Source organism: Panthera tigris, chromosome E2 (genome assembly GCF_018350195.1).
Source record: "Panthera tigris isolate Pti1 chromosome E2, P.tigris_Pti1_mat1.1, whole genome shotgun sequence".
In the NCBI taxonomy this organism is placed as follows: domain Eukaryota; kingdom Metazoa; phylum Chordata; class Mammalia; order Carnivora; family Felidae; genus Panthera; species Panthera tigris.
The window spans coordinates 60,726,631-60,865,821 of record NC_056674.1 but is presented as its reverse complement, the minus strand read 5'-3'; the positions used below and the strand labels follow the sequence as shown (position 1 = coordinate 60,865,821).

General features: G+C 55.5%; 1 protein-coding gene across 13 annotated transcripts; it reads left to right on the top strand.

Moving 5' to 3' along the window:
* Positions 1-20,508: 20,508 nt before the first annotated feature.
* Positions 20,509-131,837, top strand: ANKRD11 (ankyrin repeat domain 11). 13 transcript variants are annotated; one of them, XM_042968041.1, is made up of 15 exons: positions 20,509-20,717; positions 21,552-21,633; positions 86,387-86,552; positions 99,150-99,294; positions 105,202-105,340; positions 114,963-115,133; positions 115,234-115,437; positions 116,608-116,750; positions 118,931-119,078; positions 119,361-125,887; positions 127,257-127,355; positions 127,441-127,584; positions 129,293-129,385; positions 129,569-129,734; positions 130,940-131,837. In XM_042968041.1, the coding sequence occupies exons 4-15, from the start codon at positions 99,208-99,210 to the stop codon at positions 131,554-131,556; spliced, it is 8,538 nt and encodes a 2,845-aa protein (XP_042823975.1). In that variant the 5' UTR covers positions 20,509-20,717; positions 21,552-21,633; positions 86,387-86,552; positions 99,150-99,207; the 3' UTR covers positions 131,557-131,837. The 13 variants fall into 13 exon arrangements, with proteins under 13 accessions (XP_042823975.1, XP_042823974.1, XP_042823977.1 ...); XM_042968040.1 differs by lacking the exon at positions 86,387-86,552; XM_042968043.1 differs by lacking the exons at positions 20,509-20,717; positions 21,552-21,633; positions 86,387-86,552 and adding an exon at positions 77,225-77,308.
* Positions 131,838-139,191: the final 7,354 nt, after the last annotated feature.

The window sequence follows — 139,191 nt, the reverse complement described above, 5'->3', positions numbered from 1 at the left end:
TACCCAACTAGGAGCCGATCATGGATTTCTTACATCTTGTATGAAATGCAGTAGGAAAGAGGTTGTTTTAAAATTACTATAAAATTGTAAAAGAGGGGCACCCGGGTGACTCAGTCAGCTAAGCGTCTGACTTTGATTGAGGTCATAATCTCGTGGTTGGTGAGGTTCAGCCCCACATTGGGCTCTGAGCTGACAGCATGGGGCCTGCTTGGGATTCTCTGTCCTTCCCCTGCTCGTGCACACACACGCACACTCTTTTTCTCTCTCAAATAAACATTTAAAATAAAATAAAATAAAATAAAATTGTAAGACGTTGTTCCCTCAGGCGGTGGTTTTAAGTGGATCCTGTTAAGAATCAAACAAAACTTCATATTCTCTTTGCTGTTTGCTTGTTAAAGAACATACATGCTAGGCTAGGTTTTTTCAAATCTCTTTTATTTTAATCTTTTAAAAAATAATTAAAAAAATAAACCTCTTCCCTGATGTCACTAAAGGGCCTGTTGGGATATCAGAGGAAGGCAGGGAGTCGCCAGTGGGGCTGTGAGGGCTCTGTTGTCCCCAGCAGCTACAACAGCCTGGAGGTGTGGAGGGGCTAGGGGAGGGCTCGGGTCCAGGCAGGGTTTGGGGTTTAGGGTCCGAGGCTCCTCCTGGTACCCATGAAGGCGGCACCTGGGGCTGCATGGAGATGGTCCCCCAGCTTCCCTGGAGCCCAGAGGGGCTGCCCACGTTTGCCGGTCAGTGGCAGCTACAATCTTGCCGTCTTCTGGAGCCTCCTCTCCTCTGCCGGCAGCTTCCCCTGGGGACACCACGTGGTGTCCGTGGCAGCATCTGTGCGGTGCCTTTTCCCACTTCCCGTCCTGTTGGGTCCTTGCATGGCCCTGTGTTCTACCAAAGAGGCTCTTGTCGCCCTGGGTCAGAGGAGGTACGTCCTGGGAGATGGTCGCCTCAGTTTGTACTTTTCTGAGTCTCACGCGTCTGCAGGTTTGACTGTCCTTCTGTTGTTGTGACAAGGAACCGTGAGCCTGGCACTCGCACGGCCCGGGTCTCCTTGAGGGAGGTGCGTGTCGAATGGTGGAATCTGTCCCGTGGAGGTGCTGCGACGACCCCCTGAGGCCGGAGTGTTCAGGCTCTCCACAAGTGCCCAGCATGGGGTGGGGCTGTCCACTTTGCTCCCTCCCTCTGCAGGGCTCGATTCATGCCATGTCCACACAGCTCGTTTTCCTTTTACAAACAAGCCACACAGGTAGGGTCTGGGAAGGCATCGGCCGTGAACAGTTGCCCCCACCAAGCTGGGCCTGCTCTGGGGAGATACGGGGTGCAGTAAGCCTGTGCCCCTGAACCCGTGCCTGGCCCTGGCCTTGGAGGCCAGCAGGACTAGGTGCTTTTTGCACGGTAGGTGCCGCGTGAGCTGAGTGGCTCAGGGTCCAGCAGGGTCGTGGTACTGTGTGTGCCCCTGCCAGCCCTGGGGCGTCGTCCCCTGTGGGTTCCTTCCCTTCTGCAGACCCCTCCTCTAGGCTCCCTGAGGCCAGTCGGTGATGCACTTCATGGAGACACTAGCGAAAGAGTAGGGTCTTTCAGTTGGTTCTTCATAATTGATTGTTTATAAGAATTTTAAAAGTAACCTTGCATACTAAGAAATCCCGAAGTGGTCCGTAATAATTTCAGATCCACTGGCATCATTTTATTTTTCCTGCTTTTGGGAGTAGAGGCAGTGGCTAAAAGCGCGATGATCACCAGTTGGCTCTTCTAGTGTTCTTGGTTGAATCGGATTTTCCGTGCATGCAGGGACGGGCGGGTCTTGGGGACCGGATTTTCCGTGCATGCAGGGACGGACGGGTTTTGGGGAAGTGGTCGGTGAAGCTACTGATTGTGACAGCAGGTACCTCCCTGCACCCCTCCCCAAAGTAGGTCCTCAGAAGACAGAACCTTTCAGAAAGGTTTAGAAGCTGCTTTGCTCAGCAAAGGTCTTTGATGCACAAGCCCATGAAACTCGGGTGAGCAGTGTTCCATCTATTCTGGGTTACAATTCAGGGGAAACCGTAACTGGAGCATTCTCTGGGCGTGAAAACTTACCTTCTTATTGATAAATTCTTCTGCTCGTGTCTTTTTGATGTGGAGGCTTTCAGTATAGTGTGTTGTTTATTCCGCTTGTAATTTTAAAAATTGCACACCAACAGCTATCTGTTTTGAGTCTTGTTATTTTAGGCGGGAGTATAAAAATCATTCAACTACTTTTCCTTGGTAAGACGTCTCTGTGTTATTGTTATTATCTTACTGTTGATGTATTTATTTTTGAGGGGGTGGAGAGAGAGAAGCCCAGGCAGGCTCCACGCTGACAGCAGCATGGGGCTCAGTGTGGGGCTTGAACTCACAAATCGTGAGATCATGACCTGAGCCGAAGCCAAGAGTCGGACGCTTAACTCACTGAGCCACGCAGGCCCCCCCCCCCCCCCCCATGTTATTACTGATGAAAGATTTGAAGTTTCCATCAGCTTCTGTCTCACCCTCAGTAGGTTTGAATGTTCTCCTAAAACCGTGTACCTGACCCTCAGGTTTACCGCTCGCGCTTTGTCCCGTCCAGCTGGACAGGGCACTTTGTCCTCACACACTGGTGACACATGTGCACGATTCTGCTCCCGCTCTCCTTCAGGGACAGACCTCTGTTCTCCAAGTGGGTTCACTCTGCACCCGTTTGGGTTCTCGGTCCATCCCTCAACACGTGTGCAAACGTGTTTCTTAACCTGTCTTGGTAACAGACCACTGCTTTTTGCCCTCACCTAATCCATCTCATTTGTGTGTCTTTATGTGTGGAAAGGGCTGTTCCTCGTAAGTACCGTCCCTAATAAATTGATGTCTCTTGCTTGCAAAACCTGGTTGAAAGGGCTCAACAGGCTTGGTGGCCTCTGGGTGGGGAGGGTGTTGCTTAAAGAATTTTCCGTGTGTGGCCGGGGTCCTTCTGCACGCGTGTGTTGACACTCCTAGTACAGGGCGGTGCTGGGGGCGGGATGTTTGTGTTAGGAATTGGAGCGCTCTGTGTGTTTCCCACCTCCTCCCTGCCTGCAAGGGCCCCTGATGCCCTGGAGTACAGGTATGTGTTCTCTTTGCTGACTAAGATCAAGTCTAATTTGGAATACTAAATGTTTGACATATTTCCTGGCTGGAGGAAAAATTCGTATTTGTCTTTGTTATGAAAGAGGCAGAGAGACTGGATGTTGCGGTGAAGTGCTTCGTAACAGTGGTAGTGACCGTGGCGGCCCCTTGGAAGGGGTGCCAGAGGCCTGCTGGAGGCCGGCCAGGAGCGCAGCGGCTGTGCAGGGGGCTGGAGGTGGGAGCGGGGCACAGGGCCTGGGGAAGCTGCTGGAAGCAGGGGTGTGCAGGGAGCCAACCCTGACGACGTGCCCTTTGTGCACATGTCCTCCGTGAGCCCCTTGCGCACTTCTCTCGAAAGTGAGTCTTAGAGGCGTCTGGCCGGCTCAGACAGAAGCACGTGCGACGCCTGGTCTCATAGTCATGAGTTCGAGCCCCACATTGGTCATAAGGCTGACTTAAAAGTTTAAAAAAAAAAAAGAAGTGAATCTTAGATTTGTAAAACCACTCTTGCATGACACAGGCCAGCGAAGTAAAAAATTGATTTGGCCTAAAACCTGGAGGAATTGGGAGACAGACAAAACCAGTGTGTCTGGATAAGCTGTTTCTAGGGAGAAGGTTAGAGAGTTTTCTTTACTTGGGATCACTTTTGAGCAAAACTCTTTACAAAGGAAGAATTTTAATCTCTTGTTAATAAGCAGCTTTCTGAAATAGAGCTGCTTCTTTGTGCTTTAGGTAGGTACTCCTCCATCACATCCCAAAACATAGGTTTTGATTTTGATTTATTTTTTTAAAACATGTTTATTTATTTATTTTGAGAGAGAGAGAGAGAGAGCGAGCGAGCGAGCAGGGGAGGGGCAGAGAGAGGGAGAGAGAGAATCCTAAGCAGTCTCTGCACTGTCAGTGCAGAGTCTGACACGGGGCTTGAACTCACGAACTGTAAGATCATGACCTGAGCCGAAACCAAGAGTCGGACGCTTAACCGGCTGAGCCACCCAGCTGTCCCTTTAATTATGCTGTAACCGTTTAGAAGACCGTGCAGAATACTGTTATTCCCTAGGGCGGAGAGTGTAGATGTGCCTGGTGTGTGTTCCAAGGCACCACCGCCTGTGGGTGGCTCACCCCGCCTGTGGGTGGCTCACCCCGCCTCTGCAGGGCTTTCTTGCTCTCCACGCCTGTTGCTGCTGGTTCGGTCCTATGCTCAGTGATTCCTGAACCCTTGTCCTGGGCACTCACTGTCACGCCACGGACACACCTGTCTGACTCTTCCCACGTTGGTGAGTTAACGCTTCTTACTTTTAAAAAGCATGTTTTTGGGGGGGGCACCTGGGTGGCTCAGTCGGTTAAGGGTCCCACTTCAGCTCAGGTCATGATCCCACGGTCCATGAGTTCGGGTCCTGCATCGGGCTCTGGGAGCCGGGAGCCTGCTTCCTATTCAGTGTCTCCCTCTCTCTCTGCCCCTCCTCCGCTCACTCTCTGTCTCTCAAAAATAAATAAATGTTAAAAAAAAATTTTTTTTTTCTAGAATTTTGGTCATAGCTGATCTTGATTTTGCTTCTAGTGCGAGGATTTTTAACTTTTAGACTTTGATTAAAATGTTCTTATTTATGTTAAATTAAAAAAAATTTTTTTAACATTTATTTATTTTTGAGAGGGATAGAGACAGAATGCGAGTGGGTTGGGGCAGAGAGAGAGGGGGGCACAGAATCTGAAGCAGGCTCCAGGCTCCGAGCTGTCAGCACAGAGCCTGACTCAGGGCCCTAACCCACAAACCATGAGATCGTGACCTGAGCCCAAGTGGACGCTTAACTGACGGAGACACCCAGGCGCCCCTGTTTATTTATTTTTGAGAGAGAGAGAGAGAGAGAGAGAGAGCGTGCGTGTCGCGTGCAAGAGGGGGAGGGGCAGAATCCAGAGCAGGCTCCAGACTCTGAGCTGCCAGCACGGAGCCTGACATGGGGCTTGAACTGATAAACTGTGAGATCATGACCTGAGCTAAAGTCGGATGCTTAACCCACTGAACCACCCAGGTGCCCCTTTTAGAGTTTCAATTTGTAGTTGTTTAACTACAATAGATTGTTTTGAAATCTGCCGGCGGATACATCATCGGGCTCAGATCTTGGATGATTTGAGGAAAGCTTTTTACAAGGAGAACCTGGGAAAGCAACTTTCCATGAGGTGCTGTAAATGGCTGGTGCCATGGAGTCACTGTGGCAACACTAGGTTGCAAAGGTTGCTGCGGGAGGCCTATGCTTAAATTGCAGGGCAGGGTTAATTTTTTCGATTCAGGTTTGCACATTTTCGAAACAGGTTTTTTTGTTTTTTAAATTGATTTCTTTATGACTGCATTTATAATTAGATGTTGGGATGTATTCTGACCTTGGATTTGTAGGTTTGTTTTTTTTTTTAAAGAAAAGTCTGTGTAATATAGCCTGTTTTGAGAATGTCTTTAGTTTGTTTAGAATGAAACTTCATTTAGGACATCTTCCCCGAGAATTTTAGCACATGTACAGTATGGGAAGCTCATTCGAAAAAAAAAATTTTAATGTTCATTTATTTTTAAAAACTTTTAGATGTTTATTTTTATTTGAGAGAGCGAGAGAGAGAGAGAGAGTGTGTGTGTGTGTGTAAGTGCATGGACGGGGGAAGGACAGAGAGAGAGGGAGACACGGAATCCGAAGCAGGCTCCAGGCTCTGAGCTGTCGGCACAGAGCCCGACATGGGGCTCGAACTCAAGAGCTTGTGAGATCATGACCTGAGCCGAAGTCGGACGCTCAACTGACTGAGTCATCCAGGTGCCCCAATGTTTGTTTATTTTTGAGAGAGAGAGAGAGAGAGAGAGAGAGAGAGAGAGAGAGAGAGAGAACAAGCACGGGAGGAGCAGAGAGGGAAACGGAGGGTGTGACGCAGGCTCTGCACTGTTAATCAGCACAGAGCCCGATGTGGGGCTTGAAATCGTGAACTGTGAGATCATGATCAGAGCCAAAGTCGGACGCTTAACCACTTGAGCCACCCAGGAGCCCCTTAATTTTTTTTAAAACTATGATCTAGAATAAACGCTTTTCCTTTTGCTTCAACACACACAGGCACACCGAGATCCCACACTGCACATACTGTGACACAGTCACAGATGTGCCTGTTACTGGGTTACACGGAGTCCTTTTCCGCTCTGGCAAGACTGGCCCAGGTGCTGGGTGCAACTCTTAGCTCCCGGAGGCGGGTGTCCCCTCGTCCTGGCCCTGCTGGTTGAGACTGGGACGGTTTCTGCAGCCTCTCAGGGGCTTTGCCCATGTGGCTGGGTCAGACTGTTTTGGCCCTTAGTTTGTGCTCAGCATTGTCTGGTGGTTCTCTCTTCCTGGGTAAGATGTTCCTTGTTCAGTAACTGCACCCTGAATTCTTTGGAGGAAGCCTGTTGGTGTGAATCATTCTATCGTCCCCTTGAAGAACGAAGAGGAAAAAGAGGTGGGGACAGTGGTGTGGGACACGGCGCTAGAAGGGAGGGGGGCTGTGTTTTTGGACCTCGGTCACCACACGTCCTGTTCCCTGTGCGCCTCCCGCTGGTAGGCGGGCCCCTCGGGAGAGTAAAGGCGTGGACCGTGAGGCAAAACGGCACATGGCGGTTCGGCTCCCAGGCCCAGGAGAAGCGAAGCGCCATCGGATGTGGTAGTGGGTCCAGAAAGCTGTGCGTGGAGTGGGCGGCGGTGCCTTTCCTTGTGGAGACTGGCCGTCCCGTCTAGACCCTAACTGAGGTCCGTTTGTGAGCATTTAGCTTCCGGCCAGGTGCGGTCCATGTGTGATCACTTAGAGTGCAAGCGGTCTACAGGGGTCTGCGGTTTACAGAGATGCGTGTGAGCTGTGCACGTTCGGAAGAGAACCAGCTCTGCGTTGTTGTTTGTGTGCTCATAGTCACAGCCCTGGGTGCTGGGGCTCTTGCCTGTAGTTTCCAGTGTATCTTCAGTATCACATTGCACTTTAGGTGGACTTTCTTTTTTAAAGAAAAACTTTTTTGATGTTTTTATTTATTTTTGAGGCAGAGAGAGACAGAGCACGAGCAGGGGACGGGCAGAGAGACAGGGAGACACAGTATCTGAAACCGGCTCCGGGCTCCGAGCCGGCAGCACAGAGCCCGACAGGGGGCTCGAACTCATGAACCGTGAGATCACGACCGGAGCCGAAGTCGGAGGCTCCACCGACTGAGCCACCCAGGGGCCCTTTAGATGGAATTCCTTACCCTCATGCCTAAATCCCTGTTTCGGTGCAGGACTTTGTTACCTGTTTTTCCCCTTGTTGCAGTGTTTAGGGCACATTTGGTTTTCTGTCTCTAGAAGTGAAAGCGTTCGCTTGGTGTTGCTGGCTTTCAAAGTCTCGTCTACAGGATACTTTGCTCTATTGCACGTTGCAGACGCGGTGTCTTTTTGCCGATTGGGGATGTTGGCAGCCGTGCGGGGAGCAGGTCTACCAGTGCTGTCGTTCTAGCAGCATTTGCTCTCTTTGTCTCTGGGTCCCATTTCGGTAATTCCTGCGGTACTTCTAGCGTTTTCGTGATTTGCTGGTGCTGTTGCGGTGATGTTTGGTGCGATCGGTGTCTCTGATGTTACCGTTGTGGTTGTTCCGGGGTGCCAGAGACCGTGCCTGTGGAGCACAGCGAGCTTAGCTAGCTGATACCTGCTGTGTGTTCTGACTGCTCCACCGCCCGGCCAGTCCCCTGTCTCTCCGCCTGTCCTCAGGCCTCCCCCTGTTTCCCGAGACACCACGCCACTGAAATTAGCCCAGCCTCTACCTGTGATGGTCTGTCCGTGTGAGTGAAAGGAAGAGCCTCACTTTGAGTAAAAAGCTGGAAATGACCAAGCTTAGTGAGTAAGGAAGGCATTCAGAAGCTGAGATAGGCCGGACCGAGGCCTCTCGCACCGAACATTAGCTGAGCTGTGAACACAAAGGAAAAGCTCCTGAAGGAATGAGAAGTGCTCCTCCCGCGAGCACACGAATGATAAGAAAGCACAATAGCCTTGTTGTTGGTATGGGGACAGTTTTAGTGGTCCGGAGAGAAGCTGGCACCAGCCAGCTCCCAATATTCCCGGGAGCCAGGCCCTGACTCTTTAGTTCTGTGAAGGCCGAGACAGGTGAGGAAGCTGAGAAGGAAAGTTTCCAGCCAGTGGCGGAGAGTGGTTCACGAGGCCTAAGGAGAGAGGCCGTCTCCACAGTGTAAAAGTGCACAGCGATGGAGAGGCGATGTGCCGGGATGGGAGTTGGAGCAAATGATCTGGAAGATCTGGCCGAGACCGCCAATGAACGCGTCTGGCTGCAGAAAACGCCAGGTTTTCCGTGTAGACGAAGTAGCCTTCTGCCGTCTGAGACCGTGGTAGCTGGAGAGGGGTGGTCAGTGCCTGGCTTCCCAGCCTCACCGCCGGCTGACGCTCTTGTCAGGGGCCGGGTGTGGAAGCCAGCCTCACCGACCACTCCCTAAGTCCTGGGGCCCGTACTGATTGTGCCCTGTAAGTGCAACAGCAAAGCCTGGGTGACAGCACGTCTGTTCACAAGATGCTTTCCTGAGTAGTTTAAGCCCCTGTTGAGACCTGCTGCTCAGGAAAAAAAAAGATTATTTTCAAAATATTAAAGCTCACTGACAGTGTACCTGGTCACCCCAAGAGCTCTGATGGGAATGGGCAGTGAGATTAATGTTTTCATGGAGGATTCTGAGGGGTTCAAGACTTTGGTGGAGGAAGTCACTGCAGATGACAGGAAACACGAGGGCTGGGATTAGAAGGGGGGTCGAGGATGGGGCTAAATTGTGCAGTCTCATGAGAAAACTTGAACAGAGGAGGAGTTGCTTCTAACGGAGGAGCAGAGAAAGTGGCTTCCTGGGATCGAATGCGGTCGTGGCGAAGCTGCCGGGACGGTGGTGCGAATGACGACAGGGTTTGGCGCGTTAGATGAACTTTGCTGATAGAGCGGCGGGGTTTGAGAGGTTCGACCCAGGTTTGAAAGAGGTCTCCGGTGGGCACGCCAGGCAGCGTGGCCCGCTGCAGAGGGAGGGTCAGTCGACGCGTGACGAAGCCAGTGTTCTGTTACCTCTGAGGTGACTGGAACACGAGTCCCCTTGCAGGGACTGTGCCAGCTTCTGCAGGACACTTCTTCCAGATGGTGCTTCGTGACCCGTTGTATCTTGGTGAAGCAGTTCATCCCTCTCCCAGGGACGTAAAGATAGCTTCCTGTGCCTTTTGGAGATTGTGTACTTTTTGTCTTTAATCTTTTTCCCAGATTAGTGTCCACGTACGGTGTGGGGCGCGGAGACGCCCCTCCATCGTTCTCATGTGGATGGGAGTCGACCAGGCCTCCTCCCTGCGTGACCGTTCTCCGCCGGCTCACCTGCAGTGCTGCCTGTCGTGAATGGGGGCTTCCGGTGTGCCTGCGCTCTTGGGGCTCTGGCGCGTGGCGCTCACCTGTCTCCGTCCCGTGTTGCAGCTGGGGCTTGCTGGTGCCTAGAAATGCGGTTGACTCCCTTGTGTTCATTTCGTACTTTGTATCCAGGAACTTCTCTTTCTGCAGGTGAGAAAACAGGCTGTTAGAACGTATGCAGGTCACTGCCAGGGCCACTGCCAGCAAACAGTGGCACGGTCATAATTCTGACCTGCGCTGTGGTCTCTAGTCTTAGCTGGCAGTACGTTGATCTTCGGGAAAATACCCTGGCCACAGCATGACTGTGCCCCGTGGTGGCTGGTTGCAGGAGGGCACAGAGGACACAGGAGGGAAGTGAGCACACGGGACGTGTGGAAGTGTGGCCCGGACAGGGGGCGGGCGAGGCCCGGGACTGAGCGCACGAGTTTCGCATGCCAGCTAGATGCGCCCCTGTGAAGGTGTGTCACAGGAGTGAGGTCTCATGAGAGGTGCCAGGCTTGAGATCTAAGATTTGGAGGGCTGTTGGTTCAGAGGTGACAGTGGCTGTGGGAGGTTAGTGGGCACCAGGCGCGGGAGGAGGAGGTGTAGGCGGATTGGACAGTGCAGAGCAGGGGCGCTGCAGGAGGCGGTGACAGCCGCTGTGGCCCTGCTGGTTTTCGCAAATGTCAGAGGGAAGGAATCAGGTGTTAAGGCACATGTGTTCCATTTTTTGGTGTGTAATTGAAAGATTTTTTTACAGCCTTTCATTTTTATTCTGTGTTGTAGGGTACATAAGCACCATCTTTAACTCATGGGGTGAGAGCTGTGTCCTGTCCCCCCTGCACTTTATAAGTGGACAGTTCTTAGTTTAGAAACAAGATTTGCCCTAAGGTGTGTGTGTGTGTGTGTGTGTGTCCTATGTCTTTAATTATGGGCTTCTCCTCAAGGAATTAAACATAGTTTATGTCACTGTTTTAAAAATGGTTAGATTTGAGGAGATAAGAGTTTTGTTTACACTGTTCCTTTTTTGCATGTCACCTTTTAGGAGATTGGGGACGAGTGCTCATATATTGACTGTTAACATCTTTGGTTTAAAAAAAAATGTTTTTAAATATTTATTTATTTTTGAGAGAGCACAAGCAGGGGAGGAGCAGAGAGAGGGAGACACCGAATCCGAAGCAGGCTCCAGGCTCTGAGCTGTCAGCACAGAGCCCGATGCGGGGCTTGAACCCACGGACTGTGAGATCGTGACCTGAGCCGAAGTCGGACGCTTACCCAACTGAGCCCCCCAGGTGCCCTGCCGTCTTTGGTTTAAATGAAACCACTTTGAGCTTCCCCCACTTTCCAGTTCCCTCCCCCATCACTTTTAAGATACGGTTGGTAAATGTACATTGAATTCAGAATTTTGTTCAGTTAGAGTTAGGAAGTTAGTCCACCTAAGAGCTAAACGTAACTTCTTTTTGAGGAGCACCATTTTGGGGCACCTGGTGGCTCAGTTGATCGATCGTCAGACTTTGGCTCAGGTCATGATCTCACGGTTCGTGAGGTCGAGCCCTGCGTCGGGCTCTGTGCTGTCCGTGTGGAGCCCAGTTTGGATCCTCTGTCCCCTTCTCACTTTGCCCCTTCCCTGCTTGCGTGCTCTCTCTCTCTCAAAGATGGATAAACCTTTAAAAAAAAGTACCGTTTTTTGACCCTTATTTCGGGATGTCTCAACTGACAATTTGCTAATTACTTAAGATAATTATAGTAATTTAGTTGAAACAGATATGTGGTCAAAGCTTTCTGGTTGCATCTTGCACTTAATTGGCAGTGTTGAAAATAATTACTTATTTTAATTGTGAAGGAAGTCCTCTTAAAGGAATATTCTGATGGTAAATCCGGAAAGGAGGCTTTGGTTGCCCTGATGCTCACGCATTTGGATCCAAATTCTAGTTCCTCCTTTTCAGCTGCTTTCGTTTTACTCTTGCTGAATGGCCATCCTGCTTTGTTCTCTCTTAACGGCCAGGGCAGCCATTATTTGAGGTTCCTGTTGATTTTCTACCAGGAATTAACTTGAATTTTCAGGTTTTAATAGAGGGAAGTTTTACTCCACTTGTCAAGGGGGAGAATCACCTCCTTTGCTTGGGGTGTCTCCTGTCAGTTTGGTGGGCGGATACGCGTGGATGCGTCGGTGTCTTCTCTGCTTGGCAGCAAAATGCGTCATTGCACCGGTTCAGCTACGTTACTAGAATACATTTGTCCTTCTGGACATTGGAGGAGCTCTGTCCATGAAGGGCATTGCTAGCCTATGGAATTAAATGCAGAAATGGAAGTGAGACAGACATATTACTCCTTGAACTGAGGAAATTGAAAGCATGCTGGTTTGTGAAGGCGTGGCGGTGGCGGACTGGTAGGCGGATGTTGCGCTCCGAGCAGATGTCCTGTCTTGAAGGGGAGTCAGCACGCTGATGGACATACCCGACGTGCACCTGCACTGGCCCTGCAGTCCCTTCGTTCTTGCACATTTGTGCGATCTTCAGGTGGGGGCACCCCCCCTCCCCCCAAACCCCAGGCCCTAGCAGTAGGTGGCTCCTCACCCATTAGATCGCTAGAATCCAGAAGATTACGGAGTCTCCTTCTCTGATGTCACGTGTGGTGTGGCTGCGTGAGTGGTTTTGCCCATCCGCGTTCCAGCCTTTAATAAGTAGCGGTTTGATCCTGTCCGTCAGAGCAGATTTGGACCCAGGAGACCTCTGTCGTGGGGTGTGGAGGGCGGCACAGTCCATAGACCAGCAGCCTGGGCCCTTCATGTCGTAACACGAGCCCGCGGCCGGCCCGCTGCTCCTGGCACTTGGGTGGGATCTTCTCATTTCTCTGGCCTGTTCCTCAAATGAGGCCTCTTAAACTTCTTCTGGAGGGAAGGGTAACGAGAATTCTCAAGTTTGAGGAACGCTGCTTTCTGGCGATTGTTTCCACAGTTGCATAATTGGGGGTTTGGATGGGACAGTGGGACTAGATCGGGGATTATTATTAGATTTGCTGGGGAAGCATTTCACAAAACTAACAGTTTACCACCCTTACCCCCAGCGACAGACTCGCAGAGGCATCTTTTGGGGTAGAAATACGTAGGAGATCAATCACAGGCGATTTAAGTCTTTGAGACTCAGCAGGCATCCCCTTTGCCTTCAATGCCTGTTTGCATTTCGGGCCCTGTTTCCATCTAGTGCGTGGGACAGGACAGTGGGGGGTCTTAAATTCCTGGAAGCTTCTGCATTTGGAGGCCAGCGTCCTGTGTGGGTGTCTCCCCTCAGGCGCTGTGGTTACAGACAACAGCCAGTGAGCGTGACTGCCCTGTGCTGATCCCAAACATCTCTCTGGCTCTTTTCCAAGTGTGACTGGTTTCTATGCAGTCCTTGTGGGCTGAGCGCCCTCCTTCTCCCTTCATCCCTGTCTCTCTCCCTCGCTGCTCCTTGAGGGAGATCTTTGAACTTGAGAGTTCAAAGAGTTTAATCTTCGGACTAGTGAGCGATATATATATATATATATATTTAATGTTTATTTATTTTCGAGAGAGAACACGAACGAGCAGGGGAGGGGCAGAGAGAGAGGGAGACACAGAATCCAAAGCGGGCTCCAGGCTCCGAGCTGTCAGCACCGAGCCCGACGCGGGGCTCGAAGTCACTAACCGTGAGATCTTGACCTGAGCTGAAACCAGGAGTTGGACGCTTAACACACTAAGCCACCAAGGCGCCCATGATGCTTCTTTTCCATTTGGTAATAATACATTTTGAAAGCTTCGTAGGTGGTAGTAAGGTGGAGGAGAAAAGTGGTCTGTAACTTGGCACGTAGAGGGGTTTTTGCACTGTCAGGAAGCAGTAACCTGAAGGAGAAATTGGACACTTTACGTAAAGAAATGTACTAATTTGTAGGTGATGCAGAATCAGAAAACTCTGAGGAGCCAGCTGTGTCCAGATGAATCGCCGGAGGGTTAGGAGGTGACCAGGCCTGGCCACTCAGCTGGGGCTTCTAGTGAAATGTTCTGCGGGGCAAGCCTTCTTTCTGTATTCTTAATTTCTAATCGGTTTTGTCCCAAACTACATGTATTTGAGGTGAGTTTTCATCCGGATCGAAGAATGAGTATGAGCTGCCTGCAAAGCGCACAGCTTCTCCGAGGCAGAGGCTGGAGGCTTGTTGGGACCGCGCTTCTGCGTGAGGAGGCTTGTTTCCAGGCTGGCCAGTACGCCGGCGGGTTTGGGCTCTGAGGCTCCCGGTGGAGGGCTTCCTGCGCGCTGGGTCTCAGTGTTGGTGTCCCCGTGCGACCCTGGGTATGGTGTTGGGCTGTGCAGGGCCTTGCGAGGTTAGCTCAGTGGTTGCCCTGCAGTGTGGGGGGCGGGGGGCGGCCCTGGGGGAAGGTCTCCCAAGGACGGCAGCACGAGAGGAAAGTAGAGAACGGTGCCTGTCCACTCTAGGAAAGCTGACGGCCTGTGAAGTCAGCTGGGTGGGAGGCACCCGCTTTCAAAACGAAGCGACACGGCAGCCGGCCTAGGCTCGAGTGGGAGACTCCCGGGCGCTGTGCGGGACAGCTCCCTGCAGTTGTGTCTTTGTGTGTACGTGTGTCTTCTTCTTCTTCTTTTTTTAATGTTTATTTATTTTGAGACAGAGAAAGATAAAGAGTGGGGGGTGGTGGTGGGAGGGGTGGGGAAGAGGGAGACCGAGAATCCCAAGCAGCCTCCATAGCTGTGAGCACAGAGCTGGATGTGGTGCTCAGACCCATGAACTGTGAGATCATGACCTGAGCCGAAATCGAGTCGGACGCCTAACTGACGCAGCCCCGCGCGTGCGTGTGTGCGTGTGTCGTGATGTAAAATGTTTCTCACTCTGGGTTTGAAATTTGAACACTGACGTACTATACTTGCTGGTGCGGTGACTCCCATAGGCGTGAGGGGCGATTCAGACCTGCCAAGTTCAGTTCTCAGTGTGGGGTGAGTTGGTCAGAGTAGAGACACAGATGCTGTCTTGATAGCGTAAGTGAAGAAATCCGGACGTCTGCTGAGCTGGGAGCTAGGCCAGCGGGGAGGACTGTGCTGAGAAGCTGGAACTGACAGAACTTGTCAGGTGACGTTTGGACACCAGAGACAAGGGGACAACAGGTTTCTAATCTGGATGAGTGTCTACACACGGGTACCCGGACCTGGGGCAGGAAACGCAGCAGTCACAGCCACCTCGGGGGCCCACGTGTGCACTGCAGTGTGCCGGTGGCTGCGGCTGTGACGTGGCTGGACTCGGACAGTTCACCGGGGAACTCTGAGTTGGAGACGCGGAAGGGACTTGACGGCGTGGTTATCAAAGCCACAGAGGCAGATAAGATCGTCCAGAGAGAGGCGGGGAGCCGCATTGAAGGAGCAAGTGGAGGAGGAAGTCTGGCTTGTGAAACAAAGTGTTAGTAGAGTTGGGGAGAGAAACCCAAGTGGTTCGAGAAGGGGTGGGGGCGGTTGGGCGCAGAGGGCGGCAGCTCCACTCCTGGCGTAGAGGGAGGGAGAAGCGGGCCTGCCCTGGATGCTTGCGGCCTGAGCTCCCGCCTTGTCCGCACCAGTATTGTGTCACGTTGGAGGCGCCGGAGGGCTTTGTCTCGGTTGTGGACTTGAAATGCTCTCCAGGAGCCTTGTGTGCATGGGGGGGGTGGTGGTGTGGTGTGTGTGATTGCCTGAGTTTGCTCCTGATTTTGAGGCAAATGAGTCAGCCTTTTAGAACCTGGTTTCTCATCAGAGAAATGGAACCGTCCTGTTCCGGTAGGGTTGTCACGAGGTGAGTGAAGTGTTGGGAGGACGAGGCACAGGTTAGTGGTAGGGACACGCTGGGGCCACCATCCTGCGTGTCAGACCTCATACAGAAGGGACGTGAGTGCACCTGGGTGTCAGGTCGCAGGCACTCGGGCCAGCTTGCTTTTACTTGTCTTTTGCACTTCACCTTGGCTACTCCAGAATCCTCTAAATGATTCCTAACCAAGAAGCAGACCCAAGTGGGAGTTCCTGGGTTTAGACATTGTGTTAATGGGAGGACAGAGTTGCATGTGGACTCTGCTGGCCGGGGAGGCTTTGCCAAAAGCCTCGGATGGGGCTTGGACGACTGGCTGGCTCGCCACTTCTCATTCTCCCGCCAGGTGTGCGGCTGCCTTCGTGATGGGACAGAAAGTAGAAGGGGAGGGGTCCAGCCAGCACAAACTAACATTAAGATTTGTGGATGGGGCTCCTGGGGGGCTCAGTCGGTTACGCGTCCGACTCGATCTCTGCTCAGCTCATGATCTCACAGTTTGTGAGTCTGCATCAGGCTCTGCGCTGAAGGCATGGAGCCTACTTGGAGTGTCCCCCCCCCCCCGCCCCTGCCCAATAAATAAATAAACTGAAAAAAATTAAAAAGTAAAAAAAAAGTCCAGATAGACATGGAAAAGAGAGGCGCCTGGGTGGCTCAGTCAGTTGAGCATCCGACTCTTGGTTTCCGCCCAGGTCCTGATCTCAAGATTCATGAGTTCAAGCCCCCACTTGGGATTCTCTCTCTCTCTTTTCTTCCTGCCCCTCCCCCACTCGTGCTGTCTTGTCTCTCTCTTTCATAATAAACTTAAAAGTAAATTGGAAAAGATACCATGTAAAGAATAAACTCCTCTTTGTTTTTCTTAAGAAAGCAGTTTAATTGGTTCTGGCAATGTTCCTCTCATTCCGTGGGCTGGGCCTCAGGACAGCGGACTCACCCCGCAGGGCTGGGGTCGGGGCTGCAGTGCAGAGCGCCCGATCACAGTTGCTCCTTCCACAGATGCTTCCTGAGCTTTGTCCTCATTACACAACACAGTACAGTCGGCGAAACGTGGAGCATCGGAGCTGAGCACGCCTGCTTCCGCTTGTCTCCGCTCCGTGGGGTGCCAGCTGGGTCCTCACAGCCCTGCGCCTCCCCCAGCTCCCTCCCCACCCCTTAGGTTGTGTTGTGCCGCGCGTCCTAGGAGTCCAGCCATACAAAGTCTTGCAGTGGGTTCATGTTCTCCATGAAAAGAATACACTGAAGGAAAAGAGCGTATTTTTCTTTCTAAAGATTTTATTTTTAAGTAATCTCTACACCCACCCAACTTGGGGCTCAAACTCATAGCCCCGAGATCAAGAGTCTTCTACTCCACTGACCCCCTTTGGGGGTGTTTTGTTTTGTTTTTTAAAGTTTGTTTATTTTTGAGAGAGAGAGAGAGGCAGACAGAGACAGACATAGTGAGAGCAGGGGAGGAGCAGAGAGAGGGAGACACAGAATCTGAAGCAGGCTCCAGACTCTGAGCTGTCAGCACAGAGCCCAGTGTGGGGCTTGAACCTACGGACTGTGAGATCATGACCTGAGCTGAAGTTGGACCTTGGACTGAGCCACCCAGGTGCCCCTGGGAGTGTGTTTGTAAAGGAAACAATGTTATGTTGTATATTGAAGGATCTTAAACTTTTAGGACTAAAGAGGTTTAGGGATTCTCAAATCTTAATCCACTTGTTTTAGAGGTTGATAGTCTGAGGAGTTTCTCTCTAGTATTTAAAAAAAAAAAATCACCCTTTCAGGAAAAGAAAAACCTGGAAAACTTTTATAGTTCTGTAAGTTGCACTAGATAGGATGTTTAAAGGAAAACGTTTTTAAAAAATATTTATTTATTTTTGAGAGAGTGAGTAGGGGAGGGGTAGAGAGAGAGGGAGAGAGAAAATCCCAAGCAGGCTCCTTGCTGTCAGCACAGAGCCCGATCGATACAGGGGCTCAAACCCACGAACTGTGAGATCGTGACCTGAGCCGAAACCACGAGGCTTGACTGACTGAGCTCCCCCCGCACCCCCCGGAGGAAAGCATTTTATAACCGCACGTGACTCTGTCGATGTCTTCATGGCGTGCTGACGTCTTAGTTCCTGCAGGCCACGAACACAGGAGTCCACGCACATAGGTCGTCTTTGGTTTCTTAAGGCAGAGTTTTCAGTGTGCAAGTCTTTGACCTCTTTGGGTAAATTTGTCCCTAAGTATTTTTTCTGATGCTGTTGTAAACCGTGTTTTCTTCATTTCCCTTTCAGATTTTGTTCTTGACACAGTATAGAAACGCAACAGATTTTTGTACACTGATCTTGTATCCGGTAGCTTTGCTGCGTTGTGCTTTTTTTTTTTTTTTTTTTTTTTTTGGTATATTCTTTGGGTTTTATGTTCCTTTTTCAAGGCGAATCTTCTAGCTGGACGGCCCCGTTCAGTTAAGGCTTTTGCTGTGGTGCCTGGTGGAGGGTGGGTTCGTGCTTCCTGTCTGTGTCCCTGATGTGCTTGGTATGTGGCTTCTGTTAAGGTCTGTCACTGCAAGGCTTGCCTGTCTTCCGTGGGCTCCAGGGGCGGGAGTAGAGAGCACTTGCCTAGAACGAGGGGAGCCGTTCCTGACTCTGAGTTCCTGTGTAACGGAAGATAGGCTGGTACACGGTGTCCCGTGGTCTGTCCTCAGGTTGTTCGCTTTCTAGGAGTAGAGCCGGGTAAGCGTTGTGGGAGATTGCAAGTAAATGAGCCATCATTTTGCTGGAGCCTCTTCACACCAATGAGGTGGAACAGTCACCGCCCCCTTTGCTGTTATCTTCGTGTTTCCATTGCCCGTGACCCTGTCATAAAATGGTGAGGTCAGCATTGCACTCCAGAGATGGGCAGATACCAGCATATTCGTGTTTCTTTTGAGTTTTGCCCTTAGAGCATGATGCTGATTTGGAATTCGATGAGTTTGCTAAGAGCTGGAGATAACTGGTACTATTTCCTGACTTAGACCCTCAGAAAAGTTGTTTTTATGTCCTCATCAATCAGGATTTCAAGATGTGTGTGTGCGCGTGATGTCTAAAAGACTGTTCCTCGTGGTGACGTACCATATTGAGGGTGAGCAGGGAGTCGGGGTGCTGGGGAACCTCTTGAAAGGCAGCGTGGGGTGGTGGTTGGTGGAGTCTGGGTTGGTCCTGCCTGGGAAGAGCCGGCTGGTTTTGTTTTTGTTTTTTTAAAAAATTTTTTTTAGTGTTTATTTATTTTTGACAGAGAGAGAGAGAGAGAGAGAGAGCGAGCGAGCGAGCAGGGGAGGGGCAGAGAGAGAGGGAGACACTGAATCCAAAGCAGGCTCCAGGCTCTGAGCTGTCACAATAGCGCCTGACACGGGGCTCGAACTCACAGACCGTGAGATCATGACCTGAGCCGAAGTCGGACATTCAACTGACTGAGCCACCCAGGTTCCCCAAGCCAGCTGGTTTTGTACAATGTGGTCTTGTACACTTCCTGTGATTGTGCCCTCCCCCGCCACGCCCCCCCACGCCCCCCACGCCCCCCCCCCCCCACGCCCCCCCCCCCCCCCCCCCGTCCTCACAGTGCGCTCCCAGTCACTTTCTCTGCTTTGGTTTCATGCTTTGATTCTCCTGACTTTCTGGAATTACCCAGTGTTTGGTCTACAGAGTTTCCCTTTTTTGATTTTCTTTATGGCTATGCATCTGTTTATTTTAAAAACTCATTTTCAGGGCACCGCGTGGCTCAGCCGATTTAGAGTCTGACTCTTGATTTCAGCTCACGTCACGGCCTCGCAGTCCTGGGTATCCAGCCCTGAGTCGGGCTGCGCACTGAGCGGCGTGGAGCCTGCTTGGGAGTCTGTCTCTGTCTCTCTCACCGCCCCTCCCTCGCTCACGCTCTCTCTCATGATAAATGAATAAAAAGTAAAGAATCTGTGTCGTTTTTCTCGCACAGACGGCACACATCAGACTTCGGCACTTGTGATTCTTGCCTCGTGCATCCTGCCAGTCTCGGCGGGAACATCTCCCTGTTGCTTTAGGTGGATTCTCCGCGAGGCCGTGCGTCGTGACGGCCTTGCCCTCAGACAGGGGTGGGCCCCTGCCCCGTCTGTGGAGTGCTTCTTCAGCCCCTCCCAGTCGCCCACCAGCTGTGTCGGACACTGGCTTTTCACGTCTCCGCGGTCTTCGCCTGTGCTCTGTCCTCACCGATCTCTTTACTTCTGGGGCGGGGGGGGGGTGGGGAACGTGCCCTGTGAACCCCTGTAGCTTTAAGCCTGCAATAACGGTGCGGTCCGGTGCAGTTCTGTTTGACAACGGAGCCTGATTGTCGTGGCCGCAGGGGTTTTGATGTGAACATGTATGCTACATGAAGCCGTTTCCGTATCAGAATGTTTCTTCGGTGTGCACTCCTCAGAAATGGGGTTTCTCTGCCAAAAGGCATAAATGTTTTGGAGGCTCTTAATTTGCATTGTCTTCCAGACATAATTGGGTTAATTCCTAAAGCATTTTCCCTTAGACTGATAAGACTTTTAGACGAGGATTTAGGAGACCTGGGTGCTCTTTGCAACTTGCTTTGAATTCCCTGCATGACCACAGACAACTAAACCTGATTTGGTTTCCTGTTTTGTCAAATCGCAGGTGGATGTACAGCCCTGGTTCTCTGCCCTTCAGGGGGGTTTGTGACAGTGTCCCCAGACGTTCCGGTGGTCACAGCCTGGGGGGTGCTGCTGGCATCTGGTGGGCTCCAGGTCAGGACTGCTAGTCAGCACCTTCCTCCAGTGCCCAGGACGCAGAGGGTGACCTAGCCTTGAATGCCAGTGCTGCTGAGTTTGAGAAGCCTTGGATTAAGACTACCTCAATTTTCTTCAAAACTGTAATGGTAGATGTTATTATTTGCTGTATTCCTGGTGTAGGTATTCATCATGCATTCTGTGTTGTTCTGTAACTTTTTTTTTTTTAACGTTTATTTTATTTTTGAGAGAGAGAGAGAGAGCGTGCGAGCATAAGCAGGGGAGGATCAGAGAGAGACACACACAGAATCCGAAGCAGGCTCCAGGCTCTGAGCTGTCATCACAGAGCCCGACATGGGGCTTGAACTCAGGAACTGTGAGATCATGATCTGAGCTGAAGTCGGATGCTCAACCGACTGAGCCACCCAGACGCCCCCGTAACTGTCTTTAAAGAAAATTGAAAAGCTTAATCACATACTTGTTGCTTTTCAATAAAACCAAGCTGTGTGGTGTACTGGGATTTGCTTTTCCTTGCTTGTGTTTATCAGTGCTTGAGGTCGTGCCAGCTTCGAGAAGCCCTGTGCAGGAATACAGGGACAGAAAACCCTCGCTCCGTGTTTGCAAACACACACCCGGCTGTAAGCACTGGCCAAGACACCACAGAGATCTTCAGCACCCTGAGGGTGGAACTTGGGATCCTGCTTCATGTGAATGCCGTGTCTGAGACAGAGCCTTCTCCTGCCTCTTGTCCACCAGTGTGAGTCCCTTAGTGACTCCATACTTTCGATGTGTTTGGAGACAGAAGAGAGTGTGATGTTCTGATGGGGTTGTGGAAAAAGGGTTGTGAGTTAGTGGTGTTTTTTCTTGTTACTGTCTTGATTTATTCTTGAAGGTCTCAGAGCCCTCCTAGGAGATGATACAGTTTTATTCAGCCAGGTTTCTTCGTGATACTGTGCCGTAATCTCTCCTTTTCTTACTGACAAGGCCCCAGCGGCCACTTGATTTATTTGTTAAGGTTCAGGCCTCCAGGTGGAGGCTGAACACGGGGTGGGGGGCAGCAGGTGCTGTGGGAGGCCGGTCATCCGGGCTCTGTGAGCCAGAGGGAGAATTTGCGTTTTCTTCTGCCCGCAACAGGATGTCCCTAGAAGATGCAAGATGCAGAACTTTGACAAAGCCTTAGTAATTGCGAGATTTCCGTCAAATTCCACGTAAAGAGAAAAGTCTCTGAATGGTCCCTTCGAGGTCCCAGTCCTGAAGCCCCATCTCCAAGGAGACCCGTAGGCCACTGAGGGTTCTTTCCTGAACCTGGCCTCTCCGGGCACTGCTTTCCAGGAAGCATTACTAAGAACAGAGGTTCCCATTTGGATGGTGTCCTGACGCAAATCATCAAGCACGAGCATCTTTCCTGGGCCCGTTCTCCCTTTGTAGCCCACACCAGCCAGACACACGTTTCAAACCCTCTTGTGCTTAGTTCCGTGACATGAAGGAAGCCGGCAGGGAAGTACGTGGTTGCCACTCATGGAGAGACTGAGATGAGACAGAGACCTGAGGTAGAGACGTATAATAAGCTGATGTTGCTCTCTCGTTTCAGAACACACAGCGCCGATCGGGGACGCGCCCCCTTGGATTTCAGATACAGTCTTCGTCAGCGTCAGCTTTCAGCTATGGAATCGGTAAATATTTTATTGCACTGCTATTCATCAGTTTGCTATTTTCTTTGCTTTGTAAGAAGGGGCATGAAAATCATGCTGGACTTCCACGTGGGCCTTCTCGGGCTTGATAGTGCTGGCCGGGTGTTGTGGGGCTTGTTCTGGACCTCACTCAGATGAGGGTGTCTCCGAGAAGTGGTGGTGAACTGTGGGCTGATAACCGGCACTCTGGTATCCCAGTGACACGGTTCTGTGGAGCCCAGGCTGGTAGACTGGCCCGCGAAGGGGGTTTATTTCTGTTCAGCCTCTTTATTTTCATTGATTGATTAATTGATTGATTGATTGACTGATAGAGAGCGTGAGCAGGGGAAAAGGGAGGAGGGTGGGAGGGAAAGAGGGAGAGAATCTCAGGCAGGCTCCACACTGAGCTTGGAGCCTGACATGGGGCTCGATCCCACGACCCTGGGGTCATGACCGAAGCCAAAAGTCAAGAGTGACGCTCACCGGACTGGGCCGCCCAGGGGCCCCTGCTCAACCTCTTTATCTAAAGTGCTCTGTGCTCAAGGGGTCTGGAGACCATCGGGACCCTGTACTGACTACTTTGTTTTGTGCTCTGTGCACATTGCATGAACACCTGGCGTGAACAAGAGCTTTTTGAGTCTGAGGATTGTTCCCACCTCTGGGGGAGGCAGTGGGGGCCTGGCTGTGCTCAGGTCTGGTGTCCTGTGTGTTTGGGCAGCTGCTGGCGGTATCCCTGGAAGCTCGAGGCCAGCTCTTGTGGTTGGTGGGTAAGGAATGGGATCTTTGGCCAGGTTGCCCTGCTTACTTGCTGCTTCCTTCTGGGAGCCACTGGCAAGGGTTTTGAGAGGAGGGGCAACTTTACCCCCGAAGACCCCAGGTTCAGGTCCGGTGCGGCGTCTATTGCTCCAGGACCGAGTCCCCTCCCCACCTTGGGGACATTGTTGCGCTGGAAGGCGTTTATTTCCCCTGGAGTGTAGATCGCTAAAGATTGAAAAGAAAACTCTCGGTCGATTTTCGTGTCTCATACCTACGCCAGGCATTAGTGTCTTAAAGCGAACCATCCAAAGATGTGTTAACCCATTTTGCATTGTTGTTCCTAGCAGACATGAAAGAGACCTTTCCCTCTGCGTCTTTGGTGTGGAGTGTCCTTTATCTCAGCCATCACTGAATCAGGCCTCGTGGAAGCTTCCTGGCCTGTCCCTTTGACTTGACCAAAGTATTTCCTTGGAAATGGCGATAAGGTTTGACGGCACGGGAATCTTGGATGCCCCTGAGAGTAGGCCTAGAGTTGTTCTCCCTTAATCTGCAGGATGGTTAATGCTTAGAAAGAAGCCAGTGTGGCCAGTGGAGGCGTTGCTGATCAGGTGGGGTGGTGGGGTGGTGGGGTGCTTTGTAACACCCTGCGGGGGGCTCCCCAGGGTAGTTTTTCTGGAGGGGGTGGTGGTGGTGGTGGTGGTGTGTGTGTGTGTTCGTCATAGGCAGTGGGGCAGCCACGGAGAGACTAGGTCCAGGAGAGAAGGAAAAGGTGAGGCAGAGGGAGAACCGAACCCACTCACACCGGGAGGCTGAGCTCTGTGTTTGTTTGAAAACTGTAATGTTGGTCTTAATTTATAACGAGGAAAAAGGAAACGTCACTTAAATTAGGCTTTTAGTAAGTCTTTGGTGATTCAAAATAATGTATTTCCTGATTAAAAGAAAACAAGTTACTAGCAACTCTTTGCCGGCAAATTCTTGGGCTGGCCCAGGGGTGTGGAGTTAATAGATGTGTTAACATTTAGAAGGTTTTCAACATAGGAAGGATTGACTTTTTTGACCATATCACAAGAATAACCCAGGGTGTCTCATGCCATTTATTACTTCCGTGAACCATAAATACTCAGGTAATATTGATTGTAATAATCTTTTAACAAAGGACTGTTTAAAGAAAAGACTAGTGTTTGGATTGAATAAAGATAAAGGTTCCTGTTAATGTGAGGCGTGTTGTGGCTGCAGGGAGGCCGGGCCACCTCTTGGGGAGTGGCCCCGCTGTGTGTGGCAGCAGGGCCAGGCCCATAGCAGTGTGCCGCTTGCTGAGGTCTGCCCTCCGTGACCATTCCTGGAATCAAAAGGCAGAATCTGAAAAACAGAATGATTATAGGCTCTCTAGTAGTTTTTCACGGTTATTCACATCAGTAATTAATTTTCATTTTGACCCCCTAAGGTCGAATATGAGCCATTTAGGTCAGGTAGGAGAAGAGGTGGGCTTGCTAAATCCCAGAGTATTTAATCCTGTGCTCTCGTCTCTGTCTGAGCATCATTTAGGCGCCCAGTTTGGATGGTTCTGGGCTGGTCCCACCCTGAGTTGTTTCAAGCATGACTCCGGTACAGGGTCTGAGACAGCCTGTATATGCCGGGCTGCTCTGTGACTTGGCTTTCTGCATTCAGTCCTTGGGCTCCTCCCCTGTGAAGCGGCAATGGTGACACCCATCTTAAAGGTTTCTTCTGAGATTAAGTGGCCCTGTAAATGGGAATAAAACTCTATGAAAATGTAAGCTTTAAAATAATCAGATAAGTTTTTAAACCTTTGTTTAGCATAAAGCTAGTTTCAGCTGACAGCTGGTGTGATTCTTGCTTTGCTAACATCTTTCTTGGTAGAGGGTCCCTGCCTCTCCAGAGCAGGGCTCATAGCGGCTCCCACTTCACCAGGGGTAGGGGAGAGTGTGTGCACGTGAGTCAGACTTGTCTCCCGGCCCTGACCCCTGGCAGCGTGTGTAAGTGTTACACTCATGCTTGCTGCGAAACAGGAGTTCGGAATTATGTTTCCAAAAACAAAATAATTTCTGAAAGTAGTATGTTATAACAATAAAACAAGTGTTTTTTTTTAAAATATTTATTTATTTTTGGAAAAGCACAAGTGGGGGAGGGGGAGAGAGAGGGGGACAGAGGATCCGAAGTGGGCTCTGGGCTGATAGCAGCAAGCCCAGCGTGGGGCTCGAACTCACGAACCACGAGACCATGACCTGAGCCGAAGTCTGATGCTCAGTGCGTTCACTGAGCCACCCAGGTGCCCCACAGGTAGTGTTTACATGAACAGAGGTGTAGATTTTAATGGTTTATACTGTTAGTTTGAACACCTCTGAATAGAAAAAAATGGTCGCTTTGTGACTTGCTGAAACACTGAACTTGCAGGGCATAGTTTCAGGTTCCCTGGATGTGATGCTGAGCTGGGTGTCCCTGTAGGTGGTACTCAATGTGGAGAGGTGTGCATGGCTGCACGTGGCCTGTGTCCTCCAAGCACAGGGACCAGCAGTCTTGCTGATGGTAGAACCGGGTGCCCCTGTGCCGGCTGTCCGTGCACTGGCGACACCAGGGACCCCACCCGAGCAGCGAGCTTGGAGGGCGCCCTCTGGACCCAGAGTACGATGCCATCCGGTATTGAAACAGAGAGAGGCTCTCGTGAGTTTGTGTGGTAGGAGTGGAAGTTCTTCTGACCTGACCGCCAGCCCGATTTGCCTTGGCCGTTAGGTGCAGTTCATGGTCACAGCACAAGTGGTTGCCCGTGAGCTCTACGTGCCGCCACAGACCGTGAGCAGTGCTGGGTTGGATTTGCAGGTTGTAAGGAACTTGTAGGTCCTGATGCTAATTCATTTGAGTTTTTAACAAAGAGGTTTTGCTAGCGTTTAAAAATAGATAACAAAGCACACTTTGCTTGGAGATATGTTTAGCTAATTAATTGTGCCAGTATAATTTCCTGAATTTTTTAGTGTGATAAATTTTTATTGTGTATTTAGTTCTAGAGAATACTCTTTGACTAGGCTCCCTTCAGCTACGTAAATTAGATGTCATTAGAATTAGAATTCATTAAATGCGTGTTTTTTGGTTAATATAAAAATTAACAGTGTGTCCATGCACTTTTCCCCAGAAACTTTTGCCGTCCCCACATGACCGTGCTTGCCACTGCGGGGCAAGTGCCAGCACGGAGTCCTGAGCCTCGGGCCAGGCAGGTCCCCCTCCTGGGCACCTGGCTCGAAGGCAGCCGAGTGTGGAGGCCGGGCGGGCAGAGCGTGTTGACTTTGGCAGTGGGCGGCTGCCAGGGCTCTGCTCGCCGTGTGACCCGGCGTGGAAGGCTCTGCTTCCAGACACAGGTGCACTGTGCGTGCGCATGCGCTTTCTTCCTTGACACTGACTGCTCCGTGTTCTCTTTTGTAGCGCTGTGTCCCCTCCCCCTTCAGTCGAAGCTTGGATGTCCCCGCCTTGGACCTGGGTGGAAGCTCCTGTGGGCTTGGAGGACATTCTGCTTGGGCAAGAATAGGGAAGGAGGGAAAGAAGTAAGGGAAACGAGGAAAGGTTCTTGGGAAATGAAATGACACTTGCCTTTTAAAGCTTTTGACTTTGTCACCTTTTGCTAACGGATGGTTTTGTTTCTTGGAAAAAATAAACCCTGGGTCCCTTGTCCATCTCTGAACACCAGAAGGGAGCAGCATCGGTGTGAACCCTGGGTATTTTTGGAGGGCGGAAAGGCAGAAGGGTAATTTTGGGGGGCGGTGGGTGAAGACAGCGTTATCCTGCAGCTCCGGGCCTCTGGGGGCCGGCGGGGGCGGGGCCGGGATACGCTCGCCTGGTGGCCGCCCCAGCTGGGCAGGCGTCCTGCACCTGCTCTGTGGGCCTGGCCGAGTCGCTCCCGCCGCCGCTTCTCCTGAGTCTTCTCCTCTGTCCATTTTCTTCATCTCCTGGATGCAGTCAGCCTCTTTACAGTTTGTTCTGGTTCATTTTTTGTTAGTGGGAACCAGAGTTAAACCCTGCATCCTAGTGGCTGACAAGATGCTGCCTTGGAGGCAGGTGATCCCACAAGAGTGTCAGGTGGTGCTCAGGTGACCGGTCCGGTGCCTGTTTTGTGCTGACCTCGGCCCTGTAGCAGAGCAGCACGGAGCGTTGAGAAGTGCGAAGGAGATGGAGACGCCCGTTGAGGTGTGACCACATTTGATTGAAGAAACCCTGTGGAGCTCCAGGGTATCCTGGCCTGGAAACACCGTGTTTTAAACTTCAGTGTTATAATTAAAACTTCCATTCACATAAAAAGCCATTTTCGTTCTTTTCAAAAGTTTGCAGTCTGGCTCACCTCCCCCGACACCGTCGGCGCCCGTTTTCTAATGTGCTTTTGCACTTTCGTGGGCAGAGCGACTTACAGGGGACCCGCGGGAATACCGGCCACAGCTCGTGGGGAAGGGACAGAGACACAGTGGGCCCCCGAGCACGCTTGTGAATGGGGTGCTGCAGCCCGCTGGCTGGTCTTCAGCCTGGGATCACGGAGCCAGTCTTTGGGCCTGAGTTCCGTGGCCACAGACGTGTCTGGGGCAGACAGAGGTTTGTAGGTGAGCCTGGGGCGGTGTAGCTAGAGAAACTCTATTTTGACTGGTTTTTGTAGGAAAAGCTATGATCAGGTGTGTCGGCTCACATTAAAAAAATCCCTTTGTGTTTGAAGCCCTTTCCTCTGAGTCCCCTGTTGCCTGGCCCTGTTCTATGGGCTGGCTCTCTGGCGCCCTTCACCCAGGTCTGCTGTTCTTTGGGGTTTCTGTTCAGTCTTCCCTGGGAACCACCTCACCAGAGGCCAGGGTTGGGCTTCTGTGTCCCCCACCTGTAGAGGAATCTCACTCCAGAGCACCTGCTGACTCGCATCTCCCAGTTACCTCACTTTACGTCCTTTTTCCCCCTACTTTTCTTGGGTTTTCCCGAGACAATAGGTAGCATTTTCCACATTGAAAAAAAAAATTTTTTTTTAATTTATTTATCTGTCAGCACAGAGCCTGATGTGGGGCTCGAACCCACGAGCCGTGAGACTGTGACCTGAGCTGAAGTCAGACTCTCAACCGACTGAACCACCCAGGTGCCCCTCCACATTTTTTCCTTAAGATTCTAGGCCTCAAAGATGTTGAACAGTAGGGTTTTCGAGGTGCCGTAGCTGATCGGTGGCAGAGTGAGCGTTCGAGTCTCGGGTCCCTACGCGAACGCAAGAGATAGTTGTGTTAGCGTTTGACTTTAGGGAAGATAGGAGTAAGCTGGTGGGAAGGGTCAAGGTGTTGGCGTGTCCAGGAAGGGAGTAGGCCGTATGGGTTTTCTGCAGCAGCTGGCTTTCCTGGGAACCCTCTTTTAAATTTGTCCCATGGTTGTGCCACGGGCACGTTTGCTCGTATTTAACGTCTGTGCGTGGGGGGGTGGAGGGTGAAGTCTCATCCCCAGCACCTGATGCTCTCAAGCCTTTGGTCCTGGGCGGAAGTGATGCACTGAAAACGGGCCAGGTCCAGAACAAGGCCCGGGAGCAGAATCAGTGAAACCTGGGTCCAGGGTGAGGCCCATTTCTAAGGGCCTCCTGCCTGTCATCCTTTTCCTTCTCTGTTGTCCAGGGACCTGTCTGCTGGGTCTGGCCTTTTCTGCCTGGTCAGGCCACTTACCAGCCTGGGTGGTGCTTTGCATGCCTTTTCCCCTTGTCTCCATTCACCTGGCAGCCTGAGACAAGTAGACTTGGAAGGCTTGCCCCTGGCATTTACACAGTGCAGCCGCGTCCTGAGGGCCGTGGCCTCGTCCGTGGAGAACCTCGTACAGGCCTGCGGTGGCCGATGCCAGTGTGAGGTTTCCTGGCCGGCAGCTCACCCAGTGTTGGTTTGCTGACTGCGTGTACCCAATACTTTTGAACCGGAACCACACCCTCAGAGCCCTGCCAGCTGGGGCCGTGGTCACACGCATGCACGTTTGTCTGGGAGTCCTTGCTGTTGGTGTCCGGGGTCGACTTGAGGGGGAGTAGCACCACCGTGTGTGTCTGTAGCTGCCGGGGGACAACCATGGTTTCCCCCACACTGTTCATGAGATCCTCGTCCGTGACCCATCAGTCTGGCTCTTTTTTTTTTTTTTTTTTTTTTTTAAATAAGTTAAATGAAGATGGAATGTTAGCCTGTGAACAAAGCCGTGAATTTCTCTGCTCCTTCTGTGCTGTCAGTGGCCCAGGGGCAGGGAGGGGGGCCGGGCCAGCGGGAGAGGCACGTGGCAGTGGTCAGTCCTGCTGGGCTCTCTGAGTTTCTCCCTGCCCGTCCTCTCCCCGTCCGCTCTCTCCGCGCCCCTCACCTCTCCTCTCTTTGCTGTCTGCCGCTGCCTCCCGGAGCATCTTTGTTTTGGAACCGGCACACCCCAGTGGGGCACAGCCTGGCGGGAGGCACGGCTCTGTGTCGTGTCCTCAGTTGTGCTTGGTGAGCTCAGGGGAGACGCTTAGGCCCGTCTTGTTGAAGGAAGTCTTTCTCCTGATCGTTCTGTGCAGGCGCGTGCTGCATTTTGCCTGCTCCAAGTCTGCTGTCCCACTGCACGCTGTCCTTGCCCTTTCTGTCCCCTGAGGTCCTGAGCAGCAGGGGTGCGTCTGTCTCCCTCACCACAGTGTCCTTTATCCACAGCTCACGTCCTTCTGGGGGCTGTGAACTGTTTCTCCTCCAGGATTGCCTGTAAGTTCAAGAGCACTCTGGGTGGTTTGTAACTGGGTTCTTTTTCCCCACTGCAGGGAGTGCCAGGGAGGTGGTCCTGTCCCTTGTTAATAAGCGTGTGCCCCTGCTTTTGTGGGAGGCCTGGGGACAGTGCTGTGGTCATAGTGTGGGTGTAAAATGGGTCTTCCTGGAGGCTGTTCTATATGTGCTAGTCCAGAGTAAGTGGACTTCTGACTCATTGCACTAACCCCTTGCTGTGTGTTTGTAATTAAGAAACAGAAAACAAAGTGCATCACTGGATTCAGGACCTTGGTGATTGTCTGGTTGAAGTTTTGCTGGAGACCAGTTGAGATTCACCATGATTCATCTAGTCTGGGGGAGGGCTGGGGGGGGCACAGGAGGGCATAGCGCCCCAAGTGCCTGGGGTGTCTGGGTGGGTCCCGAGGATACCCAGTAGCGCCTTTCCTGATAAGGAGCCCCAGGCACACACCTTGCCTTGAACGTAATCGGCTCTGTCCCCAGGAAGTGTGGTAGGGAAGTCACTGCTCTGTCACTAGCTGTTTTGCAAATGTGCACCACAGTGTATTTTCTCTTTATTACCTAAGTAGGGCATCTATTATAAGCTGCTGAAAATTATTTGAGGGCACAGATTCTGGGGGAAGAGCTGCTCTGGGATTCATTTAGAAAGAACTGTGGGGACAGGGCGCCTGGCTGGCTCAGTTGGATGAGTGTGCAGCTCTTCATCTGGGGGTTGTGAGTTCGAGTCCCACATTGGGCGTAGAGATGACTGAAAGTAAAATCTTAAAAAAGACAATGACTGTGAGGAAATGCTAAAGGAGAGAAATTTTGTTAGGTTTTCTCTCCCGCTTTGCCCAGGTGTCACCAGGCTGTGGCAGGCGGTGTGCAGGGAAGCTCCTGCCCTTGACCGTGGCCCAGGTGCCTCCTGGAGAGGAGAAACCATTAGATGCTGCTTTCCACAAGTGCGACGTTCGGTTCTTTTAAAGCGACACGCCGCATTTCCGGTGGTCCTGCCAAGGAGCCCGTGTTGCCTGCTCCAGAGAAGGGAGTGCCAGCCAGGGCCCAGCAGTGCCTTGACGTGGCACTGTCTCCACCTGGGCTGTCAGAACAGCCCTGTGGGGTCGGGACCGGGCAGCACAGCCTCCGGCCTCGGCCTCGGCGCTCCTGAAACCCCGTGCTGGGGGGGTGTGGACTTGGGGATGCCCGGAGCGCCTCCCGCTCGGGGGTCCTCTCGGGGGCAGGGCTGCATCGGCCTCAGGACAGAGCGTGGCCTGCTGTTTGCCTCCGACCCTTTAACCTGATGCTTCGTTCCCGAAGGGCCTTAGAGGGACTGCGTGCGACGGTGTGCCCCGTGTCCCGTGACATCCGAGGAGCCTCACACAGGACCAGGTGTTCTCCCTTTGGCTCCCTTCCTGGGGCCTGTGCTGTGCAGGCTCACAGGTGCCTGGGGCGTCTGTGTTCCCAAGGCTGGGGCACCGCCGGCCCAGAGGTCTGTGCCGACGACTGACTTCCTAGAGGACTCTTTTCCTCAGGTGACTGTTCCCAGCGAGCCGTGCTGCCCCCAGTGAGGCCAGGCCGGCTGCTCCTCGCTTTTGGTCCTGTCGTGGGTCTGGCCCCTGGTGCTGCGTCCCCGCACAGCCCTGCCCCTCCCTGCCCCTTCGTGTGCCCTGCAGCGCGCACTCTCCACCCTGCCTGCAGGCTGTGGGCGTCTGTGTGTGGGTGCTTGACACTGTTGTTTGGGGAAGCACTTGTTTTCCTTTTTTCTTTTGGATCTGCAGAATTTTGTTAAGCCAGAGCTGGAGAACTTTTACAATCTCAAATCATCAAGAAAAAAAAAGATTAATCCATGTCAACGATGAGGACAGAGAATAAGTTGAACAAACCACGTCATTTTGATGGAGAAGTACTTTTTAAGCCACTATCAGCTGCCTAATCCTGGCTGAACGCTCGTTAAGTTCCACAGATGTTGAACTGGAACTGAAATGTTGTTCAGTTTACCTGTAAACCTGGGGGATTTTGGCTTCTATCGGGGCGTCTCCCCCCGGGCAGCACAGACCGTCCAGGAAGTGAGGCCAGTTGGTTGGGACAGACCGGTTCTGAGTTCTCGTAGGGTCACCCTGAGACTGGCAAGTGACAGGGCCACGCGGTGATTGTTTGGAAGCGTCCCTGTGCCTGGTGCGGGTTGGCACGTGTTGGGTATTCGACAGTCTGTCGAGAGCAGAGAGAGTGAGCCTGTCGGGCACGGGGCAGGGGGAGTCTTCCTGGCAGCGAGGGCTTCGCGGCAAGCGTTTTACCTCTCACACCGTGGAGCTCCAAGGATTGCTGTGCGCGTTACTGGAAAAGCATCGCTGCGGTTTCCCACCGTCCACCTCGTCCGGGTGACCCAGTCGGTGCACTCTCCACAGCCGACGGGTGACGCCACGGGGTCTCTGGTTTGCGCCTCCAGCCTGCCTCGCACCCCCCCCCCCCCCCCCCCCCGGAGTGTCCTCGCGTCCAGAGAGCCCGCGCTCGGGCCCTTCACAGTTGGCCAGACCTACGTGCTCCAGGTTGTCGTGAATTTAAAACAGACCAAACGTAACTTGAGATTGTTGCTTGGGGCGGGGGCTTGGGGGTGGACAGGGACTGGGGCAGGAGTGGGAATTGGGGTGAGCAGGGGCCGAGTTTCTCCTGCCCCTCCTGCATTTCTCCGCATGTCCTGCTCAGGTGTCTGCCCAGCAGTCTGAAGAGGTGTCCACCTCAGGAGACCCTCCCAGGGAGGGCAGCCCCAGGCTGTGGTCTCCCTGGAGCCCCTGCGGGCCACCTCCTGGTCCACAGACGTGCAAGGCCCTTGCCGGGACCCCTTAGGAAGCGCACTGGAGTCTGTCCTGCAGTGTGCCCACGTCCACGGCACTTAGCTTCTCTCCCGCAGACTAGACTCGCGATTCTCCACCCCGGTTTAGAACACTTGGGGTTCACTGGGGGTTTTACCTGTTTCAAGATGTCACCAGATTCTCCGTAAACAATTTTAATTGTATTCACTTGGTCACCACATAGAATGCCTTGTGGTCCTTTCTGGTCGGTTTTGGGAGTAGGCTCTGTATCCTGACTCAGCACCAGGATTGCCGCTCAGGCCTCCTTGCCTTCCTGCCTGGCTGGCAGAGTGCACATCACTGGAAGGAGGGCTGGCCTGGTGCTGGTAACCAGCCTGGGCGACTTGGACTCAGTCAGCTCACTCCTCCTCGCCGCTCCCACGTAGACCTTCGTTTCCTCGTCTGTAAATTCGGAGACACCTGCGTTACAGGATTCTGGATCATTTTCATCTTGACACTCAGAGGATGTTACTGGGGTCGGGCTCACAAAAGGACGCTGTGAAATTTAAAATGGTGTCTCTTTCTTGCTGAGCAAAAAGGACGAAGTCAGAGACGTGCCTCAGCCAGAGGCCCCTAGGCTGGCTCCTTGTGTGCCTGACCTGTAGCCCGCAGGGCCCGCTCTCTGGTCTCCACACACCTCAGTCAGAGGTGGCTGCATTTCCTGTCTCTGCAGGAGCACGGGTGCAGAAAGGTCCAGCGGGTGGGTTCAGGCACACCTCCGTGGTGCCTGTGGAACAAGGCCATCTGGAGCCCCCCCAAGGAGTCTGGAAGCCAGCGTTTCTTTTAAACACTCAGATTTTGTATGCGTACACCTTTTCTCTCGTCTCATCCAGGGGACAGTGTTCCCGGGCCCTGGCAGGCTGTGTGATGGAGGCGGGGCCTGGGTGGTGGCATCGCCACGCTCCTTTTGTTCCTGGGCTCTGTCCTCATGCTGTGCGGCTCAGAAACCCTTTATGTTGTAAACACAGAGAAGTCCAAAAAACTCTTGTCTGTATGTATAATAGGTATGTCTGTTAATAAAACATTTGCTTACTAATTGTACTTAAAAGCACGGATAGCAAACCCACTGTATAACACGGTTTTGCTAAAACAACTACATTTTCCGAAATGAGAAGTTGGTTAAAGTAAGCAAAGAAAATGTGTAGTTGGAAGAGGGAAGAGTACTGGAATCATTTTTGGCTTAATTTTGGAGATGTTCTTTGAAACGACACCCACATTCCACAGACGGCTGTCTGCGTGCTGAAGGTCAGCAGTCCCGAGGAGCTCCCCTTGGCCAGGGGTGGGGGGGCCGGGGGGCCGCTGCTCCTCGGAGCCCCCTGGTCTGTCCAGCCTTGTGACTGCGTCTTCCCTCGCCTTCGGTTCTGCAGCCGTGTGCGTTGGTGGTGTGAGTTTGGGTTTGTGCTGAGTTAACTTCGATCTTCCAGATGCTCATCATGTCCGAGAGTCCCTCTCGTTTCTGCAGCCGCCCCCTCCTCAGATGAGCCTGAAAGCTGCCAGAAGCTGTCTGCGCATGGGTGGGGGGTGGGGGGGGCGCGGGGAGGGGGGCGCCAAAATTCGAACATTTGTGCATAAGTTTTGCACTGGCAGTAAATTAGGTGCTTTCCTTGTAATGGCAGGCTTGTTTTGTTATCTTCCAGACGTGAGTTGCCAGATGCCACAGCAGGATAGCTGGAGTTTGCATGTCAGTCACTCTTACACATAAAACCCATGTGCCCTGGAAAAGTGTTTGTGCTGGAGACACCTGCTTGGTATACAGAAGTGCTTCCTGCATACTTCTCTGTCGCGTAGGATATAAAAACCAGAAGCATAGAGACTTGGGATCTACTGAAATTAATAAGTAGTGCTTTATCCTGGAGGTTCTTCAGCAAAATTTAGACCGTCAACTTTGCATCATCAGTGCAAATATTACCCCAGCTAAAAATGCAGCGTTCTCCTGGGAGACATTTTGAAAGGGCTGCAGGGGATCTGTAGGGTCCTCGAACCACACCTTGGAAACAGCTGTCTGAAGCTGTTTGTTTGGTCTCTGTGGGAAAATACAGCTCAACAAGCCACGTCTGCCTGTGTTTGTCTATCAGTGAACACTTACAGGCTTAGGAGGGTCTGGTCGTGTATTTTCTCCCCACAGTACATGCGTTAGCCTACATTTTCAGAGGGCTCCTGACTCTGTGGACCCTGGGTGGTGAGCCCCTCCTGGAGCCCTCGTGGAAACGTAAAACTCTGCCCCCTTGAAATGAGGCCGTGCAGATCATCTGTCTTTGGGCACGCGCCCATGGGCCCGGCACACATCCGTGACTTGTGTGCGGCTCTCCCAGAGCTCTTTTCCCTGCCTCTCTGACTGTGCCTTTGGCCGGCGCGGGCTGTGCCTGTGCACTGCCCTTCCCCGGGGCTCCCGCAGGCCCCTTGCGTGGCTCTTCCCTCCTAGGAGCCGGAGCCGACCCGCACCTGCTGTCCTAGACGGATTCTCTTGGGTTCCTTAAGTCATGTGCTTTCCCTCCGCTCACTTTAGTCTTGTCTTTTAGGTCAACCTGGCCACTGGATTAAAAAATTTGTCTACGTTTTTCCAAATCTTGCGGATATTTAAAGATGACGTGGATTGCAATAACTTAAAATACATCATTACGTATTGCCAGTAAGAGAAATTGTTAAAGTTAGGAAGTTCTGTGTACTCCACGTATATCGGTCTCTCTAAAAACTCCTGTCTCTGAACTGGCTGCGATGAGGCCGTGAATCAGACTTTCCATCGATGCTGGAGCTGATCTGCCTTAATTGGGAAGAAGGACCCCGGACCTTTTAGTCAGTACCTCAATAACTTCCTATTTTTGACTTTTTAGGCCAATTATTCTGAACTGTGATGTCAAATCCTGTACGTATCTTCAAAATATGATTTCCATATAGGAAACGATCTTTTTCGGGTTTTTCCATATAGGAAAAGACTTTTTCTGTCAGAGGCATTTTTGTATTGGCAAGAGTTCGTTGGTGGTTGAGAGCGGTGTGGCGGGCTTGGCGGGGTTGGGGCCCTCTGTTTTCCTTGACCCGGAAACCCGGGTGGGGTTGTAGTCTTAGAATGTGGCCGCGTCGTGGGGTGGACCAGGGGGCCTGCTGTCCTGCAAGGACCCTTGAGCCCCTCCTCTCCGCGCTGGATTGTGCGCAAGGCTGCCGAGCGCCTGGCGGGAGCGTGCTATGCGTCGGGACGTGATGAAAGGGGCCGCGGAGCAGCGTCCCTGGGAGTTGCCAGCCTCGTCGGAGATGCACAATCAGAGCTGTGGGTCAGGACCCACTTCCCTTTTTGACAAACGGAGTTTGCGCTTTTCTTATTTGTAGCCCTCAGAATTAAATGCGTCTCTGTTTAGAGAACTTTCTTTGTGATTCCTCTTAGGCATCAGTTTTTTTGTACACATAAAAATGGAACTTCTCGTTGACGTATTTCCTCCTGTTGAGTAAATATGTAGCCTCTGGTAGCGCGAGATGCCGTGTAAAAGCTGGCCAGGTCTCCAGGTGTGGAATGTGTCACCCAGAGTGCTCGCCGAGTGCCGGACCAGGAGGCGTCCTGAAGGGGGCTGGACAGGAGCATATGTTACAAGAGGGCTGTGGGTCAGGGAGCCCGGGAGGCAGGCACGAGTCTCTGACTCCATGGCTGCTCGGGGACCGAGGGCCTGAGGGAGGGCCTCCCGGAATGTGGGGTTGGAAGGAGGGCAAGCAGATCCTGAGGTATGGTCACAGAAGGACAGTGGCGTCCCTTGGAGACAGGAGACACAGAAAGGAGGAGATGGTTGGAGAAGCTGTGGTTTGGGCACTATGGAGTTGAGACGCCTGTGGGAAAAGGGGCCCTGGCAAGGGGTGTCCAGGGTTTGTGAGACCATTCGGGACCGGATGTGTGCAGGTGCGTGTGTGGGCGCGTGTGCACACAGGGAGCAGGGGCAGGAAAATGAAGCGGGATTGGTTTATGACAGAACAAACCAGCAGACTCACCCTAGCATAACGTAATAATCTCAGCAAGCAGATTTGATGTTTTTCTTTAAGAAATTAAAAGAAAGGTATAGAAGTAATTTCTCCTGCCATCATAGATTCTTCGAACAGATAACGTGTCAGGATTCTAGGTCATTTCCTGTTTTGGGAAATGAGATGCCTGTGTTCTAACCTGCACATTATTACATGTGTAAACCTCGTAATAAGTGTAGCTCATACAGTCTTCGTGTTATTTTTCCCTATGCAATTTTAGGGTTTTCAAATAGTCTCAAGAAGCAAGAGCAAAGGTGTCTTTCAGACTGAAGCCCACTCCCAAGAATCCAAGAGTCACGTTTAATTTCCAAATATTTGTGGTGAGGCTTTAGTTTGAAACCCTATTTCGTAGTTGTTTTTGTTTGTTTCAACTCGAAACAGGCCTTTCTTCTTTGTGGGCCGTGCCACCCCACCTCCTGTTAAAGTTGACTTCCTTCCAGGGGTGGGGGCGAGAGGGATGGGCTACACAAGGACAGAACAAGTGAACCCGAACGGAAGGTGTCCCCAGGCTTCTCCTTGGCTGTAGCAGAGCTGAGTGAATTCAGACCCGAGCCACGCAGCTCTGGACAGGGCTCCGTCACACCCTTGGACGCCCCTTTGCTCATTCACCTGACACATTTATGTGTCACCATGAACAGTTTTTAGTTTTTCCCAGCTTTTCCTGTATGGATTAAGCTACACCCTTGCCCGCTCTCCCCCTGACCCCGCCCCCTGATTCTTGCTGGAGTGGGCAGGTACAGGGTCGCGGGGGAAGTGCTTTTGGAATGGGTATGGGCTCATGCCCATAGCTGCTTTGAGATAATTGTCTAGTCGTTCCTCAGGGTTGATGCTGAAGCATCTTGTTTACTTGGTTTTATCAAACTCAAGCTCTGTCACATCTGAGGTCCATGAGGAAGGAGTAAATTGGTATCCAAATGCCTTTGCTAAATGACATGACAGAGGGCCACTCATTTATTTCAGATGCTAGGAGGTCAGACACAGGTTTTCGAATAGTCAGGGGAGGTCAGACACAGGTTCACTCTCAAAAGTGTTTTCTTGCTTAGGTAACAGAATTGGCTAAAATCTGTTTCCAGTGGGTCGTGTCCCCCCCCACCCCCCCCGCCAACTTCGTGTTCAGAAAAAAGCACCCTTGAGGGAGTGTTCTGGTCCAGGAGTTCGGCATTCAGCAGCACAGGTAGGCCCTGGGCACGGGGCTGTCTATGACGACAAGCTTGGTGATGGTGTTGGGTCACTTCTGATGGCTGTCCCCTGCCAGATTAGAGACCAGCCTGTGCAGCCAGGTTCTGCGGTGCAGTCATGGCAGCCTGCAGGCCGATCCTCAGCAAACGTTCCTCAGTTGGGACCTGGGCACCTCAGCCTGTGCCCCATGCTGTCCTTTTGTTTAGAAAATGGGCCAAGAGGTCCATTGTGAAGTTCTCAGAAAAGAAACAAACATGGTTTTTCTTATTTCCCTTTTCCACCTATTGTAGAAAATACAATAAAACATGAAAAGGGGGAAATCGACCCTAAACCCACTGTCCAGGTCCCGAGTCTCATTACTGTCCTTCAGGGGTGGGCAGTCCCCCCTCCTTACAGACGCTCTGTGTACTCGTCCCATCAGTCACTTAGAAAAGGGTGTTGAGCTCTGTGGCGAGGTTGGCAGTTTTGTGTATTTCTCTCTGCAGCCCCATCAGTTTCTGCTTCAGTTATCTTGAAGCTCAGTTGTTAGCGGCTCGTGCATTTGAGGCTGTCACAGCCTTGATGACTCTGCCGCTTTCTCACTACGAGGTGACCTTACCTCTGGTGATACTCTTGGCTCTGCTGTCTACTCTGTTTGATACTGAACTGCCTGTTCTCTCTTTTGACTAGGATTAGCATGCATCCTTTTCCATTTTTTTCAGATTAAACAATTTGTCCTTATTTATTTTTAAAAGTTTATTTACTGGACACCTGGGTGGCTCAGTCGGTTAAGCGTCCGACTGCAGCTTGGGTCGTGATCTCGTGGTTTGTGAGTTCGAGCCCCGCGTCGGGCTCTGTGCTGACACCTCGGAGCCTGGAGCCTGCTTTGGATTCTGTGTCTCCCTCTCTCTGCCCCTCCCCTGTTCATGCTCTCTTTCTCTCTCAAAAACAAATAATAAACATTAAAAAAAAAGTTTATTTACTTTGAGAGACGGAGAATGAGCAGAGGAGGAGCAGAAAGAGAGAGGGAGAGAGAGAATCCCAAGCCGGCTCCACACTCTGAGTGCAGAGCCGGACACGGGGCTCGAACCCACAAACTGAGATCATGACCTGAGCTGAGATCAAGGGTCCGACGCTTAACTGACTGAGTCCCCGGGGCCCCCCAGTCTGTCTCTATGTTTAAAGAGGGTTTCTTGTAGGCCACCTTGTCGGAGTTGGCTTTGCCTTTTAAAGACATCCAACTGGCAGCCTTTCCCGTTTAATGGGGGTTTAGACCACTGACACTTACTGTGATTATTGACATGACTGGGCTTCAGCCTGCTGTCCAGTACCACTTACGTAGCATAAGAACCTGACAATGGTACCTTTCCATGTCTCCTCACCCAGTCTTTTTGCAACTGTTTTCTTACACTTTGCTTTGCTATAGTAACAAACTCCATACTAGATTGCTGTTGTTTTGTTTAAACAAGAGACCACCTACGAAAGGAAGTCTGAGGTGTTGGCTGTGTCGTTGCCATTTCTGGTGCCCCACTTTTCACGAAGACTCCTGTTTCCACCCAGTGTCCTCCTTCCAGCTGAAGGACCCCACCAACATTTCTTGTAGCGCCGTTCTGCTTCTTGTAGGTTCTTGAAGCTTCTGTATATCTGGAAAACTCTTTTTTTTTTTTTTTTATTAAAAAAAATTTTTTTTAACGTTTATTTATTTTTGAGACAGAGAGAGACAGAGCATGAACAGACAGAGCATGAGGGTCAGAGAGAGGGAGACACAGAATCTGAAACAGGCTCCAGGCTCTGAGCTGTCAGCACAGAGCCCGACGCGGGGCTCGAACTCACGGACCGTGAGATCATGACCTGAGCCGAAGTCGGCCGCTTAACCGACTGAGCCACCCAGGCGCCCCTTTAATTTAATGTTTGTTTATTTTTGAGAGAGAGAGAGACAGACAGCGTGTGAGCAGGGGAGGGGCAGAGAGAGAGGGAGACGCAGAATCCAAAGCAGGCTCCAGGCTCCGAGCTGTCGGCACAGAGCCCGACGCGGGGCTTGAACCCACGAACCCCAAGACCATGACCTGAGCTAAAGTCAGACTCTTTACTGACTGAGCCACCCAGGCGCCCCTGGAAAAGTCTTTATTTCCACATCTTGTGTGTGTCTGTGTGTGCACGCGCGTGTGTGTGCGTAACCCCCCTTATCGACAGAGCACGCCGACCTCACAGCTCACTCGTTGGGAGCGCTCCGTGAATGGTATTTGTGAACTCCCAGACTTGTGTCACTGTCACCACCACCTGTGTTTCTGAACAGTTTTCAGTGGGAGAGGAACCCACGGGTGATGGATACCTTCCTCTGGGTTCTCACAGATGCTGCCCGACCTCGTGCTCGCCTCAACCCCACAAGGGCCCGCCGCCGTCCCGGCTCTTCTCCCCGCTTTCAGATTGGGCACCTCTTTGGTGTCCCGTGGCGCGCCGGGACGTGGCATCATTCTCGTGTCTTTGCTTGGGGTGCACTGAGGGCCTGGGACCTCTGAGTTTGACGGTTTCCATCAGAACCTGAACTCTCCGTGCTTTCTTTCTGCAGGTCCCTCGCCTCCGTGGCGCTGCGGGCGCGCGGCTGCTGAGGCGCTTGAGGGGCCCGCTGGCTGGCCCTGCTCTGCTCTCTCTCCGCGTCACCCCTGCTCTGTGCGCAGCGTCCTCCTCTTGCCTTCCAAACGCGTCTGCCACCCGTGGTCTCCCCTGGCGTCTCTCCTCTCCCACAGGCAGTCCTCACCTCTGGAGGCTCCTGGCACCTCGCGTGACTCTAGTTAAGTTGGTTTGTTTGTTTTTAAACTGTACTTTGAGGGATTGCCAGCGGAGGAGGGGGATGACAGGGGAGAGAATCCTAAGCAGGCTCCTCCCTGACGGTGTGGAGAGCCCCCCACCCCCACGGGGGGGGGGGTCGATCCCACGAACCATGAGATCACGCTCTGAGCCGAAATCGAGAGTCAGACATGTAACCGCCTGAGCCACCAGGCGCCCCTCTAGCTGCCTTTTGAAGTCTGGGAGCCCAGATGTGCAGTAACGGATTAATGTCTGCGTCTGCTACTTTGGCCCTCTCTGTCAGCTCTGGGCTGGTTTCGCTTGATTGGTTTTTCTTACTTTGTGTCGTGTTTTCTTTATTATGCCTGGGGATATGTGTTGTATTTCTTAAAATGCCTGGGGGTATTTTTTGGACACACCTTTTATTTTGGAAGACTTTCAGACTTCTGGAAAAGTTGTAAACATAATAGAGAATTCCTGTAAACCTCTCTCCCAGCTTCCCCTGGTAGCTAGCGAGTCACGTCATGGCAGTCACGGCACGTTCCTTAAAACAGCAGCCAGCATCAGTGCCTTGCTGCTCACCCCACCTGCAGTCTTGATTCCCATTTCCTCCGTTCCTCCCTGACGTCCCTTCTCTGGCCCGAGCCTCACCCAGCACACTGAATCGTCCTGTGTCCTCGCTAAGCTTGGTTTCCTCTGGGCCGGGACCGTTTCTCAGTCTCTTTTGGTCATTGTGACCTTGACGGTTTGGAGGAGCTCCAGCCAGTGTTCTGTAGGACGTCCTGTCTTTGGGTTTGTCTGATGCTTTCTTCGTAGATGGGGGTTTTGGTTTTGGAGAGAGAGGACCAGAGAGGGGCGTGCCCTCTCCTCGTATCCGGTCCGAGAGTGCATGCTGTTGCCGTGGCCTGTGGGTGCTAGCCTCGGCCGCCTGGCCACGGGGGCGACTGCCAGGTTCCTGCCCCGTGCAGTCCTGGCCCCCTTCCGTCCCCTTCCTCCAGAGCAAGCCTGGAGCCCTGCGCCTGTGCAGGCAGAGGGGGGCATCTTGCGGGGAAGGCGTGTGTCTTCTGGCTCATCTTTGTTTCTTTATGTCGGCACGTACTCGTATATGTTTTGTGCCGTTGTTCCAGCTTCCGTGTCTAGGAGTATCTGGAGGCCGGGCGTCCAGTTTTGCCTCCTTGGGTGCTTGTTTCGCAGTCTCGTATTCCTGAAAATCTTCCTGAGCTTTGTTCTAGGATCCAGTTAGTTCTTGGAAACAGTTTGCTCCTTACAGGGCTTGCCTTTAGGATCTGTGAGGCAGGCTGGGGCCTTGCTCAGGTTTGGGCTAGACGGCCACCCCCACCCCCACCCCCACCCCCACCCCACCCCCACCCCCACCCCCACCCCCACCCCCACCCCCGGGCCTCTGCTGCTCTCTGGCCATCGGAGCCCAGCAGGCCCTGCTTCTCGCCTGTAAGTGGTTCCTCGCCTGCTGGTGGTGAGCTGATTCCTGCTCGCCCAAGACCCCAGGGGGCTTCTACAGGCCTCTGGACGGTTTCCTTCAAAGTGTGTCTTCTCTGATCTGAACGTTTCCCGCTGACGCGCACACGTAGCGTTCTGGCTTTTTAATCCTCTTGAGGATTTCTTGTAAACTCTGCTCATTTGGCAGACCCGCAGGCAGAGCTGAGACTGCTTTCGCTCTGTTTCATGTAATTTTACAAAGTATTGTTTCATTTTATAGCATTAAAAAGTAACTCAGCCGGGGGAACCGGGGAGCCCGACCCTGAGAACAGCGTGGAGCCTGGACCAGAGTGGGATGGTCACGTTGGAGTCAGGTCTGTGCTTTTTTAGTAGCGTGGCGTCTGTGGGTCTTTGGAGTTGGGGATAATTTTACTGTGATTACGTGTGATGGTAACATCAGGGGAAGCCCACTGAAAGGTATACAGGAACTCTGCACTTTTTTAATAAGTTTAAATTAGTTCAAAATAATTTTTTTTTAAAGAACCCAGTAGGTGAGTGCAGTCTTTGTTCCCCCAACTGGCTGTTCACAGCAGTGGTCCACAAGCTGAGTACAGTCTTAATAGAAGTGCCTCAAACTCACAGCTGCACAGGGTGAACCCCGAAAGCCCCCACCCCCCCCCTCCCCGCAGGAGGCGGCTCGCCTCCTGCCCCTTGTCCCCGTGTTTACATTCCACCTGCATTACTCAGCAGACTTGCTGGGGTTTTCTTAACTTGGTGTCGCGTCCCAGAAATGGTGTGCGCCTTTCCTCGCTTGGGCCTCGCTGCCCGACTGCGCCGGCCGGTCGGCCTGGCCCGTCTCTCCCCGCCCTTCTGGGTCAGCCTGTGGGGCCGCGCTTCCCACACGCCCTGTGTGCGCGTCGCACGCCTCCACCCGTCTGGAAGGCTGTCTGTTGGCGCTTCACGCGGCCTTCTGCGGCTTCTTTGCCCTCCAGGACGACGTGGAGGGCCCCCGGCGTGGACCGTGAGGGTGCCGGGAGGCTCTGCAAGGAAGGTGCTGTGTGGACGCGTCACGCAGCCCTTCCTGCCTGTTGACCTGGGGCGTCCTAGGGGTGATTCCGGCGTCTGGGGCACACGACTGTGAGCAGACGTCCCCTTGCCTGCAGCCTGGCCAGTGATGGAACGGGGTCCTCACCTCGGGCTTCCATTTTAGGAACTCGCTGTTTAAAAGAAGTCATTGTGTCATCTGAAAATGACTCTGTGGTTTCTGTTCTGGCTTGCTGTAATCCGTGCTGGTCGGGCCGTATTTTCTTAAGTGAAAACGTTGGTGACTCGTGAAACTATCTGCTCTTTCCCCCTGCCACGAGGCGAGAGGTGACGTCGCTAGATCAGGACTTGTCCTTCTGTCGTTACTTGGGTCCCGCAGGTTCCCCGGCAGGCAGGCATGAGCGGTGAGCGCGGCAGCTCCGAGTGCCCCGTGCTTGTAGCCACCCTCCCAGGGAAGGGAAGGCCGGCCCCCCCCCCCCCCCCCCCCCCCCCCCCGCCCCAGAGCTGTGCCGTGTCCTCCGGGGGCAGCCCGCGGCCGAGGACAGGGTGCCTGCCTTGTGGGTGGCGAGGCCTCGCGGGCCGTCCTGGTGCTGGGGGCCGTGCCGTTCCCACGTCTCAGGTCTGAGGGGTGGGAGCCTCGTGTGGAGGGCGAGGGTGCCAGGGACAAGCTCGGGCAGGTTCTCCGGGATCGCCTGTGTAAGCAGCGGTATATGCCTCGTGGCTCTTAGCCACGTGGCTTTTGAAAGTGGGGTTCTCTGCAGGAATCCGTTGTTAACATTTGGTCACTACGTTAATAGAAAACCTTGCAGCGGGGATTATTTTTTGGCCCACATTAAAAGTAGATAAATTGTTCATCTGAAGTCCAGTGTGTTTTAATCAGTAAGGGCTTTACTTAGAAAAATGAAAATCTGAGGAGTAAGGAAACCCTGGCGCCCCTTTGTTTCTTTCACAGGCAAATATGACCAAGCCAGTGATTTTCCATGACTTGGTTGACATTGTGTTCCATAACTTTTTTTTTTTTTTTTTAAGTTTATTTATTTTGAGAGAAGGAGAGAAAGACCATGAGCAGGGGAGGGACAGAGAGGAAGAGAGAGAGAGAATCCCAACTGGGCTCCGTGCTGTCAGAGCAGAACCCAACGTGGGGCTCGAACCTACGAACCGTGAGATCATGACCTGAGCTCAAACCAAGTGTCGGACACTTAACCGACTGAACCCCCAGGCGCCCCCCCCCCCCCCATGTTCCTTAACTTTTTAAAGCCAGTTGGGAGGGCTTAGACTTCCTTCTCTGCTTTAATGAGATTCGCTAAAATACTCAGGTTTGACCCTCTGAGGTCTGTTGTAGAGGTTTGGAGACCCTGGGGTAGTTCGTGGCCTGGGCAATAATGAGAATGAATGAAAGTGCTGGAGACAGTTGGCTGTCCCCAGTTTGTGTCTGGGGCATAGTCCTTCCTCTACAAGCCCCTGGGCGATTGGATGGAGAGAGGGTCTCCTGGAGGGCGGCCTAACCTTAGCCTCCAGCTGCGGCACCAGCTTCTCGGTTCCCCGGGGGCGCCTTATCTTCTGTGGGTTCTTCACATGGCCACCTCCCTGCCAGCACGGGGCTTTCTGTTACCAAAAATGAAGAATAGTGCCGAATAGGATTGTTTTCTTCCAAAGGCTGTGGCTGATGGGCTGTTCTAAAATGAATTTATATTTCTGAAGTCTTCGAAAGTGAGCGAAGAAGGAGAATGCAGTCCTTTGATCATACTTACTGTTGAATGGTGCCTCTGGCTTCTCCATTCTCACTCAGTGGGGCTGAGGAGGCCGCCAAGAGCAGCTCGTGGGCCAGCCCTGGGACACTCGGCTTCTCTGGGCTCTTCTCATGCCTCCCCTCTGTCCAGAGAGGGAGGAGCAGAGATGGCGGCTGCTGACTTGCAGTTTTCTCAGTTGGGGGGAAGTTGGTCGGGTAGGTGGTCGCTTTATGGCCAGAGGCCAAGAGCCTCCGGAGTGGAATGGCCTCTGTTGGGTTGTGGCCCGTGGGGCGGACCAGAAAGGTCTCCGTCCTTGTGTGCGAGCAAGTTGTCCATTCACACGTTCCTGTTGTAAACCACTGGAGACCTTTCCTTAGCCGTGGAAAATGGGACGTTTTGGAACCTTCTCTTGAAATTTGTTTTCAGAAAAGTTACAGCAGAACAACATCAGGAAAGTGTTGTTTGTAAGGTGGCCTACAAAACAGTTAGTGTTTTCTCAAATAACTCGGTGGACTGGGTAGAAAATAATGGAGAGAGGGGCGCCTGAGGGGCTCAGTCGGTTAAGCGTCCAGCTCTTGGTTTTGGCTCGGGTCATGATCTCCCAGTTCGTGGGATTGAGCCCCACACCAGGCTCTGTGCTGATAGCGTGGAGCCTGCTGGGGATTCCCGCCCCCCCGCTCTCCTCCTGCTTTTGCACACACGTTGTCTCTCAGAATAGATAACCATGAAAAGATCAAGAATGAAGATGATAAGTTACAAATGCCATTAAGTACCTGTTTGGTTGGTTTAATAGTTGGGAATAAATTGCGTTTCTGAAGGAAATTGGAATTGCACGTACTTTGACCTTGCCTCCGCTCTTGTCATTCCTCTCGTGCTGCCGGCCAGCAGCTCCGCAGCCTGACTTCCAGTGAAGTGGGTGCTTTATCACATCTAGGGCTCTTGAGGGCACACTCTTCCCGGAGGTGGTATGCCCACCCTGCTGCTTGAGGAAGCGAACGGGGGGGGGTGTTTTATCGTTTTGTAAAGACCACAGGGAAAGAGTCTCGAGTTCCCTTTTTGACTGTTACTGTGATCTGGCAGCTCTCCCTTCTCTCATACAGACTGCCATGGAAAGCCACCTGTCGACGTGTCCCTCACCCCCCCAGGCCCACGCCTGCCGGGGCAGGGCTCCCCGCCCTCCACGGTTCTGGCTGCTGAATGTGAGCCATGATTTCTGCGGTTAGTACATGTAGGCTGCTGCAAAGTGTTGGGCCAGGGGCCACCCGAGTGAGGGGAGAGGACGCAAAACGTCATTTCCTCTCCCTTCCTCCTTTTAAGGTTTTTATGAGGTTTCCCTCCAGTGTCGTTGAGATACAGTTGACGTGTATCACTGCAGACATTCACGGTGTGCAGGGTGGCGATTCGATGTCTGTTGTCAAATGACCCCACAGCGAGTTCACCCGGCATCCGTCACCTCACGGAGCCACAGGTTTCTGGTGACGAAACCTTGTAAGACCTACCCTGTCCCTTTCCACGGTGAATATTTTCATCCTCCTCTGACCCTCCACCCACCCCAGTCACCCCTCTCTGTGCCAGCCCCCCGTATTGAATCTGGTCAGAGGCTCCGCTCTGACCGTTCTGCCCCTGATCTCTGGAGTTCAGTTTTTGTCACTGGTTTTCCGTACTGGCGTGTGGAGATAGGTGTTGTGTTACGGATCTCAGCCGTGTTTGGAGACACCTCGGGTGACTGACGATTCACCAGCTTCAGAGCGAGTGAGGGGAGAACATGTCCCCAGACAAGTTAGCCTTCTTCCCGAGGTGTGCCTGCGTATCCCTCCACCCGGGAACTCTGGAAGGCCGTGCGTGGGTAGCTCCGGGCACCTCGCGGCAGGCTCTCCCTGGTCCTGGCTGGAGCAGCACTGCCGGTCCCTTCCCCGTGCTCCAGGACTCAGGGCTTGAGGGGGGGGGGGGGGGGCAGTGTGAGACAAGCCTGGGCTCTTCAGGGAAGCCTTGGAGATCATTCTTCCCTGAGTTGGATTTGGGACGGACAGGGGACCATTTAGATACTCGGTCTCGACATTTGCTTTCGCTGGAGTGCCTCCTTCTTTGGGAGCTGGGGTTGACAGACACGCAGCATGGGAAGTTCCCGCACGGTGCTAGCGGGTGTGAGATATGGTCACCTTCCTGCCGGGATGCATGCACACTAACGGGAAAGGAAGGTGGGGGTGGGGCTGGGCCTGGAGGCAGCTCTCCAGGTCTGGGGGATCCGCACATGTGCCCATTTGGTGCCCTTATAACCTGGTTCCGGTCCTTTGCTTTCATCTGAGTGACCATCCAGTGGCTGCATCTTGAATCCGCAGAGCCATCGTCACCACCGTTGGGGCCTCAACTTGACTTTGGCCGCCAGGCTCTGGTTGTTCCCGGTGCAGCCTTGTTCCGGGGCGACCTCGCTGCCCTCTCATTGCAGGCACACGGTACATAGCAGGCATCCCCCGCGTGTGTACAGGGACTGTCGATGCCTCTCTAGAGGAGCTGGGGAGTCGCAGCCAGGAAGAAGCGTTTGGATTTCCTTCGGGATCTTCAACTGCATCTCTCTTGGTGGCTTTCCGTTGTCTTGCAACTTGTATCCGCGAAATAATTGTTTCCTTTTGTGGTTCCTCCCTGTTTGTGTTCTAGATGACCTTGCTCCCCATATCTGTCTCTCATCGTAACCAGCACCACAGCATCTTTTCTGCCTTACGTCGTAGGTACGTATTTCCAGGTGGTGGGAGGCCGCTGGTCCCACTTTTTGATCGGCTGCGTGCCCATCCGCTCTCGGGTCGAGAGCCAGCAGCACCAGGGGAGGGGCTGGTCTGAGCTGGGGGAAACTTGTGGCCCCCTCCCCCACTCCGCCCATCTCCTCCAGCCAGGAGCTGCCCAGCGGGGAGTCCGTAAAGGAGTGCTGATGTCTGAGCCTTTTCCAGGGTCGTCCTCCTGGGGTGATCGTGTGGATCCTGCCCGTGCTCTGCTCTGGAAGCCAGGGGTGCTCGCTCTGGGTACCTTGAGACAGACAAGTCCTCTAATTCTTGCTTTTCTCCTCGAAACTGAGCAGTGGGGAGCCAGGTCAGGGTTACAGGTCCTTGCAGTGTTATCAAGTAGTGTGCACCTAGGCACAGCAGATCTGGGCCAGGAGGCGTGTTTCAGTGTTGACGTAGAGAAAGTGTGCTCACGCCCAAGGCTTGTAAACGTCAGTGGAGAGGTGGGGAGCATTGGTTCAGAAACCTGAGTCCCCTAAGCAGCAGATTCAGTGTGATCTCGGTTTTGGCCAGAAGATACGCACCAGTGTTTCACTGGAGACTTGGGTACTGGGGATTTGTCCTCAGTTTTTCTTCAGTGTGTCAGCATTATCTGAATTTTTGTACAGTAAAAACGTACTGCTGTTTTCACGTTTAAATAGTTGTTTAAAAAGAGAGATCACACTTGATTTCCTCTTCTTTCTCCAAACGCCTTGAGCCAGGTGTCTCGACTGAGCTGGGGGTTGCTCGGGAGTATGAGTCAGGCCTGAGTGATTAGCGTTTTACATCGGGTAACTTCTCGTAACTGGTTTTAATAACTGACCGTGGTGTGGAAGTTGAAAATCCAGACGAGAGAGAGGGATTGCCATGGCATCGGCGGCTGCGTGAGTGGCTTTAGTCATTGTACTTCCTGCTGGGTGTGAGGTGCGGGCTCCAGGTGGAGCAGTAGCCGAAGTGACTGAGTTCTGCTCCCCTGCAGGTGCCCCCCCCCCCCCCCCAAGGACGCTTCTGACGGCTTGGAGGACCCCAGGCCAAGGAGGGAGCAGGTGGGTCAGCACCGAAGCCTGGCCCCTCCCTGCTTCCCCTTGCCTTCCCCAGGCCTCATTAGTTCCACCAGAGCACACGTCCTTGAAGTTTCTCAGGCGCCCCGGGAGGAAATGGAACACATGTGGTCTGAGGGCCACAGCCGAGCCATGGCCCAGAGAGCTTGAGTGGCTGTCACCAGATGAACGACCCATGGCCCTCACAGGTCCATCTGGCTTTCTCCTGCCCCCGTCACATCTGCTCACGGGGCAGAGAATGTTCCCTAAACACTTGATGACAAGGTGAGTGGGTTTGGTGAAAACACACCCACACACACGCCCCACATGTCCTCCAGCCTGAATTTGACTAACTGAAGGGCCTCGGGTCTCGAGAATTCTGAAGGTCTGCATTTCCTAACAAGCCTGTTGGGGGGGGGGGGGTCTGTCTGGGTTGGATGGAAGAACGCCACTGTGTCGTGGGCCCACATCTGGGCTGTTCTTCGGGGCTCCTCATTGTGCTTCAAAACCTGAGTCCAGCTGGCTGCATTCAGGAGCCAGATCCTGGTTCACGGGAACTTGGCGGCCCAGGGTAGTGCGTGTGGGTTCAGGTGAAGCTTTCTCCTCCGCCTGTAAGGGTTTCTTCCGGAAGAGTCCCGAGGCTCTGCTTCTCGGGCCAGCTGAGGACTCGTGTTCACCTGGAACCAGCTGTCAAGGTGTGGGCACGTGGAGAGGGATCCAACGTGGCGTTGTGCCACTGTCGCCTGCTGCTCCCGGTGACGCCCCTCTTGCAGGGAGGGGTAGGATACAGTGTGTGGAGGGTCCACCGTCTCCCTGAAGCGGGGGGTTCGGGTGACTCTTGCCACTGTGACCGTCTCCTGCCTTTTGACCTCTGCGCAGGACTTGCCGTGTCTTCCCGTTAGTGCTGGGAGGCGTGTCGTCCCATGCAGGCTGCTTGTTCGCGTCACTAGACAGCCACACAGCCCGTCGTGTAAACTATAATTCTCGTCATAATATGGCTTTTCTGTTACGATGTAGGGTTGGGGTTTTTACAGTGAGAAAGCTGTCGCTCCTTCAGACAGCGTGCCCGGACTGACGGGTGTGGGCGTTTGGGAGTTTCTACTGTCTTCCTTCTTGCCGTCTCTTCTTTTTGCCCACCCCTGCACTCACGCTAGGGATCGATTATTTACTGTCTGCTCAGGCCCTGGGCGCTGGGCCTGTAGGAACCGGGGCTGGTGCGTCTGTGCAGCGAGCTTGCCTCTGGAGCACGTGCCGGGAAGTGCCTTCTGCCTGTTCTCCTTACTGTCTCCACTTGTCACTGTGTCCCTGACCCAAGGACTGACTTGCTGTGTCGTTGAGGCCAGAGCTGCACGATTTCTCCTTTAAACCCTGGTGCCTGGTGCCAGTCGTGTCAGTGACGCCTTGTTTATTTTTATTAAAAAATTTTTTTTATGTTTGTTTAGTTTTGAGAGAGAGGGAGAGAGACAGAGCGTGAGCAGGGGAGGGGCAGAGAGAGAGAGAGAGGGAGGCACAGAATCCGAAGCGGGCTCCAGGCTCCGAGCTGTCAGCACAGAGCCCGACGCAGGGTCGAACTCACGGACCGTGAGCTCATGACCTGAGCCGAAGTCGGCCGCTCAACCGACCGAGCCCCCCAGGCGCCCCGTGTGAAGCCTTGTTTATATATTGGCCACCAGCTCTCTCCAGCATGCTCTTCCTCCTCCCTCCACCTCCCTGCAGAAAGCAAACTGATAGGAGAGCCTGTGGCTGTCAGTTCAGCAGCTCTGTCAGGTTCCCCTGCACTTCTCTCTAGATTCTCTGCAAATGAACCTGTGTCCTATTGATTTTTGTCTTTAAGCAAAGACTCGTTTGGCCTTACGGCAAAAATGTTGACTGTTCGCTGCCCGGGGCAGCTCCCTTGGTTCGATGGTGTCCTCAGGTGGGTCTGCAGGGCGTGCGGGGCCCCCAGGGATGCAGGTGCGGCCACGTGTGCTCTGGGGTAGCTTGCCAGCCAGGTACCTGCCGGCCCCCGGCACCCTACAACTTAGGAGAGAAGGAGTTAAAAATGCATCGTCACTTTGCAGCTGGGATGCCAGAAATAACATCTTTCACAGTGGCTTTCTTGGTAGAAAGGAGGCGTTTGATACATGCTCATTTATATTTGGACCTGAATTGAAGCCTGAGCAGTTTGGAGACGGAGAAAATAGAATGTCTGGTGAATAAAGACGAGGGTGTGTGGTTTGAGAGACGAGGGCTACGAGGGCTGGAAACTGTGAGATGGTAGGGCTCTGTAGCAGGCTCGTTCTAAAATTTTTTTTGCATCTTCAAGATTTTTGATGAAAATTATATTCCTCGGGAAATTATTCGGACGTAATTAGAACATGAACGGGCAGTCGTCCGGTTTGTCCTCCACCCTCGGCCCCAGCTCGTTGACGGTGAGCATATGTGATCTTCCGTATTTGGGGCCGCACGTACCGCCCCTCGAAGGGCTGGTGTTTGTGAGGGGAGGGGCGGAGCAGGGTCCCGAGAGTTCGGGGCGCCCTTGGCAGCATGTGGGTGCCGAGCACACTGCCAGAGCTGCCGCCGGAAGCCCTGACCTGGTCGGGGGCACACGCGTGGCTGGTTCACGCAGGCTGCGCCTCCAGTCTCTTAGCCTCACGTCCAGGTTTCAAGGTGTATTGAGACCTGTTGGTGGTTTACACTTGATTTGAGCTTCCTTTTTTTTTTTTTTTTTTTTTAATTATCTTATAAATTTTTCATTCCACTTAGAAGCTGGTAGACGGTCTATCCCAGAAATTCTTGGGTTTGCGATAATGAGATAAAAGAGCCCAAGTGCACCTTGTTTGCGGAGACGCCCGCCCGCTGCCTTCCGGGCCCTGCCGGCTGCAGACTGCTCCCGGACCTGCCGCGTGTGTGGCGTGGGGCGGGCGAGGGGCTGTCCCCACCACCCAGGAACCAGTCCGAAGCGCTTTCTGGGCATGTCCCAGCCTCGTACCTTTTCGGGCTAGCTTTTTAAAGAGTGTTAGTGGGCACGGATGAACACGTGCGCCGAGTGTCCTTTCTGTGGGCCAGCCCCGCCCGGGGAGCAGCAGCGTTAGTGCACCCAGATGCGTGCCTGGGCTTGGCCACGGCTGTAGGAGACACCTTGATGCTGTGCTCTTCGTGCCATCGGCACCCGGAATGCACTGCCCTGCTGGTGAGGCCAGAGCAGCCATCCTGTGTAGCTGGGAGGGCATCGGGTGGTGGGGGTGCCCAGGCCCCCAGCTCCCAAGGTGATCTTCCCATACCTGCAGACCATCTTCCTCCTGTTGACAGGGAGCCCTGCACTGCTCTCTGCACCTTTGCCTCGACCTCTGGTGTTGGGACCCGAGTCAGGCACTGGGAGGCCTGTGGGGGGAGCACAGCACAGGGAGGAGGGACACTGCTCTGGCCTTGGTCATGGTACTTGACGGTATGTACAGGTGTCCCTGGTGTGCCTCCGTTGTTAGGGACCAGAATGCGCTATGGCAGGCACTCTCCATCTCAGCACGGCCTGCAGCACGGTGCCGTGAGGCCGCCGTGAGGCCAGGGTCCAGTGTCGGTAGGACAGAGGTACTGCCTTTCACCCCGTAGCTACACCATTTATTTTGGTATGGTTTTGGAAATAAGGCTTTTTTGTTCCGGTTCAGCCATTAGCTTGGCTTAGGATCTTGGGAAAGTGACATAACCCTTTTGGGTGAGACTGGAGGACTCGCGAAGGCGTTTCCTCTTACTGGCCAGCAGCGCGTCTCTTCTCCCATCCAGTGGTCTGAACCTGGAGGAGAGCTCCTCACGCTAGTAGTAAGGGGGAGAGACAGAATGACGGTGACCTGAATGTCCATTTCTTGTCATGAGGACATCGGCTGTGGTCCCTCTAGCCTTCCTCCGCTGCGTGCGTGCGTGCACGTGTGAGCGTGTGCACAGCAGCGCTTCTGTGAAGGAGCTGTGAAACTGGGTGAGTGGGGAACATACGTGGGGGGCTGGTGGACAGCTGTGGCCGAGAGGGGGGCGGTGTATTGCCAGGGAGTGAGTTTCAGTGAGCCACCAAGACTCTCTCTGGCAGCTCTCTGACTTCACACAAAAGTTAACATTTTTATTTAACTTTCTGTTAGGGATATTTCTAAACACTCACAGAATCTGAGAGAATAGTGCCCTTGTATACCTACCCAGTTTCAATAGCCACCAACATTTTGCCAGTCCGGTTACATCTGTTTTCTTCCCCTGCTTATTTGTGTCTTTGTTTTTTTTTAAAGTTTTTAAACTTCAATATTTTAATGTAAATCTCAGACATCATGCTTTATACTCGCACATTGCTTGGCAGAATCTCTCCTGGTTCAAGACCTTTAAGAATCTTGGCCTTTGTTCTCTTATCAGTGCTTGGTTCGAGCCGCTGGCACTCTTGACTGTCCCTTGAAGGCCTGCTGACCACCTCGCTCCAGACCAGGGGCTCCCTTTGGATGGGCCTGTTGCTTGGGCTCCCTGCAAACCCCTCTTGTAGGCAGCTCCCCCCCGCCCCCGCCCTCTTGATGGAGGAGAACGTGGTGGTGGTGCTGTGCGGTTGTGGGTGGTTCCCTCACCCTGTCCATGGAGGATGGCACCGTGTGGCTTTTCTCATAGACCTGGAGTGTTACGGTCCATCTTGTTACATGCTTGCTTTTTCTTTTCCTCCTTCGGGTGTAAACTCTAGTGGTCATTTTTCACAGAATCGAGTGTTGAAAACCCTTTATTTATGTGAGAGTCAGGTGCCGTCCTTGGTGGTCTCTTCGTGTTTCTTTGGTTTGAGGCAGCAATCAGTGGGGGGACCCCTGGGTTCAGTGCAGACCTTCCCTCGTACTGTCGTGTTCTGGAATCCATTGCTCCTCTGGTTCCCACTTCAGAGTCCAGTAGGGCTGCTTAAGAAGCGGTTCTTGATGAACTGTCTTTGGTGTTGCGTAATGTGCCGGACCATAGGAGGCTGCTGTTTTGATGGATTCACATTCTGGCTGTTACATACGTGGCCTTCCCTGGTCAGTGCACCTGCCTTCCACGTGGTTCTCTGGTTTCTGTGCGGCTGAGCATCAGGACACGCCCACCGTGGGCAGAGGCCTGGAGGGGACCAGGTGCGCCTGCCCTCCTCCTCAGTGTGGCCATCTTTGGGTGCTGCTAGCTGGCATGGCTCTGGCGGATGTGTGTCACCCTGGTCACCTGGGAGAGCCCCTTCTTGGGGGTGGGGTGCAGATCTCCAGCCTGCGCTGCCCTCCTCCTCTCCTGCCCCTGAGAAGCTGTGCTGGGTAGACTGTTGGGCTCGTGTGCCGACGTAAAGGGAACGCGTGTGCTCGCTCTTGGCTGCCTGGAGCCGCCATGTCTCAGTCTGTTGTCGGGGGTGGGGGGGCGCGGTTAAAACCGCACCAGACCGCGAAATTGGCCGTGTTGGTTTGTTTCTTGGGAATAGCTACTCTGCTGAGTGTTGGTGTTCAGGCCGTCCTCTTTGTGACTTGGGCCTTTCTTGAGTTGACGGGAGAGAAACGAAAGCCAGTCTGTCTCCTTCCCCGTATGTCAGAAAAGAACACAGGCCTGTGGTGGTTTTTAATTCTCATTTGTCAGGAGATGGGGCGACTGATGGTGTCATTGCCAAACTTATTCAGGGACGCTGAAGCATGGAGCTGAGCTGTGCAGCCACGGGGCTCAGGGTCAGTGGGCAGCAGAGGGTTCTCACCTGGTCCTTCGGTGTGCGTGCGGATCTGCAAGCCTTGCAGGTGCAGGGGCATCGCGGCCGTGCTCAGCTCTCTCTAACCGGAGTCATGGAAATCTTAACGCAGGATGATGGTCTCCTTGGTGACGCCTCACTTCTGCATCTGGGACTCGTGGGGGAAGGAAGTGAGGTCGGGTGAGCACGGGTCAGTGGACACCACTGCCATCCTCAGCTGGGTGGACCGCGGGCTTCGGTCGCCTCGTTTGCACCAGCAGCGGGAGCCGTGCTCAAGGCAGACACTGCCCCCTCTTAGTTGGGGGAGTTGGCTCCGTGGTTCCTGGGTCGGACTGTAGGAGCCTTTGACCATTTTGCCTGACGCGATGGGGTGGGAGGGTTCAGGGTCACTGCTTGCAGAACCTGTACTGCGCTGAGGGTGTGGCTGGGCCCCAGGGTCCTGACAAGGGTGGTCCTGGAGAGGTGCTGGCAGGCCGTGTGGGTACTCGGCACCGCTCCCCGGGTCGTGGCCGGGAGCCCCTTCCAGAGACTTCTCCACATGGGCTCCACACCCCGGTCGCATGTGGCTGCCTCTGAAATCGGTGTCCTCGGAGCCTGAGAGGAACCTCGCCTGCTGTAGTGCTAGAAGCTGGTTGTGCTGACTGCGGCCCCCCTGCCCCTCCAGGCCCTCCCCACCACATCTGACTGGGGCGGCCCGTCTCTTTCCCTGCTGCTCCTGGACCTGCATCTAGAAAAGGTTTGCTTTGTGGTCACGCGAGCACGGGCTGTGCCCGGGCCCTGCCGAGGGGACAAGCCCTCAGCTGGCGGTGGGGGTGGGCCTAGGTCGGCTCCCCCTGGTTTCTCTTTGTTGGCTTTCTTGAGGCCATTGTAGGCTCACACACAGTTTGCCTAGCTTTTCCAGTGGTGACGTTTTGCAAAACAGCGAGCAGTGTCACAGCCAGGATGGGGTGTCAGCTCTGGAGCCGTCCGTCCTCGGACCTTGCTCCGGCTGTCCCGCTCTGCGCGTCCTTGGGTGTGGTTTGGTCACAGGTGTGTCTGCCTGTGTTCGGCGCGGCTCCTCAGCAGGAACCCGGTGGCCTGCCGCCATGACTAGCCTGCTCTCTGTGGCTGGGGCTCTGCCCGTCCTGGACGTTTCACGGAACCACATCACACAACGTGGGGCCTTCCACTGAGCACCGCGTCTCAAGGGTTCGTGTGTGTCGTAACGTGTGTGGGCACATCATTCCTCTTCACGGCTGGATCCTGGATCCTCGTGCGGAAGCGCCTCATTTTGTCTGTCGTCATCACTTGACGGACATCGCCATCGTTTGCTGCTCTTGTTGGCTCTGAACAGTGCCGGACGAACGTTCACGTACAAGTTTTTGTGTGACGGGCTTTCGTTTCTCTCGGCTGTAAGCCAACAGTGAGGTTGCGGCCCTGCTTTTTGGTTAGATCCGAGCCTTTGGAGAACTTTTCGTGTCTTCTGGAAGAACCTGTTGTTGAGGTCAGGGTGCCGTGGCTTTGACGTGGCGCGCCGTCCTTGCCCAGGACACGGTACCAGGGTCGAGCTGGGTTGTGATGAGGTCCGAGCTGGTCCTCGTGGCCTCCCCCTTCCTCTCCAGTCTCGTGCCTGCATCTCGACGACGTCCTGCCCCCACCCCTTGTTCTGCAGTCTTTCGTTGTCCTGTATTTTCTTTTAGAGCAAGAAGTTAATTTGACGGCGAGAGAAAGTGCTGCACAGAAAAGCCTTAAAAAGATGCGTTTGGAGAAAGCGGTTGGAAGCCGGTTGGGTTTCGAACTTGCCGTCAGTGGGGCGCCTGGGTTGCTCAGTCGGTTGAGAGTCCGACTCTTACTTTCAGCTCAGATCGTGATCTCACGGTGTGTGAGCGCGAGCCCCGCATCGGGCTCCGTGCTGACAGTGCAGGGCCTGCCTGGGATTCTCTCTCTCTCCCTCTCCCTCTCTCTGCCTCTCTCTCAAGAACAAATAAATAAAACTTTAAAACAACAAAAAAAAACCTTACCGTTTGTGAACAAAACCAGAAACCAGGTGAATGCAGCCTCCTCAGATGAAGAGAGCGGTTTTGCTGCACGGCCAGTTTCTTACAGACCAGACATATACACCAGGCGCTTATCGTCGGAGCCTGAAGACACGTAGTAGTGGCGGACGAGTGTCGCGAAGATAAAAACGTGGCAGATGTGCTGGCTTCGGTATTTCGTAAAACAAAGAGATAGTTTAAGAGGGATGTGTCGCTTTGAATTACCGTTGTAATGTTGTTTTCCTCAGACGTAACTGGTTTTAACCCAGAATTCGGTGTGTGTATCCAGGAGGCGTTTCTAAGCATGACCCCCTTTCCCAAGCACTTACCTTGGGACTTGAAAAGGGGGTGCCTGCCCACGTCAGGGCAGGGCCCCCGCCTTTGGGAGAGGCAGCAGCACACACAGAGGCAGTGCTCACTGGACGTGGTGAGGACGATGGCTGTGGCCCCCGGCCCGGGGCCACGGGCACACTGCAGCGCTGCCTGCCGTAGGCCCGAGAGGCAGGCAGACTTACCAGGCTGGGGAGGGGCCAGGGCAGAGGAGCAGGGCTGAAGGGCACCCCGGGCCACTGCAGGTTGCCGTGGGCAGCTGTGCATTTGTAGGGAGTCCGGGGCGGGGAGGGGGGGTGCTTCGGAAGTAGCTTCAGGTTTGGCCTTGAGGGAAGCTGGGGGGTGGGTGGTGAAGTCTGCAGGGGTCAGAGCCAGGGACCCATGGGGCATTGCTGCATGCCATGACGACATCAAGCCCACACGCTCGGGCACTCCGAGCTGGGTGAGTTGCTGACACGGGGCATGTGAGCACACACAGGCCTGTGTGGTCTCACCGTCCCTGCTTCTCCTTGTCGACACGGCGCAGAGAGGCAGTCTCCGGATGGAGGGACAGAGAGAGGCAGGGGACGGCCACAGTGAGGGATCAGGGCTGTGCCCTGGTTGGGCCACCGGCCGGCTGCTGGCAGACCTCAGGCGGTATTTGTGCGACCAGATTGTCGAGGGTGGTTCTCAGGTTCTTCAAGAGCTGTTCCCAGCAGCAGAGCCTGCGAAGGAGTTGCTGTCTGGCCCTCTCCTGGGGCCGCCCTCCTGGACCCTGGGCCGGCGGGCTCTGCACAGCCAGCCCTGGCGGGTGCCGTCTCCTCAAATGCCTCTGACAGCCATGCCTGGAGCGGATTCCAGCAGCCGCGTGACAGATGCGGGGAGGAGGGGTGGGTCAGGGAGGCCAGTTTGTCACGAAAGATGACTTCTGTTGAGCACGTCTCTCCCTGAGCACCATCCTTGCGTGTCCCTGTGGGCACGGTCCTTCCTCCAGCGATCCCACCTGCCTGCTTCTAGGTGTAGGGGACAGGGGTGTGGGGGTTGCTTTTGAAAGCAAGCTTCAGAAAGCCTTGTAGCCACTTTCTAAGAAAAGTCTATTTATTCAGTTATTTTCAGAGGAAGGGAGAGAGAGAGAGAGAGAGAGAGAGAGAGACAGACAGACAGAAAATCCCAAGCAGGCTCTGGGACGATGAGGGGCTCGAGTCCCCTGCACATTGTCCCCCAGCATGGTCGAGATAGCCCCCCTCCACCCCTCACCTGCCCGTGAGGCTCAGCCCACCCTGGGGCCACATGGATATTCTGACTCTTCTGGATCAAAGCGTATTTACATATTCTGTGTTTTGCATTTTTCTTGTAAGTAACTGAGCTTCATGGCTCCAACATTGGGACTCAACACAGGTCTTTCACGAACCTGCCGAATTAAATTTTTTTTTTTTTTAACGTTTATTTATTTTTGAGACAGAGAGAGACAGAGCATGAACAGGGGAGGGGCAGAGAGAGAGGGAGACACAGAATCTGAAACAGGCTGCAGGTTCTGAGCGGTCAGCACAGAGCCCGACGCGGGGCTCGAACTCACGGACCGTGAGATCATGACCTGAGCCGAAGTCGGACGCTCAACCGACAAAGCCACCCAGGCGCCCCCGAACCTGCCGAATTAAGATGGAAATGTTATTAAGTAAGTGATACTGGAGAATATATGTAACATTATCTATGTGTTTACATATTATAAAAACACTTTGCATTTATATTTAGTTATTTGGTATGCTTCTACGTAATTAAGCATACATCTGTGAAGGTCACAAGGTTAACGAGGATGTGTTATTGTCAAGTAGGAACCGGGGTTTCTGGAATTCAGTTTACAGATATTTTCTCCAAAAATCACTGGTCCACTCTGGAGCTCCCCTTTGTACCTGATCTTTCAACTACTTTAAGAGTTCAGCTCTTCAGTCAGCCAACAAAATTGTCATTCCTGGTTGGGGCTGTTAAAAAAGAATTAACAGTCTCTTTCTTAGGACTGCAGACAGTGTATATAGTGAGGAAGGGGGTATATGGTGAGGGGGGGAGGTTCATGTCACTTTTACTAAATCTTGATTATCTTGGCTTTCAGACTTGTTATTTATTGAAAGAGGTTTCACGGCATCCTCCACAAAGTTTGGGAAAAGCCTTAGGATGTCATTTCAGTGCTAAAATTTGAAAATTAACGTGGTGTTTTTCACTTTGGTTCATGCTGAGGGATTTCACAAGTACTCAGTGTTTGGTTATATTTTCCTGGGGGCTGTGTTCATGCCCAGCATTTTGAGTGTGGCAGGGAGGCGGTGTGATACGGTGCCTCCTTCCCTGCGGGGAGCCTGGAGGGGCCCGTGTCCATGTGGGGGCTCTGCGGACTCCCAGGTTCTTCCTTTACGTTCAGCGCCGTGTTAGGGCAGAAGGGCAGAGGGGAGGAGGGGAGGTTAGAAACACGCACAACTCTGCTGGAAGTGCTGTATTCAGGAGTGTCCCGTGAGGTACCAGGGAAGGAGGCTTCCTGCACGATGGGATGAGCCGGGGGTCTTGTGGCTCATTATCTGGTCCACACGGTGCACGCGGGAGGGGTGTGTCCTGTGTGCGTCGTGTGTGAGCGGTGAGCTGGGCTTGGTACAGAGATCGCACCTGAATTTGACAGAATGAGAAGGAAATTTGGGTTGATTTTCCTAAATTGTAGGTAGCGAACTGTAACTATCTAAGTTGTTTCCTTTAGATATTTTAAAACTTTGCCAGACTAAATCCTAATCCTTGCCTGGCATTTAAGCATAAATAGCAAATTTGTGTGTGCCATTCAGTCACAGGGTACATTTAGAGAATGCTTCGGATTAGAGAGTGAACGAAAAAAATGCCATGAAAATCTGAGGATTTCTGACCAGGATTCTTTAGTTTGGGAATACCGTGTGTTTTTCATAAATACCAGTAACAGCTTTCATTTGTGTTACGTTTACGTGTTGTTTGGGCTTTGCTGTTGTGCACTTCGTTTCGTAACTGGCCCTTTCAGGTTCGATTCTAAGGTGCAGGGCGACATTGCCCTTGGTGCTGCCTGGCTGAGCCTTCCTGTGGTGGCGCTTACTGGCCGACACCGTGTGGACGGAGTCACATTGTACTGTGACCACAGGACACCTCACGTGTCCAGGTTTCCACGGTGCCCCTGTGGAGCGTGAACACGACGTAGAAAGCCCTGATTTCAGAGTCGCAGGAGGGCCTGTGGTCGCTGGGCCTGCACAGCCGGCTCACTGCCCCGAGGCTCTGCTGATGGCCCAGAGAAGTGCAGGTGGACGTGGCTCCCGTGGCTCCCTCCCAGCGCCTCATACAGCAGCTGTGGCGAGGCCTGCATCCCTGAGTGCCCCTGTTCCCTGCCACCCGTGCAGGCTTCCTGGAAGAGGGCGAGTGGAGATGCCGCGGGGCTTCCGTCGGGAGATCTGATGTTGGGTGGCTGAGAGGACTCTCCAGCTGTGTCGGGAGCAGGGTTCCAGACCCTGTGGAAGAACAGTGAAGCCCCGAGGGGACAGCTGAGGATTGGGACAGGAGGTCTCCCCAGGGACGTTGCGGAGGCTAGTGTAGGACGGGCAGGGCCTGCCTCCACTGGAGCCCCTCACAGCTCTGGGGAGGCCCCTCGGATTGTGGCTCCCTTTACAGCTGAGAGCTTTCGAGCCAGGATGACCTGGGCGTTTTACTCCTTAGGTCTTTCTTTCTTTCTTTCTTTCTTTTCTTTCTTTTTTTTTTTTTGCATTTATTTATTTTTGAGAAACAGAGTGAGACAAAGCGTGAGTGGGGGAGGGGCAGAGAGAGAAGGAGACACAGAATCCGAAGCAGGCTCCAGGCTCTGAGCCAGCGGTCAGCACAGAGCCTGATGCGGGGCTCGAACCCACGAACTGTGACATCACAACCTGAGCCGAAGTTGGACGCTCAACCAGTTGAGCCACCCAGGCACCCCCCTCCTTAGGTCTTTCTTGTAGGCACTGATCGTTTTGCTCTTCTGTCCTGGTCGCCCCCTCACCCCACCCCTGCGAACACGGAGCCGCCTGCAAGGATGAGGTTGTCAAATGTCAGTGGTGGGCATAGTCTAGGCCCTGTGTGGTCGATTTCGTCTCGAGCGGTGTTGTCCCCAGCGTCCCATCTCCTGACTTTCTTGCTGTGCTTGCAACATACTCAGAGGGGCACGTTGATCTTGAATAACCAGTACTGGTTATTGCACGTAACGAAAATAGATCTGTGGGCCTTGAATCTTTAAATATTTTAGAATATAAGATATACAATCCTGCAATTAATATTATCACATGTAACTTAAATACCATTCATTACAAATATGTTACCAAACGATTAAATATATGCAGGCTGGGGCGCCCGGCTGGTTCAGTCGGTTGAGTGTCTGACTCTTGTTTGTGGCTTAGGTCATGATTTCACGGTTGGTGAGTTCGAGCCCCACATCAGGCCCTGTGCTGCCAGCACAGAGCCTGCTTGGGATTCTGTCTCTCCGCCCGCCCCCCCGCCCCTGGCTTGCTCTGTGTCTCTCAAAATAAGCAAACAAACTTAAAATTTGTGATGCTAATTTTGTAGTATCTGTGACATTTGTTGTTTTTGGGTTTTGTAGCTCTTACATAGAGTCTGGTGAGTGCCGCTGTCTCTTCCCTTCTGTGTCACTTGGGCATCTCACGCTGCTTCTAGAGGAGGAAGGTGAAGGTGCCACATAGGGAATCAGATTCCAGCTGCAGGTGCCGTGTGTCCGAGAGTCAGATTCCAGCTGCAGGTGCAGTGAGTCCGGGAGTCAGATTCCAGCTGCAGGTTCCGTGTGGAGAAGGCAGAGAGGCAGGTGTGGAAGAATCTCAAGTGCCATTAATAACTGCTGTGGCCAGCAGCCAAGGCTCAGAGCACAGGATTAGCCAGAACAGCCGAGACAGCCAGACCTCGGCAGAGAGGCAGGAGCTGAACGAGAGGCCCATGGCTGCTGCCAGGCACAGCCCAGGGACTCTGCTGGGTCCCAGGAGTCACCCTCTCACTGTGTGGTTGCAGCAGTTGGAGCGTATGGAAAGTGGCTTCCGTGGGGATCTGATTTGGTCTTCCCTAAAAATAAAACAGGATTCTTGAGCCGTCTGCATCGGGCATTGGTTTGTGGAGACACCCGTCGTGTGTGGAGGACAAGGGGGTATGTCTGTGGTCTTGCTTTTGAGATTGTTTCCCGGAGCCATCCTTTAGATGAGGACATTGGCAGTGATTGGCTAAAGTCTCTGGAATGTTTTGAAGCAGAGGACAGCTTTGCTCAGTAAGTAACTGGTAACGTAGATGTAGCAGAAACGGGCTCCGGGCAAAGGACTTGGGCCTGATGGTGTCGATGCCCTTCTCCTTCGTGGGCCGACTGGTGACGGTCCAGCAGAGTGACATCACTTCCGCCTGTGGCTTCACTTGGGCCGAGTGGGCAGGGCTGAAGCCACCAGTCTCCTGTTTCATATTTGAACCCTCTGTCACAAGGTGCAGTTGATGGCATCTGGGTCTTTACTGAACTAGGTGTCTTTTACTAACAGACATTAAAATGGCAATGAGTAACGTTCCAGAATCTTAAGCCAAAAAACAAAACACTAAAGCTGAAACTGACTCTTTTTTTTAAAATTTTATTTATTTTGAGAGAGAGCACAAGCAGAGGGGGGGCAGAGAGAGAGATTCCGAAGCAGGTCCCATGCTGTCAGTGCAGAGCCCGACGTGAAGTTTGAGCCCAGAAACCTGAGATCATGACCTGAGCCGAGATGAAGAGTCAGATGCTCAACTGACTGAGACACCCAGACACCCCTGAAACTGAGTCTTGAAGTGAGATACGTGAGGGTTACTGGCACAAGGTGAATGATGTCCTGTGACTGTCACGTGGCCTTCTGCTGTCTGCCACCAGGGCCATCCCGGCCCAGGACGGCACGCTGGTGGCTGTGGAACCCTCTCTGTGGTTGGCTGCAGGAGGCGCCCTGGGTCAGGGCCGTCGAAGCCTTGGTGAAGGTGGTGGAAGACATGGCCCTCGGCCAGTGGCCTACTCTCCATTTCACCCTCTCTGGCCTGGGAGTATATGTAATCTCCAAGACACGAGTTTTCTTTCCGGATGCCAGGATGCGTGCTGGACGAGTGTGCATTGTTTACAGAGCCAGCTCAGAGTCACTGGGGCTGGCCTCCCAGCAAGGAAACCTCTGGAACCGCCTGGCTCCTTCCTTTGGAGAATATATATGTAGATTTCCTGATGGCCAGATGGCAAAATCTTAGCTCAAAAGTTTTGGTTTTGTGTGTATTCTTTTTTTTTTTGAACCCACTTTGAACAGAACCTGTGAGTAAGGCCCGTGTAACCATGAAGGGGGAAGGCCGTGCGGGGGTCGTTCCCATGTGTGATGAGTAACCTGCTGTGCACATTGGGTTCCAGTAGCAAAGACATCGTCTGCGTTGCTCTTGGCCCCGTCGCTGAGCTGTGCGCACTCACACATGTAGACACTCGGTCCTGCTAGGGGTGTGCACCTGCCGTGGGCTGCACGGGGCAGGGCTCGCCTAGCGGCTCCCTGTCTGCACTGCTCATGAAGGTCAGGGCCGTAAGGGCGCACGCTGCAGCCCTGGCCTTGGAAATGGCCACACCTTTGACCATAACACTGTGTTAAAAGTTGCATCTGCAGTCTCAGTTTCTCCATTGTCTGTCTTTTTTTTTTTTTTTTTTAAACATTTACTAATTTTTTGAGAGTGAGAGAGACAGAGCACAAGCAGGGGAGGAGCAGAGACAGGGAGACACAGATCTGAAGCAGGCTCCAGGCTCTTGAGCTGTCAGCACAGAGCCCGACACAGGGCTCGAACTCGTGGACCTTGAGATCGTGACCTGTGCTGAAGTCAGACTCTTAACCGACAGAGCCACCACCCAGGCGCCCCTAGTTTCTCCATTGTTAAAACCAGTGAGGGAGCCAGTCTTCCTGGGTCCTCAAGCTGTACACGTGGACGCTGCTGGTGGTGCTTGGGGCGGGGACATGGAACCCGCAGCGTGTGGCCCGGAGGAGTCCCGGGAGGCCCCGTGATAGTGAGAAGTGGTTTCATTACAGGAAAAGGTCATGCCCGCAGAACAGTTTTTAAGGACAGGTTTCAGAAAGTGAGTGCGGTGATGGCACCTGGTTTGTGTTTTGAAGGACTTCATCCTTTATCACTTTGATCCCAGTGTTGTTTACAAGAAAGGCCAAGAGAAAGGAAAGGTGTTCCCTGAACGGAGCAGCCCGCGCTCTGGCCCCCATTGCGGGCTTCTGGGGCCGCCTGGAGAGGTGTCCTGGCAGCAGGCCTGCAGGAGTGGAGGGTGGCAGTGCCTCTCCCAAGTCCGTCCCCGCCCCCCGCGCCCCCCCCCCCCCCCCCCCGCCCGCCTTGAACTCTGCTTGGCTTGCATGCTCCATGTTCTGTCCTCTGACCTGCTCACCTGCGGCCCCTGGCCCAGAAGCTCCCCTCCTAGACCCCCACACCCAGGCCGAAACCACTCTGCTCCCGAGCATTGCTTTGGGCACTCTAGGGAAGGGCGGTCCGGGAGGGGCTGAGCACAGCGGCCGGCCATTGCTCCTCTCCAGCAGCAAGGTCCCCTGGTTTACTGTGTGACGAGCACAGCCCCCTCTTGGCTTGCTGGGAGCCTGGGGCCCCAGGGCCCTGGTGTGGGCGCTTCTCCTGCTCTGATCGGGCCGAGGGGAGGCCAGGCCAGGAGGGGGTTATCCTGTCGGGGGAAGGAGGCCCGGTCGGGATGGGCTGTGATGGCCTCAATCATGGATGGCCTGTTGTCACCCCATCTGTGTCTTGTCTGTACGGATCTGATTCCTCTAGAGGCCTCTTAGAAGTGGAGTCACACAGGGCGCCTGGGGGGCTCAGTCGGTTGAGTGTCTGACTCTTGATTTTGGCTCAGGTCATGATCTCACGGTTTGGTGAGTTCGAGCCCCATGTCAGGTTCCACGCTCAGCGCAGAGTCTGCTTGAAATTCTCTCTGCCTCCCCTGCTTGTGAGCACATGCGCACACGTGCGCTCTCTCAGAAATAAATACTAAAAAAATAAGTGGAATCACACAGTATTTGTCTCTATCTGGCTTATGCCACTGAGCATGATGTCCGTAAGTTTCATCCTTGTTAAAGCAGGTGTCAGGATATCCTTTCCTTTGCAGGCTGAATAACACTCCATTGTGTGTAAACACAGCATCTTTATCCATTCATCTGTGGATGGATGGTTGGGTTGCTTCCATGTCTTGGCTGTCGTGAGGAACGCTGATGTGACTGTGCGGGTGCAGACATCTCTTTGAGACCCTGCTTTCATTTCTTTGGGGTGTGTTCCCAGAAGGGGGATCGCTGGACCTGCTGGCACAGTTTCATACTCACTTTGTTGAGGATCCGCCGTGATGTTTCGGTGGCAGCCGCACCACTTTACGTTCCTGCCGGCCCTTCACGGGACTCGTGTCTGTCCTCACCCTGCCTGGCCTGCTGCTCGGTGCCCCCCGAGATGCCAGCCGGTCAGGACACGTGGTCAGCGGTTTCTCTCTCTTCCTTCATAGCATGGCGCTGCCTTCGCCAGCAGCGCTGTTGGTCGGAGAGGAGTCCTGGGTAGACATAAAGACTGTCCATCCCGGCACCCACCCCTGCCCTCCGGAGGCGCGTGCACGTAGGCTCGTTGCAGCACCACTCCCGTCACCTTCGGCCCACCACCCGCCCCCGTCGTTATTCCCACATCCTCGTCCTCACTCCCATCTCTGCCCTTGGGTTATCTTGCAGTATGTTTCTAGAATAGAAGGTGTCAAACGTGGACGTTGAACTGTCAGCAGTGGAGTCTGTTGTCCTGAGGGAGCAGCCCGCCGATCCCCATGACAGTTGGGGTTGGCCAGGAGCCGACCCCACCAGCCCCGAGTCTCCTGGGGGAGGAGCTCCATCCTTTCAGGGGGTCCATAGAATTGGACTAGAACCTTCTGAAAGAGCTGCTGTCGGAGCCAGTGGTGTGTGCATCCGGCCGCATGGCACGGCCAGCTGCTGTCCAGCGTCCCTCATTCAGTGATGACAGAGAAAGACACCTGTCACAAAGGGAACTTTCCCCTTTACTCCCTTCACAAAAGATGTCTCCTTTGGACTGTCGAGAATCAGTAATAAAGAACTTTTAAAAATCCAGAACAGACCGTTCATTGTTTGCAATCTATAAATGTTGCATTTTTAAAAAGATAGGGATTATAAATTTGAGAATAGAAATACTGTCCTTTGTCGGAAAAAGTGGCGGTTGGTGGTGAAGTTTTCAGAATGCTGTCGCAGTTGTCCGCTCTCTTCTCCCATGGGTGCGACGTGAGGCGGCCTCCCGAGCGAGCGTGGCTCTGGGCCAAGGCCATCGGGTGCGTTTCTCCTCTTTCTTCTGTGCACCTGCCCTGCTCACCAGGCGTTCCAGCTCTTCGGTTCCCAGCGCTTGGGGAGGCATTCCAGGGAGAGGCCCTGGGTTTTCCTCTGGGTTCTGTTCACTTCCAGTCCCGAGCCCCCATCTCCCCAGCAGGAAGATGTTTTCTCTTTACTCGTTTCATGGGGTTACTTCCTGGTTCCCACCCACCCCCCAGAAGCTCTGCAGGAGGGCTGCTGCCTGTAAATAGGTGCCCTCCCACCAGGCACCAGGTGTTCAGGAACCTGCTGCCCCCCCTCACTATATGTCTGCCCTCTCCAAGGTAAAGGAACAGCGAAGCATCTTGGGTTCTTACTTTGTGTATCAGTGGAATAAAACTTCTGTTTTTAGAACATCTTGTTACGTATAACACTTGTGATTAGTGGGTCTGGTTCTGAATTTATTGTCGTAGCTGGAAAAGAAAGCTTTCAGAAGCAGCACACAGAGCTTGTACTGAGGCGAAGCTCACCACGGGTGATAATTTGACATTTTTCACAGACTTCTTGTTAACCCTGATTGGATCTTTTAAGCAAAACAGCCTGGCTGATGAGAAGTTCGTCTGGGATGATGGCTCCCGTGTCTTCGGCCCTTACAGGGACATCTGGGGGCCGGGGGTGGTGGCACAGGGGCGAGGGTCCCCTGCCCCTTCCCCTCCTGAGACCCGCGACTGTCTTTGTGGGAAGACTTGGCAACATCTCGACCTTTTCCGATGTTTTTTTGGGTAAAAACTTACCTGTTGTTCCAATAGTTCCTTAGATCCTCAAGCGTGTCCGGCACGTCACCATGAGCCCCTCGTTGGGCTTGGAGGGTCTGCCCCTGCCCCCCTCTGCCTCTGGGGACTCTTTCTTTTGCTGGGGGGGGGGGGGACTCTTTTTCAGCACAGGACATTGCAGAGCAGCACGGCATCCTCCGCACACTTTGACGATACAGCGTCCACAGGGAACCGCGTCTGGTGGCCGCAGCCTCGCCGGGGCCCGTCTGGGAGGAGCAGGGGACCGCTCGGCACACCTTGACATCTCCTGGCCTCGTGAGGGTCCCCACGTTTTGCCTGCCGTGGGGTCGCCGGTGCAGGTGACTGGCCAGCTTCACACGGCACTGCTCCCCGAGATTGTACTTGGGGAGAATATTGATGGTCTCGGAGCATCCTTTCTCAAATCGAGAGTGGGGAGGAAGAGGAGGCTTTTCGAGTTGCAGGGTGAGATACTGTGCTTCAACAAGGACCGTTTTCTTCTTTCTTTCTTTTTTAAAATATTTTAAGTTTATTTTTGAGAGAGAGAGGGAGGGAGGGGAGGGGCGGGCGGCGGGGGTGTGGGCAGACGATCTCAAGCAGGCTTTGCGCTGACGGCAGAGAGCCTGGCACGGGGCTCCGGCTCCCAAACCGTGAGATCACGACCTGAGCCGAAGGTAGACGCTTAATCGGCTGAGCCCCCCCCGGTGCCCCGAGGACAGTTTTTTTCCTAATGCAGCGTTTCTCACATGTAGGACCACTTTGTGAAGACTTGTGCCTCGGAAGGAGCCACAGTGCTTCCAACGCCCCCCGCCCTGCCCCGTGCGCTAAAGTGACGCTGCTGGCCGAGCGGACGGCCGGGCCCTGGCAGGGGTGCCGCTGGGCCGGCGCGGGGCTTCCCCGCCCCAGCTCTGCCCCACACGGCCTGCTGCCCCAGGCGCGGGTATTCCCTGCCTCCCCCTCAGTGGCTGGTCTCGTGTTTGGTGTCCCCGTGCTGAGGGCTGTAGTGTCGTGTCTGGGGGTCTGCTTCTTGGAAATGGGACATTACATAAATATGTGACTGGGTCCATCCAGTTGCCTGGACAGTGTTCATTTGTGATGACTTTTCCTGACAGCCTTTGCCTTGTGTTATAATTTTACATCCACGTTAGGATGAACAAAATCGACCCTGTACAGTTAATATTTAGATCTTTAAAATGTATACCCCTTTCCTCAAATATGTGACTTTAAAAACAGTATTGGTGTAATGGTCCCCTTTGCCGAAACGTGCCACTGAGCGGAAGGGACGGTGGCAGAGGTGGTGCTGGAGGCGCCGTGGCCATGAGGACAGCGCCACGTGCAGGCCGGCGACAGACGTTCTCACGAGCAGGTGGAAGCCCCGTTGACCAGGGCCCCAGGACGCTTTTCTGCCGAAGCCTGGGCGCGACTGGGCGAGAGGCGGCCACGGGCCTCCCGAGGACGTGGGGGCTGCACAGGAGGGAGGTGCGGCTGCTCCTGGAGTGGCGTTTGCCAAGCGGCCTGAGAGTGCGGAAGCTTCCTTGACGTGCCCCCTCTGTGCCCAGGAGGTGTCCCTGTGCCCACTGACCACAGAACGAGCACGTTTCTCCGGGGCCACGCCGAGGTGTGCTGCCTGCCGTCAAGAGGTGGAAAAGACCTTTGCTGGGTCTGGACACCTGGCTTCGACCCTGGCTTGGGTGCGGCACGTGCCCCCCCCCCCCCCCCCCCCCCCCCCCACATCGTGACGCCCGGTCCTTCCAACCACAGTCCATCCCTCGGGCACCAGGTCCAGGCTGTTGGAAGCAGGTGTCAGCCTTGTTGAAATCCCCCTTGCATACTGCACAGTAGCCCCATTGAGGGTCTTCCGTGGGTTCGCAGATAACACCACACCCCACTCACACTCCGCTTCACGGTGCTTTCGTCCCCTCGGAAAGAAGCCTGTGGCCTGTGGCCAGCACTGCTCTCCCCCTCCCCACCCTGAGCAGGCCACCCACCTGCTTTCTGTCCCTATGGCTTTGCCTTTTCTGGACATTTCCTGTCATGGAATCCCATACCGTGTGGTGCTCAGGGGCACGTGTACCTATGGACACGTAACAAGAATAAGGATGTCCATGGAGTATTGTTTATAGCAAGAACCGAGAACCCAGATGTGCACGGTTCAACTTAGAGACACATTAAAGAGAGTCTATCAGACGCTTCATTAGAAAGTCGGGCGTGACCTTGTGTGAGCGGGGACTGCGTCTGCATACAGACGAGGATCAGCTGTTTCACTTGGTCGCGAGCAGGTGGCCCCTTCCCAGCTCCGCGCTGGTCAGCCTCCGGCCCAGCTGACACGGCCACGGGAACCGCGCTGACAAATCCTTCTAGAGAAGCCGTGCGCATGTCCCATTGGCCGTCCGTGCGCCCGGCACGCACTGGAGTTGCCCTTTGCCTGCTCCTGCCGCAGCCGCTGCCCCACAGGGCACCAGTACCTCCCTTCCGACTCCTCTCTCCCAGACTTGCTTTTGGAGGGGTGAGTGTGAGGTGCCCCCTCATCAGCGTGCAAACTTGCTGTCCTTCCCCCTTCTTTACAAAAAACCCCCAGTCTCCCTTTTACCACCACCTGCCACCCCATTTCTTTGCTCCCGTTATGGCAGAAGTCCTCTTAAAGAGATGGCCCTCCTTGTCGCCCTTACCTCCTCAGCCCCTCTTTCTGGGAGCTTTATGGAGACATAACTTAAGTGTTACGAAATGCAGCGGTTTCATATGCAAAGTGTAGAGCGTGGTAGGTTTTAACACCAGTGAGTCCCGTTCCCACCACCACAGCCGTGACATAGAACTTCTCCATCGCCCTGGGAAGTGCCTGTTTGTAGCCAACACCTTCCTGGGTCCCTGGACCCAGGACACCACTGCTGGACCTTGTCGTTGTAGGCTTTCTTTTTCTACAATTTAATATGAATGGTTTCTTTCACTTAGCACACTCTGCCGTTGGATGCATATGTCACGTGTTTGTCTAATCAGTAGTTGATAGACATTTGCACAGTTTCCAATTTTTAGCTATTACAAAAAAGCTGCTATGAATAATTACATACAAAGCACTGTACGTGGCTCTACGCTTTACTTTCTCTCTGGCAAATACTTGGGACTGGGATTTCTGGATCACATGGCAGGGAAACGTTTAGTTTTTTAGGAACCTGCCAAACTGTTTCAAAGTGACTGTACACGAAATACCTTGATCCCACCGAGGGTGAATCAGAGTCCATTGGCTGTGTTTCCTCACTGTCCCTCGTGTGGTTAGTGTCTGTAATCTGGCCGTTCTAAGTGGACTTCTAGTGGTGTCCGTTGTGGACTTCTTTCCCTTCCCTAATGACAAATGTTGCAGGTAATTTTTCTGGTTTTGCGGGGCGGGGTGGGGGGGGGGAATCATCTGTATATCTTGTTTGGTGAAGTATCCATGCATATTTATTTATTTTTGTCTATTTAATAAAATGTTACTTAGCGTTCTTTATATATTTCAGACACAAGTGCATCACCAGATTTTTCTTGTGCAAATACTTTCTCCCAGTTTGTGGCTTGACTTTTCATTTAATTCAGTGTCTTTGAAGAGCACAAGTTTTTAGTGAAGTCCAACAGGTGTTTTTTCTTAGCTGCTTTCCACTTTTTGTCTAACCTAACGTCACAAAAGTTTTCTCTTACATTTTCTAGAAGTTATGTAGTTCTGGTTCTTGGATTCAGTTTTCTAATCCGTTTTGAGATCATTTTCGTGTAAGGCAAGGTTGAAGCCTCCTCGCCCTGCGGCTTCTGCGTGGGGGTATTCAAGTTATTCCAGCTCCACCTGCTGACGAGATTATGGTTTCCCATTTCCCGCTCAGTTGCTTTACTTTTATTGAGAAGTGTGTATATGTGAGAGTCTGTTTCTGGACTCTGTTCTATTGCATCGGTCTGCGTGTCAATGTCACGCTGTCTTGATTACTGTAGCCCCGTAGGAAATCTGGAACCGTAGGGTACGGCTTCCCATGTTGGCCTTCATTTGCATGGTATACTTCAGAATCTGCTCGTCAGGTACTACAAAAAGGAGATGGGAATTTGAGATGGTGTTGAATCTGTAAATTAATTTGGAGAGAACTGACATGTTAGCAGGGAATCTTATGTTTATTTAGGGAGGCCTTGCACACATTTCATCCCTAAGTAATTCATTTTGGGGGTGCTGTTGTGACTTCATTTTTTTAATTACAGTGTTATACTACTTTTATGTATACAGTATAGTGATTCAGCAATTTGGCACATTACTCAGTGCATTGTGTTTTTTCCTTCGAAGTTTATTTATTTTGAGAGAGAGCGCGTGCGTGAACAAGCGTGAGTAGGGGAGGGGCAGAGAGAGAGAATCCCAAGCAGGCCCCTGGCTCAGCGCAGAGCCCAACATGAGGCTCAGTCCCACAACTGTGAGATCATGACCTGAGCCAAAATCAAGCGTCGGATGCCCAACCGACTGAGCCAGCACCTGAATGTATTGTTTTTTCAATTTCGGTGTCCTCTTGTTTGTTGGTGATGCATAGAAATACAATTGATATTTCAATTTTTTTAAAAACATTTATTCATTTTTGAGAGACAGCATGAGCAGGGGAGGGGCAGAGGGACAGGGAGACACAGAATCCCAGGCAGGCTTCAGGCTCTGAGAGCTGTCAGCACAGAGCCAGGTTCGGGGCTTGAACTCACAAACCACGAGATCCTGACCCGAGCCAAAGTTGGACGCTTAACCGACTGAGCCACCCAGGTGTCCTGAAATACAATTCATATTTTAAAATAGGGACATATCTTGGAACTTTGCCAAACGTTACTTGTAGTTTTTTAAAAAATAGATTTTGTAGAATGCTCTACATAGATGTTTATGCCAATATGAGTAAAGACACATTTCCTTTTCCCATTCTGTATACCCGTTTCTTTCTTGTCTTACTGCACCGTCCGGGTCCTGCATGCTGGACAGAAGTGTTGAGAGTGGGCTTTCTTGCCTTGTTCAGTCTGAGAGGGAAGGCTTCATCTTTCACTGTGAAGTCCTCACCTCCTGAGTTTCAGTAGATTGCCTTTATTAGGTTGACGAAGTCTTTCTGTCTTCGTGTGCTCACTTTTTCACATGAATGGGAGTGGAATGTCTTCTGCTTATTTCATCTATCAAAATGATAGTTTTTAAAAAAGCAATAGAGAAAAATTAATGAACTCCAAAGTTGGTTCTTTGAAAAGATAAATAAAACTGATCGACCTTTAGCCAAACAAATCAGGGAAAAAAAAGACATAAATTTTTCAGGCGCAGGTATGAGAGAGGGACTATCACTATGATCCTATAGCCATTAAAGGGATAAAGGAATTTTATTAACTTCATGTCAATAAATTTGACAATTTAGATGAAATGAATGAATTCCTTACAAGACACAAATTACCTAAGCTCACTCAAGAAGAAATAGATCACCTGAGTAGCCCTGTATCTATTAAAGAAATTGAATATTTAATTGTAGTTCTTGACACGTAGAAACCTCTAGCCCCACGTGGCCTCACTGTTGATTTATACCATCCATTAAAGAAGGAAAGTGATGCCAGTTATACTCAGGTCCTCCACAGCACGGGAGGGTGTGCACAGTCAGAGAGGACGGGACAAGAAGGTGTAGGCCCACGTCCACACAAATGTGGCTGTAAAAGTCCTTACTTTGTAGCAAATTTAGCAACACAAAAGGGTAGTCCTACTTCATGACAAGTGGATTTATCTCAGAATTCAGATTAGGTTTAACATTCAAAAATCAATGTAATATACCATATTGACATAATAAAAGAGAAAACCCATGAGATTATCTCTAAAGATTGCCCCACCCCGCAAAAAAAAAAAAAAAAAAAAGCATTTGACAAAATCTCATACCCATTTATGATAAAACTCTGCAAATGCAAGGGCACTTCCTCAGTCTGGCAACAGACCTCTTAGGAGATACCTGCAGCTGACTGGCCTCATGCTTGCAGGTGAATCACTGAATACTCTTCTCCTAATAGCAGTGATAAGGTGGGCTTGTTCATGGTCACCTGTTTTCTCTTTTTAAAAATAACCTTTATTGTTGAAGCAGTACTCCACATTTTGGAAAATTAGGAAACGCGGCCAAAGGTAGAACCTAAAACATGACATTTCCGCCGCCCAGAAACCTTTCTCTGCGGCGTTTCCGTGCACGTGTGTGTACGTGTGTGTGGTGGGTCGCCTGGGGTAGGCGGCCGTGCTGCTCCTCAGACTCTGGCGTAGGTGTCCCCGTGAGGGGATCTGCCCGTGTGTTTACAGACCCCAGTCGGCCCGGCGGGTGTGAGCGGCTGGGTTCCGCCTGCCGAGAGACCTTGAGACGAGCCGCGCCCCACCTGCCCTCAGAGCCCTGGAACCCGATTCCTGCAGTAAATCTTAGTCCGCGTTGCCCGTTGAGTGTCTGCGTGTCTGTGGATCCTCATTTGCTTGAATGTATGCTGTATATTTATTAGTTTGATAAAATCCTGTCACTTTCCTATCCCCTCTGATACTCCGGTGTGGAGAGGCTTTCTGTGGGTCCATTGTTTTGCCCCAGCCAGGGTCTGGCCCGAGTGTGGCCCACGGTCACCTCCGGTAGGCCAGCCACTTCTTTGCACCCTCTGCTTTCCCTCCCGCTGACCAGAGAGTCCTTCCTTTCTGACTCGCCTTATTACTGTCCTCTTCCACCATTTAGCTTGTCCTGTCTACTTCAGCTCGGCTATTTTATGGATCATTAAAATAAAAAGCCATCTTTGTTCAGTCTCTATTATGTGTTTTATTTTGTGTTCCTCATCATATTTTCCTTTTAGGTTTTTGGATATTTTCTGATTTTTTTTTTTTTTTTAAGTAGCCTCCACGCCCAGTGCAGAGCCCACTGGGGGGCTCAAACTCATGACACGGAGATCAAGATTCAGACACTTAACCAACTGAGCCACCCAGGTGCTCTGGGTATATTCTGATTTTTTTTTTTTTATATTTATTTATTTTGAGAGAGGGGGGGAGAGCACAAGCGGGTGGGGGTGAAGCAGAGAGAGAGAGAGAGGGAGAAAGAGAATCCCAGGCAGGCTCTGTGTGCTGTCAGCTCAGAGCCCGACGTGGGGCTCGAACTTCCAAACCGTGAGATCATGACCCGAGTCGAAGTTGGACGCTTAACCAACTGAGCCATCCAGGTGCCCCCCCTGCCCATTGTGATATAAAAAGAATTTTTTTTAACGTTGATTTATTTTTTGAGAGAGAAAGAGAGAGCAAGTGTGAGCAGGAGAGGGGCAGAGAGGAGGAGACACAGAATCCGAAGCAGGCTCCAGGCTCCGAGCTGTCAGCACAGAGCCCGACGTGGGGCTTGAACTCGTGAACTGCGAGATCTTGACCTGAGCCAAAGTTGGACGTTCAACTAACTGAGCCAGCCAGGCGCCCCTATTCTGATTTTTAAAACCTCTTTGGGGATGCCTTCTGGAAATAAGTATATTTTCCTCTGAGGGCTACTTTACCTGGATTTCCCAATTTACTGTGTAGCGTTATGTCGTTCCTCGTTTTGAAGATTTTTAATAACCACTCCTCTGAGTTTGTCCTTGGTCCTTGTCCTTAGAAGCACATTTCTTAATTCTCAGAGTTAAGGTGTTTCCTGGTCCTGCCTTCCCATGTCGTAAGTTGCACTGAGGGGCAAGAAGTGATCCTTTCAGAGGGTTTCGACGAGCTCTGTGGGTCTGCACCTGGTCAGTGCTCATGACCGTCTGTTGTGTCCTTGATGGGAGTTGGCGGAACGTGTCGTGTGTGCTCACTGCTGTGTACGAATCTTGTGTACTCCGACTTCTGGTGGGGGGTCGTCTCCTGTCCTCTGGTAGTGCCAGCTCCAGTTTCCCTGTCAGCTCCTGCTCTTTCCAGGGAGGCTTTTCACGGGAGCACAGGTTTGGAACCCTCTCCTTGTGAAAGGGGCCTCTGGCCGTGTTTCCGTGACTTTGCCTCCTGGGCTGTGCGTTGGCCCCAAGCCTGTGCCCGTGCTAAGGCAGCAGCCTCTGCCCTGCTCAGTATTTGCGTAGCTCATCTCTTCTCTCCTCTTGGAATCTTTCCAGATTTTTGTGTTAGATTTCCTTCGCTGATTCTCAGCTTTCTGTTCCCATCTGATGGACTTTGTCTCCTAACTGGATTTCTTCGCCCTCTTACTTTCAGACTCCGTGAACATGTGTCATACTGTACTGGGCTTTCTGTTCGTTTTCACTTGTGTTTCTCTCTCTCTCTCTCTCTCTCTCTTTTTTTTTTTTTGTCTTTGGATTTTTTTCCAATTCATTTTTTTCCTCCTCCACAAATGTGGCCGTTATACACCTTCGTTTCGTGGTCACCTTGACAGGGTTCTGTGCCCTGGTGCTGACACCTGTGTTCGCTTCAAGTAGCTTGTCAGTGTGTGTGGTCACCTGGCAGGCTGCCCGGGCCAGGCTTCATGTTCCTGGTCACTCTAGCTTGGATTATGGGGTGTGTGTGTGTGTGCGTGTGTGTGCGTGTGGTTTTTCCTCTGACTTTCACTTGTTCTCACTGTCTCTTTTCAGTGGTATTTTCCACGAGAAGTCTTATAGCAAAACCAGAGAAAATGCAATTTGGTGTTTACTTCAAGGTGAATACAAAAATTCTGAAGTTGTTCAACTTCGTACCTCGTCCATCGTTGTCTTTTCATTTGTTACTGATGAGGGATGCTGCTCCCAAAGTCATCTTTCCTGTCCTCATTTTTAACCCTGACACTTGGGAACTCTTCCCGTGTGGCGGCGCCTGCCAGCTTCCCCAGGCGAGCAGGCCGGCCTGGCCCTGCTTGTCCTTAGGTCTCGTTGAGCCTCCGTAGGCCCGTTTGCCGAGAAGCACCCAGGGTTTTCTTCAGGACCGAGGCAGCTTGTACACAGTGGAAGGTGAGACTCCTTGATTCATGGCTAATTGTGAAAGACGGAATGATTTTTTTTTTGTCCCCAAGGGGATGAGATCTGTCCGTCTTTCCCTGGGAGCTCGTTCACCCCCAGCCGGCCTGTGGCCCCGAGGGAGGGTCCCCAGTCGGGGGTCCTGCCTGCCGGGCACTCCCCGTGGCAGTGTGTCTCAGATCGCCTCAGCTCCTGTCTTGTTTGTAAAGTGGAAATAATGCCATCTGTTCAACTGAAACTACTTAGGGGCTCTAAATAAAATAACGTTTGAAAGTAAAGTGCTGTGCAGATGTGATTTGAAATGGATCGTTAAATCCCAGACACGGATTGAAGGGGGGCACCGTCACCCGGTACAGCTGCCAGAGTGGGGAGCACTCGTCCGTGCTCCCCAGCCTTCCGGCGGACAGGCAAGGAGGCTGAGACAGGCGGCCTCGAGCCGCCAAGCAGTGGATGGTGTGGCGCCTGCGCTCTCCCCGGCCGGCAGCGTCCAGGGCCTCCGTTCCCTCCGTGCCGCCAGCTCGCCCCGGTCTTTGGAACACGGAACGCAGCTTCCTGTTGCCAGCAGCCAGCAGAGGAGCACGAAGCACGTTGGACAGGGACCCCGGCAGAGAGGCCGAGGAGGAGTGGCGAGACGCTTCGCAGCACGGGGCTCCTTTCCCAGAGGTCGAGGAGCTCTCCAAGAGGCAGAACGGCGAATCTTCGGGACCGAGATTCTCTGTCCATTTTCTCTGGGAGGGGACCACATAGGCTCCTGCAGTCCTCTTCCTCGGGCCGCAGCTGGCCGGCTTCTTTGCGTTTTCTCACGGGTGTCCCTCCACTGCCAGGGTCTCCCCCACTCCCCCCCCTCCCCCCAGCCTACACACAGGGGCACGGTCACCTAGAAAGACAAATCTGAGTTGTTTTTACTTTGAAAGAATTTGCCACAGATGCATTTTAATAGCTGGGCCTGTAAAACAGTGTTGGAGTTCATGGGTGTTGGTTTCTGTCCGCTTAGGAACTTGGACGTTGCTTCAGCAAAATGCACTTAGCTGCCCACGAACATGAGTGCGCAGTCTCACACGGTGTCTGCGTCCTGAGGTCAGCGTCCTAGAGCACACCCGTGGCGCCTTTCTCGGGACACGTGATGCAGGCCCTCCCTGCCTTCACCTCCTTCCTTTCTTCCACCCCTTTGCCGCGTGGGGGTCAGTGCCTGTGCAGAAAGGCGTGGACTTGTCTTCAGTCCTCAGTGGACAGAAGAGGGATTATTCTCAGGACACTCTCACATCTCCGTTTGATCGCGCAGTTGCGTTTCCGTGGGATATTGAGAGTTGAGCTTCAGCGGCGGCTGTACGGAGAAGCGTATCTGTACGGCCCACAGCAGGGTTCGCGGCGTGAAGTACCAGGTTTGTTTTTTTCTCTTAAAGATGTCAGTCCGTGGGTGTGGATTTATTCGCCTCGTTTTCTGTCTGCTGCTTGAAGAATATGGTAGGAAGGGAATAAGGAGAAAGCAGATCATTCCCCAGCACGTCAGAAGCTGGAGGAAGACGGACGGAGATGGTGGAAATTTATGTTCGGAACCAAGTTGGCTTGAAACCAAGCCAGTTTCTCCCGCGTCCGGCCCCGCCTCACTCTTGGCGTGTCACTCCCGCCGGGCCGTCTTCAGGCCTGGTCCCGGGCACACCTGTCTATGCCGCGGTTTACCCTAGACCAAATGGTTGAGTTCCACAGTCTTCAGATCTCCGGGGAGTACAAAGTTTTCTTCCCCTAAGAGGAAACGGACTGTGTTTTCCAAAGATGGAAATGGGTTCAGAGGCCCATACCTTGGACTTTACCAGGAAACTCTCCCTGATTTCCCGAGGCTGGAGGCCTGCCGCACCTTTCTCCTGTTTTGTTGTGACTTCCTGCTTTGTCACAAGAACCTTGGAACCTTCGGCCTGTGGGGAGGAGGCCCTCCAGCGACCTGGGTCAGCCAGGCCCAGAAATCCCTGCCAGGGCTATAGCTGCTCCGGGCCCAAAGCTGTGTCCTTTGCCACAGACTGCCTTCCCGTGGCCACTGTGTGTCTGTGCACGAAGGTGCCTCCGGTGGGTACGTAATTATGCAGTGTTCCACATCCTTGGGGATTAAAAGCACCTTTGCACATGCAGAATCACTCAGTGTTCTCAGTGGGATGTAAGGCTGGGGGAGGGTAGAGAGGGCAGGGGGTGGATGGTCCTTGCCTTAATCTGGAACTTTGATGCCATTGTCCTCTGTTTACAGCTTTCAGAAAGCAGCCGGTGTTGGGTGCACGTATGTTTGGAGCTGTTGCTAAGGTGACGTGCCTCGGTCTCACCCACACAGTCTTTCCGGAAGGTGGGGACGCTTGGTGGGGTCTGCACACAAGAGCCTTGCTGGCGTGCCCGCGAAGTTGGTAGGCCGCCCTGTCCGCTGTATGTTGTCTGTGCCCTTTTAGCTTGAGTGTGTGATCACTCTACCTGCTGACTTACACAGAGGAGTCCCGAGACGTGTTCACTGTGGAGAGAGACAGGACAGCCTTGTTTTCCGGTCTTGTCTGCATTCCACAGCACAGCCAACCTTCAGATCCGCAGGTGGTTTCACATCCTTCTTCCCTTTGACACAGGACTGTGAACTTGGGCTTTGGAATTTTTCTCAGTGGAAATCTCAGTTTTTAAAAATTTTACAGTATTGCATATGAACAGTGTGAGTCATGACTTCGGTTATGATCTGGTTTTTTCTGGGTTAAAGAGCCTGAGGGGCTCAGTGGGTTGAGCTGCCGACTTCGGCTCAGGTCGTGATCTCATGCTTCTGAGTTCGAGCCTGGTGTCGGGCTCTGTGCTGACAGCTCGGAGCCTGGAGCTGCTTCAGATTCTGTGTCTCCCTCTCTGCCCCTCCCCTGCTCGTGCTCTGTCTCTCTTTCTCTCTCAAAAATAAATAAATGTTAAAAAAATAAAAATAAGAAAGAAGTCTGGTCATTTATACTATAATTGCGTTCCTCTGGGTTTGTTAGTGAGTTTTTAGTTGATTTGGAAGTTGGATTTGGAAGGTAAAGTGTCCCTCCAGTGCTTTGTTTGGGCGTTCACACGTGCCGCGTTGTGTAGAAAGAAGAAACAACCGTCAAAACCTTTTTTGGGTCCTGGACTCTCTAAGAATTGGGCAAAAGCTGTAGCTCTTTCCTGAGGAACACTCAAGAATCGCACTTTGCTCATGTGATTTCTGGGTTTCGGAACTATCCGGGCCGTGGGGCTTTCAACTCCTGTCCTTTGGCTGTGTGCTGCTTTGCCCAGGGCGAGTCTCAGACTCCCACCTGACTGAGCACTGATTGTTGACTTTTTGTAGAACCTGACCTTGTTCCTCAGGAGTCTGTTATGTGCACAGCACCCTTCCCCTTTCCCAGCCAAATTTCGTGATGAGTTTACAGCACAGAAGAGGGCATGCTTGTGAATGGCTGTGTAGTGTGAAGTTCGATCAGATTTTTAAAAGCATTTACACTCCGTTTCTTGTAACTCCGTCTCTGGCTGTAAATTTTAAAGGGACTCTTAGCTGCGGGAAGAGCCGCGCTGACAGTGCTCACTGTGGGGTGTTTGTAGCACGAGGAGCAGGGAGACACCCCAGCACCAGTCAGCAGAGACCCGTGTTTCCCAGAGGGGCCTGACGCCCCCAGCGAGGAGCGTAGTTGTGTGCGTGCGACAGGAGCGCAGACAGATGGCACAAGCATACTCGGGAGGGGATGGGGCATGAGGGTCTGTGCAGTGTTTCCTGTAAAAATATCACATACTGTGTTTGCACGTTTACAGGTAAGGTAAGTATAAAGACATAGACGCAAATGATGAGCACCAAAATCAGATTAGCATCAGAACCCAAAATCTTCAGGGGCGCCTGGGTGGCTGGCTCAGTCAGTTGAGTGTCCGACTTCAGCTCAGGTCACGATCTCACGCTTTGTGAGTTCACGCTCTGTGTTGGTCTCTGTGCTGACAGCTCGGAGCCTGGAGCCTGCTTCAGATTCTGTGTCTCCCTCTGTCTGACCCTCCCCCGCTGATGCTCTTTCTCTCTCTCCCTCTCTCAAAACATAAACATTAAAAAAAAAAAAAAGAAAAAAATCTGGGGCACCTGGGTGGCTCAGTCGGTTGAGTGTCTGACTCTTGATTTTGGCTTAGGTCATGATCTCACAGTTCGTGGGATCGAGCCCCAAGTCAGGCTCTGCACTGACAGTGTGGAGCCTGCTTGGGATTCATTCTCTCTCCCTCCCTCTCTCTGTCTCTCTGTCTCTCTGTCTCTCTCTCTGTCTCTCTCCCTCTCACCCCCCTCTTCCTCTCCCTGTCTCTCTCTCTCTCTCCCTCCTCACCCCTCACCCCTCACCCCTCTCCCCTCCCTTTCCCCCTCCCTCACTCTCTCTCTAAGAAGAAAAAAATTCCAAAGCAAATATGGCAAAGTGAACAGATGGTGAATACATAAGTGTTTGTTGCATTGTTTCTCATACTTTTACGTATACTTGAAACATTTCAGTGAAAATCATAGCTATTGTTACTTTATTATAAAATGATGAGGATAGAAAAGATTTCTAATGAGGAAATCATGACATACAATAATAACTCCTCTTGAACAGATTTAGGGGTGCTCCAAATTCCTGGGATCGTTTGAAAAGTAATTGTTTTTACCTTGTGCCTTCTATAAATGCAGCTCACATGGGGTGCAGAGTAGGACTGTGGACTTGGGCTGTGGCTTGACCTCTGTGTGCTGTGCTGGCCACCTCACCCAGGGCACAGCTTTTGTTTTGCTTTGTTTTGTTTTGTTTTGTTCTTTGAATCGGTGGATGCAAGCCTTAAAGCCGGCTTGGCCACGTCCTACTCCTTTGTTTGCGTCCAGGAGGGATTGCCAGTGTCCAAGGCTGTTGTATTAGATGGTTTTTATTACCTAACAGCAAAACTTCCCCTTTATTACGCTTGTGGACTACGGGAACTCCGGGCAGGCGGCGCTGGAGGGCGTGTCTGCATAGCTGTGGGCTCCAGGCTCCCCTCCTTCCCACTATATGGGTTTCCAGCCTTTCATCCTTGACATTTACGTCCTGTGACAAAACTCATAGGGCTTTGTCCAGATCATGAAGGTAAAACGATTGGTAAGATAAAAAAATCTGACTTGGATAAGATATTATTAATTAAGGTATTTATTATTAAATTCAATCTGTCTTTTTCTGTGGTCAGATTTTAGAAGCAGTATGTGTGCATGGTAGAAAATTAGAAAATACAGACAGGCAAAACGCTGGAAAATGTAGCCCTCCTACTCAGATGGCCAGTGTCAATAGTTTCTGGGTTCTCGATTCATGGGGAAGTTCTCTTTTATGTTACATGTTCTGTTTTCACCACCCCTGTGGGCATCCGATTTTGTAACCTGTGTTTCTCTTCCGGCCTTTCCTCTGTACCTTTGTATTTCAGTAGGTCTGAGAGTTATTTTGTGGAAACTGGTATTCTCTTCGTAACTACGGCTGTCCCCTGCCCTTGACTGGGCCCTGCGTGGTGCCTTCGTCCAGGACGGGGCTGGCAGGCTTTTCCTCACACGGTCAGATAGTCACTTTTTCAGACTTTGCACCCTAAGAGGCGGCCTCAAGGAGGCCATCTAGGTCCTTCTAGACCCGTTCCCACGTGTGGCCAGCTCCTGGGCTTGCTCGCTCTGGAGGGAGGACTGTCTGGACACGGAGCATGAGCGTCCTCGCGTGTGAGCCGTGACTGGGTCTCCCCCAGCCTTCCTTCCCCTGTGGGCACACAGCAAGTGGCCACCAGCCGCATGCTTTGGGCTCAGCAGACTCTCTTTGTTAGTTTTTAATAAGGAAACCCCACTTTCTGTGGTGAACAGTCCTTGCCATGGAAGAATCCCGTTCAGAGTCGTAGACACAGGGAAGGGAAGCAGCCAGGGATCCAAAGCCGAGTCCCCTCCGCTGGGTGGCGGCCATCCCAGAAGCTGGGGTGGCGCCTCAGCCCCGGTGGTCTGAGGGTCCCCCTGAGTAGGACAGGAAGCTAAGTGCAGTGTCTGCTGGCCTGCAGTATGTGCTGCGTAGCATGTCGGCCGGGCCGGGCCACCAGGGCCTGGGAACACGGGGGACGGGCCGTTTATCATGCACAGATGTTGCGTTAGTCCCCTGGGGCTCTTCACAGGCACATACGCCTGTGACACCTGAATGGAGGGGCTGGCAGGGCCGCGTCGCCCACAGACTTCCAGGCAGAGCCCGCCCTGGCCTCCCTGGCACCCCATCTTCACGTGGCCCCCTTCCCTAATGTCCCTCTCCCTTCTCTTCTAGGGACTGGTTGTTGGGTTTAGGGTCTGACCACACAAGACAGCACGGTCTCCTCTCGAGTCCTTAGTTTAGTTACATGTGCACAGACCCTTTTTTAAGTAAGGTCACATTTATAAGTTCTGCATGGATATATTTTTTGGGATGGACACTGTAACTCACCACACTACTGATGCTTTCTTGAGCTAAGTGTACATTTTTTCTTTTCTCTCTCTCTCTTTTTTTTCAAAGTTTATTTTAAGAGAGAGAAGGGGGAGGGCATGCACGCTGTGGGGAGGGCGTGGGTTAGGGAAAGAGACAGGGAGAGAGAGAGAGAGAGAGAGAGAGCGTGCGCACGAGAATCCCAAGCAGGCTCCATGCTGTCAGCACAGAGCCCGATGCAAGGCTTGAACTCAGGAACTGTGTGATCGTGACCTGAGCTGAAATCGCCACCCAGGCACCCCACTTTTTTCTCCTTTTAAATGTAGATGTGATGTAGACATGAGTAGGTACAGGCATGAGTGTGAACGTGTGCCCTGTGCGGCCCCGTTGCCCCGTAAGTGCCACGGGCCCCGTTGCAGCCAGTGCCCCCTTGGTGTTGAGTTTCCGTTGCTGGGGCCTGGGGTTGCCTCTTCTGGGCCTCCATCTACACAGGATTCCACTGTACGCGGCCTGCGTGTGTCCCTCGCCTCTGTCTGGGTGCGTTCCCTCCGCACGCGCTCCATGTACACCGTCCCCGTTGGGGCACGCGTCAGTTCACCCTTATCGCCGCGTCGTCTCCCGTGGGGTGGTCCCCGCACCTCCCTATCCGTTCACCTTGTGATGGCTGTTTGTCTTGTTTGCAGACGGGCTTTCAGGCGTGTAGCCGGTCTGTTCCCTTCTACAGAAAGTAGGACATTTGGGTAAATGTACTTTAAACATAGCCTCTCAGCTAATGCCCTTTATTTAATAAGGGAAAAAACCACTTTATATCTCTGGGCAGTTTGCTGTCACATCCAGAACATACCCCCCACCCGCCCCGCCCCAATGTTTTTATTTATTTTATTATTTATTTTTAATTTTTTTTTAAGTTTATTTACTTATTTTGAGAGGGACAGAGACAGCACAAGCGGGGGAAGGGGAAGGGCAGAGAGAGAGGGAGAGAGAAACCCAAGCAGGCTCCGTGCTGTCAGCTTAGAGCCCGATGTGGGGCTCGAACTCCCGAAATATGAGATCATGATCTGAGCTGAAGCTGAGAGTCAGACGCTCAACCGACTGAGCCAACCAGGCGCCCCAAGTTTTATTTATTCTTTAAGTAGGCTCTACGCCTGACATGGAGCTTGAACTCACGACCCTGAGGTTAAGAGCCGCACATTCTACCGAGCAAGCCTGGTGCCTCTCACCCATAGCTTTTTATTTGGTTTTGTTAAGTGCCGGGGGAGGTGTCGTGGAGCAACCGAGATTTTTGGCCCGTCAGGCCGCCCCTGGAGGTGCACTCCCCACATCCGGGCCGAAGGCACCAGAGCCCCAGCAAAGGCCCGGGGGCCCGGCCGCGCGCACGCAGCGCTCCCGAAGGAACGCGGGGGGAGCCGGGCACACCGCGCGCCACGGTCCCTGCCCTGTCTCCACTCTGCGCCCTGGATGTGGGCCCAAGTTTCGGCCGAGGGAGCCCACATCTCCTGGCTCCGCAGAGGCGAGCTCGGGGGCGTCCTCTTCCGGCCGCGGGAACAAGGAGCGGCTGTGCCTGCTGTCGGCCACCGTGCACAGGCCTTCACACGGAGTCGGTTCGGTTCTCTGCTCCCGCAGAGCGTCCTTCTGGTCCAGGTCAGAGCAGAGACCCCGGAAGCCAGTGGACGCTGCGTGCCTTCCTGTTGTATGTTCCCGAGTCTGGGGAGACCGGCTGTCAGCGACTTCGAGGGGAAAGGAGGTGGCTTCTTTATGGGTTTATTTCTGGAAGGTTCAGTTGTTACTAATTAGGCTTGTTTTGCTCCAAGCATCCACTTGGCGGTCCTTGCAGTTAAAGGAGGGAAGTTACTGTTTAACCTGGCCAATTATCTGATGTAGGAAAGCAGGGACGATAGGAGTTTTTGTAGCCTTTTTTCTGCAGCAGATCTCCTGCTTTGGAAAACTGGAGCATCACAGATACAGAATTTCTGACCCAGCGGGTCCTTTTCAGACTGAGGCTTCGGTCTGGTAGCAAGCGAGTCAGCCCCGGTCAGTGCCCTCCGTCAGCAGATGGCCGTCCCGGTTCGGGTTTCGTCCTGGGGAACGTCACCATGTGGCACTGAGGGAAGGCCACAGCACGTGGACAGGGTGAGTGGCTTCTGTGGCGCTCGGCACGGACAGATGGACACGAAGGGCTGCAGGGGAGAAGCTTGTCATTGCAGGGGTGCAGTGAGGACGTCACCCGCGTGGTGTGCCCTGGCAGCCAGCCGGGCCTCGGCGTCCTGTGGTGACACCGTTGTGCCTTGAGGTCACTCCGATGGCTGTGTTCAGCATGTGCCGCGTGAGCTTCGGAAGGCGGGACTCCGCGCTCAGCAGGTGCGCCCCGCACACCCAGTCCCCGGGCAGGGTCTGGCACGCGTCCAGGCTTACGCCACTGGGCCGAGGTCACAGGGACGACGGCAAGGCCATTCCGTCAGCTCCAAGGATTCGTGTTCACCTGTGTGGCCAGCGTTCTGTTCCTTGTGTCCCGGGTCGCCCTCTCCTGACTAAGCCACCCTGCTAGGCGCGCTGTGAGCCAGCTGTCTTCCTGAGACCCTCTGTGATGGAGAAGCACGTGCCGGCTGCAGTCCCCAGGCCTGCACACGGGCAGTGCGGTCAGTACATGCAGAGCGGATGAGCGACTGAGGGCACAGGTGGTCACGTGGGAAGGGACGCTCACGGGCAGGCAGCCACGGGTGCCAGCACGAGCCCAGTAGGCTGATGTTCACCATCTTTTTGTTTTTTTATTAAAAAAATATTTTTTTAAAAAATGTTTATTCATCTTTGAGAGAGAGAGAGACAGAGCATGAGCAGGAGAGGGGCAGAGAGAGAGGGAGACACAGAATCCGAAGCAGGTTCCAGGCTCCGAGCTGTCAGCCCAGAGCCTGACGCGGGGCTTGAACTCACAAAACGTGAGATCATGACTTGAGCCGAAGTCAGACACTCGACCAACTGAGCCACCCAGGCGCCCCCTTCTTGTTTTTTTAAATGGTATTGGCAAGGGTGGGGACCGGGCACCCCGCGTGCTCCTGGTGAGGACGTGCTCGCGGCAGCCTTTCTGAAGACCACTTGGCAGGGTCGTGTGGACGACTGCCTGCCCGTCTCTGCCGCGGTCTGGTGTAGGAATGTGGGCTTGAAAATGGGGGGGTGGTGACGTGGACGGGATGGCACGTCAGGGGGCACGGGGCTGTGAGACCCGACGCTGCTCGGAGTCCCAGGGTTCCCAGAATGCCCACTGCTCGCAGCTGCCAGTGTCTGTCCGCACCCCCAGCTGAGGCTGAGGGAGGAGACACGCGTTACCTCTGTTGTTGGGGTTGCCTGGGACGGGCTGTCTCGTGCAGCAGAATCCGAGAATCCTGGGGGCTCCCGGCTGGCTCAGTCAGTGGAGCGTCCGACTCTTGATCTTGGGATCGCGAGTCCGCGCCCCCTGTTGGCTGTAGAGATGACTTAAAATCTGTAAGAGAAGAATTGGCAGACGAACACTGGGTGATACTTCGTTGCGTGTCCTCCTGGTGACGCCTCACGTGAGCAGACGGCATCTTCACCCCCAGAGGCCACTGTGTTCGCACTCGGTTCCCACGGGAAGAGTCCCTTTCTCTCCCGAGTCCCTTTTTCTCTCTCGAGGTTTCCGTGAAACCTGCCGGCCGTGTAGGCAGAGTCCTGGGGGCGGCGTGGCCGTGCCGAGAGCCATGCGGAATGACTGGAGGCCGAGACTGCGTGCCTCCCAGAGGGACCTGCTCCAGCGGCTGGCTTCCCTCCCCGTTCTCCGAGGGTCCCCTCGTCTCGGGAGTGTTCCAGGTCCCACCAGCGTTACAGAGGCGGGGGCTGGCGTCTTCCACACGGGGGCCCGGAGGGGCGTGTGCTGCGTGCTGTTCTGTGTGTTTATCGCGTTGGGTTTCCTGTGCTGTGAGCCATCACGTGATTTAGCAATTCTGATAAAGATCTACCTGAGACTGTCATCGGGCAGGTGGAAACCGGAAGGCCCCCCCCCCCCCCCCCCCCCCCCCCCCCCCGACGGCTGTGTTCACAGCAGTGCAGGAGCACGGCAGCTCCTCCCTGGAGCAGAGGCCCAGGGAGACTCAGGAACGCCCTTTGGTGAGATGAGAAATCAGACGTGTCACAACAGGGGACTTGGGCCTGCAGACGGGCCCGTGTGTGAGGGGACTTCCAGGCGGGCTGCGAGCCAAGGCCATGTCACTGCTGCTCTGCCTCTGGGAGGTGGTGTGGCGGCGGGGGGAAGGACTGGGGGCAGGGCCTCGAGGGGGAGCCCGAGTCGTCGGAGCCCGGGGCCGGCAGAGGCTCAGAGGCTGCCCGTGCCAACAGCGGTGCTGGAGACGGTGCCTGTCCTCTGTGTGTGCCTGTGCAACCCCCCCCCCCCCCAAGTGAGGACGGTTGTCCCCTCCCCGCATAATTTCCGTACTGACTTGCAGCCTCCAGGAACCTCATCCACGGTGCGCTAAGCATCTTGGCACTCCCATGGTCCATCTGTTCTCTATTGGGGGCATCTGGGCTGTTCGCAGGGTTTGTACACGTCAGTGTGCGTTGACAGTCGGATGTGGCTTTGGTGGCCTCTGCACCCATGTCGCTTGGGATGTGCGTCTAGACGGGCGCCTGGGTCACATCCACCTGCCGTGGACTGTGGGCCGAGCCTGCGCCCACACTCCTAGTTCCCGGGCCAGGTCCCGGGCCAGGTCCCAGCCAGCCCGCCCGCCCGGCCACCTCTCTGAGGACCCCACGGCCTGCTTAGCGCCTGGCCCGGCTGGTGTCTTGCCATCACCCTGCACCTGTTGTGGCTCTCTGCCAGCCTGTGGTCGGAAGAGCCGGGACCTCACTGTCGGGGGCAGCGAGGCAGTGACAAGGGAGGAGTGAGGCGTCGGAGAGGGGTGGAGGTGCGCACCCCAGCTCTGGGGACAGCATTAGCAGCACACCTGGGCCTCCTCCGCCCCCAGCCTGAGAGGCGGCTCGTTGAGGAGCATTGAGTGAGCGCTGGGCCAGTCAGACGTGGTCCTAGGCTCTTAATAGGAGGTTTTCTTTATTTTATAGGTTGAGAAATTTAGACGTATCTGACCACAGACCCAGGGTTCTTAACCAGCTGGGCCAGTGTTTCTGAAATGTCCTGACAGCTTCCTGTTGTGAGAAAAACAGCGTGTGTCCCTGCCCTCCACACACCCCAGGCACGTGTTTACAGAGCAACGTCCTTCATGAGATGGTATGTGTGTGTGATGACCCCTGATATTCACGCTTCTGTGTCATGTCGTTTTCTGAAGAATGTTCTGGAAACACCCTGGTAGGTGACCTCCATCTGCACGGCTGCAAAGCCACCGTGCGGCATTCCAGGCTCTTCTGTGGCCAAATGCGTCTTCTGTCCTTTGTCCGTTTTCCAGTTGGATTGTTTGCTGCTTACTGCTGTTTGTATTGTGGTTTATTAATAAGCTCGTTGGTGATTCACACATTGGCGGCTTATCTTTCACCTGGGAACCGAGGCTTTAATATTGTACAGTTTTTCATTTTCCTTCTGTGGACGGGCGCTTTTGGGGTCCTGTCTAAAAACATTTTGCCTCAGGGTGCCCGGCTGGCTCGGCTGACTGGGCGTGGGACGCTTGATCTTGAACTTGTAGGTCTGAGCTCCATGTTGGGTGTAGAGATTACCTAAAAAAGTAAAATCTTAAAAAAATAAAAGCAAGAACTTTCTGCCTAGCCCTAGGTCTCAGAGATTTTCTCCTGTGTTTATTTTCCCTTAACAATTTCACAGGTTTTTCTAGTTTTTCTTTTTTAGACTTACACCTAAGTATCTCATTTTTATTTAGAGCAATTTTGGGTGGTGTCGTGTTTCTGCATACTCGCTGCTGCTTTGTGGGAAGTACAGCTCACTCTCGAACAGTGTGGGTGTCGTGGACACCAACACCCACGTGCAGCTCCCGACTGCCTCAGAGCTTGACGACTTAGCTGACTGTCCACCTGAAGCCTTCCCAGCAACACGACCAGGGGACGAACACCTGCTTTGCACGTTACACATATTATCTATTCCTACAATGAAGTAAGGTGGAGAAAGTGTTATTAAGAAAGTCAAAAAGAAGATAGAATGTGTGTATAGCAATGTACTGTATTTACTTGTGAAGAAATCTGTGTTCAAGCATCAGCTGAGTACAGGATATCTGTGTGTTGATCTGGTGTTCTGCAACTTTGCTGAACTCATTATTTCTAGGGATTTTTGGAGATTCCTTGCAGTTTTCTAGATAGACAATCATGTCATCGTCAAGCAGAACGTTTTATTTCTTCTTTTCCAATTTGTATGTTTTTAATTTCTTTTTCTTGCCTTACTGCACTGGCTCTTACTTCCAGTATGATGTCGAAAAGTAGCGGTGGGTGGGCGGGCGGGGACATCCTTGCCTTGTTCCTGATTTCGGGGAGCAAGCATTCCGTTTTTCACACGAATGATGGTAGCTGGGAGCTGTTGTGGGTGCTTGCTTTCACATTGAAGGTCTTTCCCTGTCTCTTCCTGTGCTGAGAGGTTTTCTCAGGAGCACTGAATTGTGTTAGATACTTTTTCTGTAGGGGTACCTGGGGGGCTCAGTTGGTTAAGTGTCTGACTTTTGATTTCTGCTCAGGTCATGATCTCACGGTTCTTGAGTTCGAGCCCTGCATCAAGCTCTGTGCTGACAGTGTGGAGCCTGCTTGGGATTCTCTCTCTCTGCCCCTCTCCTGCGCTCGCATGCGCGCTCTCTCTCTCTCTCTCTCTTTCAAAATAATGATAAGCTAAAAAACAAAACAAAACACTTTTTCTGTATTAGTAGTAATGATTGTATGGTTTTCTGCTTTAGTCTGTTGATTTGGGGGATTTTCACAGTTTGAGCCAGCCTCGCATATTCTGCATCTATTATTAACACAAACACAGCTGTCCCCACCTGACAGGACTGTGGAAGTCACCTCAGAGTCATAGACCTTCCCCCTTCTGTCCCGCTCGGGTAGAGATAGGCTCCTGGCAGGTGGGCTCCGTGTTCCGGGACCTGCGCCCCCTGCCATGAATCTCCCCGGCCACCGTTGGCTGGCCTTGCCCGTGGGATGTCTGGCTTGTCGGGCGATGTGTGCTTGTCGCTGCAGGGCGAGCCCAGTCCCATCCCGGAGAGCGCACCCTCGTGTGCGCCCCCAGCAGAGATGTGCGAGTGCGCCCGGTCCTCCCCCTCCTCGTTCTCTCCATTTGTGTCTCTTCTCCCTTGGTCACCTCCGTCACTTGCAGTCCACACAGATCAGCCTCAGGGGATGTCTCGGACCTCCTCCCCGCTGCCGTTATTTGCTCCGTGGTTGTCGTGCCCACGTCAGTCTCCTCTTCCAGCATGGTCAGTCTGTGTCTTAGCCCTTCTGTGGAAGACGGTGTGTTGCCTCCTGTTTTCTCAGTCCGTCTCCTCCTCCCACCCTGGAGATGCGTGCACCTGCGGTGTGTCAAGGGTTCGTTTCCGCCCTGCTCTCCGCTCTGTGCCTTCCACAAGCCGGGAAGCTTTGAGGTGCCACCCCCGGCCCTCCGTGTGACTCCACTGCCCTCCCTGGGGGCCAGGGCCACGGGAAGGAGGTGGCCCTGCCACGAGGTCAGGGCACCAGCCTTCTGTCTAAAGTCCGGCCTGGGTGGCACTCACACCGCGTCTTAAACACAGCCAGCTTTTTAAACTTCTGCTTACTGCGAAGTATAGCGTGCCACCCAACGTCCACAAAGTGAAAACGGGCAGTTCACTCGCCACAGAAAGCGCACGTGGGGAAACTCCCCCGAGCCCCTCAGTGCAGGGGGACCACGTCCTCAGTTCTGAGTGGTCTTCGTACGTGGGCTGCGTCGCGTCCCTGAGCCCTGCAGGCTGCTGTTGTGAGACACTTAGGTGAACACACAGTGGGATGTTTCCCAGCATCATCTGTGAGACTCGTCCGGGTCATTTGTACGTTGTCGCCGCTGTGTCGTGTTCCACGCCAGCGTGGCCTCTGATGCACGTGGCTGTGGCGCGTGTCCACTGGCTTCGTGTGTGCCCGGGCTCACTGCAGTCACGTGGTTCACGTGCCCACCAGAAGGGAACCGTTCGTTTCCTTTGCTTTACGTCTTCACTGCCGCTCGATGCCGTATTCTGATTGTTCAGAATTTCTGGATTGCCGAAGCAGCTGATCGGTTTCTCATCTACTTCCTGGGCTTTTGGATTTCCTCTTTTGTGAAGTGTCTTAAGTCTCGTGTCCATTTTTTACAAATTAATTTATTTTTAGAGAGAGCATGCAGTCGGGGCAGGGAGGGAGAGAGAGAGAAAGAGAGAGAATGAGAATCCCAAGCAGGCTCCGCCCTGTCAGTGCAGAGCCCAAGGTGGGGCTCGATCCCATGAACCGTGAGATTGTGACCTGAGACGAAATCAGGAATCAGACACTTAATCGACCGAGCCACCCAGGTGCCCCTCGTGTCCATTTTCGTACCGGATGGTTTGCGTTTTTGTTAGTGATTTGTAGGAGTTTTTAAAGTGTCAGAATTTTCAGACCTTACCTTCATGGTTGATGCTTCTGGTTTTAAGATCTTTCTTTTCCTGGAAGCAGCTGTGATGGGATTCTTCTGTGCCTCTGCCCGGCAGCTTCCTGGCTGTGCCTTTGACACTTGGACCTATCGCCTGTCTAGAAGTGATCTCTGTGCATGGTGTAAGTTGGGAATCGTCACATTTTTCTGTGCAGATGTCCTGCTGTCCCTTGCCACTGGTGGACAGAGCTGACTTTCACTCCTGTCCTGCCTTCTGGTGCCTCCGTGGTCATAAGTCCGCGTCTGCTGAGGGGACAGAGCTCTGCCTTGTTGGCCAACACTTTTGTCCACACGATGCTACTTTGACACTGTCTCTCCAGCTTTTTGGCTTTGACTTTATTTTTGTTTATTAATATGTATTTATGTAATCTGAGGTTCTTTCCTTTATGTTTTTAAAGACATTTTGCATGAGTTCTGTCTTTCTTTTTTTAGAGACCTTTTCCACTTACTTTCTTAGGACAGTTTGGGCTTCTGCTCAGTAGTTGTTCTGTGGCTACATGTCAGTCCCTCGTGGTTTGGGTTTCCCTCCTGGGGCAGGTCTGTTGTCTGCAGAGCGTCCTCTGCTCTTGAGATTCTGCAGAGGCTCTCAGACTTGCTGGGCCGATTCCCTTACAACACTTAGGATTAGTGAGGGCCCGAACAGCTTTGTCATGTGGGTTATAGCTCTCAAATTGTATTAACGTGTTGTGTTTAAAAGTATAACTGAGGGGCGCCTGGGTGGCTCAGTCGGTTGAGCGTCCGACTTCGGCTCAGGTCACGATCTCACGGTCCGCGAGTTCAAGCCCTGCGTCGGGCTCTGGGCTGATGGCCCAGAGTCTGGAGCCTGCTTCCGATTCTGTGTCTCCCTCTCTCTCTGCTCCTCCCCCGTTCATGCTCTGTCTCTCTCTGTCTCAAAAATAAATAAACGTTAAAAAAAATTTTTTTTTAAATAAATAAAAGTATAACTGAGGGGCGCCTGGGTGGGGGGGCTCTGTCGGTAAAGCTTCCAACTTCGGCTTGGTCACGATCTCACCGTTTGTGGGTTCCAGCCCCGCATCGGGCTCTGTGCTGACGGCTCGAAGCCTGGAGCCTGCTTCGGATTCTGCGTCTCCCCCTCTCTCTCTGTCCCTCCCCTGCTTGTGTTCTGTGTCTCTGTCTCTCTCTCAAAAATAAACATTAAGAAAAAAACAAAAAGCAAAAGAAATCATCACTGAGGAAAATTTAAAATTGTTAACTCACTTAAAAATAATAAAGTAGCACGTACAAATTTTCCCTGAAAAGTAACTGTTGTACAAACAAAATCCACAAAAATTTGGTGAAAATAGTGGCATTTGTTTTCTCTACCTGCTATTTTTTTTAAATATGAAAATAATCCACCCTCTCACAGACAGGCCATATGAGAAGGGACGATCTGGGGACCTTGTCACAGGATCTGGAAAGCCTCCTGGTTGGTGTTGGCACTGCTGAATGATGGCTGCGTTCTGTTACTGGGTCTTCCCTCGTGGGATTCTGTAATATCCCATATTGATTGTTTGGAAAATGTTGATTCATTCAGCTGTGCAGATCTCCCTAATGTTGACGTGTCTCCTTACGTATTGTTTAACGAGCAACCTTAAAATTTTTTTCTTGGGTTTTTTTAAATGTTTGTTTATTTTTGAGAAAGACTGAGCCAAGCAGGGGAGGGGCAGAGAGAGAGAGAGGGAGACGCAGAATCCGAAGCAGGCTCCAGGCTCCGAGCCGTCAGCACAGAGCCCGACGCGGGGCTGGAACCCATGAACCGCGAGAACGTGACCTGAGCCGAAGTCGGACGCTTCACCGACGGGGCCCCCCCAAGCGCTCCTAACAAGTAACCTTTTAGTCACCACCAATCTCATTAAAATGTCTTTAAACACTGGGATTGGGCTCATGGACGTGAATGCCAGTTTTCCTAAGCTCAGGTTTCGCTTGGAAACTCAAATCAACTACTGTTCATTCTCCTTGAAGTGATAATTCCAGGTGGTTGATTTTTGAGAAGATAACTGCCAGATACCCAGTTCTTGATAATAAGAAGTATTATCTTTTTTGTTTGTCTGAGAGTCTTTCTGGCGAAGCCTGTGTCCCATGAAATGGCAGGCAAGCCCTCGGATGGGCGGCCCCTCCCAGAGGCTCTGCCTGGCCGCACCCCAGGCCCGCTGGCGTCTTGTCACTAAGGTTGTCGATTGTGGTTTCGTTCTCAGGGACAGCTGTGGCTGTTGCGCTGCGGTTGTGTGAGGACCTCGCCTCCTCCTGGGGCGCGGCAGCACCCCACCCCCGCCAGCTCCAAGGGAAAGGCAGTGTTGGCCTCGCAGCCTCCCTCAGGGGCTGCAGACAGCATGGCCACCGCACCGGACGGTGGGGGGGGGGGGGGGGGGGCAGGACCGCATCCTGGGCGCGGCCATGGTCCCATAAAACTTGATTTATGGACGTGGACGTGCTAATTCCATGCGATTTTCATATGTCACAAACTTGAATTTCTTTGTCTCCGAAGGTTTAAAATATGAAACTCGGGGCACCTGAGTCCGTCAGTGGAGCGTGTCAGTCTTGATCTTGGGGTTGTGAGTTCGAGCCCCAAATTGGGTGAGGAGATTACTTCAAAATAAAATCTTAAAAAAAAAAAAAAATTATGGGGCCTCTGGGTGGCTCAGTCAACTGGGCGTCTGACTTCGCATCGGGTCATGATCGCATGATTTGTGGGTTTGAGCCCCGCGTTGGGCTCTGTGCTGACAGCTCAGCTGGAGCCTGCTTCAGATTCTGTGTCTCCCTCTCTCTGCCCCTTCCCTGCTCACACTCTGTCTCCGTCTTTCTCTCTCAAAAAAAATAAACGTTAAAAAAATTTTTTTAATTAAAAAAAATATATGAGACCCATTCTGTTGTTGTTGTTGTTGGTATTGTTGTTTATTTATTTTGGGAGAGAGAATGCATCCTGTCAGCACAGAGCCCAACACAGGGCTCGATCTCATGACCACGAGACCATGACATGAGCCGAGATCAAGAGTCAGGTGGACGTTCAACTGACTGAGCCCCCCAGGCGCCCCTGAAACCCGTTGTTAGCTCTCAGTTTTTACCTGAGCAGGGAGAGGGCTGGCTTTGGCCTAGGGCTGTGGTTTGTGACCCGTGTGACCTCCTGCCCTCTTCTCAGAAAGGTAGAGGGGCGGTTAGCTTGGCTTTTCTGTGTGCTCGAAGCTGGCTTCACTGTGCTCCTACCCTGGGGACAGTGCAGCCAAATTGGGCGTTTGAGTCTCTGGACTGTGTCTCCATTGCTGCCAGGCACAGTTCTGACCTAGCCTGTCCCCGTCCCGCTCCTTCGCCGGCGGCCTTGGCTCTGCCCCCCAGCCCCCGTCCCCGTGGGCGCGCGTCTGGGGACTCGGCGAAGTCCAGTCCAGTCCAGTCGGTGCGGGCAGCCCTCGGTCACACGCCTCCTGTTTGAAGAGCCCTGTCCTAGGCCGTTTGTTCTCCTACTTCTTGGCACTGTCTTTGCCTTTGTGTGGCGGTGGGCTTTTTGTATTGGTTCTCCAGAACTCAGCCTTTGGATCCCTCTTGGGTCTTCCATTCTCTCTCCTCGAACTTCCGTCTTCTCCTAAAGCCAGGATCGCCCGGAGGCCATCTGCCGCTCTGCGGTGCGTCTCCGAGCAGAGCTCTCCGAACCCCCTCCCGTGGGTGAGCGCGCGCGCCTTGGGCACCTGCCCTGGCCGCGTCGCTCCTTCCCGAGGTCGCTCAGGTAGGTGCCGGCGGGCGTGCCCTGGCTGCTGCCGTGTGTCGCCTGTGTCTGCGCCGCTGCCCTTGCCCCACAAGAGCCGCTCTGGCCCGTCTGGCGGACGTGGGGCCCACGGGCCCTGTGCCCACTTCCATGGGCTGTGGCCTGTCCCCTCACGTTCCGGCCCCAGTCCACACAAAGCCGGTAAACATGTCTTCCGGTTTCCTTCAGTTGCTAGCTGTCGGCTTGTCCCTCGGAAAGAGGAGATCGGGGTGAATGCTTGGATTTTTGCTAAGCTGCAGGCATTGCCGCCGTGCCTGCTACGTCCCCCGTGTCAGGCCCAGGCTCGGCGGGAGCCTCTGTCACGTGTGTCGTGGCTCCTGCCCACGTAGACAGATTGTGGTAGATCCTGCTCTGAGAAGGGGCGGCAGAGTGCATGGAGGTGTCCACTGAGACGGCCCCGTGTGCGCGTGTTGAATGGTGGGCGCACCTTGGGGAAGGCGTACGCCCCCTCGCCGCCCTTGTGTACGGGGCTCTTGTCATGTCTGCACTGCCACCTCTCTTGAACGGACTGTGTCTCCAAGCCCACAGTGCAGGGTCCCGGGGCAAGCAGCAAAGAGACCCTGCCGGTGGGACAGCAGGTGGAGCCGCCGTGGGCCGTGGGCCACGAGTGCGACATGGACAGGTGCAGGGACGAATGGCCTCTGCCAGCCTGCGTGTGCCCCTGGGTAGGGAGCTGGCTGCGGATGTTCTGTTCGAGCTCTGACACATGGCCGCGAGATCACTGGCAAATTCCTGGAGCCAGCGGTGTGGGCACGGTGCCTTTGTTTCGGGGAGCGGGCCGGGGTCTCTGAGAAGACTCGCCCAGCTCCAGAAGCTCTTGGGTGCTTTCCTGAGTGGTCTCTGTGCCCCCCAACAGCCTGCGAAGCCAGAGCAGCTAGCTGCTTTTCAGTTGGGGGTGTGGGAACTGCTGTGCTCCCTTCACCCCACATTCCCGCTGCTCTGCACACGTTTCCCGACGTACTGCTGCTCGGGTGCCAAGTGTCCAGGCCGTGTGTGTCCCAGAGTGCCGTGGGATGCCCGGGTCTGAGGAGGACCAGGCATCTTCTGACACTGGCAGTCACGGCGTGTCTGGGTAGGGATGGCCAGATTGCCTCCGGGGTCTGAGACTTGACGGCCATTCATTGGGTTATTTGGTTAGAAAGCCCCAGAGCCCAGGTTCAGGTAGCCTTGTAACTTGTTAGAAGGGAGGCCCCCCCGCCCAGCCACAAAGATTGCCCCCACTGTGATGGCTGTGTGGGGAGGGGGGGGTCCCAGCCTCTTCTTGGGTTGAGCAGTGAATGCCCAGCAGTGAGCAGGGAGGCCTGTGGCATTGTGGCGGCCTCTACCCTCAGAGAGGATCCATGGAAGAAGCGGCGAGCTGAGCTTCTGACGTGTGGCACTGCCTGGCTTAGGAGAGGTCGTGGTGCTGATGAGACTTGCTGTGGTCTCACCGTGTCTGCATCCGTCCCTTTGCTGGCGTGGCCATTTCCTGAAGCCAAGGGAGAGGCGGACTGGTCACAGGGCTGTGGGATGGCACGGAGACCAGACGGCCTACGGGAGGGTTGGGATGACCGGGTAGATGGAAGAAGACTGCGTCTGAGACGATCGCAGCTAGCTTGTCACTGAAACACCAGGGAGGACTCGGGTCCCCTTGGCTCTCCAGGTTCCAGGCGGGTCCCGTGAGGCACAAGACAGGACGGTTGACCCAGTGCATCCAGCTCTCCCAGAAAATAAGCTGGAATGTGTCGGTGGCAAATCTGAGCCCTGGAGCTGACAACCCTTGTGAACCCGTGACACCCCTTAAAGAAATGAGTCTAGTGTGCTGGGCTCCCAGGCCCTGAGGAAACTGGCCATCATGCTGGTCCTCACGCTTCTGACGAGTTTCTGAATATTGAGGTGGTTGTAACCACGGCGGTGAGGTGGCCGAGGTGGTCTTGGCTGTCGTCGTGCACAACGTCTTACGGAAAAGAAGACACAGTATCGGGGATGACACTCCTAACCCGCCAGGTGCGGGGCGGGGGGGTTCCCAGATGTGGGGTGGTGCCCTGAGAACAGCGGCCTTCAGGACAAAGGCCCACTGCTGGGCACAGGACACTGTGCACTTGGCCAGGGGCTGGCACGAAATGTCCCTTGGGCCGCCGTGATGGGGTTTGGGCCCACAGTCACTCTGCGACAGATTGCATGGAATTAGCTGGATGCTCGCAAAATGAGATGTGAAAATTAGTAAAGGGAAATTTTATTTACAATGGAGTTGGGAGGCAATCTGGGGGAGCTCTCGCGCCCAGCACCGGTTGTCACTTACAGACCCAACTTGCAGGCAGATTCCACTTTACTGTTTTACTACCCACCCGGAGGTCGGGAGGTTTCCTCCTCCCCCAGTAACAGTCCAGCCAATGAGGGACTGTCACAACTCACAGTTCAGCCAATGGAAGAGTGTCACAGGTCAGCCAATGGAGACAAGTCCCAGCCCAGCCAATGGGAGACGGCCACAGCCCAGCCAATGCGAAGCCTCTATACCTCCAGCTCCCAGTTTACTCCAGTGGACTTTTAGTTTACAACAGCCCCACCCTCCCTCCCGCCTTCTGCTATAAAAGAGCCTCCTCTGCTTCGTTCCCTCGAATTGCCTGTGGCTTTGCCCTGGCCTGTTCGTCCTGGTTGCCATTCTCTGTTATTCCAGAAGAAAGCCATTTTTGCTAATAAGATAACTAGATGTTTCATTTAAAAGGTTTGCAGAAAATACCGGCAAGTGCCTCCTGGGAACGAGGACAGCTGCCTGTGGCAGGGGAGCCTGGGTCAGAGGAATTGGACCCAGTGACGTGCACCCAGGGCCTCGGTGTTCTCGTGTTAGTACTGACTGCGCGAACCGTGACAGGCAGCCTTGGCGTGGTACTTAATAGCTTGCACGGTACTTTCGAGCCGCCGCGGGTGTGCCTTTGAGGGCCTCCGTGGAAGGCCTTCAGGTGACATTGGCTCCGCCTGTACTTCAGATACCATCTCTGTCCAGTCCCGGGAAGAGCTCTTTCCCAGCGATGCTGGGCATCTGCCTCAGAACTGGCCCAGCTAGAACAGCACCCCAGGGCTCCCAGGACGCACAAGGACCTGAGAGCCTGGATGCGCCTGCTTACAACAAACTTCACTCCTTCCTCTTGCCTTGCGGCTTCTGGGGCTGTTTGGAAAGATAATTAGGCTTTGTGGGTTGGGGCAGCTGTCGTGGAACTGTACGGTGTTCCCTCCCTGCTGCTCTGTGGCTGTCATGCTGTCCTTCCCAGGGAGGGCGAGTGGGAGGAGGGGAGGCAGGCCTTTCGGGCAGGGGTCTCAAAACTCTGCTTTGAATAGAGACTGCTGAGCCAAGCCAGTGCGGGGACACAGAGTGAAGTCACTCGTTTAAAGAATGAAGTGGCCACCTGTGCCCATCTCCTGGTGTAGACAGTGTGGAGTGGCCTGAGAGACCAGGGTTCAGACATCGTGGGGTCTGTGCTGTGGCCACTTGCTGGCCCGGGTGTTCCCCACGTGATCGCCATGGACTCGTGTTTCACACCCAAGAGCAGGAGGGTTGGACACCCTGTGACGACTGTGCTCGATTTCCCATCATGAGAGCAGGCAGGCAGGAACTTATAAAAATGCATATTCTGTGTAATCTTTAAATTTCTACTGCAACATTGCCGATGAGTCCCAGCAGCAGTCTCGGCGTCCGGCTCTGAGAGGTTACTCCTCATCTAGGCCGAGATGTTCTGGTTTTGTAGTGGAAAATTGGAGAGGAATGTCGAATTCACAGTTTCAAGCAGAGGAGAGGGAAAGTGCCGTTTTTGGCCCCAACCACTGGAGCGTGTGGATGGAAGCCCCCTTTCAGCCTGCTTTGCCTGCTGGGGGAGTAAGTGTCGGGAAATGAATCAAGGTGGTCAGCCTTGTCCCTCTGCCCCGAATCAATTTAGATGTCTTCTTAGGTCAGTTAAGTACCAAGAGGATACTTTGTGAAATTTGATCAGTTAAGTGGGGAACCAGAAGACATGGTGAATGGCAGGTTAGTTTTCAGCACACGGGGAGCAGGAGGAACCAGGGAGTGGAGCTGCTGGTCACAGATGGCACTTCGGAAGCCACACTTGTTATATGGTCAAGGCCATTGATTGCAGGCGAGCTAGTTACAAAAAATACTCATCCAAAATGGCAAAGCACAGAGGTGTGTCACTGAGAAAAAAAAGAGGAGATTAAACACTGCACGTGGTTGGTTTGTTGAAAAGGTTTTTTAAGAGCGCCTGGGTGGCTCAGGTCATGACCTCACAGTGTCGTGGGTTCAACACCCCCCGCCTTCCATGGGGCTCTGCACTGGCAGTCCACAGTCTGCTTGGGACTCTCTCTCTCTCTACCCCTCCCCTGCTCACGCTGTCTCTGTCTCTCTCAAAATAAATAAACTTAAAAAAATAAAATGTTTTCGAACTCTGATGATGAAAATGTAAAAAGTATAAAGAGGAAGACCGCGTGTATGCAGGGAGCCGACAGAAGGTCCAGAAGGGATGGAAGGGGCCCTGGTACGGTCAGGTCACACAGCCACGGGCAGACACTGAAAGGAAGTTGATTGTACTCTCAGGTCCCAGAGGGAGCCCACACAAGGCCACCAGGGAACAGGATGGCCAGGAGGCGTTCGATTTCGATAGGAGCCAGGACAAGGTCTTTGCCAGAGCCTTTGCTGGGGTTTCTGCAGGGAAAGCAGGCAGACACGGTGGACAGCTTAGGACTGGCTAATCTGAATCAGGCTGTGGGCTGTGCACTGGTCTCCAGTTGCCTGGTGGCTGGCCTGCTTGTGCTTGATAAGGGGGTGGCTCGTAGGTTTGTGTAGGAGAGGATTGCTGTCTCTAAGAAAAGGCCAGCTTGGGGGAAGGCGGGGGAGGGGGACAGTCTCTCCCCAGATAGCAAGGTTGTGTTGTGTTTTTGAACAGGTCAAAACGTCAAAATACAGAAAATAAAAAGTATGATAAACAGCACAGTGTGTGTCCTGGGAAGTGCAGGGGCTGGGCCTCAGGCCCTCGGGCGGGGTCTGGCTCGTTGGGCACAGATCTGGGCATCAGAGCCTTCTGGACATCTGGGCAACCGTGAGAACCCCCTCAGAGGCATCACATGGCTGCTTTCTGCTCATTTTATTTGGGAGAATTTGGAGAATTGAGGTCCGTGTGGTGCTTTCTGGAAAGTAAAAGGATTCTTGTCCCAACCTTCTGTCTGGGGCTGTGCGGGAAGGGGGCTGCTCTCCTAGAGTGTGAGTGGGGTCAAAGCCATGGCTTAGAGGGTGCACCTGGGATGTGATCTTGCCCGGGGGGCAGGTGAAGGGCCCCCAGAAGAACAGGGCCAAGCTCTGCATCATGGAGTATACCTCCACTCCCTGGGCAGTCAGTCCTGAGGTCCCCTCCTGGGCACCTGTCCCCGCGTGGAGCACAGCCCATGAGAGCAGCACGTGACATTCGGTCCGTTCTGGGGCACGGACTTGAGATTGGCTGGGCCTTGTCTGCATTGACCCTGATTGACCCTCTGTGTTCTCTCTTTTGGAGCAGACGGTTGATGACGAAGCGATGGCGGTATAAATGAAGATCGGGTGAGGGGAGAAGAACGATGCCCAAGGGCGGGTGTTCTAGAACACCACAGCACGAAGACTTTTCCCTCAGCAACGACATGGTGGAGAAACAAACGGGGAAAAAGGTAATGCCTGAGCTGCCCTCCTCCTTGCTGGCTCCCCAGTGCTGGACACTCGCCTGCTCTGGCTGTCCGTCCGTCCGTCCGTCCCCGTTCCCTCTGCGGCCGTGGTGAGACAGAGACCATCTGCTCTTGCCAAAGAGGACCTTGATCTTAAGGATGTGCTCACGACTCGGGGACCGAAGTTAAGCTTTAAATTTGATGTTTCTGTACACGTAACCGAGACGTGTGTCTCGTAGTGGAGGTGATGTCATTTTGGCCTGTTTCTGGCTCTCGGGGACACAGATGCCTGTCATGGCTTCGTTGAAACCAAGTCTGTCGTTCAGCCGTCTTTGCCTTTTCCTGAGCAGAAACTCTGTGGGGTATGTGCTTTGACTTCCAATTTGGCTCATTCTGCATGTGAATAGGAAAAGGCAGTATAACTCTAAATTCCCCTGTCTTAGAAGAGTGCTGTCAACTCTGGGCTCCAGGTACCCCTGTCCCGCAGCCTGGGGTGCCACTTGTGAGTGTGGACTTGGAGTCGGACAGAAGGAAGCAGGTGCAGGCCCTGCCGGGTGCTCTGTTTGTGACCGCGAGCACGTCTGCAGCAGGGACACCCGTGGCTGTGCTGTTGCAGGTGAGGTAAGGGCCGTGCTGCCTCGCCCATGGCGCGGCACTGCCCTCATCGCCACCTTCGGTCTTGACGTGTCCCTGTCTCCCTCGATGCCCACGTGACAGGCCATCTGCACGGTGGCCTGCGTGACTCTCGTCCCCGGTGCTGGTCTTCTGAGCTGCCTCCCTGCCCCGTCTGTCTCAGCACTTGGGTATGAACGGAGATTCTCTCGTCGGTGCACCTGCCAAGACGTCTCCGGTGGTGCCTGGTTGGGTGGGGTATGTCTTCCACGTGAGGACAGAGTAAGCAGAGCCGTGCGGCCCATTTGGTTCAGGTGCAATGTGGATCGGGTCGTGAACGTCGGCTTCGGTGCTCGTCAGGGTGGCCGGGCCCCCGAGGCCCTGGCGTCTGGGCATTTGTGGCTGCACATTCTCTCCCACTTGTCCTGTCCCCCAGCACCCAGTGCAGTAATGGGTGGGAGCCACGGCATGGAGCTGTGGGCAGGCCGAGGCTTGCGCGTGGCTCGGGCTTGCATAGGAGAGGTGTGCGTGCCTGGGAGGCCTGTGGAGGGTCCGGGAGCAGCTCGTGATGGGCGTGCCCGCGAGGAGCTGGAGCCCGTGGGGACAGATGTGCCCGGGGGAGCTTGGTAACTCCCACTCTGGGACACTTTCACCCCGAGTGGCCAGGTTGTCCTTGGTGGTCATGGTCCCCGGGTCTGCGTGTGGATTGCATGGTCACAGGACAAGGGAGAGGCCCCGCGCAGCCCCACCCCGGCTGGCTCCTCCACGTGGGTGGGCAGCAGGGGCTCCAGACTGCTGTGTCCACCGGCCCGGTTCTCCGTGTGCACGGCCTGCCCAGAAGGACTCGCCAACCAAGGTGGCGCCAGAAAAGGTGTCCAGAGCTCGGCACCTGTCTTGAAGGGGCGGGCGGCTCTGTGGGCCTTGTGCCCTCCCGGCTGCCTTCTAACACAGGGCTTGCTCCAGGCCGGTGCGAGTCGCTTTCTTTTACGGGAGAACGCTCACTGGGCCATAGGGGCCCGCTGTGGTCCGCAGGGGCAGCCCCTACGCATTTGCCACAGGAGATGTGTGAGTTTGGCTTTGTTATTTTCTGAAGTAAGGTAGCTTTGTACTTTTTTTTGCCCCTGTGCCAGCCAAGATAAACATTTTCTTAGCTCCTGTGGCGATCCCCGTCATGCTAGCGAGGGAAGCCCAGCAAACTCGAGTGAGCTCCCTGCCGCAGCCCAGCTGCTCAGCAAGCTTCTGAAGCCACGTGTGCCCCAAGAGTCTTGTCAGAGCCGCTGCGCGTCTCAGGGGTGAGCCCCTGACCCTCTCTGGTTATGTGGCACGTGTTTGGTCTCCCTGCACGGCCAGTGAGGTGAGGAGTTGGGACCCAAGGACTGTCAGCGCTTCTGGTGAAATAGAGGTCATGTCTTCTAGTTCACTTCCAAAACCTGGACTGAATCCCCATCCGGATCAGAATATGCAGCACTGTCACCGTCCTGGGAGGTCCCCAACGTGTGTCACCATGGGGGAGTCTCCCCCCGGGGGGGGCTTGTAAGAGGGACGAGCTGGTCACTATTACGTCCGACTTAGAGGGCCTTCCCCGTAGCAGCCCCTCCCTGGCTCGCTGTGCGGTTGCCATGGACGAATGTCCAGCCACTTCCGGACGCGTTCTGCCACCCAGGAGCACTCGGGCCGCTCCCGCGGGGGCGCGGCAGGTGATGGCGCGAGCACGTGCACGCCGGTAGACCGGTTTGGCAGTTTGTCAAGTGATCGCCCCAGTTCTGCGCCCCAGACGCTGGGGAAGTTGAGGCCGGCCCCTGTCCCTGTCACACAGCTGGTTTGGCTCTCCTCTAGTCACCCGAGGGGGAGTGGGGGGGACCTTGCTGGTTCATCCGTGTCCCTCTCTGTGAGGGTACTCTCCTGTCCCTTCAGTCTGTGATTCATGTGGGGCCAGTGTTTGCCACCTAAGGTGGGGGCCCAGTGTTCATTTCCTTCCTGTGGGTGTTCACATGGTCACCGTCACTTACTGGAAAGCGACCCTCCCCCGCCTTTGTCCTCTGCTCTTCCTTCTGAACCTTTGGCCCTTGGTCCACGACCCCCTCGAGCGACTGCTAGAATTTTAGTCTGGTTGTCTGCGGTTCAGTGTGCCAGACTTTGTTGTTCTCCAGAATCGTCTTTGCTAATTTTGACCCTTGGCATTTCCATATACGTTCTGGAATAAGCCGGTTGATTTCCAAAGAAAGCCTGCTGGTATTTTGACAGGATCACTTTGAACGCAAAGATGGGTCCGGAGAGAATTGCCACATGGACAGTTTTTGCATTTTCTGACCCACCAACGTGGGTGTTCCTCCATTTTTAGAAGTCTTTATTTTCTTCAGAAATGTGTTCCAATTGTGTGAAGGACTTAAACATCTTTTGTTAGATTGTCCTGTGTATTTGATGTCTTTTGATAGTAACCTAAGTGATATTTTAACGTTATTTTCCAACTGTTGCTTGTCCATAAAAACCAGCTACTTTTCTGCATCTAGCAGCTCCTAATTCACCTATTAATTTGAATGGCTTGATTTTCACGCATATACTCATGACATCTTAAGACTAATACGTTGTTTTTGCTGAGGGAAAGTGGCGGGGACAGGATTGAGCCAAATCTGATTCCGGAGGAGATTGTGTCTGGATTCGGCCACTGAGCACAGGGGTCCCGTCTGCTCCCGGGAGCCGCTCCGCGAGGCTGTGTGTGCTGGTGCCTTTCTGACACTGGAACTTTCCGTTCGTGGCTGGGCTGGACTTGGTTTATCCATTTGCCCTTTGAGGGGCGGTTGTGAGGTTTCGTTTCTATTGTTTTGAGCAGGAGTGCTGCTCGTGAGCACAGGGCCTCTTTGCCTTGACGTTGTTTGGATTTCCCGCCAGCAACAGCTCTGCCGGGTTCTTGATAGCGTTTGATGCAGCCAGCCTCTCATTTTATTGTTTAACTTTTCTTTATTCTGAGAGCTACAGCAAGCATGAGCGGGGGAGGGGCAGAGGGAGAGGGGGAGAGAGAGTCCCAGGAAGGCCCCCAGCTGTCAGCACAGAGCCCACCATGAGGCTTGAACCCCCGAACCTTGAGATCTTGACCTGACCTGAAGCCAGACTCAGCCCCTCCTGTTAGCTGCTCTGATCGGGGCATTGGTATCTCCTCCTGGTTTTAGTTTGCATTATCCTAATGCAGAACATCTTCCCAAATGTGAGTTAGGTACGTGGATAGTTTCCTTTGCAAAGCACACATTCAGATTTTTTGCTCATTTAGAAACAGTTGTTACGTTCTGCAGTAGCTGTGGTGATCCTTGCCCCTTCCTCCTAGAAGAGACACCCCCTTGTCGGCCGTCAGGTGTTGGGGACCTTGCGCCTGTGTGCCGAGAGCTCTTGTCGGGATCAGTGTTGAATTTTATCACAGGCTTTTTTGCAACTGTTGGGGTGGTCATATGATTTTCTTAACTTTATTTACATTGATTTGTTTTTAAGTTTGTTTATTTTGAGAGCGCATGAGTGAGTGTGCATGTGTGGCGAGCAGGGCGGGGGCCGAGGGAGAGAGGGGGAGACAGAGAATAATCCCACGCAGGTCCCTTGGTGTCAGCGTGGAGCCTAACACAGGCTCAATCTCATGACCCTGGGATCATGACCTGAGCCGAAACCAAGAGTCTGATGACCGACTGAGCCACCCAGGTGCCCCACGTTACGCTGATTTTCGAAATTTCTTGCATTCCTGAATGCTTTGTGATTGCTATTATTTATATTATCTCTTTTATATACCCGTAGGTCAGACTCGCCAGGAGTGTTCTTGGTGGGAAAGTGTGTACACAGTTCGGGGGTTTTGCTGGTGGGTGTTCTTCGGTCAGGGCTAGGGGTGGCAGTGTGCAGGTCATGAGGGGCATGTCTGTGCAACCCCGTCTCCCAGGATCCCTTCCTCATCCCTGCCCTGGGCCCCTCTCTGCACTCCACGTGCCCTCGAAGCTGGCAGTGTGTTCCAGCAGCGGTGTCCCTGCTCATTTGAGGGTCTCCCGTTGACTGCCGTGGTTGGTAGATGCCAGCTGCTGAAGCCGGAGGGCTGTCAGGAGTGTGGGCCGTAGGGACCGTGGCTGTGCTCAGTCCTGGCAGGTGGCCCCTCCCGGGAGCAGCCCCAAGGACCCCTGCTGCTGTGGGGGTGGCATGGGCACGTGGCTGTGGCTGGACCACGTTTGCTAACAGCTTCCCCGGGGAAAATTGCAGGGAACCAGCTTCCCGGCGGGGAAGGGAGCCAGCTCTGCATGTCCCGCCCACGTCAGCCCTCTGCGTGCCCCTCGGAGCCTCTTGCTGTACTGTGGACGGGGCCGGGAGGCCGGGGGTGATGCCGTGCCACAAGCGCACGGAGCCAGCGTGTTCGTTAGAATTGTGGAGGACCCCACCGAGCTGTCCCCACCCAGGACGGTGTCGTCAGCCAGGGCTCTGGGGGGTCCAGGGCCGTCAGCTACTGCAGCCGGCGGGGGGCCGGGGGGGGGGTGTGGGGGGGGCTCCTGCCTCCGCTCGGTGCCGGGTCCATCACCACCCACCCCACCGCCACCTGCACTTTGGGATCGGGCTGCCCCACCCCTGCCCTCTGGGGCCCTAGGCACCTTCCGCTTCCACACGGGACCTGCTCATCCTGAGTGGGTGCTGTCACTCTGCGGATGGCGGCCCCGGGGCAGGTTCGGCGCTGACTCGCCCGTGTCGGCCCGGCCCGCTGGTCAGGACGGCGCTGGGATGCGGGCTTCGTGATCCTCACCCCGCAGCAAAGCCACCCCGAGACTAGAATAGGAAGGAGGTGATGGCAGCACGTCTCCCCCCTTCTCCCCCACAACCGCCGCAGGGCTTTGGCCCGCAGGATCTGTCCCCGAGAGCCACCCCCTGGTGTCCCGGGCAGGCCCCTTCCGGGAAAGGAGGAGCGCAGCACCTGGGGGAGGCCCTGCGGGCAGAGGAGCTCAGAGTGGAAGACAGGACTCTCTACCTGCCAGCACTGCCTGTTCACGGCCGGCTCTTTTCCTCCTTGTTTAATCCCTCCCTGGGAAAGCCGCACTGGAGGCAACTTGTGTCTCTCTGGTGTCTTGCTGAGAATGGTCCGGCTTCAGGACGACCAGCGGGGCTGCCTGGGGCCAGAGGAAGGTTCAGGAAGCCGTGCTTGTGTGGGCCCGGCGGGCGGGAGGTGCTGCCGATTGTCCACACACGAGATTTGCTTTACTGGGCACGTGAACTGAAATCTTAGTAGATGTGAGGACTCTGACAACTTGATCTGGGAATGACGTCTTCTGAAAGCGTCGCTTTCTTTTCTAGGATAAAGATAAAGTTTCTCTGACCAAGACCCCAAAGCTGGACCGCAGCGATGGAGGCAAGGAGGTGAGGGAGCGAGCAACCAAGCGGAAGCTGCCCTTCACTGTGGGGGCCAATGGAGAGCAGAAGGACTCGGACACAGGTACAGGCGCTGCCCTCCCTCCCTGCTGACCACCCCCGCCTGACTCTTCTCCACAGAAAGTGTCCTGGCCTCCCTCCCTCAGGCGTCTCCTGACACTGGTCCCTGCCTGGGGTGGGCCGCCGGGACAGGGGCCCCCCAGCCTCTCTGCACCCCTCGGCTTTGCACCAGGACTCTCTGAGGAGTTGTGCTAGAGGCCTGGGTGGGGTCCAGAGCGAGCTGCAAGGACATCTTCTCTGTTGTTGATGTTCGGGCTGACTCGGTGCGGACAGGAAAGGCTCACACGCAGGGAACCCCCCCCCCCCCCAGGAGTGCCAGGCAGGAACACTCCCCCAGGCAGGCTCCTGGTATGTGCCCAGCTGTGACCGTGAGCGTGGGCTCCTCTGCCTTGAGGTCCCCGGGCCCCCCTAGCTCTGTCCAGTCCTCTGAAAGTCCTGTGTTGGAGAGTAAGTGTGTTTTCCCTTAGGGCTACAGAAGCGCACAAATTAAACCCAGTTGTTTGAAATAGAAGCCAGAGGGAACACTGAGAGGGAGCCAGAGTCAGTGCAGTTTTCCCGCGGGTGTGGCGGGGCCTGGGGTGCAGGGCAGGGCTGTGCACATGTGCGTGTGTGTGTACGTGAACGTGAGTCTGCACGCAGCGTGCACTTCTGTCTCTGTATGTGTGTGTGCGTGGGGGGCTAATAACACTGGGCACACACACTTGAAAGTCAGTGCCTTCTTGAGCAGCTCTTGGGGCCCATGCTTTCTCCTGCCAGCCCAAGCTCCCTCTTCCTCTTGACCTCCGTGCTCAGGGGCCTGCCCAGCCTGCCGGTCATCTGACTGCTCTGTAGACATGTGAACCATTCGCGGGCACGGGCGAAAAGGGCCACACAGCACCCAGAGGGCCATCGAACCTGCGGTGAATTCAACCAGAGGGCAAGGAACAGAGGCCCCTGCCAGAAATGGGTGTGGATGGGGCTACCTGCATGTGGGGGTCCACGTCAGGTAGCGGGAAAGTGGGCAGGTCCTGAGACAAGATAAGCAGGCTAGAAAATGGGGAGAAACGGCAGAGGGAACGGCCTGGAAATGTGTGTTTGTGCCATGGCTTTTATTCACGAGGTCACAGGTCCCTCCCCCGCTTCCTCCTGTGCAGGAGCTCCCTGAGCATATGTCCAGTCATGTAAAAGCCAGAGGAGTGGGCTTGGTTTTGCCGGCTAGGATATTGAGGAAGGTTGTGAGCCCCCCAGGGGTCCTTCACGAGGGTCCGACATGGCCCACGGCTCCTGTGGCTGAGCTGGCACAGTGGGGACAGGGAGAGGCCCGCGGATGCATGTGGGTGCCCTGGGCTCACAGACGTTTCTGTGGGTCAGGCTTTAGGCCCAGAGGAAATGAGGGCAGTTAGTGCAGCCTGGATGTCCTCCCTCCTGTTTTTGGTGCCGATACCGGTCTTAGTCGTGGGGGGCCTGGGGTTGCTATTTGGTCGTTAGCCGTGTGGATGGTGGGGGTGTGAGGCTGGTGTCTGGCTTCTGGGATGTTCCTGTAAATGCCCCAGCAGCCTTGCTGTGAGTTAGGGAACCGCTGTTAAGAGCTGCTCCCTGAGAGAACCTGCTGTCTGAGCTGCGCGTGCGCCTGGGTAGGCAGCCGCTCTCGGGCTGTCGGCTCTGCTCTGCTGGGGAGGACTTCTTGGCAGTTGCCGCCTCATCTTACGCTGGCTTCTTGGGCTCGTGTGCTTCCGGCCGGCCTTCTGGATTCGTCCGTTGCCGGCTAGTGTTTCAGCAAGAGGCTGCCGGGTGGGTTCGCCTGAACCCACCTGGGTCCTCTGGGGCGTCCGGGAGACTCTCGGGGCGCGCAGGGAGTGCGCCCGTTGTTTCTCTGTGAGTTGTGGGTCCAGGTGAAGGCAGGGAAGCAGTCACCGTCGGGTAGAAAAAAAGCGAAGAACGTTTAAAAAATAGAATTTCCCGGCCAAGGACTATGTTACAGAAATCTAAATACATATGAAATACGGTATTTGCCCTCCTGTTATTATCGTTTTGGGGGCCGGTTTTACATCGTCTACATCTGCTTTGTTAAGATACCACAGCTAGATTGTCCAGTGAGAGGATTCTTCTGCGCGTGTCGTGCAGGACTTGAATCGGGAGCCTGAAATTTCGAACTCGAATCTGTGTGCGTCACACACAGGACTGGGAAGCGAGCTGTGGGGCCCCCGGCTGGCCCTGGAGGCCTCGGTCCCGTCTGCACCTCTGCCGCGCGGAGTGCCTGAGCCGGGTGCAGACTCTGAGAGCTGCACACCTCTGGCCACGTGGCTCCCGGCCGCTGGGCTGTGCCTCCCCCACCGAGTCAGGAGGCAGAAGCCACGCGGGGAAAGACTGAAGGAGTGAACTGTGGGTGCCGAGTGACTGAGACTGGGGGACTCCAGTCCCCTCGGGGCCAGGCGGGGTCTGCTCGAGGTTCCCTGTATCCCCTCCCCCCCCCCCCCCCCCCCCCCCACCCTGCCCAGCCCCCTGCTCCTGCTGTGTCCCTCCGGCGCCCTCTGCTGGGAAGATGCGGCCCTGCACTCACCGGGAGGGGAGAGCCGCGGAAGGCTCCAGAACTCGGGGCCCTGAGCGACAATTAGCTTCCTCAGCTGTGCCCTCCAGGTGGGAAGAAGAGGCTGATGAGCCCCCTCCTAGGGACCACCGAGCCACCGGAGAGCATTGTCCTGGTTCCTCGACCCCCGTGAGGGGCCTCCGCAGTGCTTAGTCAGGCCTGGGGGCGGCCTGCCAAGAGCAATACGGCTCGTCTGTGGTGAAAGCTGGACACACTCTGCATCCAAGCCAGGCCGCCGCAGGTGGTTGGTCACTTTAGCTGCCCACAAGGCACCCCGGACAGCTCGTCCTTCCGGAGCCAGGTCTGTCTGGGCGCAGGAGGGACGGGCCGCGGATGCTTGCCCAAAGCAGCCTGACGTCTTCTAGGAAAAAAAGAAGCTCGGAGACGGCTCCTCCCGTGGCTGCTGGGGAAGGCAGCCCGCCCCCTCCCCGCTGAACAGGAGGCGGAGGCCTCACAGGGGGGCCTCTCCCGGGCAGGTCGCCTGAGGCCCGCTGCCCAGTCTCCACTTGGCGGTGTTGGTGATGAAATTCTACGATGTGTGCGCTTGCTTCAAAGTATACTAATCTGTCTACTTTGTGTATGATTAAATTTCTCCTCAGCTTAAATCTGTAAGCAAATGTTTAGGCTCGTTTCCGTGCCCACCCACCCTCTTCAGGCTTCTGCATGAGCCCACTGCTGTGTTGCAGTTTTCCGTCCTTTAGTGTGGACGTAAGCCCCGCTACTTCCTTCCCGAAGCCACTTCCTTCCCGAAGCCACCCAGGTGGGCCCTGCCCGTCCCCAGAGGCCACACGGGCCCCACCACCACCCGCCCCGCCCTTCAGAGCACCGCCCCATCAGAAGCATCGGGAACTGCCTGTTCTCAGTACCTGAACGTTTCTTTGTAGCAATGAGAAATTAAGGTTTGTTTTATTTTGTGAAAAACACTCTTGTGTCCAGTATCTGGAGGTTTATTCAGCAGTGCTGACATGTAACCTACTCGTGCGCTCCGTGTTAGGGGTCTGGGGACACTCCCGTATTTACTGAAATCACGGTCACCCTGGTTCCGTAAGATCGGAAGGGGTGGCTGTTGTGACTTCTCCTCTGGGACTGTCCCTGTCTGGGGAAGGACTCTGGCTCCACTGCTGCGCGCTGGAGGCGGCATGTGCGTGACCGTGAAGGGCTTCTCTGCGCACTCCCTGGCTCTCCAGGCGCTGCCTGTGGTGGTGGGGGGAGCTGCGGGGGAGCCTCTGGCTGGAGAGGACATGTGCCACCCACAGGGACACCTTTTCTGCATTGTTTTTCCTCCCTAAACTTGGACAGTTTCTTCCTGTACGGGGGGGGGGGGGGGGGGGGGGGAGTGTGGACTGGCCAAGGAAGGCTCTTTATACTTAAAAAATTCCTGATGTTCCCCATTTGCAGAATAGGTGGGAGTCTGCAGGGCCAGACCCTCACGACCACCCTGGGTTCTGTGACTCACAGGGAGGAGTCCTAGGACCATGACTGATAAAGCGTGGAGTGCAGTCCAGGGGAGCTGGCTGCAGCTTCCAGAGCCCTCCTAGGGGGAGCCTGGGCTGCAGCGTGGCTACTCTGCCCGGTGGTGCTCCCAGGGTCTGGGGCAGGGGCTGACGGGTGGCCAGAGGCTTGTACAGACCGGCCCGGGGCTGGCAGGGTTGATGGCACGGTTCGTACGTTGGTGCGGGTTTGGATTAGGGTTTATTTCGCTTTATTTTTAAAAGTCCTCACCGTGCTTTGGTGCCATGAAAAGGGGTCAGTGTTTGTCAAGTCGTGTGGTGGGGTGTTTATGCCGGCATCGCTTTCTCATACCCTGGCCGCCGCCTCACGGCTGTGACAGCCCTCGCTGAATTTCCCAGCGTCTGTGGAATGAGGACTGTGGTCCCCCTTGACTAGAGGCCACCCAGCCCATGACCTGGGAGAGCCCCACCTGCGCCGCAGAAGGCAGACATCGGAGATGGACCCCAGCCCTTCTCTTTTGGGACAGAGGATACCAAGACCAGAGAAGTCAGGGGCTCGCTGAAGATCCCCTCTGTCTTAAGTGATCGGTGGTGGTAATTGTCTTTAAAGGAGAGGAAGAAGTGGATACAAACCAGGAAAATGGAGGGAAAAGCCAGGCACAACTCAAGTGCCCCACGCAGACTGGGGGGGGGGGGGGCGGGGGGGGCGGGTCCTGGTCTTGCAGCACTTGGAGAACCTGAGTGTGAGGCCGGACAGAGACAAGCCCCCTTGCGGCTCCCTGCCTGATGTGGGTCGTCTCCAGCGTGCACGCTGCCCTGGCAGAAGTGGTTCTTCCAAAAGCCTCTTAACTTTGGGATCGGGCCCCGTGTTGGTATGGGTGCGGGGTGCCCCCGGTACGCCAGCACCCTGCCTGCCGTCGGCGTTGCCTGAGCTCCTCCTGGTATCTCCGGGAGCTCTGCGATCCCACGAGCGCCCCACCGGATGCCCTCCTGTGGAGTGGGGTCCAAGAAGTGTTGACGTCGTATGGTTTCGTGGTGGGGTGTAGGAGTTGGAGGTTTCCCTTTGGACCAGTGTGCTGGACTTTGTCCCCTGAAAAGCCCTCTTCTGGAACAGCCCAGAAGTCAGAGGTGGTGAGTGATGACCGAACAAAGGACTGGTTGTGAGCGCTCCGGGGCCCTGGGGGCTGAGGACAGTGGGAGTCAGCTGCCGGCCTCAGGCCCCTCGGGGCCACAGCGGACAGGCCCCTGAAAGCCACATCAGGGACACCTCAGGCTGGAAGGCACCATCCCTGAGCCAAAGCCCTCCGTCTCCTCCGGCTGGCATCCAGACGGGGCAAGGGGCTTTGAGAGCTGTCCCCGGAAACGAGCCCCATCCAGTCCCAGGCCAGAGCAAAAGCCAGCCCTCTCCAGAGACATGGGCTTCCGTGCAGTGTCCCGGCCCCAGCGTTCAGCCAGACACTAGTGCCGGGTCAGAACCACGTACCACGCGGAAGACACTGCCATCCTGAGACAGAACCAGCCCCGGGGACCTTGCGTGGGGATGACTGGATACAAAGCGCGGGTCAGTACGGTGCAACAGAGGAGAAATTGAACACGTGAGCAAGGAACAAGGCGCTGCCAGAAAACACCACGTAGGTTTTTAAAAATACAAAACGGAATACATGGAAATGAAAATTGCCAGTGGGATTAAAAATCCAACGGGCAGATCATGTAGCTCATTAGATGCGACAGAAGAAAGAATTGGTGGCTTGGATAGTCGTAAGCAAGGAGGTTGCCGGCACTGAGGTATGGAAAGAGGAGGAGGAAACGCGAGAGGTTCAGGATGTGGACGAGAAAGCAGACTTGGGCCTTTGTGAGACGGGGTCCTTGGGCCTCGGGGCGCACTGTGCCGTGGGCAGGACACAGGCGGGCGTGCGCGTCAGCGTGTGCCGGCCGGATGGCAGAGGCAGGTGGCGCTCCTGCCCGGCTCCGTGAGGAAAGCCGTCTCGCTGGCACACCTGCCTCCTTGCTGCCAGATTAACTGCGGTGACATGCACGTTCTGCTGGGGAGGGAAACGCAGTGGCAGGAAGGTGTCTTTAGCCCCCGCTCCCCCGGGAAGGCTGCGCTCTAGCCCACCAGCTGCGGTGGTGTGTGGAGGGAGCGTGTTCCAGAAGGCCCGGGTTGGTGGGATGGGCTGCGGAGAGTGGGGACCTGCGTCTGCCGACTGGGTGGCTGCGCCCGGGAAGGGGTGACGCGGTGGGGCACAGACCGCAGCAAGCTGGCACCATACAAATCCCAGGTGGCGTCACATCAGCTGTTTTCCTGACAGCGACGCGGGGGAACTGTCCGGGCTCGGGTGAAACCATCATCTCCCACCAGGACCACAGCTGGGCTGACCGGACGGGGCCGGGAGGGCGGGGGGGGGGGGAAGGCCCCAGCCTTGAGAGCCGCTCCAGCTCCGCCACCGTGAGGACGGTGGTGGCGGGCCTCCTTCCTGGGCCTCTGCAGAGCCCTCGGAGCCCCCAGAGGCGTGTCCAGGCTGCAGGCCAGTGGCCGGTCCCTGCCTGCAGGTCACTGCAGGGAGGCTCCACAGGTAGGCCTGGAGGGCCACCTCGACCTGCCAGGTTCGCTCTGCTCTGCAGCCTGGCACGGGCCGCTGGGAGTTCGTGGAGTCCTCCTTTGCTTCTGGTTGGATATTAGAAACAAAAACGAGCAGGATGCCAGAGAGGCTCTCGGGTTGTCCTGAGAGGTTGCTCTGGGTCATAGCTCCTCTTCTGGCAAGTGGGCGCACCCCCCCCCCAGCTGGGGCTGGGGGGGCAAAGGTAGGCTGGGCAGCCTCCCCCCCACCCCCACCGCCCTGTTGTGGACACCCCATCACAGGCACAGCAGCGGCTGGGAAGAGGGGCAGGTGACGCGGACCGCGTGTCACTTGGCTCCTCTGGCCAGAAGTCCGAGCTGCCCTGGGTCCCCCGCACCCGAGGCCACACGCCGCCTGGCTGGACTCAGGCCCTCTGGGTACCGGGAGGTGTGGGGGCTGGTGGAGAGAAGGGTGTCTTAGAAGATGGGATTCTATTTGGGGGCTTTTTCCTGTGGTGAGACTCGGAAGACGTCCTCCCATTAACGCCCCCGAGACCCGTGTGGGGAGGTGGGCTGTGCGAGGCCCCTCCCACCAGGAGGGAGTCAGTACCTTCCGCTTCCCTGAGCATCGTCCAGCCTCAGCCGGGCTCTTGGCCACAGAGGGGAGGGAGGCCCGGTGCAGCGGGGCCTAGGGCCTCGCTACACACACTGAGTCTCTTCCTGAGACCACGGGCCTGGTGTGGTACCGTCACGTCCTGCTCCGCGGCGGGGGACGGTCTGTTGCCGCAGAAAGCCCTTTGGGCGCAAGGCTGTGGAGGTGTTCGGCTGCCACTCCCAGGAAAGGTGTCTCTTGGGACCCCCGCCACCCCCACCCCCCACCCCCACCCCCGACCTCTAGGGAGTCTGCTGCCTGTGTTGTCACTTGAAGACAGTGACTGCAGTGCCCTTGTGCCGGTCCCTCTGGCACCTCAGGGTCCTGTGGGGTCTGTTCTGAGGACGCGCTGCCCACACCCAGCCTTGCACCTCCCTAGGCCTGCCCCAGAGAGCAGAGCTGGGCCACCGGCCTTGTCCTCTGAAGTTACTTAGTGTAATTTGCAGATGTCCCCATGAGCAGGAATCCTCGTGTGGCACGTGTTTCTCTGAGCTCTGCTGTCTCCCTCCTCCGGCTGACTTCCTCTCTCCGCCGCCCCCAGGGAGGCGCAGGGGCCCTGAGAGGCTGGAGGCTCCGTGGGTGGAGACCAAGCGGTGGTTCCTAGGAGACTGGGTGGAAATCGGGTCCTGATTGCGGAGCAGGGCAGTGTGCATGTGCCTTCCTGCTGCTGTCCTGACACCAGGGCCCCGTGTTGGAGACACCAAGCTGGTGGGGCATCTGTGTCCGTGTCATAGAGCAGGAGGTCGGCTCATGTGTCCTGGGGGCGTGGGCCTTGTTTCTGTCATTGTTTGTACGCAGGCCGTGCAGAGGAGCAGCGCAGGGCAGAGCGGTCACCATAGAGAAGGGGAGGGGGGGGGGTTAGTGGAGCACTCGGCCGTGTGAGAACTTTTAAACCCGATGCCCTGATTTGGGGAGTGTGTTCCAGAAAGCTCGGGTTGGGTGGGATGGCCCCGAGTGACTGCAAAAGTGTGGCTCCTCGCCCTGTGTAGAGGCTCCGGGGAGGCTGCCAGCCTCACCCCTGCACCTGCCAGCTTGTAGGCAGAACAGGGGACAGGGTGGATAAGCTGGGGTCCTTGGTCACAGATGAGGAGCGTTCTGGAGCTTTCTTCCTTTCTCGAGCCCGGGCCTCGTGGGTTGGTTAGAGACTCATCGTGGCCGGGGTGCCTGGGCAGCCTGTGTTGCAGTGAGTCACAGTGTGGTTTCTGAAAGGGCCGATCGCAGTACTTTCTAAGAAAGTAGCGCACAGAAAACTCTTCTTGAGAAAATGGAAAACGACGCATCTGTGGGCTGGGGATGTTGTCCTGGAGTCGGGCAGGCGGGGCGCACGGGAGCCTGTCCGGTCCGTGTCTCCCAGACAGCACCCACCTCCCCGGGGCAAACCAGAGCCAGCGAGCCGGCCGAGGGCCCGGAGGAGGTCCTCTCTGACGCGTGGAGTGGAGAGCAGGAGGCCCCCCTCCCCCGAGGAGAGTTTCAGGACCCCAAGTCTCCCATGGTGACCCTCCTTCCCTGGCTGCAGTTTGCACCCTGTGACCTAGAACACCCCCTAGCCAGCCCGGCCCCCACACCCGGGCCCCACCCAGCACGCACGGGGGCAGTGTGGGGAGGGCTCCAGGCGCCTGGTGGATCCCTAAATCCCCGGCAGGAGGGGCACGGGGGCGAAGGAGCACAGTGAGCTTCGGCTCCTGGTTCACGGAGCCTGGGGGGTGTCTTCTGTCCCTTCCTCCCGCCTCTTCCCGGAGAAGCCACGCGGTGTGTCTGTGCTCAGGGTCGGCAGGGAGCTCCGTAAGGGGTCAGACCAGTGGAGAAGGTGTGCGCTCCGAGGAGGCGGAGACGGAACGGCTGAGCTGTTCCATCGTGTCTGGTTAGTGCTCTGTGTTGATGCCTTTAGATGCCTCCAGCTCAGTCCATGTCGTGGTACTGCAAGGCTGGTTCGCTCCTCGAAGGGCCATGGCATGAAATGGAGGTCCCTAGAAGCAAGAAGAAAGGTACAGTACTGACAAGTCGGCCTTGACCTGTTTATGTATTTCTGAACTGTGTTTGCCATTTATATCTGCACTGTTTGGAGGCGGGACGGGGAAGGAGGAACCGGAGTGTGGACACGTGCACTTAATGGACGGAGACCTGTCCCGCGTGAGCCAGGGCCCCAGTGAGGGGCCGTCGCGACCGGCCGGTGGGGCCCGAGGCGGGGCAGGCCTCATTGGCTGATGACGAGGTGTTGGAGTTGTCTCTGTTACCGCCGGAGGTGACGACCGGGCGGCTCGGTGCTGCCGCCCCTGTTCTCGCCCTTTCCCTGTGAGCTGTGAGGCGGGAGGCGGGGGGCTCCGCGACGCCAGGCAAGGCCGCGGGTCCTGAGGACCGCGTGGCATGAAATGTCCCCCTGTCTCCTCCACCGCCTCACAGAGAAGCAGGGTCCTGAGCGCAAGAGGATTAAGAAGGAGCCCGTCACCCGGAAGGCCGGGCTGCTGTTTGGCATGGGGCTGTCTGGGATCCGAGCCGGCTACCCCCTCTCCGAGCGCCAGCAGGTGGCTCTCCTCATGCAGATGACGGCCGAGGAGTCCGCCAACAGCCCAGGTGAGCCCCCGGTGCCTCGAGGAAGCGGCCCAGGGCCCGGCGGCTTCTGTTGCCGGGACACGCCCGGTGACGCCCTGCCTGTCCTCTCCTTGGCCTGCAGTAGACACGACACCAAAGCACCCCTCCCAGTCGACAGTGTGTCAGAAGGGGACGCCGAACTCCGCCTCGAAAACCAAAGACAAAGTGAACAAGCGGAACGAGCGCGGAGAGACCCGCCTGCACCGCGCGGCCATCCGCGGGGACGCCCGGCGCATCAAGGAGCTCATCGGCGAGGGCGCGGACGTCAACGTCAAGGACTTTGCAGGTGAGCGCTCGCGGGCGCCCTCACCCCGCGTGCCCCGAAGGCGCCCCGCCTGGGGTCCGGGGGTGGAGCCGGGGGCGGGCGGAGGGGGGGGGGGGCGGTTGCGCACAGGAGTTGGGGGTAGTGGGCAGACCTCGCGCTTAGACCAGGGTGATGTGCTGTTGCTGCTGAGGAAGAGGTACTGATGTTTCGGAAAGTATTTCAAAATAAGATCGTTTTCTTATTTTTTATCATCTTTAAGAGAATTGGGGGGATTTTTAGATGCCACTCTGCTGTGTCGTGTAGACCCCAGTTCCGTGGAAGAGGAGTCACGCCCCTGGCCCGTTCAGGGAGAGGCGGCCCTGCCTCGGTGCCCGGCAGCCTGGGGACCGCACCCCCCAGGGAAGAAATGTCTCCGAGAGGGCCCTTTCATTTAAGCCGGAAGTAGGTGTTCCTCCCCTGGCCCGAGACAGCCCAGCTTTATCTGCTTTGAGGGCCGCGCGGTCACGGTGGAGTATTGCCGGGTGTGAACAGGACGCTTGCTCTGTGCCGCAGCATCGGCACGTTCCACAGCCGTTTGTTCCGAGAGCGCGTGGAACGTGAGACCAGCAAAGCGGTCTCCGTGACGAACCTGTCTAGACTGCGCCCACTGCCCTAGTTGATGGGGTTTCTGACCCAAACCTAATGTAGCACCTTCTCTGAAAATACAATTTTCCTAAGGCGAGATTTGCCAAAGCCCTGGAATTTGTGTCCACAGGGTGGCCCCGTTTGCACACTGACATTTGCGGGTGGCCTGTCGAGGCTCTAGTGGAGACGGCCGCCAGAGGAGGCCTCCCCGCGTGGCCTCAGCCACGTGCTGCCCAGAGGGCACGTTTCGAAACCTGCAGCTGTGGTCACAGCCCCTGCCACGCTGCCCGCAGCCCCCTCGGCCGCTCTCCCTGTACCCTCCACGTGTGTTGCCAGATACGCTGGATTGAGGCTGCCACCCCCGACGAGTCCCCTACCCCAGGTTGTGCCCGCAGAGGGTGAACCTGGGGGGTTAGCGAGCTGCACGTCGTGGGGCAGACGGGGCGCCCCAGCAAAGGACCCTCAGGGCTTCCCGGGACCGTAGCCCTTCCGTGCAGGGCGCTGCCTCGGGACAGGAGTGGCGTTCTTGAGGATTAAATAACATAGGTCCTAAGTGTCTGTTTCCAGGCTGGACAGCGCTGCACGAGGCGTGTAACCGGGGCTACTACGACGTCGCCAAGCAGCTGCTGGCCGCGGGGGCAGAGGTGAACACCAAGGGCCTAGACGACGACACCCCCCTGCACGACGCTGCGAACAACGGGCACTACAAGGTGGGTGCCTCCCCGCACCCACGTCCCCCGCTGGGCCTGCTGGCCGCCTTGGACGTCATCCTGTCGCTCCCTGTCCCTACCGTCCTGCACGTTTGCCCCCCCCACCCCGGGGCCGTCCTCTCTGACCAGCCCACCTGCTCATCCTGGGTCAGCACCTGGGTGACCTCTTGCTCCATGTGACGGGGCCCTGCTCAGGTCATGCGGGCATGTCTAGGTTTTAGCAGCTGGATGATCACGCGGGGGAGGGGAGCGGGGGAGGGGGGTATTCATGGGCTGCTGCCGGCGCTGTCCTTGTCCTTATGGCATTTACTGTTGATGAAGCACAGAGAGGTGTAGCCAGTACACGGGAGGACTCTCGTAACCAGTCTGGGAGCAGCGAGTAGCCAAGCGCACGGCCTCCCCGAGAGGACCAGCCCCCTTGGGGAAACGGCTGCCTCTGGGTCTGATGCAGGAGACGCGCAGAGGTGGCGAGGCTCTTGCTGTGGTCGTTACCAGACCTTCATGAAGAGGCCCGGGAAGCACAGTGGGGCCTGGCGAGGACAGCGCCTGTAGACCGGAACGCACCTCTGACGCTCTCCTGTAGCTGCTCTGCCCCGTCGCCTTGGGCAGGTGCCAGGGAACTAGCAGCACCCGGCGAGTGGCGAGCGGTCGAAGGATGATGAGTCACACGGTCGGGGGAGGGCTGTGAATGAGAAGATGCCCACGGTGACTGGACGAGTCCAGACACAGATTGTGTACTTGATGTCAGGGCTCTTGGTTAGCTCCTTGGGTTAGATAAAGGCATCTTGGTTTTTTTGGTTTTTTAAGGGTCCTTTTAGAGAAATGCTAGAAAAGTTTATGAAATGCCTGGGACCTGCTAGAGTACCCACGGTGGGGGACGGGGAGGGATCGATGACATGAGTCTGGCGCTATGTTGGCAGCCGACAGACTGGGGAGGGACGGGGTCGTCCTCTGAATCTCTGTACTTCTGTGATTATCCTTGTAAAACTACCTTACGGAACAGACTGTGGAAATACGGGGAGGGGTGCAGGGTAGCGGCCCCCGGAGAGATCCCCGTCCAGCTCCTGGGACTGTGAATGTGTGACCTCACGTGGTAAGGGGACTTCACGGATGGGAGTAAGCAAAAGATCATGCAGTGGTGACTCTGGATTATCCCCACGGGCCCAGTGCCCTCTGGGGGCCGTGTAGCAGAAACCCTTCCCCAGGAGGGAGGAGACCGTGAGGGCGACTCGCCCGCGTTGCCAGCCTTGGCAGAAGGGGCCGAGGGACATGGTGGCTTCCAGCCGTTGGGACAGCCCTCGGCAGGCAGACGGCAGGGACACGGGGCCAGTCCCACCACTGCAAGGGACCCCACGCACACGGAAAGGAAGGAGCCAACACCACACATCTGTAGGGTCAGCGAGACCCGTTGCAGACTTGGCGAGACGGAGGGGCTGGTGATTCGCTAGAGCAGCCGTGGGAAACCCGTGCCCGGGAAGCGGGGTCCTGGTCGGGGGAGGCCGCGGCGTCCTAAGCGGGAAAGGCGTGTGAGCGACGGGGTGTTCCTGGTTAAAGATTGTTTTAACACTCCAGTGTCCGAACTGGGGCCGAGACAGCACTGAACCTGCACTTGAGGGCAGTGAGTCGGCCGCCCCGGGTGCGCGAAGCACACTTGCCGGCTGTAGACAGTTGAGCAGAGCTGCTGCGGGGTCACCTGGACTGTGTCTGTCATTCACAGGACCCCCCCCCCCCCCCACCTTACTGTGTCAAAGCACGGAAGAGGCAATCTTCTTTTCTAAAAGAAACGAGAACACAAAATAAACCTACTTGGAAGAAGCTCGCTCTTTGTTTCCTCTGTTCTGTCAGTCCCCGCTCCCCACCAGACCTCCAGAGCCCTTCTTTCCACACCCCGCGGGCCCTGCCGGATGGCGGCTCATCGCTGGCGGGAGATCATGGGGCCGTGGTCGGCCCACCACCGATGGGGAGGACTCTGCATGGGAGCGCAGACCTCCTCCGTGTGGCGGCGTGCTCGGCTGGGGCGGGGGGCCCGGAGACCCCCCCCGGGGGCCGTGCTGTGGCGGTGGGGGGGGCTGTTGTCTGGTCGAGCACAGGACTCTAGGAAGCGGCTGCAGTTGTACCGGCACGGGGGCGCGTCGCGTGCTTCTCAGAAAGCCCCTGACCTGCCGGTTGCTGTTTCGTAGGTGGTGAAGCTGTTGTTGCGGTATGGCGGGAACCCTCAGCAAAGCAACAGAAAAGGCGAGACGCCGCTGAAGGTGGCCAACTCCCCAACCATGGTGAATCTCCTGTTGGGCAAGGGGACCTACACGTCCAGCGAGGAGAGCTCGACCGGTCAGTGGCCGGGAGCCGCACCGCGTGTGCCGGCTGGGGTGGGGGAGCTTCTGGACGGCCGGGACCCCACCCCCAGGGTTCCCTCGTCCTCCGGCCCTGCCCTCACGCGAATCTCTCTCTCATTTCCTCCTGCCCGTGGCCGGCCTCCGATTTATCTAAATCAGGCGAAGAGCTGTCTCTCCTCCCCTTCCCCCCTCTGCCTCGTCTGCAGAGCGCCGTCCCCGTGCATGTTCAGTAGGGTCGCTGTGACTCTGCCTCTGACCTCTTCCTCCCTGTTCCCAGCAGAGAGCTCAGAGGAGGAAGATGCCCCATCGTTCGCACCTTCTAGTTCAGTTGACGGCAATAACACAGACTCTGAATTTGAAAAAGGCCTGAAGCACAAGGCTAAGAATCCAGAGCCCCAGAAAACTGTGACCCCCGTCAAGGATGAGTACGAGTTTGACGAGGACGACGAGCAGGACAGAGTCCCTCCAGTGGACGACAAACACTTACTGAAAAAGGATTACAGAAAAGAAACTAAATCAAATAGTTTTATTTCTATACCCAAAATGGAAGTGAAAAGTTACACTAAAAATAACACGATTGCACCAAAGAAAGCGGCTCATCGCATCCTGTCAGACACGTCAGACGAGGAGGACGTTGGTGTCACTGTGGGGACAGGAGAGAAGCTGAGGCTCTCGGCACACACGATACTGCCCGGTAACAAAACGCGGGAACCTTCCAATTCCAAGCAGCAGAAAGAGAAAAATAAAGTGAAAAAGAAGCGAAAGAAGGAGACAAAAGGCAAGGAAGTGCGGTTTGGGAAGAGGAATGACAAGTTCTGCTCCTCCGAGTCGGAGAGCGAGTCCTCGGAGAGCGGGGAGGACGACGGGGACTCGGTGGGGAGCTCTGGCTGCCTCAAGGAGTCCCCGCTGGTGCTGAAGGACCCGTCCCTGTTCAGCTCTCTGTCCGCCTCCTCCGCCTCGTCTCACGGGAGCTCTGCCGCCCAGAAGCATAACCCCGGCCACGCGGACCAGCACGCCAGGCACTGGCGGACAGACAGTTGGAAGAACATCTCTTCTCCCGCCTGGTCGGAGGTCAGCTCTTTATCAGACTCCACAAGGACGAGACTGACGAGCGAGTCTGACTGCTCCTCCGAGGGCTCCAGCGTGGAGTCGCTGAAGCCCGTGAGGAAGAAGCAGGAGCACAGGAAGCGGGGCGGCCTGCAGAGCACGCTGTCGGAGAAGAAGAACTCTTTCCACGCCAGCGTGGACGGCGCCGTTCCCAAGCTGGACAAGGAGGGCAAGGTCGTCAAGAAACACAAAACAAAACACAAACACAAAAACAAGGAGAAAGGGCCGTGCTCCGTCGGTCAGGAACTCAAGCTGAAAAGTTTCGCCTACGAGTATGAGGACTCCAAGCAGCGGCCGGAGAAGGCCATACTTCTGGACGGCGACGTTCCCAGCGAGGGCAAGCTGAAGGCCTTGAAGCACGACCGGGACCACTTCAGGAAGGAAGAGCGGCTCGGCAAGCTGAAGCCGGAAGACAGGGAGTGGCTCTTCAAGGAGGAGGTGGTCAAGGTTTCCAAAGACGAGAAGGCCCTGAAGAGAATCAAAGAGGTGAGCAGGTCTTTCCGAGAAGAGAAGGACCGTGGGAGTAAAGCAGAAAGAGAGAAACTAGGGAAGGAGAAGTCTCCCAAAGAGGAACGACTGAGGCTCCACAAAGAGGAAAGAAAGAAAAAGTCCAAAGACAGGCCCGCCAAGCTAGAGAAGAAGAACGACTGTAAGGAGGACAGGATTCCAAAGGAGAAGGAGAAGGCTTTCAAAGAAGAAAAAGAAAAACTGAAAAAAGAAAAGGTCTACAGGGAAGACTCTTCCGCTTTCGATGAGTATTGTAACAAGAGTCAGTTTCTGGAGAACGAAGACACCAAGTTCAGCCTTTCCGACGACCAGCAGGACCGGTGGTTCTCGGACTTGTCCGATTCGTCCTTTGATTTCAAAGGGGACGACAGTTGGGATTCTCCAGTGACAGACTACAGGGATGTTAAAAGTGACCCCGTGGCCAGACTGATCCTGGAGACCGTGAAGGAGGACAGCAAGGAAAAGAAGCGGGAGAGCAAGGGCCGTGAGAAGCGGGACTACGGGGACAGGCGCAGCGACAGGGACGCCTTCTTCCGGAAGAAGGACAGAGACTGTCTGGACAAGAGCTCTGAGAGGAGGAAGGAGCAGGCAGACAAGCATAAGGGCATCCCCGGCTGCCTTCCCGACAAGGACAAAAAGCGGAGGGAGTCCGCCGAGGGCGGGCGGGACAGGAAGGACCCCCTCGAGGCCGCCAAGGAGCGGAAGGATGGCAGGCCCAAGCCCGAGGAGGCCCACCGGGAGGAGCCGAAGGAGCTGGCTGGCGAGGCCAGCTTCAAGGACAGGCCCGACTGTGACTTTGGGAAGGGCCCCGAGCCCTGGGAGAGGCTCCATGCGGCAAGAGACAAGGAGAAGAAGGAAAGGGGGAAATTAGAGAAATACAAAGATAAGTCCGGTGACAGAGAGAAAAGCGAAAAGTCTGTCCTTGAGAAATGTCAGAAGGACAAGGAGTTTGATAAATGCTTTAAAGAGAAGAAGGATCCCAAGGAGAAGCATAAGGACAAGGAGAGAAAGGTGTCTCTTGACCAGGTGAAAGAAAAGAGGGAGAAGAATTTCCCTGGACTTCTCTCCGAGGACTTCCCTGAAAAAAAAGACGAGAAGAAGGGTAAAGAGAAGAGCTGGTACATCGCCGACATATTCACAGACGAAAGCGAGGACGAGAAGGACGAGTTCGCGGCCAGCGGGCTCCGACTCGGGGACGCCGGGGACGCGCCGCGGGCGGACGGCCCCCAGGACACCGACCGGCACCGGAAGCACTCTGCCGACCGGCAGCACTCAGAGAAGCAGAAAGATCGAGAGCTCCGAGAAAAGAAAAAGGAGAAGGGAGCCGCGGAAGGGGCGAAAGACAAGAAAGAGAAGGTCCTGGAGAAGCACAAGGACAAGAAGGACAAAGAGGGTGCGGACAAGTACAAGGACAGGAAGGACCGCACCTCGGCCGACCCCACCCAGGAAAAGAAGAACAAGCAGAAGCCTCCCGAGAAGCTGGAGCGGAAGCCCTCCGCAGAGGACAAGGCCAGGAGCAGGCACCGCGAGAGGCCGGACCGGGAGCACTGCCGGGACAGGAAGGTGTCGAGGAGCGCCGAGGCGGAGAAGAGCCTGCTGGAGAGGCTGGAGGAGGAGGCCCTGCACGCGTACCGGGAGGACTCCAACGACAAGGCCAGCGAGGTGTCCTCGGACAGCTTCACCGACCGCGGGCAGGAGCCCGGCCTGAGCGCCCTCCTAGAGGTGTCCTTCACGGAGCCCCCGGAGGAGAAGGTCAAGGAGAGAGAAAGGCACAGACACTCTTCGTCCTCGTCCAAGAAAAGCCACGATCGGGAGAGAGTCCGGAAAGACAAGTGTGAGAAGAGAGACAAGAGCGACGATTACAAGGACACAGGCAGCAGGAAGGACCCCGGCCAGTACGACAAGGACTTCTCGGACGCCGACGCTTACGGGATCCCTTACGGCGCCAAAGCGGACGTAGAGGACGAGCTAGATAAAACCATTGAGTTGTTCGCCGCTGAAAAGAAAGATAAAAACGATTCCGAGAGAGAGCCTTCCAAGAAAGCGGAGAAGGAGCTGAAGCCTTATGGCTGTGGTGCCGCCGGTGCCCTCAAGGACAAGAGGCGGCGGGAGAGGCACCGCGAGAGGTGGCGGGACGAGCGGGAGAAGCACAGGGACAGGCACGGCGACGGGCCCCCGCGGCACCACAAGGACGAGCAGAAGCCCGCGGCCAGAGACAAGGACAACCCTCCAAACGCACTCAGAGACAAGTCCCGGGACGAGAGCCTGAAGCTCAGCGAGACCAAACCGAAGGAGAAATTCAAGGAAAACCCCGAGAAGGAAAAGGGTGACTCGGTGAAGGTCGGCAACGGCAACGATAAGCCGCCGGCAGCCAGAGACCAGGGCAAGAGAGATGCCCGGCCCAGAGAGAAGCTTCTGGGCGACGGCGACCTGATGATGACCAGCTTCGAGCGCATGCTGTCCCAGAAGGACCTGGAGGTCGAGGAGCGGCACAAGCGGCACAAGGAGAGGATGAAGCAGATGGAGAAGATGAGGCACCGGTCCGGAGACCCGAAGCTCAAGGACCGGGCGAAGCCCGCTGAGGACGTGCGCAAGAAGGGCCTGGACGGGCCCGCACGGAGGCCGCTGGTGCCGGACCCCGCCCCGAAGGACAAGAGGCCCAAGGAGCCCGCTCTGGCCCCGCCGGCCGCCGACGGCAAGCCCCCCCCGGGGCCGGCCGGGGACGCCAGGGACTGGCTGGCGGGGCCGCACGCCAAAGAGGCGCTGCCCGCCTCCCCGAGGCCGGACCAGGGCCGGCCCACCGGGGTCCCCACGCCCGCGTCCGTGGTGTCGTGCCCCAGCTACGAGGAGGCCATGCACACGCCCAGGACCCCGTCCTGCAGCGCGGACGACTACTCCGACCTCATTTTCGACTGCGCTGACCCCCAGCCCGTCTCCAGCACGTCCGCCAGCGCCTGCTCCCCCTCTTTCTTCGACAGGTTCTCTGTGGCAGCGAGTGGGATTTCGGAAACCGCGAGCCAGACGCCTACGAGGCCGCTGTGCACGAGCCTGTACCGTTCGGTGTCTGTCGATATCCGGAGGACCCCCGAGGAAGAATTCAGCACTGGGGACAAGCTGTTCAGACAGCAGAGCGTCCCCACCGCGTCCAGTTACGGCTCGCCAGGGCAGCGCCTGGAGGACAAGGCCCCCGTGCCCCCGGGTCCTGCCGAGAAGTTCGCCTGCTTGTCCCCGGGGTACTACTCCCCGGACTATGGCATCCCCTCCCCCAAAGCGGACGCCCTGCACTGCCCGCCTGCGGCCGTGGTCAATGTCACCCCCTCCCCAGAGGGTGCTTTCTCTGGTTTACAAGCGAAGTCCCCCCCTTCGCACAGAGATGAGCTGTTGGCCCCGTCCATGGAGGGGGCCCTTCCGCCTGACTTGGGCATCCCCCTGGATGCCACGGAGGACCAGCAGGCCACTGCCGCCATCATCCCCCCGGAGCCCAGCTACCTGGAGCCGCTGGACGAGGGCCCCTTCAGCACGGTCATCACGGAGGACCCCGTCGAGTGGGCGCACCCAGCTGCCTCGGAGCAGGCCCTGTCCTGCAGCCTGATTGGGGGCGCCCCCGAGAACCCTGTCAGCTGGCCTGTGGGGCCGGACCTCCTGCTTAAGTCCCCACAGCGCCTCCCGGAGTCCCCGCAGCACTTCTGCCCCACCGAGGCCCTCCACCCCGCCGCCCCGGGGCCCTTCGGCGCCCCAGAGCCCCCTTACCCAGGCTCCCCTGACTCCTACCCTCTGTCGGCCACCGAGCCTGGACTCGAGGGCGCCAAAGGCGACGTGGTGGACACGGTCCCGGCCGCTGTGCCCGCCCCAGAAGAACCGGCCCCCTTTGCCCCTCCTTCCAGGCTGGAGCCCTTTTTCACCAACTGCAAACCGCTCCCTGACGCGCCCCCCGACGCGGCCCCCGAGCCTGCGTGTTTGGCCACCGTGACTCAGGTGGAGGCTCTGGCGCCCATGGAGAATAACTTCCTGGAAAATGGGCACGACCTGTCGGCCCTCGGCCAGGTGGAAGCGGTGCCCTGGCCTGATGGCTTCCCCAACTCCGAGGACGACTTAGACCTGGGGCCCTTCTCTCTGCCAGAGCTTCCTCTTCAGGCTAAAGACGTTTCTGATGTCGAAACGGAACCAGTAGAAGAGACTCCCCTTGGCCCTCCGGAAAACACCCCCGCGGGGCCCCCCGTAGTCCCGAATGGCGGGGATGTCCCTGCAGCGGCTGCCGAGGAACAGCCCGCACTGCCTCCCGACCAGGCGGCTCCCCGGCTCCCCGCCGAGCCCGAGCCGGAGCCCCCCGAGGAGCCCGAGCCGGATGTGATGTTGGAGACCGCGGTAGAGGCAGGGGTCACGTCAGAGGGGACGGTCCCCCCCGAGGACTCGGACTCCAGCCTGGGGCCCGCACCGCCAGCCCCGGAGCGGCATCCAGCAGGGAGCGGAGACGAGGAGGCCGAGGGCCGGGACCCCCCGGCCGCGTCCCACGGCACCCCCGACGCCGCTGTCGTTGCCGCCGCCGCCGCCGCCGCCGCCGCCGCCGCGGATGGCCCGGCACAGGCACACGTGGAGGACGGGGCCGGCCCGCTCGACGGGGCCGGCCCCGAGGGACCTGTGGGCGGCATCCAGCCCGAAGCTTCGGAACCAGAACCCAAACCCGCGGTCGAAGCCCCGAAGGCGCCCAAGGTGGAGGAGATCCCCCAGCGCATGACGAGGAACCGGGCTCAGATGCTGGCCAACCAGAGCAAGCAGAGCTCGCCGCCCGCCGACAAGGAGCCCGCCCCCGCCCCGCCCCCCCGCGCCAAGGGCCGCTGCTGCGAGGAGGACGACCCCCAGGCCCAGCACCCGCGCAAGCGCCGCTTCCAGCGCTCCAGCCAGCAGCTGCAGCAGCAGATGAACACGTCCACGCAGCAGACGCGGGAGGTGATCCAGCAGACGCTGGCCGCCATCGTGGACGCCATCAAGCTGGATGACATCGAGCCGTACCACAGCGACAGGTCCAACCCCTACTTCGAGTACCTGCAGATCAGGAAGAAGATCGAGGAGAAGCGCAAGATTCTCTGCTACATCACGCCGCAGGCGCCCCAGTGCTACGCCGAGTACGTCACCTACACGGGCTCCTACCTCCTGGACGGCAAGCCGCTCAGCAAGCTGCACATCCCCGTGGTGAGTACCGGAGGCGGGCGGGAGACCCGCTGGCGGGGCTCTGTCGTCCGTCCCGCGTCCCGCGTGCGCTCCTCATGCGGGGCCTGACTGGCCAACCACACGTGTGCCCGGCGCTCGGTCCGCTGGGTCGACGGTCACCCAGCGGGTCTGTCTGCTGTAGCTACGCCCTGCAGACCTCCAGCTGGGGCTGCCCTGGGGCCGCTCGGTGCCTGCCTCTGCCAGTGAGGGTCTCCGCTCGGCCCTTTTAACACCCCCCCGGTAACACTCGGTGTTCCCAGTGGCCCCAGGTTGCCAACCGGAGGCCAGGCCTCACTGTCGTCACCGTGCAGCCCTGAGCAGCAGGCACCCTGGCGGCCTCCCCACCCCACTGTGGGCACTGGGAGCCCAGGGACCCCGTGTCTGTGCAGACCCCGCCATCTGCACACCCCACCTTCCAGCCGTCTGCATCCCCACTTCTCCCGTTGTACCCTCTTCCTCGGGGTGGGCTCCTGCCACCACCCCTGCCCAGGAACAGCCCCCCTGCAGCACAGCCACCGCCCTGGGCCCCTCAGCACCTGTTCAGCCCAGGCGCAGGTGACTTGCTTCATCTCGGACCCTCCCACCCGCTTGGAGGGGAGCCAGGACTTCCGTTGCGTTACCATCAGGCCCAGAACAGGCCTGCAGCCCACAGGGCCCACCTCAGAGCAGCCCCCCCACCCCCACCCCCCCAGAGTCACACTGGATCGTGTGTTCTGGAAGGTGGCATCTGAGCTGGCTCTTTCTTCACCGGCTGTCTTCTGAATAGCGATAGGTGGCTCTGAGCGTCAGGTTCGAAGGGCGAGGCCTTGGGGGCACGGCTGCCCGGGCCACCACCCTCCCTGGACAGCCCAGTCTTCCGGCACTTTGATGGGGCAGGGGGATGGGGGGACAGACAGCTTTGAGCCCAGCAGGACGTCTGGCCTGGAAGCATCCAGGTGCTGGGTCTCTTCTGGGTCACTAGTTCAGAAAAATCTGGCCTGAGATTTCTGTTCAGTGACGTGTTTGGTTGCCCTTTTGTTTAAATTTTGGTTTTCAAAACAGAGCACCATGACGTTCATGGAAAGTTCGGAAAATAGAGAAAACAGTAGGGGTCGCTGTGGTTTGTGTAACTTCTTATTTTCCACTGGGACTCCCGCCTTTCGTTCTAGAAAAAAAAGCTGTTTCCCTTCCCGTGGTCCCCACACCATAAAGCACCCAGGCCAGTAGGGGCGGGCGGGCAGAGGTCAGGCATTCCTGGACTTCTCGCCAGCCAAGAGGGTGCGTCTCCGGGCTCAGTCCTTCAGGTGGGTTGGTGTTCCTGGTGCAAGTCACAGCCTCACCGACCACCCCGCCCCCACCCCCGTGATTGCAGATCGCGCCCCCTCCCTCCCTGGCGGAGCCCCTGAAGGAGCTGTTCAAGCAGCAGGAGGCCGTGAGGGGGAAGCTGCGGCTGCAGCACAGCATCGAGCGGGTAAGAGGGGCCAGCGGGCACGAGGGGGTGGCGGCGCCAGGCGTCCGTCCGGGTGAGTCCTGCTCATCTGGCTGCTCTCCCCCAGGAAAAGCTCATAGTCTCCTGCGAGCAGGAGATCCTGCGGGTTCACTGCCGGGCAGCGAGAACCATCGCGAACCAGGCGGTGCCGTTCAGCGCCTGCACCATGCTGCTGGACTCCGAGGTCTACAACATGCCTCTGGAGAGTCAGGTGGGTGACCGTCCGGGCCCGGCACTCGCTCTCCCGTCTCCAGCTTCCCGAGAGGAGCTGGGCCTCCTGGGATTCGGCTGCACTGTGGGCAGCGAGCGGGAAAGGGCCGCATCCCGCAGGTAGCCCGGCCTGGTTCAGTTCCCCAGTCCGCACCAGGGCCGGGGAGGGTGGCGGCGACCACACGGCGGGACACACAGCAAGCAGCAAGCACCCTGGCCGTGTCGAGAGATGCCCCGCTCCAGGGTCCTCGTGGACGCAGTCTCTCCGCTCACTGAGAGTTATACTTGTTTTAGAGGAAAATTTAAATAAGAGACGAGTAGTATCCAGGCGACTTGCTCTGTGGCGGCCCCACCGGGAAGCTGTCCTGCGGCAGATGGGGGCAGAGCAGGGCCCACGGCGAGGGGAGGGTCCTGCGGGCCCTGGGGTCCTGCTGGAACAGACTTCCTGCCTGGCCTCACCTGCTGGCCGCTCCCGGCGTTGACCTGTGGGGTCCCTCCTTCGCCCCCGCTGCCCCACCCCCCCGTGCACCCAGGCCTGGGGTCAGACCGACACGGGTTTGCTCCCCGATTTGTTCTCTTCCCCAGCCGCCTCCGAGACTTTTTAAAAACAACCCTGAACGTGTCATTTTGGGCCTGTGCAAAAACACTGCTGTCTCCTCGGGCCTCTCCTGTCCCCTGGCCAGCGTGCGTGCCTGCTGCACCCCAGGCTCACGCGCTGCACGGGCCCCTGGGGCTCTGGGCAGCGTTCTCAGGCTGGCCGCGTGGAGACAGCAGTGGTTCCGTGGTTTTTAAGACCCTTTGCACATCAAGCGCGCTTTGCGTTCACTTACATGCAGTCTTTAAGAATTGATCGTAAATTTAAAAAATAAGAAAAATTTTAAAAATAAAAAAAGAAGAATTGATCTTAAAAAACTTTCCCCACTAGGGGTGCCTGGGGTCCAGAGTTTGAGCCCCTGCATTGGGCATGGAGCCTACATAAAAGTAAAAAAATGTTTTTTAACTTTCCCAACCGAACGTAGTACGTATAAACACAAGATTGGTCTAGAGCAGAAAGAGCGTCTACAAGCCAAAGGGCTGGTGGGGCCTCGGCGATCACCGCGGGGGCTCTGCGCCTCTGAAAGAACCAAGGGGCTGGAAGGCTTCCTGGGCTGCTTCTGAGCCTGAGGACAGTGAAGGCCTCCGCCCTGCCGAGCGTCCGCGGTGGGGCCTGCGCTCGCTTCCCGAGGCCGCACCACAGACACCGTGACGTGTGACGGCCTCCCGGGACCCCCCGGGCCGCGGGGGCCGGTGAGACCACCACCCTCCGCCCTGAGGCTTTACCTGTTCGTGAGCCCGTCTGTGGGCGCGGGGCTACCGGGCGTGAGGACGGGGACGCGGGGTTGGCGCCCCGCCCCCCGGCCAAGGCACCTCGGGTCTCTTCAGAGAGAATTACAGACCGAAGAGACGAAGGCATAGCCCTGCCGGCCTCACCGTGCGCGTCCCCGTGACTCCCAGGGAGCGCGGTAGGGGCCGGGGACTGAGGGCGCCCGTTTGTTTGTGCCCGGCACACATCCCCGCACCCCCCCCCGCCCCCCGCCCCCCGCCCCCCACTCAGCGGCCCCCTGGGGACACGCCAGCCAAGCTCCTCGCGGAGGGGCGGCAGGGGGGTGACACGGGCCGTGGGCTCCTCTTGACTCTTCCCCATCCAGCGTCCGCGCCTCTCCCCTCAGGGCGACGAGAACAAGTCCGTGCGCGACCGGTTCAATGCACGCCAGTTCATCTCGTGGCTCCAGGACGTGGACGACAAGTACGACCGCATGAAGGTGAGGACCCTGTGCCCTCCCCCGCCCGGGCGGCAGCGGGGGCGGGGGAGGGGGCAGCTGCTGCCGGGTCCCCCGTTTGCAAGTGGCAGTGTCAGACCCCGTGAGCCCGGCTGACGCCTTCAGGGAGCTGAGGTCTCCCCGCCCCCCATGTTGCCTCCTTAGAGTGTCTTCCCTCCTGTCCAGGTGTGCGGGGAGCAGCTCCTGTCACCAGCTGGCGGTCAGACCTCTGTGGGACCCCACCTTGAGCCCTCCTCAAAGGTCACAGCACACACCCATCACCACTGCTCTGGACGTGCTGACCAGTGCAGCAGCCAGAGAGCATGGGTGGGAGCTAGAGAAAGATTAGCAAGTAAGAAGCAAATCCCCCCGTGCAGGCGCTAGGGCCGTCCACAGGGTCGCCCCGAGAGCCAACAGACTCGGCGGCACAGTGGGCACCACCCCTGGGCAGCTCCAGGAGGCGGGGCCTGGGGAGGGGGGGGGGGGGGCACACGCGCCGGCCTCCCTAGAGCTCTAGGGGGCCGGGGGAAGGGGTCCGGAGCTCTCCATCCTCCCGGCCCCCGGGGAGCCCGCTCTGGGAAAGGAGGGCCCCGTTTCCCGGAGGCCGGCCTTACCTGCGTCCCCTCCCTCACTGACCCGTGACCGCGGTGCCACGGCAGCGCCCGCACCTGGGAAGGTGCTGGCGTGGGGTAGCCAGAGCCCAGAGCAGAGAGGAGCCCGCTTGGCGTCCACGGTCTCGGGCAGGTCCCGGGGAAGCCCCAGGATGCTGCTGCCTCCCCAAGTCCCGCCAGCCGGGCGCGCAGGCTGCACGGGGGAGGCTTTCCTAGAGCAGACGGGAGTGGTGACGACATTAAGATCAGTGTTGGGCGATAGAAACGCCACACGAGCCCCGCGCCCCGGATGTACAGAGAACTCATGAAAGCAGTGAGAGGCCAGGTGGATAGAGCAATGAGCCCAGCAGGTCGAGTCCGCCCGGGCTCGGAGACGTGGCCCCGGTGCAGCGTGGGGTGGTGGTGTCTTTCCCGAAGACCCAAAGACGGAGCATTTAGAGCTCCTGTCCCCCCTCCCCGCGCCCCTCCACACACTCGCAGTTACTTTAAGGCGAATTAGAGACGGCGATTCCCCGCCGTACATGCGCTTGCGCGCATCTGAGCCAGCGAGACGCGCTGTGACGTCAGACTGCTCACGCCCACTTCTCTGTCCGTGTGTGCTGCGTCCGTCCCACCCACCCCCCCCCCCCCCCTCGGCGATCCTGTCCGAGTCCCCGTGTCCGCCCTCACCTTTGCCCCCCCAGCGCCCCCGATACGGAGCCGCTACGGCACTGCCCGCGAGGACCTGCTGCCGGGGTTCGGTGCCCACAACTACCAAACGCTCCCGGCCTAGGTGACGGGTCACCAGCCGTAAACCAGGGCAGAGTGACACTGTCGACATTCCGCTGCAACGCCCGGGGTGGGGGGGCGGGGCGCTGGGCCTCACGACTCCCGGGGCAGGGCGTGGGGCGAAGGCGCGGGACCGAGGTCTCGCCTCGGCGCCCCTCACCTGTCGCGTTTCCCGCAGACGTGTCTCCTGATGCGGCAGCAGCACGAGGCCGCGGCCCTGAACGCCGTGCAGCGGATGGAGTGGCAGCTGAAGGCCCAGGAGCTGGACCCCGCCGGGCACAAGGCGCTGTGTGTGCACGAGGTGCCCTCCTTCTACGTGCCCATGGTCGACGTCAACGACGACTTCGTGCTTCTGCCGGCCTGACGCCCCGCGGGACGGCCACACGGGACACAGGCGAGGGCCGCACGCGTCTGCCCGGCGCCGCTGCCGAGCCCAGGCAGCGCGGGGAGACCTTGTCCCTCGGGCGGGGACGTCCAGGGAGAGACCCCGCACTTGGCCCCTCCCCCCGGGAGCTGCCGCGGGAGCACGAGGAGACGGCCGCCTCGGGGTCTGCTCTCCGGGCGGCTGCACGGGCATTTCAGGAGCTGCAGAACGGATGTATTTTTTACAATTTCCTGTTCCATTCTGATCAACCGAAAGAAAGAAAATTAAGGCGGCCACCCCTCACGGACAGTGACCTCCGGGTCGGAGGGCGGGGACGGGCTTCGGACGGGCGGGGATACTGTGGCCGCGCGCAGGGCTGCCCGCCTGCTGCGGAGGGACACAGAGCCGGGACTCTCGGGTTGTGTTTTTAATGGAGTCAAATCCACGTGGTTTGTATATTTTTTCCTTTAATCTTGGGCATTTTGTTTCTCTTTCTGAGAACATAACTTGAAACACTACAGAGCCAATAATCATATAAAAAGTGTACCCGTAAACGCTGTACAGTTTTATACACATTCACAATGTACTTTTGCTGCCTTCTAGATAATTTATTTTGCAACACATTACTGCACAGTTGTAAATAACTTATGTACTGTAACATCACTTCAGTTATGTGTAAAGAAATAAATAAATTAATTAAATGCTCTTTGTACACGACAGGCCCTCTCCAGGAGGGGCCGACATGCGGGACCTACGGGGGCCGCCCCACTGGAACACCACAGTGTCTTCAACTACGTTGCTCCCCATTTACTACCTTTTTTTTTTTTTTTTTTTTTTTTGAAACTAATTTTTCCCTTTTCCGGTCTTGACTGGGTCCCAAGCCCCACCCCCACCAAGCTGCACAGCTCACAGCGGGGACAGGGATCCCTGAGCCATTCATGTCCTGTCCCCGGGGCAGCCAGACCTGGGCTTGGGGACAGAGAGGGCCAACCCCCCTTCCCCCTCCCCCCCCCAGGGCTGGCAGGTTCCCCAGCGACGCTGCAGCTGTGCAAGGGTCCCGACCACTGGGACCCCCGTGCTGCCAGAACCAGCTCGGAGGACAGGAGTGGGAGGTGTGCGCCCCGCCCCACGCCCCTCTGGGAGGAGATGCTCGGGGATGGGACCCGGCTGGCCTAGGGCCACCTTCTGCACAAGGACTCCCAAAGTGGCTCCTTCCTGAGGCTGCCCTCGCCGCACCGGACGCCCGCCCCCCCCCCCCCCCCCCCGCACGCAGGGTGCTGTGGACACGTGGGTGTGGAGGTGCGGGGTGCACCTCCTCGCGCACGCCCTGGGGCACATCACGTGGCCTCCCCTCCGCCTCCTGTACCTGAGCCACGGAGGAACGCCTGGCGGGAGCAGGCGCCCAGCTCCGCAGGCCTGCGGGCCGGGCGGGGGGGCGGGGGGGCGAGGGGTGGGGCCGGGCCCTCGCCCAGTCCACGCGTGGACGGAGGGGGCGGGGGAGGTCGCCCTCTCCCTCCACGGGACTCCCGGTCCGTCCCTCCCCCCCCCCCCCCCGTCGTGTGCTGGCCTGGGGATCGGGGAGGGCAGAGCTGCACCGCCTCCCGGACACGAATCAGTTTTCCGGTCTCAGAGCCGGGGCCGCAGCCGCGCGTCCCCGCAGCCCGGCGCTCCCGTGCAGAGTCTCGGGGTCGGCAGCTTCAGGCCCGACCTGCCGGCCGTGCGCGTGCGTGGGGGGCGAGGGAGCGTGCACGGGCCACGCGTAGCGGGGGTTGGACGGCTCGGCCCCCGGCCTCGGAGCCGTGCGGTGCGGGTCGCCGTGGCCCTGCGGGCTCCGGCGGGTCCGCGCGATGCTGGCCCGGTGTCTCCCGGGCGCCGCCCCGCCCCCATCCTGCCGCAGAGGCACCCGACCCCTGTGCGCCTGTCCGGGCTGCCAGCGAGGGGGGGGGGGGGGGTGAGCACGGGGAGACCCTCAGTGCCCAGAGAACGTTCGTAAGTAAATTCTAAGAACGGAGGCTGGCCGTGGTTTGCTCCCAGCGTCCACCTGTGTCCGGGCAGGAGTCCTCCGTGCGGGTGTTGGCAGAACCCCCACGAGTCCAGCACTGCGCCCGGGGCCCCTGCCGACCGTCCCTGAGGACTGTGGCTGCAGGTGTGGGTATCGGGGGCCCCTCAAGAGGGTCCGGCTCTGGCGGGAAGGAGGCAGCGCTCGGCCCGGGCTCGGACACGGATGGGTGACTTCCCCACCGGTCACAGCGCCCACCACCCTGGAGCTCTGAGCCTCCGCAGAGGCCGGTCGCTCCTCTGCCCCTCAGAGCCTCTCAGAACCTGACTCGGGTGGCAGCACTGGATGGGGGCCCAGTGCCCCCCCAGTGCTGCGGGCCAGCGGGGCCGGCACGCCTGCTCGGGGCACACGGCCCTTCTGTCCCGGGGGGGCGGGGTTGCCAGGTAAGCGTCCAGCTTCCGCTCCGGTCATGGTCTCACACTCATGGGTTCCAGCCCCGCGTCGGGCTCTGTGCTGCCAGCTCCGAGCCTGGAGCTGCTTGGGATTCTGTGTCTCCCTCTCTCTCTGCTCCCCCCTGCTCACACGCTGTCTTTCAAAAATAAATAAAGATTAAAAAAAAAAAAAAAAAAAAAAGAGTGGATTGCCCACACATAAAGCAGTGCTTCTCGGCCTCGGTACCGCTGACCTGTGGCCCTAGGAGTCTCGTGACCGTTTTCCTCCGCGTTGGAGGGCGCTCAGCAGCACGCGCGGCCTCCGCCCACTAAGGCCGGCAGCGCCCCTCGGAGCGCCGACCACCGCCGTGTCCGCGCATCGCCAAACGTTCAGGGCACGGGGCGAGGCCACCCCCGAGGGCCGCTTCCGTACAGCAGCGCAGGCGGAGCCCTTGGAACGGCATGGCTCTGCTCGTCTGAACTTCACCCGGACAGGAAGGCAGAGCTGCCGTGCGAGCGGCCAGCGTGGGCCACCGCGCAGGGCCCCCGGGACGCGACGGTTGCGGGGCCGCCGCGAGACGCCGTTTCCTGACCTCGGCACTGACTAAACGGGGAGGCTCTGTGACCGCTCACCGCGCCGTGAATGCGTTCCGTGCGTCTTTTGTTCCGTTTCACCATTAAGCAAATTCTTAAAGGAAGACATGTCTGCATTTCCCCCAGGAAGCCAGGATGATACTCCAGAACATACTTTCGAAAACGGGGTGCCAGATACCAAGTTAAAATGGCGATCTGAGCCTTTACCTTCCAGTCGAAATCCCCCCAAAATGAGAAAGGGCAGATGACAAATGCAAAGGAGTCCCGATCGGTCACAGGTCAGAATCTCAGACAAATGAAAAAGATGAAAGAGGGCCAATTCATGCATCCGATGGAAAACAAAGCAGGGCTTCTAGAACAGCAAAGACAGACCCTCAAAAACCCCCGGAACAACAGTAAGAACACGGGAGCGGGGCCGGGGAGGCTCCAAATCAACAATCAACAGGGTCAGAACCCTGGAGATTATCCGGGGCTTGTTACAATCCAAGGAGTGATTATTCCGGAAAAACAGCTAAATCTCTGCAGCAAGCCGTGTGTCATTTCCATTCCCTTGCTTCCATTCTCGGTCCAGCTCCATGTTAGTCTTGAAAACCGGCAACCCGGCAGGATCAGAGGGCTCGGACTGAGTGTGGGTCTCCTCAGGTGTCCTCCCGTCTCCAGGACACTGTCACCACTGGACTTGTCCGGCAGCTCCCCGGAAAAGCCCCATTCCTGGAGCTCGCTGTGTGACCAGACTCAAAATTCACCCAGTGGGAAAAGGCCCTTTTCCCACAGGTTCTGGCAAAAGCCATCAACGACAGCCGCCTGAGATGATGACACCGGGGACAGCAAACGAGCCCGGCCACAAACTCGAAAAGCAAGGTCTGGGGAATGAGATGTCCATGGTACGCTGACCGACGCTGGGCCATCTTCCTAAGGGTCTAGAAGGCCACGTGCACGTGCGGGTCTGGGCACAGGCTCAGGAAAGAACTTAGAACGTCCAATTTTCTCACTTTTGGCTAAACTTGAAGCCTGTGGAGGCAGGAAGCGGAGGCCGACGGGAAGTGAGCCCCAACCCAACAGAAGAACCTTTGGGGAAGCGTGGGGGAGACTTGCTGGATCAAGGCTTTTAAGGAACTTTCTGTCCCATCACTAGCTTAGCAGCAAGCTCACAGCACAGAGACAGCACTGCCCTCATGCGACCCAGAACTTAGACTCCACAGCACCAGTCCAGGAAAGTCACCGAGCAGGAAGCAGAAGCTGCAGCCAACAGACAAAGTAAAATAAATCTGGGGAACCGATTTCCAGAGTCACCATGTTATGTTATTTAAAATATCTACTTTCGGGGCGCCTGGGTGGCTCAGTCGGTTGAGCAGCCGACTTCGGCTCAGGTCATGATCTCACGGTTTGTGAGTTCGAGCCCCGCGTCGGGCTCTGTGCTGACAGCTTGGAGCCTGGAGCCTGTTTCGGATTCTGTGTCTCCCTCTCTCTCTGCCCCTCTCCCTCTCATGCTCTATCTCTCTGTGTCTCGGAAATAAATAAGCATTAAAAAATTTAAAATAAAATAAAATAAAATATCTACTTTCAGGGGCGCCTGGGGGGCTCAGTCGGTTGAGCGTCCGACTTCGGCTCAGGTCATGATCTCATAGTCTGTGAGTTCGAGCCCCACGTCGGGCTCTGTGCTGACGGCTCGGAGCCTGGAATCTGCTTCGGATTCTGTGTGTGTGTGTGTGTGTGTGTGTGTGTGTGTGTGTGTCTCTGTGCCCCTCCCCCACTCATGCTCTGTCTCTCTCTCTCTCTCTCTCTCTCTTTAAAAATAAATGGTAAAACAATTTTTTTAAAGGCAAGAAACTGGGAACTCTGCAGTTGAAAGTGCAGGAATGGAATCTGAGTGAACAGAAAAGGACCTGAAGGTAAGTCAGTTGCGATTATCAAATTGAGGAACGGGGGAAAAAAAAGAATGAAGGAAAACGGACAGCGTTTCGGAGACCCGTTGGAGGCGATCAAGTGTTCCAACGTATGCGTCCGGGGGGTCACAGAAGGAAAGAGAGACAGAGGGAGAAAGATGGGTAATTGTCCGCGTCGACCGGATAGGCCACGATGCCAGAATGCGGTCAAATGTTACCGACTGCAAACGCTTCTGCGAGAAAGAAGGGGGGTGTAAACGGCCAGAATCTGAGTGAAGCAGATGGCCGTCCGTAAAGCGGATGAGGCTCGAGCAATCAGCCAGAGGCCTTGGCGGCAAGCGCCCCCCAGGGAGGAGGGAACTCTCCAGCAGACTGCGTTCAGACCAGAACGCGGCACCCGCTCTTCCCCGGTGTCCAGCCTGCGGCCTCACCTGAGATCCCGGACTCGGCAGGCTCCACAGCCACGCACGCCACTCCCCCGAGTCCGTCCCTCCACCCGGCCGCCTGCTGTTGCGCCCGCTTTCCTGTGGAACCCCGGTGCCCTTGGCAGAGACTCGAGATCCAGCTTTTAGAAATCACGTTCAAATAACGAGGAGAAGTCATGTCTAAAGAATTCATATGACAGGAGCCAGAGAATGCCACTCACAAAATAGAGAACACAGATAAAGCATTTTTTTTAAGATGAAAATTGCTGAAAAGCGCCACAACTGAATTTGAGTCGGGAGAAGGATCCACAAACTTGAAGACAGGTGAAGTAAGTTGGTCTTGTTTATATATTGATATGTCTATCTGCATCCAAAGTGGGGCTCGAACTCACGACCCCAAGATCAAGAGTTACATGCCCTACCACCTGAGCCAGCCAGGTGCCCCAGGCTGGTTTAGCTGGCATAACTGCAAGAAAAAAGAGTGAAAAAACAAAAACTGAACAGAGTCTCAGAGACCTGCTGGGTGCTCTCGGGTGCGTCCGTGTGCACTGGGAGCTCCCAGAAGAGCAGAAACGGGCAGAAGGCATATCCGAAGAAACGATGGCCCAGATTCCTCAAATGTGACAAAAAACAGTAACCTGTATCCAAGAAGCTCAACGAACTCCAAGCAGAGTAAACCCAAGAGATCCACACGTGGACGCGTCATCATCTAACTGTCAAAAGCTACAGAAAAGAAGAAAATCTCGAAAGTGGCAAGAGATGCCCTTTGAGACGCAGGAGGGAACACGGCCCAAACTGCTCAAAGACGACGATGGCGGCGAGCGACCCCTTCCAGGAAACGGAGAAATTAGGACATTTCCGGATGAACAAAGCCAGAATTTACCGCCAGACCATCTGCCCTTCAGAAATACTGAAAAGCATCCTTCAGGCTCGATCGGGAAACACCGAAGAGTAACTTGAACCCGCAGGAAGAAATAAAAAAGCCCACTGGTTTTCATCATAACCGATGAACCGGCCAGACGCCCCTCAACCTTTTTTTTTAATAGCTCAAAATTACAGTAAAATGAACAGTAAATGGGGTACCAGAAAATGCCTAGAAAAAGAAGGTAGCAGCAGAGGAACTGAGGAACAAAACAGATTTGTGACCGAAAAGAGCAAGAATGTCGGAAGGTTTGTCAGTAATTTAAGTGCAGGTGGATGAGACTCTCCCGGCAAAAGGGACAGGGTGACAGGCCTTATCTTCCTAATTATGGCTCGACTACGTGCTACCTCCACGAGGCTCCGCAGAGCCCGTCGGGCCGGAGACGCCACACGCCAGGGCCCGGCCCTTCCCGAGGGGTCGACAAGCACCCGGAGCCCCACCCGGAGACTGTGCACAACGCCGCGAACCGGCCGGGCGTCCACCGGCCCGGCCGTCACCGCAAAGGACCTGTTCTCAGGTGCAGACGGAGGCTTTTCCGGGAGAGACCTTATGTCGGCCGTGAAAAGGCCTCAGAAAATTTTAAAAGGCTGAGATAATACAAAGTATGTTCTCCAACCACAATAGAATGAAATCAGAAATCAGTATCAGGGAATCTGGAAAATTCAAAAACTATGTGGAAACTAAGCACCACGCTCCTAAACAAAGAAGAAATTACAAGGGAAATTTAAAAATACTTTGAGATAAATCAATAGAAAAAAAATTGAGCTCCCACACCACACAGTTAACGAAAGTGGGGGAGGGGCGCCCACGGAGGCGGAGTGGGGAGGGGCGCCCACGGAGGGGGGCAGGGCGCCCCCGGAGGCAGAGTGCTTTTCTCAGTAGAGCCACTGAGGCCGAGGCAACCAGGAGGGGCCCGGGGTGGGGAGAGGCTTCGGGAGCTGCCCAAAGGCGGCGAGGGGCGCAGAGCGGAGGGGGGGCCCAACTGCAGCCAGCGGTGCGGTTCACCCACGAAGTGAGGCGGAACACGCCCTCCTCCGCCTCTGCCGGACCCACGGAGGGACGACAGACGCGCTGGAGTCGGCGGAAGCAGGTGCCGCGGGTAAAGGTCGTGAGCCCCCCGAGGGGGCCCGGAAAACACCAGATTCTGGAGTCCTGCCGAGCCAGCCCGGAGCTCGCCTTTGCCAGAAAGCCGACAGAGAGAGGGGACGGGAAAGGAGAAACCTTTTGTTCCGGGGATAGGAACTAGGAACGGAAGGGAGCCCCCGATGCTCCCCGGATTCTCGTTCCCTCCGTTGGCTCATCGTCTCCGGGCCGGCAATTCTGCAGCAGCGCTGGCGGCGGCAGCGGGTCCGGAGCTGGGGGTGGCACCGGGGCAATGTTCTCGGGAAGGAAAACGTCCTCTGCCCGGAGCAGCTGTGACACGGGGAGGGTGGGGCCAACTCCCGGGGCCGTCTTCTCCACTGTCCCCTGCATCGGCCTGAGTTCGCCCCAAACAGCCCAGGTCCAGCCAAGTTCGTGGCACAGCGGGGTAGCCGGAGGCCCGTTAGGCCCAGAGGCTCAGAGGGGGGAGGGGAGAGAGACGCACGGAAATAAAGAGCCAAGAGAGAAGCTCAGAAAAGTCGCCCTTGAGGCGTGGGGCGGTGTTTGGGCTCCAGGGCGCGGCCCCGCCCAGGCCCCCCGTGGAGCTGTTCCTAAGGAGCAGACCACACACTGCGGGGACAGGACAGGCCCGCCCAGGTCACAGGCTGCCATCCGGGACAGCAGGCTTTGAAAGCTCCGCGGACTTTGGAAGCACGGCCCACAGGAGGC

Bases quoted from the DNA above. Each gene is read 5' to 3' on its own strand.
- ANKRD11 (XM_042968040.1), top strand. From the start codon at position 99,208: ATGCCCAAGGGCGGGTGTTCTAGAACACCACAGCACGAAGACTTTTCC. The intron at 116,751-118,930 runs GTGGGTGCCTCC...GCTGTTTCGTAG, and splicing joins CGAACAACGGGCACTACAAG to GTGGTGAAGCTGTTGTTGCG. The intron at 127,356-127,440 runs GTAAGAGGGGCC...GCTCTCCCCCAG, and splicing joins TGCAGCACAGCATCGAGCGG to GAAAAGCTCATAGTCTCCTG.